At 31.5% G+C, this 144,179-nt stretch overlaps 2 protein-coding genes across 7 annotated transcripts in view; one reads left to right on the top strand and one right to left on the bottom strand.

Moving 5' to 3' along the window:
* Nmdar2 (NMDA receptor 2) overlaps positions 1-48,603 on the top strand; it is a 160,860-nt gene extending 112,257 nt beyond the window's left edge. For 2 of the 6 annotated variants that reach the window (XM_070311988.1, XM_070311989.1), the window contains 16 exons: positions 10,685-10,863; positions 11,179-11,593; positions 13,762-13,945; positions 14,511-14,649; positions 24,926-25,158; positions 35,988-36,141; positions 36,891-37,074; positions 37,346-37,485; positions 38,078-38,190; positions 38,941-39,225; positions 40,030-40,211; positions 40,368-40,603; positions 41,102-41,295; positions 44,002-44,118; positions 45,299-45,400; positions 45,987-48,603. In XM_070311988.1, coding sequence (XP_070168089.1) covers positions 10,685-10,863; positions 11,179-11,593; positions 13,762-13,945; positions 14,511-14,649; positions 24,926-25,158; positions 35,988-36,141; positions 36,891-37,074; positions 37,346-37,485; positions 38,078-38,190; positions 38,941-39,225; positions 40,030-40,211; positions 40,368-40,603; positions 41,102-41,295; positions 44,002-44,118; positions 45,299-45,400; positions 45,987-46,044 — 2,915 coding nt within the window. In that variant the 3' untranslated portion in view covers positions 46,045-48,603. Of the gene's footprint in view, positions 1-3,292; positions 4,010-10,684; positions 10,864-11,178; positions 11,594-13,761; positions 13,946-14,510; positions 14,650-24,925; positions 25,159-35,987; positions 36,142-36,890; positions 37,075-37,345; positions 37,486-38,077; positions 38,191-38,940; positions 39,226-40,029; positions 40,212-40,367; positions 40,604-41,101; positions 41,296-44,001; positions 44,119-45,292; positions 45,401-45,986 lie in introns of those variants that run through there. The other 4 variants (XM_070311993.1, XM_070311990.1, XM_070311992.1 and 1 more) reach the window with 4 other exon arrangements.
* A 10,430-nt stretch (positions 48,604-59,033) lies between these two features.
* Positions 59,034-142,243, bottom strand: LOC138942045 (low affinity immunoglobulin epsilon Fc receptor). The gene is made up of 6 exons (XM_070312077.1): positions 142,181-142,243; positions 117,316-117,406; positions 97,196-97,492; positions 64,635-64,747; positions 60,075-60,310; positions 59,034-59,582 (listed from the first exon to the last, which is right to left on the bottom strand). The coding sequence occupies exons 2-6, from the start codon at positions 117,404-117,406 to the stop codon at positions 59,465-59,467; spliced, it is 855 nt and encodes a 284-aa protein (XP_070168178.1). The 5' UTR covers positions 142,181-142,243; the 3' UTR covers positions 59,034-59,464.
* Between the last annotated feature and the right edge of the window lie 1,936 nt (positions 142,244-144,179).

Genomic DNA, 144,179 nt, shown 5'->3' with positions numbered 1-144,179 from the left:
ATCAATATTTCATTGTCAGATATTTTTCATCAACTTTTATTGACCAATATAGAATTATTGTAAAATTTTTATTGATTATTTATTTTCATACTTATAAGGTGTCTCGTAAGTACATAGATATTTTGGATAAAGAACCAAAACATTGATTAAACATTATCGATGAAACTAGGCTAAAAAGAATGTTTCATTAATCATATTATCGGCATTTTCCTTTAGCACGGATAGTTCCAATCTGATCTAGGGAAATTGTGTTTTGCAAGCTAGAAAAATTGTGTTTGCGATAATTCACGTCAAATGTGAGACTGCTGTGGCAATCGCATATGTCGAATACAGTTTAATCGGGACAAATATAAAATATAAAATATTTGAACATTTATATATCTAACGTTAGGTAAAAATAAATGTTTACTTTATTTATCTTTTCTTGCTATCATATATATATTTATATATAGAGAGAGAAAGAGAGAGAGAGAAATCTAAATAATTATAATTTATTTAGTATCTATTTGTTTTTCTTTATTTAATAAAAGATTTTTATTGTTACAATAAAAATTTCTTTTAATTTGACGTTTAGTATGCTGTTAAGATCTTATTAAGCGTATTGTTCTTCGTAATTATGCAACAGCAATTTCTTGAATGTCACAAACGTAACAGAATAGATCGCCATTGTAGCTCTACGAATTTCGTGAATGAACTTTAGCCATATTATTTGAGAAATTTGCCGAAAATTTCATCGGTGGTCATCGGTTGTGGGATTCCGTTTCATGTGACCATGGTCTTTCGGAAATCCAGGGTTTATTCGAAGCTGATACGGCTATCTTCGTAAACTTGGATATCGATTTCCATCGGTGATACCACGAGTGCCGATGTAACTTTCAAATTTGCCGAGGAACACGATCCGAAATCCTGAAGTTCTGTAGATGCCTTTTCGGGTTAACAACGATGTCTTGTTGTGGAAGGAACACGGTTTTGTTTATTATACGTAATTTCGTTCGTCCGCCTCTCTAAAATTAGCTTAACTCGTTGCATTGAACACATTCAAGGTTTGCTGTGAGATTATAATTAGATAGAGATTAGATTTTGGTATTTGCATTTAATAATTCTATTCTATCTTACACTGTTCTATTTTATTTTATTTTTATTCTTCATTCTATTCTATTCTACATTTGATTTGACATGACAAATAAACATATTCAATCTTAAATAACTTTGTGGTTAGTATTGCGATAAATGTTTAAATATGATTCAGAATATGGGTGTGTGTCTACTTAAATTTATTTTACTTAAAACCTTTGATAAGATTTTTTGAATGAAATTAAATTTTATAGAAACTTTTTCATCAAGAATAAAAAATGAACTATGCGATGGTAAAATTGAGTTTTGTCAAAAATGGATAGTTATTAGAGAATGATGTAACAGAAAAAAAAAAAAATGAAAAATTTGAGCACTTTACGGCCAAATACGTTTATATCACGAGATCTTAGATTTGTAAAATCAAAATTTTAGGCGCAGTGCTATTATAAAATTTTCCCGTCTTGCTGATAATATATGCCATAATGCAAATTTCTCACTTATTGCTTATATACGTTTCGCGAAGAACGTTAATTTCCATAAAAAAAAAAAAAAAACACGCTAATTTTCGATCAAAAATGTAATCCGGTTTTTCTCGCTTTCTCACTGTTTTGTATTACTTTTATGCTTGCAATAGTCAACAAAATGTTGTTTCACATTGTTTGCAGAAATGAGAGAATGTAAGAGTGAGTGCAAATAATGAAAGCTTTGGTAATCGGATAACATGTTTCCATTGATTTCTATACTGCATTCTATGACAAATAATAGATATATCGAAGGGAGAGAAAACGGACTTGTGATGGGACGCACCACTGCGCTCCCATTCTTTACCGAGCCGTTGTTACTTGGATTTACAACGCTATTCTCTCGCGTACGTTTTCATTTTATACTATATCATATTGTCCGTAAAACTGATGGACGAGCATATTTGAGTCGATAGAGAGATTTCGATTTCCTCTGAAAAATATCACGCTAAAAACATATTTATCTCTAACATATACATTCTTTTATTTATTTCTTTTTTTTAGTTATATTTTGACATTTTAATGTACAATATTTTGAACAAAAACATATATGTTCGTACTTTTGAGAAATATTAATAAAAAAGAGAAAGATTATGAAAGTTTAGAAAAATGTAATAAGTGAAACTAACATGAATATATATGTATACACATATTGTATAATATTTGGCTATTAATGTCACAGTAACTTTTGCATTTTAATGGATTTTTTTTCAAACAAAAATAACAAAGATACATGCACATGCACGATTATCAAACGCAAGTGTACGATATGCCATCATAATTAGCAATTAATGTGGTATTACACGCCGCGGAAGGTAGCTCTCCATCAAGCGAATGAAAATCTCAATAATTGGCTCAGTCGCGGGTCCTGACGCTCTAGATCCTCGCGAAATTATCGAGCCGATTAATTGAAAGCGTCGTAATTGCTTCCGGCCAATCTTGTTGGAGCTTGGCAAAGAAATAATAATTGCAACAGCTGTGAATAGGAACAGCTGAGAATATGGTTGAATTATTAGCATACAATGGTAACACGCAATCGTAATAATTTTAAACTTTGCTTATACATCGAATACATTTAACAATTGAGTTATTGCAAAGGTTTTCTAACCAATATTTTTATTAAAATAAATTGCGAACAGATAGACAATCAATGAGATGAATCAGAGCACAAAGTTTTAAAATTGGAAGCGAACGGTATTATTTGTACGTTTCATATTTCACATATACGCACACATACAATAATATATATTTAGGTTTTTAATAATTCAAGTTTTTAAATTGTCGAGCATATATAATTGTGGTTTAAATAAAGTGTTAAATATTTTTTTATAATAGCAAAGTTATATATATATAATGGATAAAGAGCATGTATTGTATAACTTAATCATAATATATTCGAGACTTAACTTGCGATTACAGATTTTCGTCTGGTATAGAGAAGTAAATATCTCATTTATCTTTCAGCATCTTTCTAAGTACCAGCAATCTGATAAACATTTCCTCGATGCTTCACAAATTTTTCAATCCTTGTGTCTAGTGTCTGTACAGTGTCGTCTTGTGCTGATGAATCAAATTTCGTCTTCCTTCTCTAAGATGTAATATTATGGTATATATTAACAGTTCTTGATGTTTAAAAATTATATAAACACTATTGAAAAAGGAGTGTTGCTAAAGTGTCTTATCTCGTTGTGATATGTGTTTTTTGTGATGCTACGTGCGCGCGTTAATTAAATTTTAAATAAATGGAATATATATTAATTGGATCATATATACGCAACTATCGTGTGATTAAATAAAATTTTCAAAAGGTAACAAGAAAAAGCCTAGGAAGTGTATGCGTGGCAAGAAGAGTCTTACAACTTTTAAATGTGATATATTAAATGTTCAGTGGTGGCATAATGATAAGAACACGAAAAAAAGCACGTAATAATGACTAAAGTTAATTGTCATTCGATAATTATGACAATGTACCTGACTTCCATCCAAAGTGTAATAATGAATATATTCCCGCAAGACTGGACATCAATCTTTTAAAGTTATAAACAGAACAAACCAAATTTGCGACTCGAGAAAGAAAAAAAAAATGCGCGGCTTATACGTTCTGTTGATGATGGGCGTACTTGTCGCCACGAACAGCGACGTAAAGAACCGTTTGAAATCGTCAATCGGTCACCCTGGTCATCAAGAATCTAACAGGACCAGAAACAACACCTCATTGCAGAGTCTCACTGTCAGCATGATAGTGCCGTATACGAATTTCGGAGCGCGAGAATATAGTAGAGCCATCAATAAGGTCGTCCAGAATCTGTATAAAGGTCATGCCAGGACTAAGGGTCAGACCAAGTTCTCATTTCTGGACAAATATCGGTTGCAAGTCAGCCATAGAATGATGAAGCTCACGCCGAGTCCGACAGGTAAATATTTCCATAGCAGATTGAATCTTGAGAAGAAAGGGTTTATTTTGTTGTTAGACGCGCGTACAATGTGTATGACTAATATTATATATATCTGATATATATAATTCTTTGCTATAATTTATTATATAGATATAGAATTCGATGTTTATTTAAAGTAATTTTATTTTAGAAACATTTCCATTAAAAAGAATATGTTATTGTTTATGATAAAAAATTTCTTAATATTCCTCTTTATTTAATACATTTAATAACTTATTTTTATTTGTAATGTAAAAATATGTTGTTGAATGCAAACTTATATAATGTAGTAAAATCTAAAACGCTATAATTTTGCGCCATTAATAAGTTTATATCTTAATGATGTGAGTGTTTTTTTTTTTTTTACTTTCTCTTCTTTGTCTATGACATTTTTAAATTAATATGAGGATAAAATTAACAGATTTACGCGAATCTAGATAGATTCTCGTTGTAATTTGCAGCGACTTGACTGGGGTTGATAAGGCTCTAATAGATAAATAAGCATTCGTGTGTGATATAGAGGAAAGAAATAGTTGTTTGCTCTGAATATAAATGGTGCCCACTCGCCTAACATCGCGAGATGATGAGGTGGTAAATGTGATGACGTTAAATTCAGCTTTGCGACTATATTTTTTTCATTAACATTAACAATGCGACATAGTATTATAATGACAAAGTTAGCATTGCGTACATATTTTTTGTAGCCAAACTTTTATCAATATGTATAGTAATTTTATGAAATTTTAATAGCACTGAGTGAATCTGTGAGAAGTAAGATTACTTTCAATATAACTGTCGTATGTGATATTCTGTGATATTTCTTTCCGTTACTCCGGTAGTGTTTGAAGTCGTGTGAACATCGTCAAGCAAACACGACAAACCCTTTTGTAATTTTCCGTCCGACAACGTTGACCAGGAAGATTTCGCCGCGGAAAACATCTCTCTGCGCGCTGTGTTTCACTATAGGAGTGATACACGATCTGTCGAAATTAACATTGGTACGATGCATTTCTCCCGTACATTCGAAAGATATCCCGACGTACCGATATTTCAGGCTTAACTTATACACGTCGACATCGGGGGATAAATGTCAGTGTGTTTACACGCTTGCTGTCATCCGGTATATGATTCTCGCGGAAAATTTGATATTGGACAGTATGTGATATTTGGCACAAAAGCATACTGGCTGTTCTAATGTAGATATTTACAATGTCACAATCGTGATCGTATCATTTTACAGTAATAACGGCGCTGTGAACTTTAAATCTTCTTTCAACTAATATAGAGAAAGATAAACAATGTAACAAGAAATAATTGCATTATTAATTTTTGGAATGGAATAGAACTTTTCCAACATTCTTCGAGATACGAGATGAAATATATAATGTCGCTAAATATAAACATTATTGTATGGGATTAAAATCTATTTTGCGTAAATATGCATAAAAGCAGACCATACCTTACCGATTTAATCGCCACTTAGAGAAGAGTGTTCTAAGAGTAATTCTCCGCAAGACTCAAGTGGCAAACGTCATTGATTTAGGAGATGTAACAAATTAAAGTTTCACAGAGACTTAATGCTTTTTTTCAAGTATTATAAAGTAACATTGGGAAAAATGAAGTTTGTGTACGTTGTATTTGTTGTAGAATAGACATGGAAAAAGTGTTTATTTACATTTCCGAGATAGGTATATGGTCATAGATATTTTGTCAATAGTTTCATCTATTTCTCGCAGTTTATTTTAATAGCTTTCAACATGCAATTACCATATATGAATTTCTAACTCTTGTATTGAAAAATAATATTTATTGAATGCGTGGGCGGGGGAGAGGCGGAGCCGAACAAACTTTATTTTTAAAACTAAAAATGTAAAAGTAGATTTGAGTTAGGTAAGAATTTTTTCGGAGTAAAGGTGCAGAGAAAAGGGCTCCGCCTCTCTCCCCCGTCCATGCGTAAATGATATGCAGCCTTTCTCAATCAAAAAATAACAAATTATTACAGCATACATAAACTTTATCGTTGAACTTGAATTTGTTATATTTTTATTTGTTATATTTCGTAAATCAATGCTATTCGCCACTTGATTCTTGCGGGGCATTATTCAAAACACTCTCCCTTACAACGTATTTGAATAACGATGAGGAGTTCCCCTTTATACATATTTATCCTATTTACTTTTGTTTCTTCTTTCGACACAATTATACTAAATATAATATAAAAAATAGTCAAATTGCTCTATACGGTATGGATCTAAATAATATATATCTTTGAAATAAATTAAACAATTTAGATATATAATTTAGATGTATATTTAGATACATAACAAGTTTAAAGAACAGTAAGCAATTATCGATTAAGCTGGTATTGTTTTACCGCACTAGAGATTGCTAGGTTTTAACTTTTATTAGATTCCTGTTTACGAAAGCTCTATTAAACTCGGCTAGACTTAGATATTTACTCAGGATACGTTCCAGTGCGTTCAATTAAACTTGCATCGTTAATTTGTATCTTACGGTGAAAAAGTTTGTAAATGGTATCGTACCTTTACCGTCTAGGTTTTTGCATTTTATCCTATCGTAATGTCAAATTTTCTTTTGACGGATTTTAATTAAAGAAAACTTGACAATTTGCGATTGACGATAAATTAGCTGTCACGTATTAGACTCGCATGAAAACGACTAAATACGATAGAATAATTAAATAACATAAATGGATAGGATCTTCTTCAATGCATTCGCATTATGATATTCTACATTAAGCATACACAATGATTCTATTGTCGCTATTGATTATTGTTTCATTAAACTCCGCTAATCGTGCGTTAAAATAGTTGTACGATCTTAAATGTGCCAAAGAAAAATAACACTATAATTATTATTTCTTGGCATTCCTGCAATATACTTAATTTCTTTCGCAACTTACTTCGGACGCGGAACTTCGCTTAATGAATTAAATAAAGAGAGACAGTTACAATTTCTTACATTATAGTATATATTGTTGTCTAAACGAATAAAGTTAATTGAATTAATAGAAACTTGCGTCTAAGCAAGATATTTATTGAGCAGAATACCTGTTTCTAGTAGAATAACATTGTATATAGTCAGACATGGTAAGTAAAAGTCGCAAAGAATATATATTGTATAAGAAAACAAAAAAAAGGGAACAAATTATTTTGTTATACTTGTATATATTTATTCTAGAGGGCAAACACACACATCGTTCAAATATAGAAATATATAGCTACAGATTCTCTATACGTTCATAATTGGTTGATTAATTAGTAGCGCGGTTAAGCCGGTTATTGATGTACAAACGTTGAGCCGCAACAACCAAGAGAGCATTCCCAAGCTAATGTCTCCGATTAGACAGTGTAATCGTTATCAATATTGTAATTACTGGCGAAATATCTGTGTGGCTAAATTTGATTTATCAGAGTTGTCGTATTGACATTGGTAATTGTTGATCGAAATAAATATAAGCAATTTTTGATTTGCCGATGCGCACATGCGTTATTATTGATAGCTCGGGATTAGTGAAATCCTGTTAAGTTGTTTGTAAATACGGTGTTTAGAATAACATCGCAAATGCAATTGCAGGCAAGAGAGTAATCTTGATAAATTACACGTTTGATTATGTCAACCAAATTTATGTTAATATTGTCATGGATTGTAATAAATCACGTTAGATTACGTTTACTGATAACGGAATATTTATTAGTGTATTGCAGAAAAAAATTTATAATTTGCCAACGTACAAAAAATAATGGAATGCAGCTATTATTAAGTTAAATAAGAATAACGATTTTTGACAGTTATCTGACAGTTATCAAATGAGACAACGGCAAAGTTCAAATTTGCTAAATAAATTACATTTAATTTAAATGCGAGATATTGTATGCCAGAATCCCTCGTCTCTTTCGCCATTTTAATAGAAATTATTAATATTCGCAAAATATACAAAATCGTAAATAAGTCATTTATCGTTTAAACCGAACACCAAGAAGAATCGTAAATAATCTATTCGTTAATAACACTTGACGAGAGTTTAAAACGAGCGGTTTCAGCTTATCGAATTTGTTGCCAACTCTGCACTTTTATTGGTTTCAGAAATATGAGTATCGATAGATTTCGAAATAAACAAAATATTGTGAAATATTTTTTATTATAATTGTGCTGCGTATTGAAATTTTTTAATACAATGTGTAAAATAATCCGGATGATTATTTATATCAAAATATTTGTAATGTTTAAAACAATAAAACAATGTTTTAAACAATAAAAAAAGAAAAATTTATGAAAAAGCTATTTACAAATAACAATATAGTTTTAGTGCGATTAATAAACAATAAGTATATATAATCTTAATCCATAACATTAATCTATCTGAATTAACAATAACACTATAATAGCTATCTCAGCTACGCGAAGTAATTTCTGATCAAAGGAGTTTACCTTAATCGATTTGTTGCTCCTTAGTACAGATTTAGCCCTACTACATATTCATTAATTTGAAATATACTGTAATACACGTGTAATATACTGTAACATCTAGAGAAAGGAAACTACCTATATTAATTAATTTAATTTAATATAGAGATTCCAAAAATATTTTGCAGATAGCTTTACAAACTATTGATAAAGAATATGTTTATTTAATATATATATTGTATAAAATTATTTTCAAAGGAGAGAGAGAGAGAGAGAAAGAGAGAAAACATAAACATACAATATATTGTATTTCATTATTTACTGCTTTTATTCTAATAGCAAAATAATCGCAAATTATTGACAATATTGCATATACAATGTTACGGTTAATTTTATTTTTAGTACTATTTTATTTGGTCACATTAAGGCGGCAAATATTATTACATCATATCAGTTGTTAATTTGTCGCTATGGCTTTGTTAATGATAATGTATACGAATATATACAGTTCTGATTATACTGATATAATGCTGGTCAGTAATCATATTACAAATCAAATTAGTTAATCGCGTATTTTTAGGAGATTGATATCGAAGATACGAGTAAATTACTATTACGCATATTTTATTTGCTTTTAAATATTCATTTTCACACTTGGCATTTAAATTAATTTATTAAGAAAAATTTTATTGAGGAATATAAAATATGACGAAAATTAATCATGCATTTCATATTGAATTCATTATAAGTACTATTAAATTTAGTATAAAGTAATATAAAGAAAAGCGCGTATATATTCTTTAAATACGCATGAAGATTTTTAAATTGCGTATCTAAATATCGTATATCCAAATCACAATTTCCATGCGAGATGTTTTAAAGTTTGAGATCCATTGAATAAAGATCATATCGGTCATCAGACGAGACCAATCAATTTTTTCACACCGATCGATCTTCTCTAGAGTACTTGATAAAATGTGGGAAAGCGTTCATATTTCATAAAACGGTACATCACGCAAGCGTTTTCCGGATCAGAGAATGTTTTCAGTTATGAGTAAATGCGGCTATTAAATGTAAGGATTGCGAGATTCAAAATACATGCGCGGCTTTTACACAAGCAAAAGAATTTCGAATTTCCGCTCCGCCAACGCACAAGCTTATTGTTAAAATTATACTAACATTTCGTTAATTACAAAATTTCAGTCTGCTTCTATTTTATGAAATTCAGTATGACTAGTTTGGTTTTACAAACAGTTGATAAATTTTATTTGAGTTTAACAAAATATCTATACACCTTTTGTATATACAATATTTACTCTTGAAACAGAAATTGTTTGTTTGTACAAATGTTGGTATATATAAAACAATTCTAAGTTAAACATAATAAAATAAACCACACATATATCAAATATCGCACAATCAATTGATTATGCGACATTTTGTCAGATTCTTTTATTAATAAACAGAATATTTATTCTGCGTCTTACAAGAAAATCAAAGTATCGTTAATTTATGAGACAAAAGAGATTAGAAAATAAAAGGTTGTTTAAAAAATGTAGAATATAATCGAAAACATTATTGTTTGCCTAAATTCAAGTACACTATGTTTCTTCCGGCATTTTAATTCAATCTTATAACTTTTGTGCTCTCTATTTAAATTCAATTAATGAGCGAAGCAAATAGATCTGTCGCGTGACGTATAAAAATCCGTTAAACTAAAACCTTAAATTATCTTGTATCAAGAAACAATAGAATAGCATGAAACGAGGTCAATTGATCAAACAACTCGCTGCGCGAAATAAGTCGGACTGCATTCGTGGATTGAGTATAACGTCCTTTTCAATGTTGTTTTATTTTTTATTTTTTGGAAAATAGGTATGCGCACATAATAAAAATGCGAAATAGAATGGAAAAAAATAACGCGATTGCGGACGATGCTAGGAAAAGTTAAAAATGTATCTACCGCTTTATTTCCACTGCTAAACAATGCGCTTAAGGATTTAAAAAAAATAAAAATTTGTGCAATTTTTCCGCAATTGTGCAATTTATAATTTACAAAGAGAGCTATTAACGCATAGTTGTATTGAGCAGTATCTCGGATTTTATTAATTGATATTAAAAATTAATATGAATATTTTTGAAAATATCTTTTTAATGTAAGGCAATAAATATATTTTTATTATTAGAATTTTATTATTAATTACAGTGGAACAATGTATGTTGCAGCTATTTTAGACTCGCTCTGCAAAGAATTTCTTTCGGTGAACGTATCGGCAATCTTATATCTTATGAATTACGAGCAATACGGACGTAGTACGGCCAGTGCTCAATACTTTCTCCAATTGGCTGGTTACTTAGGAATTCCTGTGATCGCATGGAATGCCGATAACTCGGGCCTCGAGAGGGTGAGTATAACAACTGTGGAATAAAAAGTGAAAGAATTTATACGAATTTATGTTTCTGCCAAACACGCAAACATTTATTTGTGCTTGCGGGCGAAATTTTTATGACGTTAAAGAATCCTTCAAGTTTTATATTGAAATATATGAGAAGAAACAGATAGTGGATGCAGCGCAAACATCACGAGTTTTTGCTATTTTAAAAGTATTTTTTATTATTATTAAACTATGATATTAAATTCGGACGAAAATATATCGTCTGCGCGTGTTTCGTCGACATTTGCAAAATATGAGGAAAATGGAAATTTTGTCGGTTCGCAGCGGGCATCGCAGAGCAGCTTGCAATTGCAACTGGCACCGTCATTGGAACATCAAACCGCGGCAATGCTGAGTATCCTACAGAGATACAAGTGGCATCAGTTTAGTGTCGTCACGTCGCAAATAGCTGGTCACGATGACTTCATACAGGCGGTCAGAGAGAGAATCTCTGACATGCAGGACACATTCAAATTTACCATATTAAGCACCTTTCTGGTCACTGACTCACACGACCTTCAGGAACTCGCAAAGAGTGAGTCCCGAGTGATGTTGTTGTACTCAACTAGAGAAGAGGCGATTCATATCCTAACTGCTGCCAGGGATTACGGAATTACCGGCGAGAATTACGTGTGGGTTGTCACGCAGAGTGTTATCGAAAATTTGCAAAGTCCTAGTCAGTTTCCGGTCGGAATGTTGGGTGAGTAGAAAAATTATTTACATCCACGTATTTGCGGATTAACGGATTCAAAAATTTATACAAACTCAAAACGTAGCTCCTAGTTCACGGATACCTGGCTTTATCAAATTAGCGTAAACTATGACCCGCATCCCGCATATACCATATATCCCGTATACTACATCAACACTTGTGGTAATTAATTTTAATTAAATTTATACAATTGCTATGATTTTCACTAAAAGTTGCTACAACAAGTATTGTATTTTCATATTTCAAAAGCTACGCGTTTAAATCAATAAATAGAAAATGACATAAAGTGTATTCATATTTATAATTCAGAAGAAGAATTTGAAAGAGCTAGATATATTTATAATTGTAGTAAAGTTAAGTATACAACACTTTCATTATTCAAAATAAAATATTACACAGAATAGAGAGTAAGATAAAAGCAGAAAAGAGAATAGAATAATTGTTATAGAAAAAAGAGTAAGATAAAGGCAATTTTTGTGATTTATTGATGTAGAATTCGTTTAGAGAATATATATATATATATATATATATATATATATATATATATATATATATATTATATCATATCTCTCTCTTGAATGCATGCGGGAATTGCAGTGAAGCCAAGACTGTATTTACACATTCGTTACACATGTGTTAACATTCAGAATACGTCTTTTATCGGGAAGAATGCACGGATTCTCGAATGGATATATATATATAGACAGAAGAATTATTCACACCGTGACCAGAATCACGGAGACGGAAAATTGATTCCTTTCTCGAGATTCTCCCGAGAATATCCTTGAGGGAAAAATAAATTCGTCGAATTCCATCCTGTAAGCCACGTGAAATAACATAACTCGGATTGAATCTCTCACGTTTAAATTTTCGCGAACTAAAACTGGTGCGTAAACTCGCACTGTGTATAAAACGCAAACACCTCGCGTTTTTAAACGCGATCGCTGTGAATTGAGCAGATCATATGTTACTTTGGCTCAATATTATTTTATAGCATTGCCAAAGTGCTGTTTAAACATCTTTCGAAGCTACGGTTGTTTCAGATAATACGGGAAAATAAGAATTTTTAATATTTTATAAAAAAGTTTGTTGTATGTTGTTTGCAATTTTAAATATTTTTTATAAGAGTATCTCGCAAAGTATTTAATTAATGTAATATAAATGTCATATCTAAGAATATATTTATATAACGTAAATTTTGTTGATACAAATCTCTCCGTTTGATTTTGTCAAAAAATAAATTTGCTTTAGTGATTTTTATATAAATCATCTGACGTTTTTCGATATATCGATTTATCTATATTTTTCGTATCTCGTCGACATTTTCAATATTTATGGAAATGCAGTTGGCACATTGTATCGCACAAAAATCTGGTCGAATGAAGCGCGTCTTGCGATGTGTAAATTTTCCGTGAAAATTCTTTTCAAAAAGGAATATACACCTTGTATGTGTTGTGAAGCAAAACGAAAATTCCTTAGAAATAAATTTGAGAAATAAAATTGACAGCGGAATTTATGCGTTTTACCAGGAAAATGTAGAAAATTGAAGAGAAAACTTTTTATTATTTTTATATTTCTTTGTTTTATGTTTTATATTGCATTTATAGAATTTATCGTTTACTTATTCCCTATATTTGAACCACGTAAATATCTAATATTTTAATATTCAGAATTAAAAACTCATAAAAAATCTCAAAGCAAAAATTCTGTTTTAGAGAAATGATAAAATCATATTTTGATGACGTAGAATATATTTTTCTAGAGTAATTTTTTGAAACAAACGGAATCATGGATTTATTCAGAAATAAATGAACAAATTTAGAACACAAAGTAAAGCCCCCTGTTATTTCAAGAATGCAATTTCTGTAAATATTCGCAGGCTCGAACAAAATTACGAGTATCAAAGAGGATGAGCAATAATAATTTCTGTATTGAAAAATGAAATCCGTGTCTCGTGAATTATTTGCAAACTCGCTTAGTCTCTCATCCATTTCCATCCGATTATTATCGGTAGAAAAGGGTGAAAAATACAGAAAATCTCGGATATGATTTAATCGGTTTTCATGCAAGAGAGAGAGAGAAAGGGCCAATATAAATCTCGCTAAAGTAATGAATTCAGCTTAACGAGCTTGCTCGATACCTTTTTTCTCTTGCAGGTGTGCACTTCGATACGAGTAGCGAGAGCTTAGTAAGCGAAATCACGACGGCAATCAAGGTCTATGCTTACGGTGTCGAGGACTTCGTCAATGATCCGAAAAATATGAATCGCAGCCTGAACACTCAACTGAGCTGCGAAGGTGCCGGTGAATCACGGTGGAACACGGGGGATCTGTTTTTCAAGTAACTTTTAGCAGAATTTTCTAAAATGCTGATAGATTTGTTCGTCGTCAAGCAAACTTTTCTGAATCGCAGCAAAATTTTTCTTTCAACTTTTTATTTCATAATAGAATTTTTTCTTTATTTAGCAGATTTATATAATTTTGTGAAATGCAAAAATTGTATTTTTCAAATTATATATATATGTATATAATTTTTTACTATATTACAACATCACAATACATATTATAATATTTATTTAATATTTATTATTTAACATTTAATATTTATTATATATATATATATATATATATATATATATATATTATAATATTTTTCACGAAACTTTAACGAGTTATACGTAATATACATTTATATTATATAAATGTCAAAATTTTATATATTAATACTAATATGTATTTTTTCTCCAATTTTATTTTCATATATTTAATTATAATTTTTATAAAATACCTGTGCAAAGAGAGAGAGAGAGAGAGAGAGAGAGAGAGAGAGAGAGAGGGAGTTTTTACGTTACATATAACATATTATAATATATTATATAACACGTTCTATTATTTTCTCTATCTAGATATTTGAAGAACGTCTCCGTCGAAGGTGATCAAGGAAAGCCAAACGTGGAATTTACTCAAGATGGTGTATTAAAGGCGGCGGAGTTGAAAATTATGAACCTTCGACCGGGAGTTAGCAAGCAGCTCGTCTGGGAGGAGGTAAATCCAAATTTTTTTCCATGTACTTTATCTTTCGAAATTTCATCTTTTGAAAGTTATTACTAGTCACGCCAAAGTGTACATAAATACAGCTTAGGGATTACAAATAAATTCACAAGACGCATAAATAATTAAAGCATTGCATCAAAACTAGAATCCCGGCGTCATTACTCGGTGCCGAATACTAAATTTCTTCACAACATTATTAATACAATTAGACATTTGCATGTATTTACATAAAGTTTGCATAACAAACGATAAGAATTCGTAATGTTAAAAATTCCTACTAAAATCACACGTGCAATGAAAAAAAAAAAAAAATCACAAACGGATAGAAGTTACGTGCTAAAAATATTTTTTCTTTGTAACCAACATTAATTATTACACAACCAAAATTTTTACACAAAATATTACAAAATAGCAAATTCACTGTGTTGATGTATTAAAAAATCATCTCGACAATGATACATTTCCGGAAATCTCTTATCACAGAAAGACAATACTTATTTTTTGATAAGGGATACGGTAGTCTGTATTATATAGGGGACGTTTTGTTAGTTGCAAAATAGTGCCAATAAATTTATAAACTTAACACAATTCGTTAAATCTAAATTTTTAGAAAAGAAAGTTCTTATAAAAATACGCAATGGGCCAGAAGATTTTTTTCCATCGTCGCGCATGAAATGGTTTCGTACCGAAGAAGCGTTATCGAGCAAAAGAGCAGAATTTATCGCCCTCGGATGCCGAAAAGGCTCAAAGGGAACGCGCTATATATAACACCGCGATCGTCTCTTTCGTTACGTCGGATTTACGGCAGTGAGCCGCAGAATTGCGGTAAACTTTAACTTCCTTTTGCGTCCGGCGATCACTCTTGAGAAAGCATTCGCAAGTGAACGAGAGTCGCAAAGTGCCTCTTTATTAATCGGCAGAACAATCTAATTATAATCCGCATTCTTTACCGTTTTCATCGTGCGGCATCGGATCATCCATGTAATAAATTAATGCGATAGCAAAGGTTTCCTTGGCTTCAGTCGCTCGGATTTTCATCGCGAGCTAAAGCACGTTCTGCCGCGCCGATGCTTTCTAGAAATTGTCAAGCTTGGTCGAACGATTCATAATCGTGTTATGAATTGCCATGCGAGATATTTCAAGATGCACTAGCTTCTATTGTCAGCGGAAACAATAGCAATACAATTGTCACGTACGCAATAGTCGAGAGAGAGAGAATATTACGTGGTGCTTCGCCACGGATGATATTACTATGGTATCCTCTAACGCGCTCTATGGAAATTTCCGACAAGGAAGATATCGTCTTAATGTTAGGAGAATTTTTTTTTAGTGAGCTCGGGGTATATTATTTATAAAGTTGTGTACTAGAAAATCCGTACATAGCTTTTAAACGGTTTTCAATTTTTTTCAATACATGAAATTATGAAGTGCACGTGAGTGTTTATTTCGGAGGAGATATTCTTTTACCATATTGTAGAATTCTATTATTTTATGTTCTAAGATTTATATAGTAGAATGTATAATAGCGTATTTTATATTTTTGTATATATATATATAGCGTTAGACAACTCTAATTACATAGATAAATTATATCTTTTATGCTCTCTACAGCTATTATATTGCTTTACAAGCTAAATAAATATAGACAGATAAATGTGTATGCATTTAAAAGAACAAGAATAATGAAAAATACTACGTTACAATAAAATATATAAAATTTACTTGCGCGTTGTGCAAATTAATTACAAATTATTATTTATTTTTTATAATTGCTATTATATTTTTTCATTAATAATAATTTATTCAAAATTCTTAATTTTTTTATTACTTGATTTATTGCTGCCGATTTATTTGATTTATTCATTATACAACCATTAAATTGTATAAAATAGGTAAATAAAATATATATAGCTACATGTATATACATCACATTTTATGCATATTTTCTTGTCTATGTATAAACTTTTCTGAAGTCATCGCCATATTATAACATATCGTTGAGCATCTATCAAAAATTTTTATCATTTTTTTTTTTATTTTGTAAGTTTTAACAGCAGTATTAAGTTTCGCAAAATTGATGGGAATTCTAGCGAATTTTAATCTTTTAACGTTCACTTCGCGACATGGATCCATCTTTGTTCGGCATACCAATTTCTGAGAAATTCTTTTGTCACCTCATTAAAGTTTCAAACGGTCGCATCGTAAGAACAATGATGTTTCGACTCAAGCAAGAATTTATTCGCTTCAGTAAGTTTGCCGATTGGAGGTTCATTTTACCGCTAAAATAGATTTCTTTTTTTACTGAGTATAAATTTTCTTACTGATTATAAAACTCTCAGATATTTTATGCTCAAGCTATGAAATTTTTTTTGCACATAATATTATTGTACTACATTATTATACTTTTATGTCAACATAATTACAGATTTAGAAATCCATAATTACGTTTAGTAAAAAATGACAATTCAATATTATATAAATATTATATATTTCTTTTTTGTTTATAAAACATTTATGATTCATGTTTATGTTATAAAATTGTAACGGACAAATTATTTTTCAAAGTTTCCTGTTTTTAAACTTTTATACTTTTAGGCTGCTAATTTTACGATTTAAAATTTAAAAAAAACTATTACAAGTTAAGATATATATATGATATATGTAAAGTTTTTTTTTTTTTTTGAGATAATAGATATTTTCAAGATGATATAATTTGGACAAAATATAAATTTTAAATTTTCTCCCGATTGAAAGAGACGCGATTACATTATTTCTCCAAATGTAACATTTTTCATACATGACCTATTTATCCACGCTTATTTTTGCAAAGCTATAATTAAAACGCTATTAATCTAGTATCTAGCTCGTCACGTAACGAAAGCTACGCTAAAATTTCATTAACTATCCTGCGACCGGCGCGGAACGACGGGACGCGAAACTTTGTTATCCCGACACCCGTGCGACACCCATTTCAATTCTAACAATTTGCGCGCAGGTCACAATTTTAATTATTTCTTTTAATTCGAAAGGAGACGATCGTCTCAGCACTTTGCCGCTTTCACGAGCTTCTCGCACTACGCTTGTCGACATCTCGTTTCTAATTATATCTTTCGTTCATATCATGCTGGCACAAATCATTGTCGACAGACCTCAGAGAATACCGTATTCCCATTTATTCCCTTGACAGTGACGTTCTTCCGTTTCGCTGCTAGAAATAATTAACCAGAGATATCGAAGGCGAGCTTGGTATTTCCGGCGTAAGATCGAGCTGACAAGTTGATAAAGGCAAACGGCAGCGTAATACGTGGATATAGAGAAGAAAATGCATGTTTTTAAATTAAAATATAATAAACTCAGAGATTTTTGTTTTTAATTTTATTTGATTGAAGAGCCGTTGAAAGCAGGTAGACGGATAGGTGATTCTGGCTTTCTACAGAAAATAATAAGTCTACAATGTTGATATTTCATGCTACGTAAGATACACGTCAACATGGCATAAATAAAGCTATCGAACGTGAATTGTTTCATATTACGAGTTTAGTTTATTAGAGGCTTAAAGGCAACGAAACGTTTAGCATCTTTGAAGCTACATAATTAAATTCAATTATTCTTTAAAAGTCGCAAAAGAATTATGTTTCGGTTAATGTTCTAAAAATACACTATTGCATTTCATATAATTTATCTGTATAATTATTTATATTAATTAATTATATTAATGTAATTATTTATATTAATGTAATATTTTTTTTATCATATACATATATCGTATACAATAGTAGCGCTTTTCTTTTGCAAGAAAATTAAATGTTATATTTTTTTATAATATTTTCTCATAAATCCCATGGATTATTTTTTGCAAGGGATGCTTTTTATCAGTAAATACGTTTGTCCAATTTGTAAATGCAGTTATTTGTAACATGGAGAAAATTTAATCTTCTTTCGATACATGTACGCATGTACGCATCTCTTCTTATTTATTCTTATATGGGGAATTCTCATAGATAATGGATATCTGGTGTTCATAGGAAAATTTCAGCGATACTGATGCATTATTTTCCCGGTATACGCGTGTTTTCCGCACATTTCGCTACTAAATTGGCTTTTGCAAAATAAGCGGATTATCGGATCAAAGTCCGATCGTGGTCCGGCATCGTCGAGCGGCATCGCGCGTGAAATGCGTCGATCGACTAATCACGTTAGGTATATATATATGTGTTAAATACCCATTCCCCCTTCCTCCCCTTTCTCACCCAATTCAAGAATCGCTAAACTCGCGTCGGAATGCAGTTAAGTCCGCGCCCTCTCTGTAATTCGCGCAATCGTGCGAAATTAGGTCGTCACTTAGGAAGATGGAGTTAGAATTAATTAGTGTACATGCGTTTCTCATTCGTTGGCAGGATAACGCGCACGACTCTGACAATCAACTGTACACAAACGTACATGCAGCGGACACTCGCCACTTAGTTCGATGTTTCGAACATCGAGCTCCTCTTGTTTGCAGAGTGAGATAAATTGCATTGCATAATATACGTGAGAAAATAATCAACATTCATTTATTAATCATAAACAGTCATTTTCAAGTTGCTCGAGTTACGTCCTTTTCCATTCACCTTTTCGATTGTAGTGTCCTCGGGAATCTCTGGTCTCCAAACGAGCTTGAAAGTTGTCCCTTCTCGAGGGAGGAGGTTCTTAAGGGAAAATTTATGCCGGAAGTTTTACAGATTAGAGGGCAATCCAACGGGATGCCTGGAATCGCGCCAAATAACGTGCGATATATCGTCGCAAACGATTGCGGTAAAACGTGGGCGATGTACAACGCACAATATAATCCCCGTTTCCTTTTACCTAACCAGGCTTATCGAAGGGATAGCCATTGTGGTGGCTTTATGTCGCGGTCAAAATTTTCATCGGCCAATTAAGTCTTCTAGTCGAGGCCTTTTCGGTACTCCTTAATCCGATAAAATGGTTTTGCGTGTCACACACTGTTAAATTCATAAATATATCCGGATATTGTAACCGAAGAAAGGAGGCTACTAAAGGCTACTAAAAGCTAAAGAGGAAGAACTAAAAGCTCAACAAAGTCATGTTAAAAATATTTTTCAACAGTTAGATTGTGTGAAAAGTTAAGGACTGTTTTTTTGAAACAGGCATTTGATTTACGACATATATTTTTGTGTTTGCAAGACAATATTTTATATAAAAAATAAATAGAGCATATAGAATTGCTTTCATGTGTGTTATGAAATTTTTTCTTCTAATTTCTAATTCTGCATTATTTCTGCATTTTTCTGCTGATTTGTTTATAAATTAATAATTATTGAAGATAAATACTAATTATTTTTTTAGATTATATATTATTATAAAAACTTACTATGTAAATTAAATTATCAAATCAATGATCTTTTGTTTTCTTGATAAAAAAGCGATATAAGTTCACTTAAATTAATAAATATATTTAAAATGGCGTTAACGCGCAGTAAAAAATATTTATTGTTTAAATGGCTCTCACACGTACCTATACTCGATATGTCAATATGCAATGTCTCTTGACTATAATTATTGTACTACAAACTTTGTGCTTCACTACGGAGCAATAAAGTGGTTAACAAGATGTAACTGCTAGCATGCCGCGAAACAGGCGGCAAAACTTATAATTAGCGAACACGATGCGCTAACGAGATTATTATAATCAGAAGATTTCATGTGATTTTACGTTACATTCTCCGCGTCGACACCGCGTTGACACCGCGTCAAAAGATCATTTGTGATTGCCTTGACGTTAAACATGACAGAGGATATTAACGCCAAAGAACGCATTACCGCGTACATAACGCGGCATAGTTAACCGTATAATCTCGAGTCTGCGTAATGAAACGTAACCTGTTTATTAATTCATAGCATTGTTAACGTAGTCATTAATTCATCATCGTTGTTTTGTAGCGCGGGCGCCATTTCGCGAGATATTTCCCACAGCAAAAGTTTAATTTCCGAGCGTTTCCTGCGATTCATCGACTCGCATTATATTGCGATTCGCTATTTAAATTAATTGAGTAATGAAAAAATTAAAATATATATATTGAATAATGAATAAAAGAAATATATACATGTGTATATTAATTTGATCGACCAAGAATTAAAATAAATATAACGCAAAGATCTAATAAATGCGTGAAAATAAAAATATGGGAATTGGCGTATAATGTCTTTCGTACATTTGTATTATAGTACCAATAAATATGATTTATCAGATATTAAAATTATTATTATTTAATTGCTATTTTTCTGTATTTAAATATAAAAAAAAAGATCTTGTAAATAGTATGTAATGCATAGTTGTTTATTTTATATATACAGGTCTTATATTCTTCTGAAATTTATAATTATCCTACTTCGTATCTCTTTCCCATTCGCATATTCCGTTTGAGGTTGCTTTCATTAATTTTGTTCGGCTTTCGCGTAACCATGCGTTAACGTATGAATACAATACGTATGCGCCTCGTAATTCTAGTATAATCTGAGAAATATTTCTAACGAAATGCATACGATATGATATCTGCAGCTTTTGATATTAAATTACAGACATGAAAGTCGGATGAAAAAGTGGATGAAAAAGAAAAGTTGAAAATGCATATAACATTAAATTTTTTAAAATTACGAATGCGCGAAGTTTTTGGATCTCCAATCTTCCGGAAAGAGATCCTTATCGAATCGAGCATTCTGCTTTGTTTATCTCTCCGTAGTCGTAGGAATGAAAAGTGGACGATCATGCTGCCGTATATAGGCGCGTATGGATTTTCATGACGACACGCTTGGCGCAACCCTATTCTTTCGTGCAGTATCGGTTTCTAATATGTAGATGTCTCGTCCGCATCGAAATGCATCGCCGGTAAAGGCTCTACATATTCAAAAGTTAGGCGCCGCTTACGCCGATGCAATTTCGTTTTATTAGCCCTAGGGGAAGTTGTTATGTACTTTGCGCGAGGGACCATCTATTTCCTTTGCTATAGTACATGACTGTCAAATAAATTTTGACGGTTGACGGAAAAAGGCTGCCGACAGAACGTGCAATACATAGAAGAAATAATGAAAATGAACAGCGTGAACCTTACGTTGGTTATGTGCAAATAAACCGGTTTCTTGTTCGGTCTCTTGTTTACATCGTCGTAAAATTACTTTTATTCCTTGAATCGGACATTTTGGGATGCATAGAATAAATCAATTCGCGTTCGAATACACTCGATTAAATGCGCCAGACAAACATCGATGAATAATTGAAGAAGTACAATGGAAATTTATACACTCTGTTTAGATTTTCCTACTATACGTAAAAGTAAAGTTAAAATAATATAAATATTATGGATAATTTCTTTAGAAAAGAGAAATAGAGAAAAAAAAGTAGAATTAAAAATATTTTGTGTAAAATTAAAAATTTCATATAGGAAGAAATATAAATGGAGAAATATATGTAAATAAAATATATAAATAAGATAAATATATACAATATAAGAAATATATATATATAAAGGAAGAAATATAAAAATTATATCTCTTTAAAATTTGACATTAATGAAGTTCACGATTTTTCATTAAAAACGTATTAATTATAATTTATCATAATTTATTACATTATAATTAAACTTCTATTAAATTTTTATAACGGTAACCGCGCAAAAAAAATCTTTATCTCGTCTATTCTTCTGAATACTTGGAACAAATTGATTTTCGATAACATGTAATAAGAATAAAAATTGATATTACTTTTTTAGAAAATTTGAATTAACGGATAATTTCCACAAACTTTGTTTGATTTTTTTCTTTCCATAATAAAGAAATATCTTTCTTGATAAGCTCGAGAATTTATCTTCAATTATCAAAAATCAATATTATCGGTATATTGTCGATATTTGTATTAAAGAACAAGCGCAAAATACATTTTTTTCATGATTCGCGATATTTAAATCTTTACGCTTTAATAAGCATTTTTACAAAAAATGAACTTCCAAAACTACATTCTACATAAGAATTATATTGCGTTATATATAAAAATATTTTATATACATGTGTATATATATATATATATATATATATATTATTTTACATACATATATATATACATATATATACACATATACATATATATATATATATAAAATAATAAAAATATATAAATAAATAAATAAATAATATATATATAAAAAAAAATCTTTTTTATATGTAATAAAAGTAAATATTTATGTAAACAAACATTCTGTGTAATTTTCATTCATCCAGCATAACTCCTTCTTGGTGTTAGAATTTAATTTTCTGTCAGTATATAATTATAATGATGGTATCGTAAATAAGTCTATTTAGGGTATGCATAATAATAACTAAAGATCGACAGATTTTACTTTTTGACATGGTTTTTAAGAATGCAATGCGAAGAAGATGCAGAAAAGTAGACATAAGTGCAATTTTAAAATTATTCTTGTTAGCTACCGACGCAAAATGATCACATATTCTTATTCGGGTGAGTTTCAACATGTGGGATTATAAATTAAATCCATGTTGTTTTCATATTTTGTTGATTTGCGTTCAAATTGTCATGCGAAACTTTAATAAAGTTTTTAAAATATTGAAAAGGAATAAGTATGAAATTTTTAATAAATTAGTTATTTAATTAATATTTGATATCTTGTAATAAATTTTGATAATTATATATTGTGGCAGAATTGTGTTTTTCTTAATAAATCGTTGATTATATGTAAATAACAATGTAATATTCTCGTTATTAATATTTATTTAAACATAATAATAATATCCATTTCTAATTTTAACGTTTTCTAAAGATATTCTTTTTAGAATGTATTTAAATATAATATCTTTATCCTATATATATTTTACTTCCTACTTACAAAGTAACTAAAGAAGGAACTGGACGAATTAACTATGTCAAAAGTTAATAAATTTAATATATTTTAAGATTCACGAATTTGATATTGCGTTACAAGAAGCATTTTTAGCCTTTTAAAATATAAAATTAATAATTAATTTAAAAGTTAAAGTGTAAAGATTTTTCCTGTATAATATAACTTAATCTTAAAATCGTAAATATTACCTTATATGCAACTAACTTTTGTATAGTGACTGTACTACGAAAATAGTATAATGATTGTACACAAAAATTCATGAAAATAAAAATTTTGGTTCTACAAGGCAAATTTTTACTATAACTCGTCAATAAATTATTAATTTTATATTTTAAAAGACTAAAGCGCTTCGTGCGCAATCTTGTGCTTCAAGCTCATGAATTTCAAAATGTATTAAGTTTATTAACTTTTGATGTAGTTGGTCCGTCCTCTTCAAGTTACAATTGAACCAATCATAATAGCGTAATGATGAATTTTCTAAGATGGTAGGATTGGCGAATGATGGATGTATTATAAAATTTTCATCTCGACGTTGACTAATGGCGCTCCATTACCGAGCACAGTTTCATCTGAATAGGAAGTAAATTGCACGCCCGATAGTGAGAGACGATATGCGTGGGAAGCGATTGAAGTACATGACGAATTTCAGTTTACATATATCGATCTGACTCTACTTTCGTACTAAGTCATCACAAAACGATTCAGGAAAGTGTCGGAAGAACTTTGTAATTTCATCACCGTATCGCATCATATTTTCATCGCTGACGTTTTCTTCCTTGCTGAAAATAATTTTATACGTAATCAAATATAAAGAGTTAACGATGCAAAATTTAAAACAATAAAACCAAAGTTACTCGTACAGTCTTTCACAAATATTTTAATAAAAATTTTAAGTACTGTAAAAAATTTTTAGAAGCTGATTATGATTTTCTATACAAAAAATATATCTTTTAAATTATTTAAATAGATCTACGCGTCAAGAGTAGCATTTTAAAATTTTACTATATTATTCTCAAAGAGAAGTCACAAGGTACAAGAAAGAGAGAGATAGAATATGCTCATCAAAAATTATATAAACCACAAATACGCAAAGAGAAAAAGAGAGAATGAATAACTACAAGAATAAGTGAATCCACTAGTAGAAATTTTCAAACTTGATGCGTTAATAAATTAATGTCGAGTATTTCTTTAATGTATTGTGTGTTTATTTTTACGTTTTACTTTTATACAATATTTACTTAATTAAATTGTTAAAGATATTTTTTTCTTTTATATTAATAACATGACATACACATAAGAAAAGATTCATTAAAATTTCTGTTATGTCTAATCATATTTTTTGGTCTGCTTGCTCACAGATCGGTGTCTGGAAATCCTGGGAAAAAGAGGGTCTGGATATCAAAGATATCGTTTGGCCGGGCAATAGCCATACGCCCCCGCAAGGCGTGCCGGAGAAGTTTCACCTTAAAATAACCTTTCTGGAGGAGCCACCCTACATCAATCTTGCACCGCCTGATCCTGTGACCGGAAAATGCTTGATGGATCGCGGTGTTCATTGTCGAGTGGCCAAGGATTCCGAAATGAATGTCGAGTAAGTTTGAGAAATTAAATACTTTTGACGAAGGAATACATCCGTTCGCCAATAGCTTACATTGATATTTGCAAAAACTCGCTCTATTCCTAATATTATATTTATATTGTTACGCCCGCGGAGATCGCGAAACCAGAACGTGATAATATATACAATAATCCTAAATCCTAATATATATATATATATACTTTTATACACATTTTTCATTAATACAATTATTTTCTGGCCCGCGCAATAAATGTTTCTTTCCAAAGATTTGTACTTTATATATTATGCTTTATATTTATATTATGTAATAAATAATTAATATTTTACACGGACAACATTCTTTTTGCTGAAATGAAAAATATTTTAGTATTGAAAATCAATAAGAGACATGTACCGGGTCATATATCGATTTTAATTATTGTGCATTGAGAAATGCAATTGCTTATAGTTTAAGCTGTTATTTACTGTGTTGTTAAACTGTTTTATATTTAAAAGAAAACATAATATGTGTTTCATGTAAAGATTATAGATTATAGATTGTAGAGATTACCTGAGAAATTAAAAGATGAAGCATCGCGATAATAAACGCGACTGATCACAAGGGAATAGACTACTCGTAAATGTCTGACTACATGCTAACTATTACTACTTAATATCAATGTTTCGTGTGTATTTTATTTCGTAAAATTTCTACAACTATCTCAACTTATTATTTTTATTTCTTGTCGATGAAATAAGAATACAATAATAACAAAAAAAGAAATTAAATTTATAAAACTTTAAATAAATTGTTTCTTCTATTTACTTTATTTTATTCTATATTCTATTTATTCTATTATTTTCTTTTATTCTACTTACTTTATTTTACTATTTTACCTTATTTCACATTTCTACAACTTATAATGTAACCGTTACTGAACAATAAGCAAACTATAATGATATTTAATCAGCGTTATCATGAATGATTTATATTAGCAATGCTAGTATGACATATTAATTGTTGCAAACGCTTTAGCTCATGACATGCTAGCGGAATCAGAATTTATAAAATTCTGATAAACTCAGCGTTGCTTTTCAATATAGACTAAATATTAAAAATCCGAACGTTACGCTGCATCCTTATTTTGATTACAAGGAAGTTCTAGCAAAGTACATTGATCGCTTCTATACCAAGATGGAAAGGACCTTATGCACATTCGATACAAAATTTAAGGGCCACCCTTTGAAAGCATTGAAGAAGCAAGGTTGAAGTAACATTTGCACTTCATAAGAGTTAAAAATTGACATTTATAGTGATATATAATGACGTTTATCATACGGTAAATTCATTGAGAAGCACTTTGCAACATGCATTTGGAAACATCTTCAAGTATGGGTTTCATATAACGACAGTAAACGTAAAAAAATGTTATTGCGATTGTTATAATGATTTTATTTAATAGTTCAGCCATGCTGTTTTTATTGACTCGTTTGTATCGACCTTTGCGTTAAGCGCTAAATTGTTGAAATTTATTGAGCGTATTCTCGATGCCGTTATCTAATTTGGAGTGCCATCGATATTGTTTGGGGTTACAGTCTCTACCAAGCACTCTCCGCATATATAACAGTATTTATTTACACGAAACGAGGTCACGCAATATACGTTAAAAACTTGTTTCCGCTTGAATAGTATAGTGCATGCGACAGTTGTTGCAGCATACGTTTTCAATGTAAACTCAAGGATCTATGGAAAAATCTATTTTTGTATAAAACAATACACAGCATTTTGCTGAAAACTATGCCAGGCATAATAGCTCTCTATATTCTGCTATATTGTTTCTTCTGCATAGCAAGAGTAAACCCATACAGTACAACAATATTATTATATTTACGAGTTATTGGTTGCAAAAAGATTAAAATTTGGAGATCAATATTGTATTTTCAAATAATAATGCACATAATTCTCAACAAATTTTTATTTTGGATATTCTTCAATTTCTTTTTACTCGTTCATATTTGCCTTCTCGTTTTATAAATTTTGATTTTAGAATATTTAGTTTCTTGTACACTGCTAGATTATATATATATATATATATAAATATAATATTTTTTTTCCGAATATTATTTAATTATTATTATAAAGTTGAAAATATACGAATAAAATTACAATTTATTGAAACATACAAGAGCAGAAAAAACAGAATGACAACTTAATACGTATTTGTATTATATATATAAGGGGATCCTGATTTGAATCGCAGTTAGCGTGCCGACAAATTTCTTAAAAATATATGAGAAAATAATAGTGTGAAAGTAATTGAAACCGTTCTTTCTTTCTTTCTTTCTCTTTTTTTTCTCCTTTGCATATGCGCAAAAGGGCGTTAGGAAATTATCTCGAAGAGAAGAATATAAAGTAGAGAAGAAGGAGAAAGAAAGAGAAAAAAAACAAGAAAGAGAGAAAAATCAATTTTCTGTTTCAATTGTCGATGTCACAACAATTGGCTCATCTCAGGATAAATTTGAAAAAGAACATACCGGATATTCATGGTAGTTTTGTATAATATAATGTGAAATTATAATCATTTCGATTAAATGCTATATATTATTTTAATTTGAGAAATGTGTATTTTATTAAATTTTTATGAAATTATATTAATATTGCTTATAATGTTTCTACTTATTGCTTTATAATTTATTACAAATTTTATTAATGTCCATATATAAATTAAATTATTTATATATAATTTAATATTAGATAAAATTTTCATTTATAGAGAGTTTAAAAAGTAAATTTTATTTTATGTTAGATGTATTACAGAAATACTTTGAAGATTACTTGAAATAACTAATCTTAAATTAATTAGATAAACAATTGCATCACGCATCACGCTGGAAATAAGTCGAGCGCTTATACTTATTGCGGTAAAGAGCGAGAATTTATGCTTATTACCTTTCCTCCAAGGAAGAATATTTCGGGAAAAGTATAACTAAAAACTCTGTGATAAGTTGTCACACGAAAACTGTCGGCATAGGAATTTTTCTTCTTTTAGATAAATTTCAGAGTTACCGAATGTGCAGCTTTATTTTTAAATTTACAAATATAAATATGATTATTGCAAAGATAATAATTGTATGTGATGATAACGCGCATCTTTAATAATAAAAATGTAGCTAACTTATGTTTATCTAATAGTTTTAGTATTTGTCTGAAACGCATATTTATATTTATTACAAAATTCTCGTCCATTATATTTGTTTTAATAATAATATACGATATAAATATTTTGATTTCAAGTCATCAAAAATTATTTAAAATATTAGTTTAACGATATATATTTTATTTGTTATAATGATTTATATATAGATTATTCGTAAAGTGTAACAAAACACATGCACATTTAAAGTTTCTTTATTGCGGAACGCGAAGCATATTCGATTCTTGTTTTATTAATGAAATAATGCTTTTTATTTTAATATTGTACATTGAATTAACGAATTTCCCGTAGCGAAATGTATTCGTGATCGCAGGTGTGCACGAGAGATGTATATTTAAATAAGGATGGAGAGGAAACTGCAAAAAGTTAAACCATTAGTGGAAATACTGCACATTGTTTTAATTTTTTATGTACAGTGTAAAGTAACTAATTGGTGCTAATAAAATATAAAAATCGTATTCCATCAACTGTCGGAGAAAAAATGGAGAGAATTAATTGCTAATTGTACAGCCTGTGAAAGAACAATGCGTTACTCTCCCTTAACGAATTAATATTAGCGCTGTAAGAAACTTGCGAAGGTATGCTGCTCACGATGCAGAATAATTGGCAATTGATTACATCTAACGTAACGCTTCACCCATAATATACTGTCGGCGCGAATGCTAATTTGTCCATGGTACAGTTTCAAATTTTTCTTCAATCTGAAGATCACGTTTCTAATTAGGTTATAGTATTACGAACAAGATAATAAATAATACCTAAATTACCTTGCTAGGATCGTTTTCAGCAAAGAAAAATGTGTCTTTGCTTGCATTTTTAATGAATTTATTAAAGTTTATTGTAAAATAAAATCTCTTTTCTCTAAGCTTTTTTGTGCGTGTGCGTGTGTTTATACACGAACAAGATTGCAATAGCGATAAAATTAATTAACCGAATTATCTCTTTTTAGGTTCTCTGATAATCTGTTTCGCAAAAATAAAAGATCATTTATATTAATATTTTTTTAAACACGTTTACACACATACGTACACATATACATACATATATATGTATATATATTAAAGAAAATATCGGGAAACTGTCATATAGTTAGATAATATGGTAGATGTGTACTCGACAAACTACGATCCCCGGACAAGACCGCGAGACTGTGTATTAATATGCAAATCGTTTTATAAGTACTGATTCCTTTACTGGAAATGGCTAAGATATACAAAAAGCGATGATCGAATCTTTGTCTGAAACACGAAAGGGACGGTGAACGCGTTTTTGCAAGGTACATATACAGCTTCTCGTAGCTTGAAATGCAGCTGAATCAGAAGTGGATAAAACAGCATTATGTATTCTCATACGAAACCATATTAATCTCTAGATACCCAGTTTGATTTCAAGATTTATTACGCGATTATAAATTATCAAGATGTTTTATGGGTGCAATACGAGCAATTTAATGCGTAAAAATAATAAGAAATACGACATACATGTTTATATATGAATTTTCTTCATTATTTCTATATATTAAACTCATTTCTAAAGTTATGCTGGTTTATTAGAGCACTCTCTGTATTGGTGTGTGGTGTGATAATTCGGAATATCATATTCTCCTACATATGAAGTTAATGAGGAAGCATCCTTTATCTGAAACTCTTGTACACATGATAGAGAACTGAGTGAGCCGCTTACTAGGTTGAACTCGAAAGTATCATAATTAATGATGATGAACTATAATAGACAACATCCATTTTGCTCACAAAACAATATTAACAACTTAGCCAATAATAGTTTTATATTAATCGAACACACGCGAATAGAAGCATGGAAAATTTCTAAACTTTGTTTATTAATTATAATATAATTTTAATTAATTATAATATAATTTTTATAATTTTAATATAATTGATTACAAATGACAAATTTTTGATACATTTAATGAAAATATAATAGATATATAATACTTGCGCAATTATTTTTTCAAACTTTTTGTTATTTAGCAATTGGAATTTTTTCTTTATGTACTTGGCGCATTGTTTTTATCTCTGTGAAGTTCTTAGTGGGCAATACTTGCGTAATCACCTCCTTATTATCTAAAGTATCTCTAGTCGTATATTTTGACACGTACACACATATCAAATATCTCATTATTCTAATCAAGTCAAACTCTCTTAATTACTGAAGCTTCCGAATAATTTGGAAATGCAAATCGGTGATAATCCACAGTTTATATTCACGGCGCGTTTCTGTTAAAATAAGGATTAAGATTTATAACGGATCAAATATTTTCGGCAATTTCTATCATATTAATTCGCAAAATCCAGATCATATTGCGTAAACGGATATTGGGATAAAGACCTGGATGCCCCGCGCGAGCGAAATGTCGATACGAGAAGTAGCTCTCCAACGGAACTCTTGTGTAACGCTCCTTGGAAATAACAACGACCCTTCTTATTTGTTACTTAAGCATCCTTTATAGCAATCTTATACTTTTGTGTGACTGAGAAAAGAATCTGCTTTTCGCAAACAAATAGCACACTTGACAGACCGCTGAGTAATTCGATAAAATTTCAATTCAACAGCCGAGAAAATTCGTTCTAAGAAAATTAATTTTTTTAGGACTGTTATTTTTTTATAAAACAAAAATGTAATTAAAGATTTTCTTTAAATTTATATTAAATTAAATAAAATTTATAAATTATATTCATAAATTTTTGTATATTTGTCAAGAAATGTGCTATAGTTTAAACAAATACCTGCAATATATTTTCTTTTGTTAAACAAATGCGATACAAACATTTTTCGTCGTTAATGAAACTGAATAATATAAAGTTATTTTCTGCTTTTTATTTCATTGATTTTTAATTTATCATTTAAATTATCAAATATATGATAATTTTTGCGGCAAATCATCTAAAAATTACAAGAGTAATTGAGCAGCATAAGTGACAGCACTTTATAAGAAATATTTTGCCAAAGAAAAAAAATGGATCTTGATCAAGAGATTAATTGCGAGAATGCGATATCTCGTATCGCACATCAAAGTCACTTAATCTTTCAGAAATGATTTATTTGTCAATTGTTCCACAATATGTTCCACATAAGCTATCTCTCTCTCTCTCATTCATTTTTCACGTTCCTGATATGTGCAGTAGAATGGATTCGAGTTGATAACCATTTCCATCGTGACAAATCACTGTCGTTGCATCGATCCAAAATGCGAATTTAAAGCGCATTTTTGCGGCATTTGAACAACCGCGACCATTGAAGCACAAACAATGAGAATATCTAGAACGGAATGGAGAGTCGGTTTTTCGCATTATTAGAAACGAGAGCGATTTTGCATTAATTGCAGCCGATGGAACTGGTACGTTACGCGCCTCTGGGAACATCAGCATCAAGACGTTAACTGAAATTATACGCGAATGAAAGTCGCGATTAATGCGGAACGTTGTTTTGCGTAATGCACGTGTGCTAGTTTTACGCTCATATTACGCAGTCGCGATAATAGTCGCATGTTACTGTCAGACAAATATGTTTGTGACTTTGAGTGCACTTTATTGCAGCTGACTGGCAAGAGAAATTTTGTGTGTCACTCAGTGTGTAAGTTAGGAATCAAGAGTATACACATTTAATTTTGCGATAGGGTAGCTTAATTTTTTTCCAATTGGCTTATAAATTCGTCAATTTTATTATTTATTATTATAATAATATATAGAAGAAATGTTATAGGTGAATATATATATATATATATATATTGTAGTATGCATATTACAAAACGACGTTATAAAAAACCGACCATAAAACTTGCCGATACGATTATGTTTGAAAGCACATATAAAACTGGACATAATATTTTTTTACACGATGCTTATCTCATATAAATAAAAATATAAATTTTATTTTGAACTTGACTAATTTTCATAAAATCAATATTATTTTAAATAGAATTTTGTTTTAATGAAGATTTGAGTTTCTTTATATAACTACAAAAGTTTGAAGATAAAGAAGAAAAATGCATTTTTTGTATATTACATTTTTATTATGTAATTATTACATAAGAAAAATAAAATTATTTTTACAGTAATTGTAAAATAAGACTCTTTAATCCAATTTGAAGCATAATTGGGATTTAATCGATAGAAAAATAAATAAAGTCACAATAAAATATTACATAATTTAATATCGGCAAAAAATATTATCTAACAACAAGTGTATATATATATATATATATATATATAATTTACTTAATTATTTTATAACAGTAGATGTTGAAACATTATCAGAAATTTTGTGTAAAATTAGATTATTTCAATAATTTACATAGCTCTTTATTGCATCTGTGAATATGAAGAATTTTGATCTCAGATACATCGGACCGACAGTAGCAACTCGCGTATATTGTATTAAATTTCAGGATTATTCCGTATTGTTACTTTATAAAGGATCTTACTGCACGGAGCAGAAAACTCATTTCCATTCCCCCAGGAATTTGCAGCTTTATCATTGTAAATTTGTCGAAATTCTGATGAAAAGTAGAGAAGATGCATTTATATAATATACAAATTATTTCATATCTTTATAAATTATTGGTTGTATATATTTCCGTTAAAGTCGATACTAGTCGACGTCACTGATTGGCGCTAAAACACAATAGGAAAATTGATGCGAGCAGCTTTATTGATCTTGGTTATAGAGCGTCAGAAATAATTCATGATAGAACTGCCATCGTTCCATCATGCATAATTTTGATTGCTCTTACGTGAACGAGCTATTATTTGTATACTGTATTTAATTAGAAATCGTGGATATAAAACCTATATATTACTAATTGTTTTGAAAAATAACAATCTAATAATTTATTGAAAAACGCAATTTATTATAAATTTGTCTATCCTTTACATTGATTAAAGAGATATTAGGCTTAATGAAGCTCTTGAATAAAATGTCTGGAAATACTGTTTTTGAAAAATAAAAGAAAAAATTTAATCTATCTAATCGAGCTCTCTTTAATTAGTAACATCATAAATATAACAAAAGCGCACCATCATCTTTTTAAACAATAAGAAACGTAACGTGAAATTAATCTACATAGGTTTATTATGTATATACAACAAATTGCCATACGAAGCGTAACGTATATTATGTCAGGCAATATTGCAAAGGCTTATGTTGAAAGCATCTATGACTGAACTATGAAAAGTAATATTAAAGTTCTCGCTCTCGATCCGACACGTTACGCGACTGCAACTGAGGAGTCGAAAGCATTACCGGCGCGAATTTCTCGCTTTTAATGCGACGTTACATTTTTCTTAGTAGCAACAGCAGGCACGCTCTCCTTCGAAATTGTGAGCGTTTTTTACGTGCTGCTGTGAGAGAAAAAGAAAGAGAGCAGCAATAAACGTCACTGCGTGCCGTTTACGACTGTCCCCGCCACGATACTTTTCTGGGCATCGTCGCCAAGCTGACCTACGAATATGTATTCGATTTTTATCACCGCCCCGCAATTCCGGCATATGCTTCCATTGGGACCTCGCTCTTTTGCCTTCTTACTTTTTTTCTCCCTAACATTACAAAATATATTTCCCTCTTATCTGCTTTACTACGCGCGCGAACTTTCGTTTTTATACCCTCTTCACCTTGACAAATATTGCCATTTGAAACAAAAAGGATGCCTTATTGTACGTTGATGCATATTTTCAGTAGTTAAAATACACTTATAGTCGGACATATTTTCATTACGTTAAATCCAAATCTTTCGTGAGTGACTAGAGTTTTAATTGATATAATTATCTTATTTTAATTAAAGCTCTATTAAAATTATTAGAATTTTTCTTTAAAAATATATTTTTTTATATAAAAAAATAAAACTATATATATACATATGTACTTATATATTCTTGCATGGTCTCAAAATCTAGAATAATATGAAAGAAAGCACGCTTGATAACATAATAAAACAAAAATATATATATATATATATATAAAATTTTGTTCACGAATATTGGAATCCAATATTTCTGTACGTGTCAGCGCAAAAATTCCATTCCCACATCATAAAGCATAAACAATGGAAAAATCTGCCGAATATAGATATTTATATCTTTTATCAGACATATTCAACTTTTATTTCTTTTTCTCGAAAGATGCGTTTTCATGTCTCGAAAAAATGTTATTGTCGATTGATATTAATTATTGTATTTTTATTGTTGCATATTTAGATTTTAAAAATAGAACATCTTAATTACTCTCAATTATTCTGATTAAAGTTACGAAGAACATTTACAAAAATTTATTACAAGTAATCTATTAATATTAAAATAAATATTACAAATAGTAAATATTATAAATAAAATATATAAATGAGTATATATCTTTTTCTATATTCTAATAAAATTTTAAAACGAACGGCATAGAATTTTATCACTTATTTCAATACAATTTTGAATAAGTCTTCGATATACAATATATCACGTTTTTGAATAAACCTAAACTCGAATGGCAACTACAATTCCTATGACAATGAGAAGAACAAGATTAAATTAATTTTTCTAAATTTATTTTCTTTAACATCTTTTAAAATGAAGGTGAACTGTTAATTGGCAATTTTCAAGTAATGTTTCGATGGAATCGGTTACATTCATTCAGCCGCAAATAAAATACATTGAAATAATATTTGAAACAATTATTACCTGCCACCGCCAATTTGTGCGATTTAATATCGAAAGGTGCGATCAATACACCATTAATTTAACATGACACACACACACACACACATATATATATATATATATATATATATATATATATATATAATATATTTATATGTTACAACTACATTTAATTGTGATATTATGCGACAATTATATAACTATGTGATTTTTTTATGTGAGATTAAAATGTTTGATTATGTCAAAACACATTAAAAAGAAAGCAATTTCCATGAAAATTTAATAATTTTTACAGATGATTTGTAAAGTTATTATCGTGCTCTTTTTCTGTATCAACATTAATCATGATTTAGACTTTGCACACAAAAGAATTTAATGTTACTCTCAGAGCTGAATCTTGTTAGCTGAACACGTCAGATGCATAAAAGGACTTTATTTCGAGGGGCAATTTTCTCAAAAGAGCGGCCAACAATGGCTGTCACCTCTTGCTGCGACGACATCTGGTTCGAATGGCACGGCCGTGGTGAATTTAATTGCGCCTTGCTTATACCGGGATAAAGAGTGTACCAAGATTGCATAGAAGAATGATTAAATGCAAAAATTCTTGAAGTGGAAAATCAGGACGTTGAAATGGAAATCTTTCCGGAAATGTTTCATTAGTGCGTTGATCAAACTTTAGGAATATTTCTTTTACTTAAAAATGCGAGAACTGTAGCTTTGCTGAATACAATACTCAATGTTTCAATAAAGAAAACGCGCGTGTATTTAAACAGAACTTCTTCTATTATGCGATTAAAATGGAAATTTTTTAATGGAAGCAGCAAAACGTTGCTTTATATTGTTGCTTTAAAATGCCAAAAACTTCCTCTTTAAAACTCTTTTATTGCATATTATATTCTCTTCCGAAAAATTTGTATCAGCGAATATAAAATGCACACTATCCCGTACTGGATACATTTTCTCTAAAGCGTTCGTTTTATTGCAGAATCGAGCCAACACAAGAAAGTCAGCAGAAGAATGAAAGCATTTATCAGTGCTGTAGCGGATTTTGCATCGATCTGCTACAGAAATTTTCCGAAGAAATCGGCTTCACTTACGAGCTTGTAAGAGTGGAGGATGGCAAATGGGGCACTTTAGAAGTAAGTTTGGGTAAAATTCATGAAAGGCAATACTTGCTTGTATCGTGCGGGAGAGAAATGTGTCTTGTAATGCAACGCGAGAAAATAACTCTCGCGAAGTATTTACTGATTAATATTTTCTTTTTATCATGTTTTTTGGAGGTGACTACATTGCCGAAAAAAAAATGTGGTTCACACGTAATCGATTATTTCAATCTCTTACACTTAATAAAGTTATCGTATATAAAAAATAGCGAGAAGATTATTCTCGCGTTCTCTACAAGCTTATAAAATTAATTGCAAAATATAAAAGCCAAGTTATCTGATGATAATAACTCGTCAGACATGTACGTTCAACTAGCTATTGATGAGTGTGATTATGAAATAAACGCATGAATGCGCTTTCAACACGTTTAATTTCCGCTGTAGGAAAGTCATTTCTGATGATATATATCTGCATTTTAGCAACACTTCAAATTGCCTAAAAACATAATTTTAATCACATCATATTATTATCGTTCTCCATTTCTCAAATATTTGTTTTAATTTTGCAAGAAAGGAATGAAGCTATTTCCAGTTTAATTTTATTTCACATCTATTAAACGTTTATAAAACCATGCAAATATTATATTAGGTATATCTTTTTAAAATTCGATTTTCAAATTTTGCAAATTACTTCAAAAAATTCGAATTTCGCCAATAGAAGTCGATCTTGTTTATCGTAATCGACACATCTAACAAGTAGAATTTATCAACTATTGTACGCGCAGAACGGAAAGTGGAATGGGCTTATAGCTGATCTGGTGAACCGGAAGACCGAAATGGTGATGACCTCATTAATGATCAACTCGGAAAGGGAAGCAGTGGTCGATTTCACTGTACCTTATATGGAAACTGGTATCGCCATAGTCGTAGCGAAAAGGACAGGCATAATATCCCCCACCGCGTTTCTAGGTAAGAATTGCATTTATAAGCACAACTTTCCTCTAAATAAAAAAAATATATAATATGTTTACATATTATTTGGTTATAATATATAACTATACTATATATAGTTTATATATATTATAAATAAATAATATTGAATGGATGTAAATTGTGGAAGACAATATTTGCATTAATATTATTACGAAATATCAATATTATTATATTAAAATACAAAGTAATTTTATATATTAATATTGCAATACGTAACACCACTTTAGCATTTAAATGCGATTTTTAGAACCGTTTGATACGGCTTCGTGGATGTTGGTCGGTATTGTTGCCATACATGCCGCGACTGTAATGATACTGCTCTTCGAATGGGCATCGCCTTCCGGTTTCGACATGAAGGTAAACCCTTCAGGCGCTGCGCAAAAACTGGTATTTTTTATTTCGCTTTTTAATCAACTATATATGTTTCTTACATACTCATATATATTTGCACTTTTATCTCTCAACGCACAGATATTACACAATATCATGCGATTAAAGCAATTTAATTAGTCATTTATTTTTAATGCATGCTTCAGTGTCTATTAGACAAAAGATAGATTATGTTCCTGAAATAATCGTATATATTTATACAATTTTATATAAACTTTACTTAAACACTACTTTTACTTTTGCAAGAAACTATCTTTTTCATATGATCTCTTATATTTCCTATTCACTATTTTCTCTTCAACATTATACATCATTATTTGTTGCACGCGTTTTATTCAATTTTGTAAAAGTCCTGTTTCCTTATTATATACTGATAATATTGTTAATCAACATATTTGTATGATTATAACTATAAAACTAATTTTTTTTTTTTTTTTTTTGTTGAAAAGAAAGGGAATAATAACACAATGTACTGAATTTTTTTCAAAACATATAGTATGCGCATAAGCAATTCGAAGTTCTGTTTATGCTACTATTTTCCTACGTCGAACGTTTCTCATTTTAATGCGACATCAATGTGTTTCTGCAGAAAAATCCATCGACAAACCATCGATTTTCCTTTTGCCGTACGTACTGGCTGGTCTGGGCTGTATTATTTCAAGCTGCCGTCCATATCGACTCTCCCAGAGGATTTACAGCCAGGTCAGTGAAAAAGATATCTGCTCCCGACGTCGTTCTCCCGATGAATTTTAATTATTGATCCCAGATAGAACACGAGAAATTAGTCTTCCACCTCTTCATTTACCTCTTCATTTGAGATCGCGTGCTGTGCATAAATGTAGGGAAAATGTTTGCGGGCAAACATCCGTTTGCGACGACCGTTCTAAAATGTAAATTATTCCAACTGCTTTACGAATCTGAAATTATACATTCCAAATTTATTTCATACAGATTATGTGTTTCCGTTGACGCAGCTCCAATTTTGATTTAAATTAATTTGTGGATCTTTTAATTATAATTAAGTTTGATTATATAACCTTTTGAGTCAATTGTAATCAAGAATATCATAATTATAAGGCTAAAGATAGTAGCTTATTAAAATTAAAAGTATGTTTTAGAAAAAAATTGCAAATACAAATTCTGTTAAATATTGTATGTTATCATTAAAGATAGGAGAGTACACAGATAATACATAATTAAAGAATTTTTATATAATCATGAAAGCACAATATATATATATATATATATATATATATATATATATATATATATACACATATGCGCGTTATTTAATAAACAGTTACTGTGTCAATAAATAACGCATTTTTTTACTTTTTATAAAGATTGTCCCCAAAATACAATTACAACGATATTGTGGAATTTCTGCTTCCATTAATTTGGATAAAATCAGTTGCAATATTTGCTAACAAAAGGTCGATATTATCTACATAGATTTATGACAAACGTGTGGGCGTTATTCGCCGTGGTCTTTCTCGCCATTTACACTGCCAATCTGGCTGCCTTCATGATTACGCGGGAAGAATTTCACGAATTTACCGGCGTGGACGATCACAGGCTCGCTAAACCATTTTCTCACAAACCCATGTTCAAATTCGGCACCATACCGTGGAGTCACACGGACAGCACATTGGCAAAATATTTTAAAGAGATGCATTCCTACATGAGAATCTTCAACAAGAGCAGCGTGACGGAAGGGATCGAAGCAGTTATCACTGGGTGAGTGACCGAGCATAATTTCGAATTTATTTTTTAATTTATTTATTACAATTATAAATTTTTTATATTTCTGAAAATAAGAAGGGAATATATTGTACATTAAAATTATCGATAAATAATTTATTTATATTACCGTAATCGGAAAAAGAACAAAGATATAAGACTTAGTTTAAATGCCGTAAGACCTCTGATTGAGAATTGCTTTCCAAGGTATTATTAGTATTATTATTAAATATAAGAATAAAGTTTATAACTTATCGTGAAGCAAATGAATTTCGTGAATATATTCAAAAACTCCACATTACATTAAAAAGATTCTGTAATTTTATATAAACAATTAGTATGTAAGTGTATCTCTTCGGAAAAATAAATTTTTAAACTTAAAAAAAAAAACAATAAATTTTTGAACTTACTATTTCTATTTTACAAATGCAGAATTTTTGAGAATTTTTGTTAATATAAAGTAATTTACACAAATTGGAAAATTTTAGTAATTAAAACGCTGAAATAAAATTCTCATTTGATTCATAATCTCGTATTGTATGTAAATCCAGTTCATCGAATAGTCTAACATAAAGAACTCGGAATTAAAATTGATTGATAGAATTAAAATGGAAAAACTATTTTTAATTGGAGTATTTAATTAATTTAATTTTTAATTTAATCCTATATGTATGTGTGTGTGCGTGCGCGCGCGATAGAACGCGAAGCTCTCTCTATGAAGATTGGTTTTAATATAAAACCGATTTAAAATATCTTTACGGAAATATAATGAGATAGAAGATCTTATTATAACTTTTGCAGAGATATGGACGCATTCATTTATGACGGCACAGTCCTGGACTATTTAGTCGCCCAGGACGAGGATTGTCGATTGCTGACGGTCGGATCATGGTACGCGATGACGGGATACGGTCTCGCATTCTCTAGAAATTCAAAGTATCTACAAATGTTCAACAAACGGCTGTTGGATTATAGAGATAACGGTACTTTCATGTTCTCCGAGCTTTTTTAAAAACTTGTTAAACAATACTTTTACAGCTGAAAGACTTCTTTCTCTGTTTTTTCTAAATATATGGCTTCACAACTTTTTTTCTTGACGTATTTATCATTGTGTTCCAACGTCATCCCATCAATTCTAGGAGATTTGGAGCGATTAAGAAGATACTGGATGACTGGAACATGCAAGCCTGGGAAAGAAGTACAAAAAAGTAGCGATCCTCTGGCATTAGAGCAATTCTTGAGCGCGTTCCTCTTGCTGATGATGGGTATTCTTCTGGCGGCAGTTTTCCTGCTTTTGGAACATGTGTACTTCAAATATATCAGACAGCACCTGGCAAAAAGTGACGATGGTGGCACGTGCGCTATTTTCAGTCTAGTAAGCATTGCGGATTTTAATATTGCGAGAATGTCGTTGTAATTTCCTATGCTATCTCAGAAACAGGATTATTTTTGTTTAATATTAAAATCACGTACAAAGCATATTTAAATATTAAAATTAAACAATACCTTCAGAGAATGTAATCATCCGAACTGATCAATTTTTAATAATAATCAGTTGTATATACTTGATCGAAAACATCTGAGTCATAACAATTTATCAATACTTGAAAAAATCATAATGCGAGATTCGTTTACAATATATTGTATTAACGGTAGAAATATAAAATTGCATATGTGTATAGGAATTTTTATAATCAAAAATATGTGTATAACGTATTCTTCATTACAAATATTAATAAACTTTTATACATATTTTTATTTCGTCTTATTTCTGTTACTTGATAATATTGTGAGAATAATTTATATATTTCGTAAAATTAAAAAAATGCTAAAAGAAACTTCATTAATCGTGAACAAAACGTTTCATTTAAAGAGCGTGGGAAAATCCTTGACCTTCCGTGGTGCGGTATACGAGGCGCAGGATATCCTGAGGCATCATAGATGCAAGGACCCGATCTGCGACACCCACTTGTGGAAAGTCAAACATGAGCTTGACATGGCCAAGATTAGGATACGACAGCTCGAGAAGGATCTAGAGGCCCACGGAATAAAGCCGACTCAAACCAAGTATGCTTCACTCTCTCCCTAATAGTTTAATTCCGCGTATCAAGCTACCAAGTACTCGACTACGCCTACTATTTACAATGCGATCAAGCGAAGAACCAGGTTGATCACCAACCGGTTGAATCGTATAATTTTCAAAGATAGAAACTTTTCCAAACGATTAGTCGTGCTTTTCGATTGGCTTCAATCGCTCGATCGCTTAATATCTGATTATCCTTTTGTGATTTTATTTTATTGATTTTCTCTTTCCGTTCGATCAATTTTATTTCTTTTTATTAAAGTAGAAAGATTTCACAGATATTGAGAATAAATTATCTCGAAATTTGCATCGAAAATCTGTCCTCTTACGAAGAAAAATGTTTTCCGATTATGATTAATCTTTTAATGCCAGAATTTTTGCTAAATTGATATAGCACTATTGCATGATGAGAAAATAAAAATTTAGTATTATGAGTTATTGATATTGAGAATCTGTGATAGCAATTGGTATAAAAAATTACTGTGACTTTTGCAACATCGATTGTATGAATTGGAAATGAAAGTCAATCACATCTGACTGCAACAACTTTTTCAACAATTTTCACGTAATATTTATATACGTGTGCGCGCAATAAAAATTAAATTAATTCATATTTTACACTCAATTTTACTCAAGGTCCGTGTTTGACGATATTGTGAAAAATATAACTCTTTCTCTTTTAGATATCACTTCATACATAAACATTTAAAATGATTAAGGGGATATATATATATATAAGGAGCCTATTGTAAATATCACGGTAAAATATTCTTTTAATTCTTTTAAACACTAGAACATATCAATATATAATGCAATAATAATAAATATGTCACCAATTTAATTTCGATGCGGACGACATTGAAAGATTAATTAACGCAATTTTTGATCGAATACAAATTTTTCATGGGAGGGAACGGCGCTAAAATCTCCGACCAATACGTATCACTTTTCTGAATTACGATTACGCTTTCACGATACTTTCCGCAGAGTGCTGTCGCTTGTTTTCTATTTCCGAAACTAGGAGCCTTTGTTCTAAAAAGCTTTCTTTTGAGTCTTTTCATCTCTTCATACTCTTCGCTCTTATCTAAAAGTTTTACTTCTCAAAGCGGAAGTGGATCCGTAATAAAAGTCTACGCATGCAGTTGCACACAGTTATTCTACTTGTCTTTTGTATATTGAACAAACTTATGCTCGGTTCTTCTTATAAATATTTATGTTAAAGTTTAATTATTATGAGAATTATCGTTATACGGGTAGCAACATTGAGAGGCCGCGTATCTCGAAGAATGAATAATTCGTAGGGCCGAGCTTAAGTATACCACTATTAATATTATAGTATTACTTTCTAAAGTTACTTGGAGTCTTGTTCGCACAGCATGCACCTGTCTAATAATATATACGGCAAAACGTGCGTTTTCGATGGGGCATCAAATGCGTATCGACGTTTCTTAATATCGTGTAGAAATTCTATCTCGTTTTATGATTTTGTCGTTGATGAGATCTGTTTTCGAAATATTGCGAGTCGTCCTGTACGAGTTTAATATATATATATGATGCAATATTAAATGAATAATAAGTTTGAATATACCAAAAAAAATTATTAAAGTTATTAACGGTCTTACTTTTTAGTATAATGAATAGAATCATACAATTTTTTTATATTATTAGTAATATTTTTTTTTATTTATTAACGCATTAATATTTTATTTTACTTTTATTTTACTTTTATTTTACTTTTATTTTAATATTTCGAGAGAGATATAATTTATAAATTAATTTTTTTTGAAATTTTCAAATAATAAAAAAATTTTCTAATAATAATCATACATTTCCGATACGCGGGCTTCAAATATATTATATTTATTTCAACATTTTAGCAATATTAAATTTACACACTTTTTACAATAAAAAAAAAAAAACTGTAATATAAAAAAAAATAATCAAGAGAATTTTTATATACAATACAACTCCATATGTAAAATCACAAATTTGAATTCAGCGAGCTATTAAGAGCCAGATGCGGATGATATTTTTCTCTACCTACGTTTGTTCAGAGAGGAAAAGAAAGATTTATTAGAATCTCGGAGAAGATTTATTTATACGATACTTGGTATAAGAGATCAAGAAAAATTTGCTCGCTGTGCATATTAATCAGTTTCAGAGAAAAATTAATTTTCTATGAAACTGGCGTATTACCATTTGCATCTGGCTCTTGATAGCTCGCTAAATTGAAATTTAAATTAAAATTTAGATTAAAAAAGATATAACTACATAGCATAGATATTTCATTGAAAACGTATGTTTTGTCATTTCTATTTACTTTCGGTAAATGGCACAACATTATATATACATCGTGTGTACATATCTATGCTTACGTACGTACGTTAATATCGTATCGATTATTAGCACTTGATTTCTTTATTGTCCGTCTTTGCTACGGCATATATCACATACTCGCTGTATAGATAATTGGAAAGCCTGTTTTTATTTTGACAAGTGACAAGTGAATCTATCTGTGCGTCGCGTTTGAAAATTAACGAAAAATATCTCCACGAAAATGGAGCGTTATATACTGGATGTCGCCTCGAGCGAACGAGGATGGATTTATTTGGGCAATGTTGTATGCGATAATTGGTGGTTCGACGGTGAGAAGGAAGCCCTGGCACATATCCACGTCGACTTTTTTAAAGGAGGAAAACCGGAAGTCTCGGCTGGTGGCGAGGATGCTTGCAAAGCTCGGACCGCTATTCACAACCGGAACCATTGGCGGTGGAAGCTCCGCATCCGCTACCGCCATACTTCGATTCGTAAGTCCGCAACGCCAAACCACACGTAAGAACGTTCAGTGACGTAGGAACTGTCCACGAAAATATTCTTCTGTTAAAGTCATTCGTAAAAAAAAATTTTTTTTTACCGTATGTGATGTATTTGAATATTTAATAAATTACAAATTGCGTTTAAGAAAAAGAAAGTTCTGGGCTAACAAGTGCCATTCTCATCATTTATCTTTGAATAATTGATAACAAAATACACATAAACATATTTAACATCACCTACAAGAAACATTTAAGTTTATGTTGTTCATGTGCTACTATAACAACAACTATAAAGCTATTTCTTTTTTCAATGTATCAAAAACTCTGTCAAATAATATGTTTCGCATTGCTGATGCATTATCTCGTAGGGGAGCCGTGGCAAGACTCTTTTCCTACTTTAATCATTAAAAACAAACATAATTACACCGAATGATGTAGAGAAAGATTGTTCCAGAAATTGATCACATCGATATCTTGCCACGATTCGCGCGATCTCGCGAGGCTCTGTTGTTTCGTAGACTCGCGTAATCTTCGTTGATCTTCTCATTTCCTATAATAAAGAAAACGAAATACGTACACACACACACACACACACATACCCGTATAGAAAAAATAATGAGACGCTGAGCGTCACTCGGATCGATGTCTAAAGAGACCTATTTGCGTAATACAGAATAACAGAGATGTAAAAGAAGATTAGATATAATTGCTTCGCTTCTGTAGATCAGTAGATAATCAGTGCATAAGTTACGCATCAAGTATATATCTCTATTGCACATTACACTTAATTTTTCGTTATTAATTTTTATTATCACGGATTTCTTATTTTAATGTGCTCGAGAGCATGGCATGCGAGTTCACGAGGAAGTCGGTAGATAACTTATGCGTGTCGATACCTATAATGTGCACATTATAGGTAATTACTTGATGGTAACAGAGTTTGTGACGATTAGTCGAATAATTACCTATAATGTCCGACGAGATGTGACGACGCGGAGAGAAAATTGATTCGGGGCGTGGGAATATTGAAGGAAAGCGCCGTAATCGGGGACGAGAACGTGGAGGACAAAGACGAAAAGCATGACAAAATTTACTCTATATACGTGGCATAGGAGACTTTCGCGGTGTTACAATGACGATAACATGATCCGCGATTCGTTTATATATTCAGGTATATTGACGCCGTCGAGGTCGCCCGTCCAAGGGATATGAGCAGAAACCATGTGGTCAGCACAGAATACTCCGAGAGGTTTTTACCTACGGAGATTTACAGGTGAGAACGACGAGGAATTATGCAACATTGAGTTAAAAAGCACCACTGCTTAAATCGCGTTGCATTTTATCATGGAAAACATAATACAAGAAGTTTTAAATATAACGATATCTTTTATTACTCTCTTTTAGTTATTTTATTTATTTTTTGCATGTATATTAAATATTGATTAAATCTCTGTGTTAAATGATTTCATCTTGCTCCTTTAATTCGCTTTTAATACGCGATACATAAATTATATGATATCATAAAACATAGACCTTCTTCTATTTTTATAATTCTTTATAACATTTTGTAATTCTAAATGTTTAAAACATTATGTCAGATTCCTTGTTCTTTATTTTTTATTTTTCAATAACAAAATAACGTATCTATATATTTTCTATAAAGATTTATATATAACATTACGAAGAAATTGTAAATATAATGATCTTGCTGCGTTTTAATTCATTTTACATCATCAATCTTTTGAATCCTTTACCTCTTATTGTCGGGTCATATATACGGAATTATTTACCGTGTCATTTAGAGATATATTAGATTCGTTTAAGATTGTTTTGCAAGAATAAGCTATTGCTTGTTGTAGGATCCCGGATGATGACACAACTAGGACAGAAATCGCCGAAATGGAAACAGTTCTGTGATCGTAAGAGGATCGCCTTCAGTCGTCCAATCGCACAGCGCCGGAAGCGAAAGCACGTGGACGGACTGGCGGGCCTCTGAAGACTTCAGAAACGATGCGATCTAAGAAACGTCCTGTTGTTTCTGCCTCGAATAATGAGTCCCATCCACATGAACCTCTCGTTTGGTCCAAGAGGCTAATTCGCTGATATATTCTCAGCTGTCATCGCAAGCGCGACAAAACAACGAGAGAAGGAAAGCATCGTCAAAGCCTGTCGATGATCGAGAATCGACCAGCGATCAAGAAGTCTACGACTCAAGAATATTTTGTAATTTAAGGAAGTGCACTCGTTATTGACATTTGCGTTACGAGACATCCTTTGAGACACGCATCCTTCGTGTCCTTCGAAGTAAGTGTATTGAAAGAGAATGCATTCGGATGGCGATTGTATTCGCGCGATAGTGATTGTTGCGAGAGAAAGTTTTTAGGAACTGCTGAATCTTTGTGACACTCGAAGGAACACTCTATAATATTGTATTTGTTTTTAATGCACAATCAACGAATTGTGTCATCGATGTCGAAGCATCGTACCCACGTAATAGTGTCTACGTGCAAAGATTCCTTTCGAAATTTCAACCTGTGCCTAAAATAGTCTGGACGCGGTTCGCAATCAAAGATCTACGCGCTGATTGATCGATCAAGCGCCTTGAAGTATAATTGAAACATTTCGATAAAAGAAAAGTGAGATTTGAAATCATTTGATATCTTTCATCGAAACAATTAGTTTTTATTTAATTTTTTTAAATTAATTAAAAATTCATGCATTTTTATAATTCAAAACAATTATTAACACAGACAAAATCTCATCGAAATTAAAAAAATAATTATTATACATTCTATACGGGTATTCGTCAATAGGATTTCTAAAATACAAAAACAAAAACAACTAGGGCATCGTAATGTCTATAAAGCTTTTTTCTTTATTTCAATCATAATTTTTTTTTTTATGTATATATTTTTGTTCGGTATCATATACTTTGATGACTTTGAATGTCTATTTTGTTGCCATAATATTTTGAAGTAATTTTAATCTGTTCATTTTTTTATAAAATGAAAAAATCAAGTATGTGATTTAATTTTTAATTTCTAATTAATTATTATATAATTTCTTTTTATGTAAATTATTTGAGTTTATTTTTGAAACATATGTATTTATATACGAAGCAAAGATTTGTATATTATCTTCTATTTTTTTTTTATTTTAATATTATTTATATTTTATATGTAATAATTTATAATTATTTAAAAGAATCGCTAATGCGTGACAGATACAAAAATTGCAATGAAAAATTATACGATAGTTGGAACCAAGGTAACTTGTGGAAGGAAAGGCACACGTTTATTTAGATACCAGCAATGCAATAGATAGTTATGAAATTCCTAAATCTTTTAAAAAGAATACATTAAACTTTGTACGAACTCATGCCAGTTTCTAAATGAATGTCACACCATAATATCTCGATACGTATCTTCGACGTAGACGTCGACGCGAGAAAGAGAGAATCCAAAAATACCGAAAATTCTCTAATCGATATCTTGATGGAAAATGTCAATGTGTATCATATGAAATATTTACATGATACCCAAGCATGTGTATCGGATAAAGTTAGTTTAAATGAGTTGGTATAACTATAAATGTAATATAACATATACATATATATACATGTATGCGTGCGTTCGTGCGTGAGTGCGTGTGCGTGCGTGTGTATGTGTGTGTGTGTGTGTGTGTGTGTGTGTGTGTGTATGATCAACAATGAAATATTCTAAAAAAGAAACCTACTTTGAAGATATAATACGCTCAAACAAAAAGTAATACATAAATATGAGGTCAATCGAGCCACAATGCGCGCGTATCGCGGAATGTCAGGACTCGTTATTTGAGGAAAGAAGATATATGAAATAAATAAACATAATCAACAGTAAAAATACAGGCAACACATAGATGCGACAAATCAAAAAGATCATAAACGAGAAATTGGTGAATGCGAAATATTTTATCTGTACTCTTGTCACGGTGCCTGAAATTACGAATTATATCGAGTATGTAGCGATATAATTTTATATCGCTGCTTTTTATTTTTATATCTTTTTGAAATATTTTTAGGAGTTATACGTACATTTTTGTGGATTGCGTAAATCATTAATATTTTGAAAAAAAAAATATAGAATTTCGTCGCAATCCTAAACACAACGTCCTGGCAATCCGCAATGAATCATGATTATTCGAGAAAATGAATCGAACCTCCCCGAGCAAAGTCGAGTTTTACGTGCGCATCAAATTCGAGAATTAGAATTAAGATTTTAACACTTACGTCGCTGTACATGTACATAATCGCATTGAATCGTATGCTATAAAGTGCATTGCAGGCTATAGCATTTTTTTCCACTACATTAAAAATAAAATATTCTCGTGTCGAACGTAAGATAAATTCATTTGATCATAATGGCATATATTATTAGTTTCCAAAATTGAATTTTTTAATTTTTTGAGATATTTTAAATGCAAATTATATAATTTTTTAATGAAATTGTTTTCTGAATTAAATATATTCCCTATTTAGAGAAATTGAATTAAAACGATTAATTGATTAAATAAAATATTAAAAATATTAATATTGAGATAATTTTTATTTAATTTTATTTAGTTTCTTTAAATTTATATAAGAACTTTTTATTAATATTTTTTACAAAATTCTTTGATAAACTCATTTTTTAAATATTTGATATATTATTATAAGTTAATTTTACAAAAATAATCAAAATTTTGTACCATTTATTTTTATGTGTTTTGCTACTTTATACACAAAATTATGGTTTCCAAGCTTGCAATGCACAAGTTGTACGCGGAGAATAAAAAACTCGGAGCGTGTTTCGATAATCTACGAGAGTTTCGAGACGATCAACGATCAACTCCGCTTCATCCCATTCGTTCTTATAAAATCATCAATTATCCGTACTAATTATCGTGCGACGTGCGTGTGTGGATGAATTAAGAGACGAATTCTCGTCATCCGGACAATTTTAAGAAATACGTTGCTATCAGAGGAAATCATATTGTTATTGTTGTTGTTAAAGATAAAAGGAAATGTTACGTTGTTAAGTCGAGATAATTATTCTCAGAGAATATTAGCACGATATATTCGAGTCGTGATAATAATGGAGCCGGCAGGGTCGCTCGAGTTTCTATGTGCTCGAACATTCGTACATTTGATGATCGTAAACATTGATATACAGAGTGGGTTCAAATGTGTTCCCCGGCCAGATTTTAAGATTTTATAGGAAGTTTGATTCTGAATAAAAAGTTTTCGATAAACATGGATCGAAAAATGCTTCCTTAAAAAGTTAACTCTCAAAAAAATCACTTTGAGAGAGAGAAATCACGGTTATTTTATACATTTTTACAACTATCAGAGTAAGTGTGCATTTTTTAACAAAAAGTATCGAAACAAAAGTTGTAGAGAATTAAATTCTCTTTCAAATGACATCAAAATGATTGTAATACGTTCCATACATTTTGAGATAACCAGTTTCAAATGTACACAAAAAAGTGCTTTTTCAGCTGTCGACGGTAGAGCTTTTTAAAAATACTCTTCATTTATACTGTTATGGCTTTAGCTAATTTTTAATGTTTATTTTACTTGTTGGTTATCCCACTAATAGAATTTTAGCTTTGTTTAAACCAATCATCATAGGAGAATGAAAGGAAGAGCAGAAGGTGAAAAGAAAATGAAATAAAAAGAAAATAAAACTTAATAAATTTCTTCGAACGTACTATAATCATTTTGATCTCATTTGAAAGATAATTTAATTTGCTATAATTTTTGTATTTTTTTTTTTTAATACTTTTGTTAAAAAACGCATACTTTCCCTGATATTTGTAAAAATGTATAAAATAACCGTTATCTCAGAGATTTTTGGGCGCTAACTTTTTAAGAAAGCATTTTTCGACCCATGTTTATACGAAACTTTCCGTTCAGAATTAAATTTTTTATAAAATCTTAAAGTCTGGCCGGGGAATGTTTGGGCCCACTCTGTATATTTGCGTGTTTATTAAACAGGTCAGAGAAATATATGTAATAGATAATATAAACTCTCTTGAAAAAGTCTTTCTTTCTCGTTATATCCGAGTAAATCACTCTAATTGTAATGTTTCTATTATTTCAATTATTAATTTTTATTAAAACTATATAAATATAATAATAAAAATTGCTAAAATTATTTTATATAATAATTTTTTTTATATTTTATAATCATATATTTTAACATTATATATTCTCAGTCTTAATAAGTTTTTCTTTCAAGAATATTAAAATTGTATTTTTATAGATATTTTTGTAGATTTTTTAAAGATTTTGTAGAAAAAGATAAAGAGCAGAAAAATATGCAGACGATGTTCGAGCCATTTAATAAATTATAAATGTAAATACGCAAAAAATATTTGAGTATTTTAATTAACTAATTAAATCAATACTGCCAGCTCCAAGCTCTCATATACACCATATAATTCTAATTAAGCTTCTAAAGATAATACTCTTGTATACATCAACTTTTTATCACACAAGCTTTCATTCTCACATCGAAGGCTTCCTTGTGTGAGCGTGTGGAATGAATTAAATCCTCTCACATGGATTTAGAATGAAACGCGAAGGTTTATAACAAAAATCTCAGATTCTGATGTATAATACTTCAGAGTGCATTCGTATGCGATAGCATATGCGGGATTTTTCCACACGCGCGACTCTTTCTCGCTTTACAGCGAAACACTCGTCTCCATTGTTATAAATCCGCACTAGTGAGTGCTTTCGCATATGCATTTCTAAGCTTCCTTCCCTTTTCCTTCTCACTTCCTTATGTTAATTCGAGCGATCATATCTCTTCGCAAATGCAAGTATGTATATCGCATTTTGATCCTTTCCTATCGTAGAGTGTGCGCACTCGCGAACCATCGCGAGCTCGAACTTTCGAATCATTATCTCGCGAATGGAAAAGCTTTCCACATATATTTACGTCGACAATAGTCTTCTTATACTTGCAAGTGCGCTATCATCACGGGGCACTGTCATTTACGTCAGCGCAACAATTAGCGACTTATTATCTTAGTCAGCCAATAAGATCAATGAAATAAAATAATCGTACAATTCGATTCATCGATATTAATGGTTATTAAACGTCAATGGAATATGTCGAGAATTAATGTGAGTGTAATGAAAATTAATCTTACGGAAGAATTGTAACATATATTCTTTGTCGCTTCTTTCAATATCATCCAGTGAATCGGAGTGTAATTAACTTGAGCGTCTATTGAAACGGTAAACGCCACGTGCGTTACGATTTAATCGATTAATTTTATATGTGACTATATAGATATACCGTGGGCCTTTATATATCGAATGTGATGTTAAAGCAGTCAGTATTCATCATCGAGTGACATATATTCCTCAAACACTGCCTAACTTCGAGCTGGTTTTTATCGGCGGCGAGGCAGCATACAAATTTCAAAAAGAATTTAAATCGACCACAAGACGATACGAAATCAATTCACATTTATCAGAAGTTTCCTTTCTGTTTCATCTCGCGAATAATATAATTGAAAATTATAAATAACAAATAATTCCTGCGCAAAAGATTCTTTCTCACGATCTTAATATATATACAATATATATTGTATATATATATGGTATAATATAATTACGATATTACTAAAAGAATCAGTGAAAATGAGAGCGTTATAAAGCAAAAATTATATTGCATTGGCAAAAGTAACTTTGCGCAACGGTATAGATCAAAATTGTTATGTCATTTAATATTCGAGAAGATAATTTGTTTATTAATATTAGCGTCTTCGCCTATCAATTTTATATGCTAAATAGAATAAATCCAAAAGCTTTTTTATTATAGTGCAATGTTACTGCTATTGCAATTTGAGCTCATTTTACGATATTGCATTGATACATATATAAACTTGCGTCATATATTAAAAGTTAATAATTGCGAAGCATTGTACAAATTTCCAGTCTCTAACAGCTTCCTATTTGTCGCGTTAATTTACGTAATTCTAAAGCTATTCAAAAATCTAATTCATTTAATTAAATAATTTATAACTTATTGTAAAATCCAATTAATATAGATGACAAAAGCGGTGCTTGTAACAACATAAAACATAAAATCTATCATCGACAACGATTCGTCAATCAAAGTGATTGCGAAATCCCGAAAAAATCACTGTGCGCACACACAAAATAGCGGCCTTAATAATTTCCAGTATAGTAGTCGCTGCGAATATTCCTCATACTTGTAACTAGTAGATGTACGTAAATTTTTTCGAACCGATAGCATAGACGACGATCGACTTCCTTTCATAATCTTTGTCGGACTCAAATTCCTCGCCTTTCAAACTTTCTATTGCTGGCCGAAATTCTTTCGATTACGATCTACCATATAAGGTGAATTGTTTAAATAAAAATATTCTGTTTTGTTGAGAAAACGAACGAAAAATAATATTGTTTATTTAAATAAAAAATTTATATCAGTCTTTAGAGAAATTTATCTTTTGACAGATGAATTCATATCAATTACTCCGATTAATTAGTTTTCTAGCCAAAAACTTTAATAATATCAATGGAAATATATAATATAAATTGCATATGGCAATTTTTTTTATTGTAAGTTGAAATATACTTTAAGTGATCTCTTATTAATCTAATCAAAAATTTATAAAATATAAATTTTTTTTAAGTTATATAAATGTGTCAAGCAGATACTCCGATGCCGCTTTATATTATTTTTTTGTGAAAATTTTACTTACATTGCATCGCGCGAGGATCGATGCAACGAATACGAAAACGCCACTTTTTAGCGACTTACGGTCCAAAAATTATTTTATTTAAGATGCATAATTAAGTTTTTAATCATAATTTTAAAGTACAATTATCATTTTGTTGTTATTAATCAAAAAGAATTCCTAGGAGTTTAAGAATATTTTAAAAAGTATTTATTTTATTGTATATTAAAATTAAATATATATAAAAAAATTTTTTAAATATTTAAAAAAATTACATCTTTATGTTAATTAAATTATATATTTACCGGAAATATTTTTATTTGTATAGAAGAAATATTTTCAAGGAATTTACTCGCGCGAGTCAATGAAAGATTTAATGAAATCGAAATCACCTGATCGTTACATCGAAATTATTGCGGCTACGCTCGCGGAGCGCATTATCGTAAAAAAAAAAAAAAGGAATTTTAACCCTTAGATTAGATACTACAAAATCACCAAAGGCGTTGCACCTGAGGGTCGCGCCGTTTTGTGCCAACCGAAAAAGATTGCTGTGACATCACAATTAGAGATATTGTATGAGTATGTGTATATATACCAAAGGTATATGAACTCGTGTGTTGTATATCGTACTCGTCAGTGTACTTGTACCATAAAGGAAGATTCTCCTCCGCTCGATGAATCCTCTCGTCCTTACTCTCGGTCTTCGTCGTCGAGGATTAAGATTAATAAACAGAGAATCTCTTAGAATTAGCTCTTTAGTAAACGCGGCTTGGAAATGAAACCTTGCGATCGGGACCTTTGTGTGGTAATATATGTATTATATAATAAGGATATCTTCTCTTCCCTTCTTTTTTGTCTCTATCCCTGTCTGTCTTTCTCTTGGGGAAAATTATACTCATGTTTCTAATCCAAGAGAGAGAGAGAGAGAGAGAGAGAGAGAGCAAAAGCAGGAAGACTCTCGCGATATCGAAAAGCAAAACTTTAATCCGATCAGGACGATGTTTGTAAGTTTCGCGGCGAGGCGAAAGGACGAGGGTGAAACACGAACGGGACGAACGGGATTGCTCCATGAAATTGGACCGTTTGTATCTGTAGCATGCACACCTTGACGGAACGCGCGAAAGATATGGGCTTATAAGGAACATACGTGGCACGTGATTGTATGTTGTTTCCAATAAAACATTGTTGTTTTGTATATTATTGCATTTGGTTTTTAATCAAGCGTTATCATCTCTTTCCGTTCTATTCCTTCTCATGAACTTAAGCCAATACAGAATACGATAGCACATAATGTATGTGCCAGATATTGTATACGTTAGACAGAAACTATATACAATAGTAGGCTAGAATTCGTTAAAATAAATTAAAATAGCAAAACATCAAAATCAAATAAACATTTATTATAATAAATTGTCCAAGTTTTTTGAAATATAAATAAATAAAATAGATAAAATTCGAGTATTCAGAATTTCATAAAAATATTCTCTCATTCTTTTTTAAACATGCAATAATACATGTTATATTTTATTGCTGTTATATTTTTTGTTTTATGCATTAATTTTATTATTTTATTTTTTTTACTAATACATTTTTAGTTTTGATATTTATCTTTAAATGATTATTATTTAATAGCAGGAATTGGAGATACGCAGATTCTTAATATAAAATATTATGTACGTATTGTATTATTTTCAAGAAATATATATTAAATTTGATATTTCACAAATATTAAATCTTTCTCAAATATTTATCTTCCTTTGTTTTTTAATCAAATAAATTAATATGAATAAAATATAAAAGTTGCTGTTTTTACATTATAGAAACAACTTACATTAATTTCTTTATTATAGAGCTCTTTGTATAGCTTTCACTTTTCTTTTCTGAATATAATCTAAAATTGACCAATCAAATTCACGCAAAAAAAAATGCATAAAACATTTTTTACTCAACGACGTATAAATCAAACAGTCAAAATGATTGCAATTTATACGATTTATGCGAAGAAATAAAAGTAGATTGTTTTGTAATTTATGTCAAATCTAAAAATAATGTGCAATTTTTTCTAATTCACGCAAAATCGCCGATAATAGGTTTCACGATCGTAACGTCGTCGATAGGAACTACAAGGAAATCGCACAACACGATTTTCCGATAAAAATCTGAGAACTCGGCCGCATCGGTACAACGGATGCACGCTAAAGATTTCATGTGCATCGTATTACGATAGATCCACGCCATAAAGAACAAGAGCGACCCCGCTGTCGCATTGTATTGTATGCGCATTGTTGTATACCGTACGTTGCGTTTACGGCCCCCCCTCCCCCCCATGGAATACCTCACCGCTTCTCCGGCGAATCTACATTTATTGCCACCTAAATAAAGTCCCGTGGCATAAATTCCTCGTTATATAGCGTACCGGTTCAACGACTCGCACAAATAAAACGAATCTAAATATATCCAAAGTGTGAGGTGCGTCTCGCGTTTATTTTTATTTGTTTTATCGCTCTTACCCGTGTAAAACGACTGAACGAAAGACGGAGCTTAAATCGACGTATCCCCGAACAATGTGAATGAGTCAATATGAAATATAAAAAAATGTTTACCCGATACGCGTATACGACTATGTGGTCGCGAGAACGTTATTACGCGTATTTATAAACTTCACGAAAAATGAACGAAGTGAAAACGAATTTATTTTGCATCGATAATTGTATAGAGAATCAAGTATCTTATACATCACAGAAAAGAAATTGTTTGCGTTAATTAATTTTAATTTATCTATTTTATTATATATATATATATATATGCTCTCTTTTTTGCGCAAATACTCTTTGAAAATTTTACTACATAATCGTTAATCATGATGCATATAATGCACTTTGCCGAGCACTGCAACGTCGTTTTACCTTGGGAAATTGCAGACGCGAATTCACAGGAAAATTTATTTTACTCGATTATGGCAACGTCTTATGTAACGTTATACCTATGTATCTACGACGCACGATTCTCGTTACCGACCCTTCTCTTGCTCTATCCTCTAGATACTCAACGACCCTTTCAACCCCTTCAATTTTCTTCTCCCTTCAATTCGTCCTCTTCCATTCTACTCTCGACACTGTTGTTTCCCAGAGATGATGAAAAATCGACAGAACTACTAATTGGTTCTGTCAATCTAGATGAGAAAAGGAAGCGGGACATCCAGGTGAGAATCGTGAGTTCTGTTGGAAATGCCGAAGCGCGGCTCATGTCGACCGGAAAGGTTTGTTACGCGGCGAACATTGTTCTGGAATTTCCATTAAAGCAGCTCTGGTGTTTCTTTTCTTCTTGTCAATTAGTAGTGTAATATTAATAGTTTAATATTAATGTAACATATTTTTAATTAAATCTATTTTTAATCAAGACAAGATTAATCTTTTCCAAGTTAAGATGTAATATAAATTTTCAAAAATCTCTTATTTTTCTAATATATTATACGGCAGAAATTATTTTTTATTTTTTTCCACTGCTACAATTTTTTAAATATTTATCCTTTTGCTGATAAATTCAAGTTTTATTTTTTTCTTAATAAAGAAAATTAAATTAAGAATAATAAAGACACAACTAAATAATTGTAGAGTATATTATCACATTCAACAGAATATATTGCAGAAAAATTAATTAAATATAAAATATAGCACAGAAAAAAATATATAAACTAATGTATAAATAATTCATAAAAAGAGAAGAAAGGCAGAAGAAAAGACCAAAAAGTGAATGGTTGAATACATTATTAAAATTATTAAAATATTCTATAAAACGATCTCTTTTAATTTGTAATATGAAATGTAATAATATATTTTTGTAATAATATACTTTATGTGTGCCATTTCTAATTTTCGCATATCCAATGTAAATAATTTACAAACGAATGATATTCTGCTGAAGTAATTTCGAAAATGGAATAATAATATTTAATATGAAATTTATCAGAAAATGAATAAATGAATTCATTAATTGAGAGACTCGTGATATACAATCCAAAGCCTGTTTTCATATTTAATATTGAAATATGTGTCTAAATGTTCTCAATTCTTTATTAATAAACAGACGGTAAAGATAGCAATTTTCATCATTGGAGTTTTAATGATATGTATTGTATATTATAATGAACGGAAAAACAGTGAAAGGTTTGAACATACAAAGAATGTAGAGAATTGTCAGCGAATAATTTTGATTTTATTATTAAGCGCTAAATAATGCCACGTATAACGCCGCTCATCAAAATTTCTGATACACGGCAAATACATGGAATACAAAGACGAGTTGTCGTTTCGTTTAACGAGTTTACCACGACGACTAACATCTGTCCATGCGGCATCTATTACGATGCTTATTTATACCGCGACCTAATTAACGTAAATCACGACCGTTGTTTCAAACAAATCGTATATTTATCGTTATTTATTCATACGTGCAAAATTTGTTTACATTTATAATAGTAAAAATAATAAGTATTGCATCATTTAAAAAAGATAATTCTAAGGAATATAAAGTCCCAAAATTTCAAATATGAAATGTAGAATTTATATTTGCTCTTTAAATTACGTAGAAGGTGAGAAGCTCAAAATGCAAACATGTATAGATACTAGTGTATAAAGATGCTCCTCATAAATATTTAAAAATTTAAAGAACTAAGAACTCAAATCTCGAATAGAAAAAGTGATAGGAATGTCATAATATGCGACCTTTAAATCCATATATTTAGAATTTAAAAAAATCTAGACTTTGCAATTAATTTCAAAATTAAAATTAGATATAAATTAAAAATACACAAAAGATCTTGAACACCTTATCTGAAATTTTAAAACTTGAGAAGCTATAAAGATAATTATATTAATTATATTAATTAATTATATTAATTAAAAATTATATTAATTATATATATATATTTATTAATATATGTATATATTTATTAATATATTGTAATTTAGACTATTCACATGGACTACTCACATTTTATGAAATTCCTATCACTTTTTCTATTCTCATTTTATTATATTTATATTATACTTATATTTTCTATCAAGATAGTAACGGTGATGTAATTGATGTCTATTAAAAATATGTTTGCAAAGAAATCTTTAACATTGAATATACATATAATAAGTATTCGAACGGCTGCAGAGTTCTCAATATCAGAATGCATTATAGCATCACTAGAATCTTTTGATTTATTCGTACTAATATTAATATTATACTCGCAACAAATCATTATCTATTGTGGCTTAAATATATACAAATTCGCATATTTATATATATATATATATATATATATGTTATTTATATTGTAGTATTGGTATAAGAAAGAAAAAAATCTAAAATATAGTAAAGTGTCGGATAGACTCGTGAAATTAGCAGATGTCGAAAGAAATTACTCGGTTTAACTGTTTCGTGCATAAATCGGTAAATTTGTTATTATATTATTTGCTAAATAATTCCCTAATTTTTGATTCAATATTAAAGATATATTTGCAACAATATCAAAATAATTTTTTGCATACATTTATTGCGTAATTCATCTAGATTATGATGCTTTTAACATCTAGGATATACGTGTTAATTAATCTATATTTTATTGAAGAATTGATTAATCAATATATGATATCACCAAGCGTCAAAAGCTTTCAGATTTGCTGTAATCGAAGAATCGATACAAGAATCCGGTCGTCTCGCATAAAGATAAAATCATTTCATAAGGGTTATTAGCATTAATAACTGAAACAAATATAAGAATATAATTTATAACAGTAATATACTTAATTATACTTCATTATTTATTTTATAATTTTTGTTTATTTTAAATTAATAAAAGAGCAATATCTAGATCATGATGCAGTGCATACGTATAAGGATTTGAAAGAACTTTATAAGCAGCGTCTCTATTATCTTAGAAGCGTCGACAAGTATATCGATAGTCATCTAATTGTAAGTCTTGATCCGTTGATATAAAATATTTTGTTCTCACACAAGCGGCAGTATATAAATTGATTTGAAATCCATTGAAATATATAAAAATACAAAAGATTACTCTAAATATTTATGCTTTCTTTAAATAAAACAATAAAAATGTATATTAATAAAATTATGTATTTGCTTTTGAATTTAAAATAAAAGATCTTTTAAAAGTACGCAAGAACCCCGAAATATATTACATATAATCCAGTATCCCTCCAGAGAACCGCTTCTGCACAAAATATGAGCGAATTGTTTTTATCGTCCGACATTGCAGATTTATTCGACGCTCGGTCTGTCGCCTGGTGATACTTTTACGGAAAGAAGTGACTGAACCGGATGTCATTTCGCGCGCACACAAATGTCGGATGTGCAAACGTGACAACGGTAGCGACTGGCGAATCGCACATAGTTTTCAGTCCGAGCGCACACGTCACATTTCAAATTTCTTTCTCTCCTTCTCTCTTACTAAGTCCGCCAAAACAAACGGATGACCAACAAGAATGCGTTACACGCAGCTTTCTCGAGGATCATCCAAAGGATACGCCATCATCGCGTGAATGCTCTCTCGCACGTATAGTTCCTTCCGTCCCTTGCCTTTCGCACAAACTCATTGCACCTCACAGACGAAGAAAGTCTCGAAGCTGCAGGGGCTGTCATTCCATTTGAGACCTTTACCGTCCCTGTTCCAGAGCTCCAGGCAATGCTCCTCTTCGCCATTCTCGTATCTAAAGAGAATGGGAGAGAGTAAGAGCGTTAGATAAAGTTTGCGCGATATCTTTTATGCCAAGTTGTAAGAAATACATTGTATTAAAATTTTTTCTTCGGATAAAAAATCCATAATTTTAATAGTTTTAAATACGCATGCTCTTTCTTGCATATATCGTAGAATATGATTAAAATATTTTCTTTTTATTATATATTTTTATTAAAAAAAAAAAAAAAAAAAAAAAAACAGAATAAAAGTTTTATGTTGTATTATCATTAAATATATACAATAAATATTTGAAATATTGCAAAATTAAAATCTTTTTTTAATTCAATAGAATGAATTTTTGTTTAATAGATATAATGTTTGCCGATAAAAATAAGAGAACAGACGACGAATTTCTATCACAAATGATTTGTAATATTCGATTTATTATTCAATTATATCGCAACAGAATTGCGATCAATATCAGAAAGAATGTAAATTGTCCGCAATCACAGAGCACTCTTACCGGAAATTATTTGGTTCACCAACGTTCCAATTTTCGAACGTAATCGGCCTGCCGTTAGCCATCCAGAAAAAGGTTCCTTCCTCAGCCTGATCGGTGCCGGACGTCCAAAAGTGTTCATGACCGAGACCAAAGTCCTTGATATGCTTCTCAAGCCTGTCGTTTTCTTCCTGTGAAGCTATACTCGCCAGATGCATCCCGTGATAACGGCAGTATTGCGAAGCTCTATACCAATTTGCCTGTGATAAAGAGAGAAGAGATATAGTAAGGTTTATGACTCTATGTAGTACATTGGAAATTAATGTGTTATAGTAGCAATTTATTGCAATTAATATTTATTGCAAACAATATTACGTTGAGTATTGCTAACGACCAATGTGTTATGCAAACAATATATAAATAATTTATAATGCTAAATTATAATGCTAAGTCATTATAAATGGCAATTATGCAAAACGGATTATTGTGAGAGAGAAGTGTCGTAATCTAATTGTAAAATATCGTATTAATTACTATAATAATAATTATGGTAAAGAGAAACAGTGGAGCTATTGGTAAATTATGTGTAAGTAAATTATGATGTTTAGATAAGCTGTCCTTAATGCTCACATGTAACATACGTGTTCATCGTTTATTGTAACAGATTGATCGGCATTAATAACTAACAGCACGTACATTGTGCGAGCGCACATTAATATTTACACTAAGATTACATAATCACCATTCTGATATCGATTACGTGAGACCATATTCGAGAACAACGTTTGGAATATTACGGATACGTAATGAAATCTACTGTCTTGCATGTTAATAATCCAGAGTATTACGGCGCATCGAATTATTGTACGAAAACCCAAATATGCGACGAAATTTCTAGTAATATAAATCAAAGTTTATTTTTTCGTGAATAATCAAATGCAATCATACATAATGCAATCAATCAATTTGATCGTTAAATACAAGGGTATATTTTAGATACATTGAGTTATTATTAATTCTATAAATATAAAAAGACAAATCTTTTCAATAACAATATTTATGAACATGTATATTTATAATGCGAACATAATGATAGATTAGAAAAATAAACATTATTAATAAAAGAAAAATCATTCTTTCTTAATGCGAATAAAAATCAAATAAAATTTTCTCACAAATAAAAAACAGTTTCGAACTTCTTCCTCTTCGTTCTTCTTCCCTTCATCGAACACTTTAAATCTAAGCTTTCTCATTGCTTTTCATTACTTTTTCTTTAAGACTGTCATAGATCTTTTCCTTAAGACTAGCATCACAAAAAAATTATCAATTATAATGACACAGATATTCGCTGCACGATTACGTATTGCAATATTTTATAACGCTTAAGAAAAATCCAATAGTACGGTGCGCAAAGTTATATTTCGGTATTTTAATATCACGTATCATGCGCGCGCCACATATCGATTATCGTAGATAACTTAGGTCATATACGTTGTATTATGTGTTTTTTACGACGGCGGTACATTGCAGAAGCGCGAGTATCGCGCCATTTTGCAGGGAAATAGTCCTTTACGAGCATTAGAAACTTCCCGACAGCACGGAATCGTACAGTGCAGCATTCTCGCTTGGCCACTGCAATCATTTAAGTGCAAAGTTGCAATCCCTCATCGCGTACTCACCACGCATCGATTCTCTAGTATTTAGAGAATTTTTAATAAAACCATATATATATATATACATATTTCTTTGCGATAATAACTGATCATATATAAAATCACGCGACGAAAAGTTGTAGAATGTAGTTCAAGTTATGCAGCTATTTGAGATCTTCGAAGTTTCTTGTCTGCATAATTAGAACGCGTAACGCATCTGTACCGAGAGACTAGATTATCCTCTTGAAATTCCGTAAGAACAACAATGTGGCTTACGAAACGCGTTTATGCAGCAACTACACCATGCACTCTACTAACAATAAGACATATAGCGAGCGACTTTTCGTCTCTTGGATCTTTTGATAACTTCACAAAATCATCATATTGCTTCAGATAAAAACTCGCAATAATATTATTATGTTAATTAACTCAAACTAACCGCGACTATTATATAGTTCACGTACACTTTGCACACAATTATTATTATTATTAATCAAACAATTATTTCATTATTTTAAATAAATATTATGAAATAGATTAATATTTGATTATAAAATGTTTTTACTGTGATCGAATAAAATATTTATTTTTACAAACACATAGAACATTTAGATAAAATAATTATCGTAATTCAGAGAGACATTTATTTATATTTTTCACATTTTATGAAATTTTCTGCTAATTAATCATTATCTTAAAGACTACGTTAAAAAATTGAATTAACATCGTTAGCAATTAACATTGTCGACAGTTTATAAGTTTGTGTAAATTATTTGTGTTTTAATTCTTAATCTTCATGTTTAATATAATTCAAATTAAAGTTGCTGTTATTTTCATATACTAGATAGATTTATATATAATTTATTATTAGTTTGACAAATCTAAAATTGATAAAACAAAAATTTGTATTTGTAAAAAATATATAATTAATTTATTTTTAAAAGATTTCTAATAAAATCTTTATATATGCTCTTTTTCTAATATTTGCTCTCTTTCTAATATTTATCGCCATAATAATTATAATACTTTTTATTTTAACTGCTTTGTTATATTCAATCCCAAAATTATCATTATATATAACAATCTTTTTTGCAAGGTTTTTTAATTATTATTTGTTATAATGACATTCGTTGTATTTACTGCAACATGTACTATGTATATACTTTTGCTTAGTCGTTCAAACAAAATTTATCTAAGAGCATAGCAAATATTGCCTTTCGTACTTTATCTATGTCAATGGTGCCGAATTTCGCTCTTGCTCTCTTGACGCTCTTTCGGCGATTTGGCCGAAAGCACTTACACAGAACAGAGAAAAAGGAACGAGATGAACGCGAAAAATCGCATATAACCCATCGGGAATGCAAATAAAGCGTAATAAATAGAATATTGTCATGATTGCACAGAAGCGAAGTAACGTTGCATTCCCTCTCCGTACACATCGACATGAAAGCATCGTTACTCATGCATGACAAAGGCTCATGTTTCTTAAACGAAATAGCAATAGTATGTAACAATCAATGGCATGTTATAGATGTTTCGAAATCTAAGAAATCTGTATACATGCTTCATAATGCAAAATACATACTGTGGCGAAAGAAGATGAGAATCTAATAATTAAAAATAAAAAAAACATATCTAGCGTAAATTATAGTACATTTTTTCTATTAAGTTCAATAATAATTTTCTACATTTTCATATTTTCAATTACATTTTCTTCTTTTTTATAATAAATAAAATTCTAATTCTTTCTTGTTTGTAAACGTAAAAAAAAAAACAAATGCACAAATGAAAGATACGTTAACTTTCCTACGTAAATTTTCCTTAAATAAATTATCCAGTAGTAATGAGGAAGGCAACATTCTCTATCGTTAAGAAAACCCAGAAAATTCGCTATCTTTCGTCAATTTACTCGAGAAATCCGTTACTGCACGAGTATAGTTGTTTCGCAAGATTTCAATTAAGGGTGGTTTAATCCAGGGTGTTGGCCATTATTTATTTGGCCAACAAAGAGGGCTCGTTCTCGATGTGATCCAATTAAAATAGCTGATTAAGAGGAAAAGAGAGATCCCACTTGCTCTCTTCTCCCTGCGTTTATTGTGAGAAGCCCGTTAAAAGGAGCGTTTTTACGCCACCCACTTTCAGCAAGATCGCAGCGAAGCCGGATCTGTACCGGTGGAATTGCGAAATCCATGTTAATAGCGTGCGTAAGTCAATAAAAGCGTTCTGATTATCCGAGAAGCCATAATAAGGGTGAACCTAATCGATACGATTGTGTTCGCGCGTGAAAGGACATGCATTAAACATGACAGAAGCAGGATTGTCGTTCTGAAAGACTCGTGTGATATCATGCATTATTGTAATCATCGAGATTTTATACGCCTCCATGCTACCGTAAATTTTATAAAAAAAAATTAAAAAATAAATTACAATTAAAAGTTAAACATAAATAGAATTAATTACTAATATTATCCCTAATATTAGAGATTAAAGAAGAATTTTGTGGAAACATTAAGTTGAAGAAAAAAATGTTAAGCATGTTATATATAAGTAGAAAATTTCTTCATAACAGTAAGTTTGACGTTTAAAATCTGAAACCGCTTTTGCTAGGAACTCCTCCAATTTTCTTTTACGTGCCACATACGTCGTTTCTTTTATGACGTGTTTCATTCTCTTTCTCTTATCACGCAAGCTTCTTTGCTGTATCGTAACCAACACAGGGTCACTGTTATCCGGAAAGACCTTTACTAGGGTGGTTTCCGGCATTCGATGCACCGTAAAACCGTCCGTGACGGCAAAGCCGGAAAGTTACGACCTCGGAAATAATTTGATAAAGTCCGAGAAGGAAAGAGAGAGGAAGAGAGAGAGAGAGAGAGAGAGGGAGTCGGGTCGACGGTTCGGCCAGATAAATCAGCGTAACTGGCAGGAGCGATACCTTGAAGAAGATCCCCAGATAGTACCTCTTCTCGCCCAGCTTCAGCAGGGGCATCGTCCATCTTGAAGCCGCCAAGCTGCCGCTATGCTCGTCCACACAATTTGGACAGTCGTCTGCAAAGAAAATGAAAAGGCTATTAATATTGATACTTTTCTTTAAGCAGAGTGGATGATAAAAGAGAAATGAAGTACTCTCGCCTATATATATGTCGCACAACAATATAACAATACGAATAATAAAATCATAAATTTGCACAGAAATCGTATATATTGTACATACATTTGAAATAAAGAGTTAGAATGCAAGAAAAAATACATCCTTTCCGTCAAATATCGATTTTTAAAAAGAAAAACGTTTGCAAAAATTTTTTAGATGCAAGAAAGTTAGTACATAACAATAATTTAATATTAACGCACGCTAATTTATTTTAATAAAATAACAGTTTGCAAAACAATGTATTTTATAAATATATATATAATTTTTTATAAATTTATATGTTTCTAAACTTTATAACAAAAAATATAATCTTATATTTTCTTACGGTAATAATTAAAAATTAAATGACATTCCGAATTAATAACTTTGTGAGTTTTGATATTATTTATGTTTAACTTCTAATTGTAATTTATTTTATGATTGTAATTGTTAAATTGATAATATCGTAATACAAAGACCTCAATTTATGCATTTCACAACTTGTCAGTTTTCTATACATAATTTTATTTATATCCATAAACATAAACTTATCATCTCGTGATTTATTATCATTCTTTCCCAAAAAATGCGCCTACTTCAAAAATCTCTTAAAATATATTGGCTCTTTCTCATAGATATCTACCAACCGTCAAGAACAAACCGACGAAATGTATTTTTTTGCAGACCAATAAAGAGAAATTTATTCGCTTGTATTACGTAAGTAATTACATAATGCTTGTTTTTTTTCTGCAAATAATTTAAAAATTACTGCAATTTTTTGAACTCAAAGGTTGAAAGATTAATATTTGCCTAGTATAATATTGTACATACAATATTCGTTTTGCAATAATGGAATTAATTCTCTTCACCAGAATTAGCCCACGTCGATCAAACTCGCAAATACAGAAAAAATCATAATTACCGAAAGAATCAGATGGCTCAAAACCCCATAACTTTTTTTTTTCGGTTTTTTTCCGATTGTCATTAATGTCTTTTCAATCGGTGATATAATGAGTTTCTCCGACCATGTGTGTACTAGAAAAATGCGGCGATTGCACTCAGGCAACCGAGAACTTCGCCAATTGCAATTACGCAATACGGAAGAGATCACGCATGTATACATACGATCGTTTGTGCGTTCATGCAAAATATTGTCGATATTAAAGCAACGACGAAAATACTGAATATCTATTTGTAGATGTATAAAAAACAAATTCCGATTGAGAGACAAATTAGTTTTTTTTATGATTTAATAAGAAAAAAAAAAAGATTGTAACAACATGCTACGATGTGGAAAGTATTTGTATTTCTCTGGGAAAGTATGAACATTTGTGCACACTGTGCACACGATTTATATCAAATGTCGCAGTAAGGCTGTTGCAATATGGTCGCGTTAAAATAAAGTTTACACTAAATAAATATAAAACTTTCATATGTATGTATATATATATATATATATATATATATATATTCTTATACAAATAAATTTTATTATATGTGATAATTTAAAATATTTCAATTCAAATTAAAATGTCTGTAAGTTATAAAAATTATTAAACACTTTGGAGTAAGAAAAAACTCAAACATTATGAAAGAGAGAGCAAGTTTATTCTATAGTATTTATAAATTTTAATATTTTTTTTTTTTGGATAACACAGACTCTGTTATATTTTTTAACATATATGAATTAATTCTATAAAATTTAGCAACATATTGTATTCATAAAGAAATAAAACATGTTGTATAATTCAATAAAAATACGGTTGAATAAAATATATCTAACGATAAAATCCCAAACCCGCATATACTGCGCGAGAGAATTGAATTTTAAATATTTTAGTAATCTTAATCACAAGTACAAGTTGCGAGAATACAAACTGTGCGTCTCAACGTGATGACGACCGCTTTCACCAGCTCACGCATTTCTCGATACAATTCCATTCGAAAGTTACCTCTCACAACATGACTGCTGCGAGAAAGATGGGTTGAAGTAAAATTTCTAGAACAATATTTGTTTTATGTAACAATAATAAGCGGCGATAAATACATATAGTAATGAAGATCGATCGCGAAACCGCAGCTGCAGATAGATTCGCATCTAAGCAGCATAGTTGGTGATATTATGTCACAAGAATGCAAGTCACGGAAATCTTTGCCACCGATGTATATAATATCGCAGCATAATAATCTCACGCGCGGTTGCTCCGCTGTAAAGCCGTAAGGCTGAGTTATAATTAATACGTGGTTGCGTAAATCGCGAATCTCGTCGCACGCTTCACCCAACATAGCGCGATGTAAAATTTCGGCAACGATTCTATTTGTTTTTGTCTAGTCTAATTTGACATAATAAATTTTTATTTGCTCATTTCTCTTTGCAATATCTATATATCCCATTTCTAAATCCTGAGATCTTTTCTTTTATATCCCAACAACAAATAACTTTTACATTTTTTATATATGTATTTATATATTTTTTTTAATTATTAATTTTTTTAATTATTTGAATAATACTTAATCCGCAAAATATTATCGTCCTTAAATTATCATCTTCTCAAATATTGAAATCTTTGTCAAAAAAATTTCTCAATGTTGAAGTCCGCGTTAAAAGTAAATCTATTAAAAGCAGCGATAAAAAAATATTCCACCAACTTAATTCGTTGGCGTAAATTAAGCGAAGCAAGATAAGATGACAAAATTGCATCGTGGCAAAGTCCGTGACTTTTGTGAAATCGGAAAAGATAACGAGTAAGGCCAACAAAGTAGGGATGCCCTCTTAATTTCGTCGCCAGACTAATTAGACTGACGTACCGCATATTTTAATAATCGCCTCGTTAATCTCCGCGCCGCGAAAGCGTCAGAAAAGATTTCGTCACGTTAATATTCAGCGGACTTCTTAATGGACATTCTCCGACTTTTGCTCTTTGTTTCACTTTTTCGGTTCCACAACATCGCTTCTCATCACATAGATTATAAAATAGTAAAAGATAAAATAAATTACTTCTATTAGGGGAACCATTAACGGAGCTCGGGCTACCGCAATTTTTATTATTCGAGTTTCGATACTATTATAATTTTATTTCTCGATCTCGATGGTAATGTACAAAGTTTATATGACACTTTTTGTATGCAAAATTAATGAGAATAGCAATTCTTAATTACATCGTCATAAAATAAATTCTCTTATTTTTTTACTTAAAAAAGGGAAATTTGTTTATTAAAAATTTTATATAAACTTTATTTGCGCGAGAGAAAAGATTAAAATAAAATTGAGATAAAATATAGAGCATATTATCCATCATAAAATGCAATAATAGATAATCTACTGTAATAACGGTCGCTATGCTTTTAGAACGATGCGAGAAAAAATATATATGACGTAATTAAGAGATGTCCTCCCCGGCAATATAAAAAGCTTGCCAGAATCCGAGGGATTTAGGTGACACCGTCCATGCCATTGTTTGTTCCACAATGCACGCATTCACAACGCACTCTGCTAAATCCGTTGCTCGAATGTACAAATCCGCCAGCAGTCATTATTGAGCTTAATACCCGTCGCGATGTATCATGTCGAGCGTGCCGTTATGCTTGTTTCACATTTAGAAAAACAAAGAGTGTTACGTTCAAAAATCCAATTTTCATACCTATGGATTATTATCGTAAATATAAAATGCAAATGCAAAATATATATATAAATTTTCTAATTTTATTTATGTATTAATCTCTTTAAGTATGGCATCACACACGCACGTACACACACATATTAAATACAATATATGCGCTTTATAAAGATGTAAATATATGTAACACTGATGAGATGTCGCATCTGATTACATTGAGAAATGATTACCCATGCAATTCTGACGATATTAAAGATCGTAACGGTATCTCTAATCGGCCTGTCACTTTTACTCGAACAGAGTAGGCGAGCAATTTAATAGTCAGCCAGTCGAATGACCGACTAAACTTCACGAGAGTGACTGACCTTCGTCGAGCGTATCCTTGACACGCTTTCGAAAAGCTAGCCGCCACCGCGACGTGGATCACGTTTAGCATTTGTAATTTGCCAAAGAAGATTTTGCCGAGGATGACGAACATCTTTATATCACATGGTAGGCACAATCACGGGAGCCATGTTACGTAAATGTCCATTATGGCGCAATGCATACTGATAGACTGATCAAAGCGAGCGGTTCTACCTATCGACACATGACTATATTCTCACTCTAGCGCTGTCAGTAATGTCAGATACACACAATAGCAGAACACAATATAAAGTCTCCGAAAACACGATGTCACCTAATGTTCTTTCCGCATATCCCTCTATATGTAAATTAAATCAATATTAATGACATTAGTCATTATTAAATTAAAAAATATTTTTCTCGATTTCTCATCAAGCCAATAAATAAAAAAAAAAAAAAAAAAAAAAAAAAGTAACAATATTCTGACATTTTTGTAAAAAATTCTTTGTAAGATGAAAGTGGATTTTTTTCTAAAAGAAAAAGGACGCCTTTTCAAATAATACAATATTTTGCAAGATATATCGGGACTTTGGTAGCAAGAAGATCTTTGAGACTGTCAAAGTGTGAGTCTTTCAGGACATTCACCTCTGACTCCCACCTCTTATTATATTTAGATGACATGTATCATAGACTATACACTCGCACACCGTCGATATAGTCGCGTAGGATCGATCCGATACGGTAGAATCCTTCCGAATTTGGGGAATATATAGAGAAAAAGGGAAAGCAATAGGGGTCTCGAGCAAATCGTTTTCGCCAAATGGAAAAGGCAGGTTTTCAAGAATGGAAATCACTGCCACCGGTTGAAATTGACTCGCGGAATCGCAATGCGGAAAAGTGGATGCGACTTCAGCGTGCTTCGTTGGGCGTGCAATCGGTATGAACATTTTGGATTTCGATAGAATTTCTTTCTTTCTTTTTCTTTCTCCGTATGACAAGTATAATTTTTTGCGCAAAACGAGTAAAGAAGACGATTGTGTCGCTGACGTATGATGCTGAATAAATTCCAATTTTATTCATGATTTACTATGAAACTCGTAATTTGTTTTTAAATGTCATGATTATTATTCATATCTATTCACGATTGCCTGTAGATTGTGTAATAAGATAATTGTTAACATCATACATATGCATTGTTACGTAATTAAAAGTAATACTGTATGTAATATAAATATAAGTAACAAAATAAAGAAAATATATTATTAAATGGAATATTAAAGGAAACAGTTATGTAACATTGTGTGTGTGTATATAATTACAGAATTTTTTTATACATATTGTATATTCTTTATTAAAAAATAATGTGTGTGTGATTATAAAAAAGCTGTAATTAAATAATCCAATTAATAAATTTTAGCAAAAATCAAGTAACATTTATCTAGTTATTTATCTAAATTATTGTTTAAATTATATGAATGTGTATGTTTGAAGAGAATTATGAAGTGGAAAATTTAATCTGACAATCCAGCCGCAAAGTTTCTACCGAAGGAATGCAAATACAACGAAAAAAACAAAATATTTCCGTGAGGAAATACATATAATATAATAACCACTACTGATGTAACAATTAGATTTACGAAAGCAATGTTATTATTTTCACTTTATAATACAACATTTAATTATTATTTGTAACAAATAATGTTTTTAAATAAATAATAGCTCCTAATTTTCGGATTATTAGATATAAAATATTTTTAAAAAGCACATGTTTATTTAGGAAAAAATAGATTTAATTTTAAATGAGCAGGATTAAAATGCTTTCTAAATGCGAAATGTAAAACAAAAATTGCTCTTCAGCGTAATTTAACAAAGAGACTCTGATCCTTTGAACAATAAATGTAAATCAGATTCTGAAACTCGGCTTACGTCCGGCCATAAATCTATAAGGAACATAAGAAGAAGATGCATCCATCATCGGCATGTAACGACTACTTGAAAATGTCATCAGAGTGATACTCCTGATGCCTTCACCGAATACTTTAGCCAGGTACTGAGCTCCGTTATTACTGTTTCCGCCCATCGCCGTATTTCCTTACGAGGTTCCTCTCTCCAGAGGATAAGCATTCCGGCATTTGTGTGCTCGAAAAATAGAGCTTACGTAATTTCATCAACGGCGGGAGATGGAAAAAGGGGTAGGAGAGAAATGCACATTGTGTCGGAAGAAAGTCTGCAGCGATGCAATTATCTGAGATAAAGAAAGATAGAGAAAGAGAAAGAAGAAAGAAAGAGAGAGAGAGAGAGAAAACTTCGATTCCTTTTCTAACTTTACCCAACGCGAAGAGCCACCGCATCAACAGAGAAATGAAGCCAATCAACTTCGGTGAAAACTTTCTCTCCAATGTGTTTGCGTAGAAGTGGCACTTTCGTCTCGCACGCGGTTGACCTTTCGCAGACGTTACAGGGCTAATTAAACTCCATCGCAGAAAAAGCTCGAAGCCCGGCTTCGTCGTCGTCGTTGAGTTTTATCGACGGATTCTTTTTGTTGCTCAGGATGCGGTAATAAATGACGCAAAGAGAGTAACCGCACGTCCGGCGTAACCTCGGTGACATGGGTGGCGTATGAGAAATTGCATATGAGAAATTACATCGCCAACTTGACATCGTTCAGTTACACCTTCGGTTAACGATCTTGACGCCTGTCAAGAGTCGAGCTAGAATAACGTGAATCTGCGGTGGCGCGAGAGAAGGCGAGACCATAGCATTTCGTTTCAGATATTCAGGTAATAATACATATGAGAAAATATTTAGATTTGCTTATCAATTCTTATAACATTTAATTTTTGTTATTTAAAATTTTGCAATTATTTTATTCTCGTGATTTTCTTCATTTTTCTGTGCTTTCTCACATGCTTGTCTTTTTGATAAAAGTATAGTATCATATCAAATACATATAAATCCAATCCATCAGAAATTTATTCCTGCAAGACGAGCTTCGTCGATAAGCTTGGTAACGATGCGGCAACCCAACCATTTCCTTCTCTTTTCTTTCCTTCCTATGTCACAAATTCGATATCATTTTACGATCGCCGCCAATGTCTCATGGGACTTTAACGTTTCATTTCACTCAGGGCTGTCTTTATGTGCCGCTGTTTAAGTACTCATCTTTAGAGATAATCTGACCTGAGATAAAAATTATAATTAAATAAAAGTACCTATAAAAAGTTCAAAATTATCAGTCGCTTAACTATCGCGTTGAAGAGTGTTGAGTTTATATTTATAGATTAGAATTTTTTTCATTATTATTTAAATATCAATTTGATTATACAGCATTATCTTTTTATCAATTTTTAGAATTTAATAATAGATTTTCTAAATTCTTATTACAATAAGAATTTTATGATTTAAATGTAATTTTTAATTTTTTTCATATTCTTTGCTAAAGTTCGTTAGAAAATGTTCCTTCTTCTATCATAAGAGGTTGCGATGACAATTCTGTCTTTGGCGCGATGCGTTTCGTCGTGCACTTTCTTCCGAAACGCACGTTTATGTGCATCTACGTTGAAATCGATCTCTCGCAAAGATCGCGAGATGGGTTGGAAATGGTAAGCGGACGTGACAAGAACACGTGGATAGCCACGTGAAATCGATGCAAAACGGCGAGTTGATCGAAAAGAGGCGCGGCGAAACGTGAGCAGGCGTTCTTCATCGCATTCTTTATCCATTTCAATTCCTTTTTCGCATTTATTGCTTACATAGCAACCTTTCCTTCTCATTATTTATATTAAGCGAAAAGGTCATGCGCGACACTAGTTTTATAGATATTTGCATACACAGTATTTTCAACAATAAAACATATAATATATAGTTATAATAAAATAACTTGTCACCATATTTAATTTTAATAATTTTCACGAAAACATTATATTTGAAATTATATCTTGATTAAATCACTTTGCATCTAAAAAAGAGATGGCTATAAAAACCTGTTGAAATTTTGAACACGATAGAATTTATAATATAGTATATCATAAATTTAAATAAAACATACAATTTTGTATAAATTTATGATTTAATAGTTATATATCTTGCAAGAATATACAGTATGTAAAATATGCAGAATATGTCTATTTTTTGTAAACATTCAAGTCGCAATATTTTTTTGATCTCTTCTTTTAAAATTAATATATAGCGATATATATTGTATAAATGTAAAAACAAATAATAGTTATACATAATATATATACGTTAAAATAAAAAATCATATATATATATATATACATATTTTTTTTTTTTCAAGAAAAATAATTTTCAAAATTCTCCGATCCGTATATTTACGCGCGAGCAACATCAACAACGTGCTGCACTATTCTGGTTGCATCTATAAAATAGCACGTGACTAGGATGACGCTCGCAGCAGCAGTGCCATTAAGAGCACATTTCGGCAGTTGTAAGCGGTCGGAAGCAGATTATGTTATCCTATTGTCAAACGTATAATCATATTTCATGGCGGCAAAGCGCGCCGACTGTTGATGGCGTAATTAAACTGTGATAAATTCAACGTACGCCTAACATTAGATAATGAGTGCGCCAGCTGAACGTAACGCAGGACCGTTTAGATGCGTTCGTTTCGTAATTAATCCTGTAAATGCAATAACGCAATCCGCGCGGTGTATTTCCCCACGTTGGATTCACCGTTGCGAAATTATCTGTCTGACCGGATAATATTATCGCAAAACGATTGTTAGTAATTGATAGATGCGGAGTATCCGCTTTGATATACGCACTGCTCGATGAGAAAAACGAAAGAGAGGGAGATGATCGCGAATCATGAAAAGAATGATAGAATAATTTCAGAATTATTACATATGCCGATTTTGAGCATCAAAATAATGCGTACGAAGTGCCCTAGAAATCCTGATATATATTATAATATTACGAGACAAATTCTTTAACGAATTTTGCTGAAAGAAGTACGATAGATTTCTTTCAAAATAAAATTTCGAGTAGGCAAAATATTTTAAAAATTGTATTATTATTGTTATTATGCTTTTTAATATATAATGTGTGTTAAAAATATCTTTGTAATTAAAATTAAAGTTTAAAAGAAAAATTCTGTGTTAATTTTAGATAAATAATACATCATATAATAGATTATAAAACTGTTATTTTTAATTGCATTTCGAAATTTATCTTATTAATTTATTTTTATTTCTTTGCAATTTGTTTGATATTTAAAGCAGTTTGATGATTAAAGAATAGAAATAAACACAAAAATTCGTAAAAAATATGTTATATATCCAGTTTAAGTGATTTTATATTTAAAAAGCAATATTGTATAGTATAAAACGTCGAAAAATATGATCAAAATTAACAGCAATTGTACGTAAACGCGTGAAAGTTTTGCAGCATCCGTATTTTCGCGAGATACGCTGCGAAAGTTTGCGTTCTTACAGGTGTCATATGGTGCGACGATTTCGCAATAGTGGGTCTGTACGGTCGGACGGTGTTATCTAATTTTGGTTTTGTTTTACCGCGGCCGGCCGCAAACCGAGCACGCCGACGACGTTGCAGCAAAGATCGAGCTTTTCTCTCGAAATCGCAATCAGAGGCACGTACACTTGCGGAAATGCCGCGCAATACTCTCACCATCTCTAGGAATTCCAGCGCGGTAAAAAAAAAAAAAAAAAAGCGTTCAACGTCCAACGGCACCGGTTTCGTTAACAGCAACGCCCATTAATGCGATTAGCCATGGATTAAGTTTTAGTTTTCTATTGGAGTTTACTTTTTATAATTATCTGAAAGAGCTCTCTGTGTATGTATTGTATATATATATATATATAATTATTTTTTCTATAGCAAAAAGAATTCTCTGTGCAACGTAATTTATTTGGATGCTACTTTTTTTGGATTGCACGCAATTCATAATCTAATCTGTTATTTTAATATCAATTTTTTTTATTTCTTTATAGATAGATAAATGTATCTATAGAGAAAGACATGCGGTAATTTTTCTTTTAACATAGACAATTTTTCGTACATAATTGTTTCAAGATTTTTAAGAACAATCTAAATAAATATGTATTGACGATACTGACTAGATTTATATTTTTGTTAGTTATATACAATACTTATAGTTGTTCAAGCATTAAACAGGTTATATGTAAAAAAAAGTAATACATATATACTGTGTATTATATTATACATAACGAATAAATTTAACTGCAACGTTATCTAAAGATTTTTCGCAATTTTAATGATTTTTGAACGGAAATAGAATGTTGCTTTCAACTTGTCAACTTTGCTCATTAAAAAATTAAACTTCTTGAGGCGTGACGGCTTAGTAATAAAAAACGCGAGCCTTTCGTAAGATAATATGCCGGGATATAAGTCGTTAACTTGAAGTTCCAGCAAGGAAATATTGCTATCAAGAGACAACGCCGCGAAACAAGAGAAATGAGCAAATCTTCTTTTACGAACTATAACGATAATTAGAAATGTTCATTTCGTATAAAGAACAAGGTAAAATTTTATATAAATTCTTTATGATAAAAGTGGGACAAAATTAAGATGTTTATTTTAAATAAGCGTTTAAATTCTCTCAGAACTTGAGAAGAAAGCGAAATAAAATAAAATTCTTTTTACAATAAATTTTGTCAACAAAATTACATATTATATATGTATGTCTGTTGTTTTGGTTGTAACTTAGAATAATATTTTTTATAGAAAAAATATCTTTTTGAGATTGATTTCTCTCTTTCTCCTTGTAATCGCTTATTTTACATGCTCAAGTTGTAAATACAATTATTTTTCTGCGTATAACTGTAAAATTTAAATATACGATCATAATTTTACGATTCCCATCATACCACTGGTTTCTAATTAGACTTATTAGGAAACTAATCTTTTCAAGCGTGACGGGCCTGTAGCTACTCGCAAGACTTTCATGCAAGATAAGGCTCTTAGATATACGCTATTAGCTCGGAATTCATAGAGAAAGATTTAAGAGTAAAGAATATGTATTACTGTATGTAAAAGAAAGAGAGAAAGGAACAGAAAAAAACGGCATGCGAGTTCCGTACAAGTGCAACGCCTCGCGTACAACGAGTGGAGAGAGTAACTCGTGTCCTGATGCACTTCCGCTCAGCGAAGTAAATCGTATGCAATGCAATGCAATGGACTGCCGCCGGTGGTTGAGCGTAACCACCGGCACGTAAAATTATGAAATTCGATAGAATAGCGTCATTGTGTTTGCTAGCTCCTTAATTGTTAGCCCTATACTATATTCCGATGCAGAAACATTTGTACAAAACAAGTATATTTCTACGGCATGAGAACAGTCTCTGAAACTGAAACTTGCTATTGATTCACAAAAAAAAAAATTTGAAAACATTATACATTAGTCGAGCGATGAAGTTTCTACTAATTTTCATTTGCATTTTTATTGAAAAAATTGCTATTAAATTGATATATCATAATTACATAAAACATGAGAATACAATCAAAAAGAGAGTAGTGTTATTTAATATTTAAAAGAGTGACTCGTTAGTTTTGAAATTTTATTTTCTGTTTTTTGTGTCTCAAATTATAATAACATTTTTTTTTATTTCAGTATAATCTGGTTGTATCTTAAAGTAGAGTAAATACATCTAATTTAAAAAAAAAAAAAAAAAAAAAACAGATATTTACTTTCCGGATTGATATGCAGTGTAAATATATAATTGTGTAAATACAAAAGTTATATCTTATAAAATAAATTTAAAGTACAAGTAATTAAAATATCCAAGTGCATTAGAAATCTGCATCAGAAATTGTACGATAAATTGTGTAATAATATTTCTGAAAATGCACAGATTGTCATTATTGCACAAATCATGAAAAAAAAAAAAAAAACGTGAGATCAATGGAAAAGAATATTCTTGAAGCGCATAGACCATTGATATCCTTGCTCAATGATTGTACTCTCAAGGTCAGTAAACTTACTGTACGATCACGGTCAGCGAAAAGGTCTCTGATATAGAATCGGACTGAATTCTATCTAAGCAAAGAGGCCACTTTCAAGATTCAAGCGGAAATTTAGCGAGGAAAGTGTATATGTATGTGTGTATGTGTGAGGTTCCTGAATACTATTTTACCTTCGACCGAAATATTTTTTCATCAATTTTAAATTAAGTACAACGGGCTTTCATTTTATCTCAATGTCGATATTTTCGCGAAGACAAAAATTATGTATAAAACTTTGTAAAATTATATAGATACAAATATAAACAATTATAAATATTATATAATTATTGCATAATTTTGAAGAATGCAATTTGCAAGAAAGCAACATTCTCGATGTACGTATAATTTAAATTTGTAAGTTTAATATAATAATAAAAGTTGATTATTTGAAATTAATCGAAAGCGCTATAGAAATGATAGAAAAAATGAGTTTTAGCGTCGGTGAAAGCGCCGAGAAAAAAAAAATGGAAAAAAAAAGTTAATTGAAAGAATGGATGTGTAAGCATGGTCTGATGAAATGTGAAAATAATGACGTAACGGGTTTACGAGTGTAACGGTTTTATAGATTGAACTCAAAGTCCCGTGATACGTATTCCTATAGATAGTTATTATATAGTAAGGGCTACAGTGTCATTATGATAATGGTGACATCTTTTTCAGCAATTTGTGCAATTTAATTACTATGTTATCATTAATAAGTCATTACTACAAGAAGATACAAAAATATTTAACCCTCAAAAAATTATATCAAATATCTTGAGCACAAAGATAATGAAGAAACCACAAAATGTATTATTTAAATTAATTAAAAAGAGTTTAAAATTTTTGTAACTGTTTTAAGTTGATGTAACTATTTTAAGTAACTAATTTGAGTTGATATTTTTAATAAATAAATATTACTATTATACAGGATGACTGTAGTAACGTTTTGCCGTGTTCACGTTTAATCGTTTTAAAAAGCATAGATATGAATTTTATATCGTTAAATCATAGAGAGATTATTTTATTTCCCGGATAACAATAATGACGTAAAATCACTCGTGGAAATCATTAACAAGCCGTCGAAAGCAGATCACACCGCATCACATTTACGGCATACACTCCACTCCGCGAAATTATAACAACACCGGATTACGTCAATCGAGAAAAAAACAAATCCACATACCACTGAGTCTACCGGGAACAGCGTGCAATGATCCCACGAAAAGAACCGACAATAGTAGAAAAAATGCCATCTTTGTGGCCATATCGTCCTGGATGTCACCGCGAGATCGTTCAAATGGTCCAGTCCGTTTCGCCGAATCTTCTCGTCTGAGGACAGGACCTCATGTAATTCTCGGGACGATCGATCGACGTTCTTGACGAGGGCGCGCGCGGACGCGCGAGATCGAGAGATCGAGTAATGCTGGGCTTCCAGCAGCCAGCCAGAGAATGGCTCGCCCGAGCACGTGTACCACGCGAAATTTCTCGAGGATTGCGGGAAAGAGTTACGGCGCATCGGTTATACGATAGAATGTCACACCCAGATCGGCATCCGACAAACCGGGTTCTCTTTCGATGTAAGTCCTTGTAAATGGTACGCTCGTGCATCGGTGTGCATGAGTTTGACGAAATTCTGGTAGGGTCACTGTGAATTCGGGTCGAGATCAGATATCGCCGAATGGCCATTGCGTAACGGTGAAAGGTAAAGAAAGAAATATTTTTAAACGCAGACTTTGCTTGACCGTAACTCCTTTACGAGAAAGCAATTTAAATATTAATTGTTTTATTATATTATTATTTAAATTATTATTAAATAAATTATTTATATATTAAGTAAATTATATTATTATATTATTTATTAAATAAATTATTCCAGCGCGGCACATGCAATTATTTTTATTAGATATTGTATAATTAAATATTCTTGTGCATTGAAACGTTCAATATTCAAAATACGTTCCAGCAAGCTGTCTTGACATACAATATTGCTATTAATCGAAAATCTACATTGCTAATATATTTTTCAGAAATAAGTTATGCAAGAAGATAAAATTGCGAATGCAAAACATTTGTCAAGATTAAAGATAAAGAAAAAAAGTTTTAAATACAAAATAAAGTTAAAAATATATATGCTTTATTATTGTGCCAAGCCGGGAAACGAAAGAGAAAATTTGTTTTACATTTTCAGCAAACAAGTGAAATTCCTTCGAAAATTATTAACCTGCTTTGTCGGATGCACTGCGCGAATTCGTTGGAAAGCACTCAAGTGCATTATTTATGCAGAGCGAATGTATTCACATTTAATCTATTTTCACTTTCCGCGTATCACCGTCGATGCGCCGTCGATTTTTCTTGACATACACATGCATATATTAATGCGCTCATTCTATAGACTACGTATGACTACGTTAATCGAATATATTGACTAAAAAGTTGCAAGTATTTACTTGCGCGCATCTATATGCACACGTAAAGATCAATACGCTTCCTGCAGAAAAAAAGTTCTTGATATTTTATCTTATTAATTTCAATTAATTTCATTCTTATTAATTATACTTTTATAAATATGTATATCAATGCAATAAGAGAAGAAATTTGTATTTATATTTCTGTCATTTATAATTAGCATATTTTTTGAATTCTATTTCTTTCTTTTTATTTTTTATATTATTCTGTTGTATTATATATGTCACATACATATTTGTATACATATACATGCACATTTGCTCGCAAATTCTTAGGATGTACTTAAAATTCTCAGCCACTAAAAACAGATAAAGCTACGAGATCAAGCAATTAATTAACGTAAAGCAAGTCGCACATCAATAACGTTCTTTTTCGGATACCTTGATCAGTTTGAGAGGATACTTCCCCGATTAACCTTTCGAGGCAAACAACGATAAACTGAACGTGGTTCTCACATTCACTTTTCAATTGGTTTCCGATTCAACTGGCCGACCTTCATTGGCTATTCATGCTCGTCTCAGACGAGCGAGACGAACATCCTCGATCAACATACTTTTAGCCCAGATATTCGAGAAAAGTACGTGTCGTCAGAATTCCCTCGTTCCGATGGCCGCAAACATCCTCGAAAGAATTTTCTTCGTCATTCGCATATACGTCGATCTCGAAAAATGATTTGATGTTTGTAGCGTATCAGTTATTACTGCATCAGTAATTGTGCGTCGCGGTAATTTCTGGACATATTGTGTTCTTTGGCAAGAAATGTATATTCTTATATTACCAGAATAAAAACCAAAGATATATTGGTTATTTTAATGGCATAATTGAAAAGCGATTTGATTAATTATCATTAAAAAATCTCTTTATAAAAAGCTATAATAAAATTTTGTATTTTATTAAATAATATTAATTGAATTTTATCTCAAAGAAATTTAACAGACCTTACTGTTAAATTATTTAATATTAAAAATAAAATAAAGCAAAAATATCTTTCAAACTTGTTATAGAACTTGAAAGCACATTCGATGGTTCTGACGTTTTATATATAGATGCAATTTATAAAATTTCACGTAACAGTTCCTCGATTATAAAACTCATTAAAATTTTTTGCGACAATTTCCCTTATATTATACGGATGAATAATCGCAAATAATTGAAAAATGCAATTGTGCGAATTGGTCAGAACTCGAGAAACGTTGAGAGTTGATCTTTTCATAGGAAGATGTTGATTCATTGATTTAATTTCATTTTCTCCGTAAGAGCGGGTCGCCTTTCACCAAATTGTAAATTGAATTTATCGACCCGCTCGGCTGGCACGCCCGAAAAAATATGCGTGACGTAAACAGACGTTGCTTTCGTAGAATTCTTTGGTCTCCAGGGAGAGACCGAGCTTCTCCTTCGTTTTCCGGATCTTCGAGAAGTACTTCACGGGTGAAATTCTCAAGATATCGCGCGCTCGGGGATACCTCGGAATCCCGATCTAAAGTGGATCCTTAGCCATTTAGGAAAGGATTTTACAATTTGCGTGGAGTTATATGCTATGCATATATATATATAATTCTACTTTGTAATTCTATTTTAATACATATACCATATATAATTAAATACACGGAAAACTAATTGCCTCTAAAACGAAATGCTTGAAATATTTCTTCTAAAATAATTCTTATTTAAATATACATTAAATAGCATTTTTTGCTTCTCCTCTTAGCGAACGTGATGGCATTAAATAACATATATCGCAGCACGTATACGTTAGTATGTAGATTTAGTTTCCCTCGATTCCCCATATGATACGTGACCTATCCTCTATCTTGTATAAAATCACAGTGTGTAAAAATTTACAGATACGAAAAATTTAAATTTCTGATAAAAAGTATATTTCGTTTTACATTTCTGGATGTAAAAAAAAATATATTTTTAAGCAAAAATATTATTTTATGAAAAAAACTGTATCTTTTATTTCGCTAGTTTACAACTCTTACAATTCCTAACGTAGATAGATATGTAATTTTTCAGTCACTTGTAGTTAAGTCTTAATTAAACGTTATATATAAAATTGCTAGAGTGCAGTATCATTTTTTAGCGCAGAGCATCGTAGAATGCTTTATGCTAATCGTCCGATTACGCGAGTGTGTCAATGTAGTATTTCTAATTTGATTATTGCAAAGAGACTGCAGCGGCGATATTGTTACTATTCCTGTTTTTCACTTCGAGCGGGACGTTGCAAATTTCTTCCGGCTGAAATGACGGAAAGCGAAGGAATCCTGCCGATCCTGACTGAATTCTCGTCACAGCGGAGCCATAATTTTTCTGTCATAAAGAAGACGGAGGCAGTTTCTTGCGAGGGGAATATGGAAATATTCCTTCGACGTAGAAAGAAACTCTCTTCCTTCCCCCTCTCTCTCTCTCTCTCTCTCTCTCTCTCTCTATATATATATATATATATATATATATACACATATATGGATATGGAACTTTCTATCCTTGCGAATTAAAGGATATAGAATTATATCGTTGTTAACAGCAGCTAACATTGCCCTGAGTAAAAAAAGATAACAATTCAATATCTGTAAATTTTTCAGATTCAATATTTCTCCCAATAAAAGATTTAAAAAAGAGAAAGAGAAAGAGAGAATAAAGTATTAATGAAAGTACTTAAAAACGCGAGGTATTTTATGTATTATTATGGCTAAGTTTCTTTTTTCATGTATAAAATAAAATTGTTTTAAATCTTGTCTAAAAATTCAATTATCCAAACATTGGTAATAATAAATCAATTGTAATAGTCATCAAGCATAAAATTGCATTAAATCGTACTCATGATCGCCAGGACCTAGATTGGCGATCTCGAAGTCGCCATAAATCTATCGTATAGAATCAAATGCTCCGATCTCTAATCCGTGGAGTGCAATTCACCATCCTTCGGGACCCACATCGTCGTCGCAATCAGGGCGCGCTATCCCGATCGAAGAGTGACGTTTACACACGCGATCGGCACCGATCACGTTCCGTATCGCGTGCGAGCGGATATAACATCATCGAAATCTACGAGGATCGACAGGAAATATATGCGGCGATCGACGTCACGGCGAATTATTCATGAGAGGAGATTTGCAGGCGAGATTATTCCACAACACTACTTGTGCGACATCGTACCATTGAGAATCTCATTTCTATACTTTGGATCAAAAGACACCCCCAGGAATAAATCATGCCATGGAGAATAATAATAAATCGTTCGCGCAAGATGCGAGGTAATGGAAAAAAATCGTCGATTGAATGTGTCAACCGGCGAGAAGTAACGACTGCAAAAATCACGGTAATGAGCGACGTGAAGTGCTTGGGCACATAAATCGTGATATTAACCATTAAAATGTAAAACTGAATGATTAATTAATAATCATTTCACAATCGCAAGAATAATTCAACGTGAAATCCGTAAATTCCAACCCAAAACTAATTTCTGGTATCAAGTTTGCATTCCAAGTTATACTTTCGTATAATATACACTGCATTATTACACAATGTCATGTCATTTATATTTATATTTAGATACAGATTAATTATATGCAGTAAATCCATATTTTTTAAACATAATTATTCATTTTTTTTCGTTTGTCGTTATTTTATGATCTTTCAAATATATTTTCTTTACAAAGGATAAGCGTAAAAAGAAAAAAAATAACTAATTTTTATTATAATTCTATATTTATAATTTATAATTTTAATTAAAATTTTGCTAGATAAAAAAAAATACTTAAATTATTTCTAAAAATTTCTCAATTTCTTATTATCAATTACGAATTGATCCTTGATCAGCAAAATACAATATTAATCTTCCATATCCTCTTGTGACATAGTTTCCTGCATCACTTTCTCCAACTAAAGATTAAAGCTAATAACGTCATTATCCTTGAAAAAAAAGTTTCCTAAGATTTCGAATAAAGTCTGTAAATTCATCAGGTAATTCAATGATCCGCTACTTTCTAAACTTTCGTTATCAAGTATGACTTAATGGCGCGAGACACCGAGATACCATATCTCTTGATTTTATTTTAGCCATACAATCGATCATTTGCAGCAAGTGCAAAACAAAAGAGCTTATATTGTAGTATTCTTTCGCAACTTGTTGTCGAATGAACACACGTCGCAAGAATGTAGGCCTCGGTCAGGTTATCAGGATTGGGATTTGGGCACTAAAATTTAAAATATCTTCGATAGAATTCGAGGATGGCATGTAAAAATCGTAGGAAAACATCGTTTCATCTCGTGCAAAACGTACGTCCAATACGAATTTCTTTTATGTATATACTATATAACAAGTTTTTTTTCAAGTTATATTTTATATTTAAAAAATTATGATTATATATAACGAGCTTTCCGTCTTGAAATAATTTGCGCTTGATTTTTTCTCGTTAGCATAAATTTAATTCAGGTATTAATCGTCGAATCCAAATTTCTACGTATAAAAATTGAATAATAATTCTTTTAGTTTATTTAAGTTTATATTATCATAATATTCGAATATTTTAGTTGAAGAAAAAATATACTATGATAATTTACAATAGTCTATAACATTTCAAGACTGATAGCAGCTACATCATAAAAATTTTTTTTTTTAAATGTGGTCGGGATATGAATAAGCATTTTTACCAAGTAAGTCTCAAGGTGTGAAAAAAGCAGTTTAATTATGCATTGATGATCAACATTATAATACTTTTCTTATAAAAGAAAACAAGTGAAATTAAAAAGCGGCAAAGATACCCTGTTTTATTAGGAAACTTACATTTGAAGAATTCAAGACTATGTCTGCGGTGCAATGTCGACTAAATGCGTAAATGCGAATTTGTCGCGTAAACAAGTTCTTAGTTACGCGCCAGTCGCAGCGATTGCAATGCGGATTTATGCACTTGCCAGGACAGCGTGCACACACAGCACGCGTCACGTGCAGAAGCATGCGGCACGGCATGTCTTTATCCGAGATAAAGAGGTACAGCTGTAGAAAATGAAAGTTGAGATTCCACGATCATACCAGGGTTTCGTAAACAGGGTCACGCTTAGAAAGGCGCGACGCTAGATATTTAAGTTCTAACACCGATCGCTTCGAAACGGACCTATATTGGGAGCGTGATTAATCATTTATTATAGAATTCTGTTGATTAAAACGAATTATTTGTGTGTAGTGTATGGGTGCATATATTTTTTCTATTAGTGCTTATAGTTAATTAAATCACTAATATTACAAATATTTCCATTTCGACAAGCAAAACGAAAGAATTTCAATTGCTCTTGACGTTATTTCTTTACTAAAAATACGCCCAATTAGCGCAGAATAATATATGAAATTGATTTGAGGGAGTAGTAATTTGTCCATATGCCAAGCTTGTCATCGCAAGCTGTCCTCTTTCGTTCCAAACACCGGTTTTCTAATGGTCGCACCGAATGATATAAAATCGGGCATCAACCCTTGTGCCGTTTTCAGCATGAAAACGATGATGAATATTATCGGCATTTTCGAGAGAGAAACCACGCTATTGGATCTGTTAATTATCTATCGTCTATGAGTGAGTGCCTTTGAAAGCCTCCATGCGACTTATCTTGCTTATTAAACTGAAAATTGATACATGACACGTGATTAAATTATGCAGGCCAATGTATGCTTCAATTATTTCAGAAAGTATCTCATAATTTATCCATAGTAAAGACTATTTTTTTAAATTTCGGATTGCACTGACAATATCAAATGCATACAATTATTTATATACATATAAAATATTCTGAAACTGAGATTTAAACAAATTCTAAAAATATACAATACATATATATATATACAAACTTATCTGAATTTCAATTATAAAATTTAAGAAGTTAAATATTTTTAAGTGTGGATATCAAGAAAGCATCTAAAAAAATAATAAAGCTGTGATTATAGATATTGTATGGCTATAAAAAAATATTTTTATATCAATAGATATAATTATACATTTAAAATTTTTAATTGATGTATTCCCCCAAAAAATTGAGAGATACCAAACGTAGTTTCCTGTTTAATAAGGCGATATTATGCTACTTTCTCCATCGCTCGAACCGGCCTTGGCCAAGTAAACTGTAATCATTTCACGATCTCAATTTATTATGATCGATAATCGGTCAATTATTATATAAACTGTTAATATTATTTCTGAATGCGTATGTGGCTTCCGAAAAAAAAATTCGATAAATTTAAAAAACGCTTTTCGTTAAAAAATATTTGTTAAATCAATTTACTCTCTAATATCAAGAAGCTTTATTTAAGCGTATAAAAATGGAAATCATTTTTAAATAAGAATTAATTATCTGCATATATAATATTTGCATAATGAATTCTGTCGCAGAAGATATGTCTGCAAAGACTTAATTTTGTCCAATATTAAAATATTTGTTATGTGTTACATATCTTTGTGTTGCATATATATCACGATTACAGAAAAGAAATAAATTTATGCATAAGATTTACTCAGGCAAAATTAAAGTAATCTATAATAATATTTAATAAAATGAAAATTACCTGACGATGAAATGCATATATAAACAATTTAACAGATTTATCTGTGAATAAATCCAATTGAATGACCGATGAAATATTCTTCAAATTAAATCGATTATACGGTTCAGTTCATCACGCTGTTTTACAATTTAATTCCAATCTTTCGTTGTCTACTCGATTGTTTATTTCGTGTGTTACAATATACATGAAAAATATCGAAGAAAGAATAATATATTCCCGTCAAAATATTCAATAGCATATCTTCATTAGGAAAATTCTTACATCAATTTTTCTTTTATTATTATATGCCAATTATTGCTGACAATTAGTGAAAATCTTTTAACAATAGTGCGGTTATATATATAACTGTTTTCTGATTAAAATTTATAATTTAAAGCACGTGATCATTCGTAAAATAAACTAATAATATCTCAATATTATAATATTTTAATTTTGTTTATACAATTTCACAAAATGAATAATGGTAAGAGCAATCTATAGAATTTGTAACATGTTTGATATTTGGCATTTGCATAATCTTAATGAATCAATTTAATTCTGTATTTTACAAATTGTACTATTTGCTCTGGCACGTTGCACACATTCATATAATTTACAATATAATTATGATCAATTCATGCATGTCTTTTGAATCAATCCAATCTATTTTTAAGGCAATTTTTAATTTACCATGTGCGTTGGCGCGCGAAATTATTCGCGATAAATTGCATGAACGATTTACATGGAAATTCCTCGTAAATCGGTGGATTGATCGAATTTCAGTGACGGTATTAAATCGATTACACACTCCGCCGCAGCGTCACGGTTGGTTCATGGGATGTTTGGACGGGCGCGAAGTATCCCCGACAGCAGACAGGCATCTTGCTCGCACACAAAGCGGGGATAATTTCGACCCTTCCAGCGCGGCGACGAGCTGAATGGGAAAGCGAGCCGACTGAAATACTCGGTCGGCGCGGGTCGGGAAGATTTGATCGTACTTAGGCGGGCCTTCGAGTCACACAGCCGGAAACGATCGCGTAATAATGCCCCGTTTTGTCTTCGCGCGCTTATCAGCCTCGGCCAGATCTTCAACTTGGAAGTCGCCTGAAAGCGCTCACGGTGCATTGCCTTGACGAGTATGTAATAATGGCCTGCGACTGCCGTTAACTACGACGTACGAGCGATTTCCCCGGTATTTTGCTCTGCCAAGCGGAAGAAAAAGGCAAAGAAAGCAAACAAGCATATTTTTCGTCATGGTAGGTAAAAATGAGAAACAATCTCGAAAAAAGAGTTAACGTATTGGAAATGACGCGTATGAAAAGTAGTCTTTCTTAAGATATAATTAAAATACAATCGAGAGAGAGAGAGAGAGAGAGAGAGAGAAATTTCAATATATGATGATCATTGCCGGCACTTTTTAGACTCACTCATTTTTTCGCCATTTTCGTAAAAATATGATTGATCGGATGAATTAATTTTAATTGCCTGGCGCGTTACCATTAGTTATTATCCTGACGTGTACTTTGAGACAATTTACAGAAAGGGTTTCTAGCAAGGACCTGTCGGCCTGAGATCAGAATGCTAATCCGAGCCCCTACGTGTGTCGACATTCACGGTAGATTATCGTCGACGAGCACTCCTCACGATGCTTTCGTCGAGTAGACTATATAACAGTCGCATTATGTTGTGTAGGATACGGCAAGGGTTAAAATGTGTATGTGTGTGTGTGTATGTGTGCAACTAAAGATACTTGGCGTATTCGTGCAAGAAGCGTAATTAAGACCAGGCTCCGAGTTCTCCTGTCTCCATTTTGCCATACTGTCGACAGCGAAATCGGACTCGTGGCTGAAGGCATGCTAGTTAATGCGACAAGTTGTAAGTTACATCGCTTAATACACTGTTGGATCTCCTCGTAAATCCTGTCACCGCCTGCTTAATTAAGTTGGATTATACCATATTATTGATGTCTCATAGCGCGGATCTCTTTACAAAATCATTTACATGCATTTTTTATCTGAGATTTACTACAAAATATTTTATTATCATGAAATACCCAGTATTAAAATAAGTAAGAGTAAAGAGAGAAAGGAAGAGAGAGCAGATAAGTCATTGTTTTTTCATGTATAATTAACTGTTACTTTAATAAGTAAAATATTTTATTTATTATAAATCACACATTTTTCAGATTTGATAAAAAAATTGCTATAAACACAAAATTTAAAACCACAATTGTTTCAAAAATTTTAAATAATATAATATATACCTGAAACTTGGAACAATTTATCTTACGGATTACATGTTGTGACTCACAAGAAATGAAAGCGCTTAAAAAGATTCATGTTATTACTCGTGTCTGCAGTTACTCGATTACTGCAAATGCATATTCTGTTACAAACTGCGAATCACGCAAAATCACGCAGCCGTCTAATTTAATTAATTAGTGTTTATACGAACAAACTTCTATTTCGGCAAATTATATAAACTGATTAAAAGTTTGAAATAGCTACAGTTACGAAACAAACGGCCATGACATTAAAAAAAGACAGCGAATAATCGAATTATCGTCTGTTTTTCACCTAATTTCCCTTTTTAAACAACGCTCATTTTTGGTTGAAGATATGATACAATTTTGTTTATTTTGTTTCAACATTATACTTTGTAGTTATTTATGTAGAATATATTTATATGCCTTTAAAGTTTTGTTTATAATCTTTATTTTAAGACATATGCGTATATTATTATTTAAACATATTGTAAATTATAATATAACTTGTAATTATATTTTTGATATTTTTATTTATGTATATCTTTTATAAATTAGTAAATAAATTTTAGTAAATAATCTTATAATTTATTTCAATATTTAATTTCTTCATGTTAATTCTAACGTTAGTTACGGAAATGTCAACTCGATTTGATCTTCGCGGAAGAGGAATAAGATGGAAGTGAAAGTCAATTTAACTTGATATCCTCTTGATTGCAGCTTTGGGTGCTCATCAAAGTGTGAACGTAGCAGTTGTAGGAAAGATATTTCCAGAATCGAAATTCTATTTGCAAAGTGAAATTGTTTGATTACAAATCTATTTTACTGCGTGCACGCGCGTAACGCAAGGGAAGAAAGGGAGAAAGGTAAGCGTAGTCTTATTTACTGTTCGTGTCTACTAAATTTCCAGAAAAGAATGCGATAAGATTCTTCTTCGACGCTTCTCTTTTTACCATACATTTTTGACATACTTATGAGTTTATTTGCATAAGCTTAACATATAATGTTTAACAAAAAATATTAATATGCTATTAATATTAATGTAAGAAAAACATTTAACTGTTATTTAATTCTCTACGTATATCTTCTTATGTCGTATGTTACATAAGATAAATTTCACTACATACATTGCACCAAGAAAGTTAACTTATGGATGCTTTATTACTTAAGACATTATTTTCAAATGAATTTTTAAATATAGAAACCTTCACAAAATTTTAAAAACTTTTACATATAAAATGCTTATATTTGTCAACTCACGAATTTTTTTATATTTAGTATCAGGAAATGCTGAATACAAAAACAGTTGGGAAAATACAATATATATTCATAGAATAATTTATATTCGACAATTTCATATTTATATATTGAGTCTTTAATCTCTAAAGATTTTTGAGAAAATTTATTTATCGCGCAAATATTTTTTAGTCAAAACAATTCTCATGTTCAAAAATAAAAAAAGAAACAAGCTCCTTAGAATTATTAGAATTACTTAAAGAAATTTAATTTAGTTTTTTAAATTATAATTACTAAAAAATTAGAAATATTCGAATATATATAATAATCATTCAATAGATATACTATTATATATCTGCCATATTTCTGTTTTTCGATCTTTTCGTATATTTCTTCCTATATATATAACACATATGCTTCCACAACGCGTATACTCTCACGTACTTATAATTAACTAGAATGAACTGAAGAATAAACCGCATTAGCGAAACAATTTGAAAGTCGCGCACCGTGTTAGATTTTAAATATTTACTCTCTTCGAATTGGTAGGAAACGTGCAAAAACTTGCTCTCGCAAAATCGAATGCAAATTGCGCTGCTGTAAAACGAAATACGGTAATTGCGCGAGGTGCTAGTTTTTGGTTTGCATAAACTCCTCGATACATAGTCGAGCGATTTTTAATACGATAATAACCGTGTTAACATGTGACATTCTGTAAATTAACGACTAAGAAATAAGCGACCGATATACGAGCGAACGAACGACTTTGTGGATCGTCAAGTCAAATAGAGGTCTCGAATAGGGAAAGTACTATAGTAGTAGGATGAAAGTGTGTGCGGCGTTTACCGAATTAAAGTTTGTTTAAACATTGGCGCATGATTTGCGGATAAGCTCGTGAAACTATGTCATGTTCCTATAAACTATGTCATGGAATTTTGCGGAAAATGGTGTCGAGCTTAATCATTGTAAAATCTCTGAGGAAGAAGTGCGCTTTAACTTATCCTTAATGCAGAAAATCTGCATTGTTAAATATTTTGAAAATATTCTCTTGTTTGTAAAATCTTTAGTTCACAAAAAATTTTAAAAATATTAAATTTTTACATAATTCTTATTAATTAATAATGAAACATTTTGTAACTCGTAGAAAAAAAGAAAATGAAATATCTATAGATACTCTTGTCGTTACGCACAAAACACATTTACAGTATAAATAACAATTTTATATAACACGAATATAATTTCTGCAAAATTTGTACTTTAATAAATTTTTTTTTCTTTTAACACATTTTAAGAAATGTAAAGAAAGTATTAATTATATAATGTTTTAATTACAAAAAAAATAAATTTTATTGCAAAATTCTATCTAGATTTGTACTATGTATGTGTTAAATATTGAGAGAGAGAGAGAGAGAGAGAACATATTGAAAAACAAATGTTAATGAATGGCAAATTGCGTAGTCTATCAGTATTTATCCTTTAATTATTATCAACACGCGTAATTTTAGGAAGAAGATATTACAACTATATTGCAAATCCGTGACGAAAATCAAGATTAAAGTTCATAATCTTTGTACATAAAATTTAATAGCATAACGTAATGGCAAAATACAGAGAAAATTACATGCTGCGAATTCAAAAATATCCACTTTACTATTTTCTTGTTACGATATTAACGGGACCATTTTTACGCTAACATTAACATGTCGCGCGTTATTTTTCACGCGCGACTGACGTGCTCCTTCTACGATCAAAAGAACCCATAAGAAGCAAAGTAAAAAATATAAAAAATTAGAGCGATGCATAATTACATCGTGAAAACGTTACACGTTGCCATTAAAATAGAAAAAAACGTAAACCTTATTTTCTTCGACCATTCTTCTTGGCAGATAAGCAAGAAAATAAAGCATGTATATAGTAAAAACGTATGAAAATATAAAGGACGAAAATGTGCACGAAACAATCTCTTTTCGTAAATTATCTTCAAAATGTTTGCGAAGCATTGGATATATACATCTTGTTTTCTATGGTATATAAAATAAATATTAAACTCGGACTCGCATGTGTGTATAGAATGAATATTGAAACGACGTACTTTGTGCAACGATATAATTTGCGATGCAATTGCAAAAAAACATTTCAGAGATTGAATTAATTTCGTTCTTTTTATTCATCCTTTATTTAAATTTATTCGACTCTGATTTCTCTCACAATTTTAATAAATACTCGTAATATTTCTAATGTAATTTTACGATTTCATTTATTAGATTATTTAATAGTTAATTTTATAAAAACATAATTTCGATTAACTTTAATAAAATATCTGTTAAAATAAATTTTTCACGAAATAATTGGAAAATTATTTTAATATTTATTCGTTTTTGTATAAATTACCGAAAAGTTTCAATATACGCAATATTATACGGTTCTCGGTATAATTTTATGTATGTGTGTGTGTGTGTGTGCGATTTATCTAGAAATAATTACCCTCTATAAAAGAAAGATAAAATAAATTGAAAGTTATTAGATTATGTAAAATTAAATTTCAATTGTAATGTTCATTTTTCTATAAGTTTTAAGGATTGGATCTGTTACTCTATATTACAACGCATAGCTTTAATTTAATACACTGTGATCGTTTTCACGGATGCAACAAAAGCACGTACGTACACGATGACAATATCGATTGCTATACATTATTCAAGAGACTTGATAATTTTGTATCGGCGCGGACGTTGAGTTGACAAACAATAACGCGAGAATAGACACGAATTGTCACGACAAATATCGGAACAAACGTACGCGCGCGCTCTCGCATTCTCACTCTCGCAATTTTGCTTTTGCGATTCCTCACCGATTGTCGCGTTTGTTCGTTCCACACAAATGTGGTACAACGCTCGTTTTATATAGGCGACGAATTGATCTGTCTGGACTTCCGGAAAAATTCCAGACAGCGCGAAACGCGTACACGTTGGCAGTGCCGCTGACGAGATTGTTCGCACGCACAACAATAGAATGATGTACTGCTCACTTTCGCAAATGGAAGATGGTCTACCTCTCTTTCTTTCTCTCTCTCTCTCTCTCTCTCATTGTCTGTTCAGTTTAAGATAATTATATATAATAATTTATTTTTAATGTTATTTCTTGAATGCAAACATAAATTGTACAAGAGAATATTTGAAAAAAGAAAAGATATCATCTTATTTCATTTATATTAAGTAACTATGTGTGATTTATAGAAAATATATGTACTTTTTTTAATAGACTTTTAATTAAACACTATTTATCAAATTTCCATTTTTTTATCACATTTTTTCTCTTTCTGTTATACTCTATCTGTTTTTAAAAATTTATTCCATCTTTAATTAATACAATAATATTATCATAACAGTTCAGTAGACATCTCTGACAAATTTATTATCCTACCAATTGAAAAATCAATCACTCCAAATATTTATTAGCTCTGATGAAAAGTGTGTCCAGTTTTAAAATATTTTCTTACGATACTTGTTAATCCAACACAATTTTTGCGTTAAATGCATAATCTCAATATACTATACATCTTACACATTCTCCAATATACATATATATTCTTTACTTATTCATAAAATATACCGAGAATATATAGTCGATCTTGATCATTGCGGATATCTCGTGAACAACAATCACGCGCTTGTATATAGGCACAGTTTCAGTAAACTGTACGACAAAGACAAATAGCATTTTCGGAAATGGTTCAGATAGCGTTTGCAATTGTGTGTAACCGCTTAAACTGCATCGGATTAGTATAGCATATTTTGGTACTTTAAAAACAAGCCTTGTACTCGACACCGCGTTCAAACTTTGCGTACTGCATCGCACCCACTTCATGAAAATTTCATAAAAATTTGCATGAATAGGATGCACCTGCGAACGCCGCGTGTTATTTGTCTTTGTCAAGCTGTTCTACGGCGAACGTTCGGGGATACTTGCATGATCCCTGTGAAAACGTTTCCCTTTGAAAGACAACCAGTCCATCGCAGTGATATCTTAAGCACAATCGTCGACAATTCCTTTCATCTCTCTTCCAGATCCGTCTTCTGCTCTCGTTCTCGTTTCCTTTCCAAAAGCATCGTCGGATTGCGGAAATAATCGTGCGAGAAAGAATAAACGAAAACCCTGCTCAAAATGGGTCTTCGTGGTTCTGACATCCTGTATATCAAGAAACAAGCGTGCGATATCTTTGTTGAGTTGCGTGCATATAAAAGCACACATTCCAAGCTCTGTGCTTGAAATATCGACAGCATTCTCTTAAGCCTATTAACCACGCTGATAGCAAATGTTAACGTGATTTTATTGAAGCATTCTCAACTTGAAACTTCAGTCTATTTTTAAAGATTATTTAATTATTCAATCATCAATATTTAATTTTTAAAATCAAGTTTTAATAAATAAATAAATCTGCCTGTATATATTCAATTCCTCATAACTTTTATTCTGCAAAAATATATTAGATTGAAAAAAGTAGAAAATGTCTAAATAATGTGGATTTTTATATTAAAATTATCAAGCCACTTTTCATCTGGCAATCTCTATCGATTAATTTTATGAATTAATTTTTTTTTAATGACAAATTAATATGAAACGCGCACACACACAAGAAATACATAATGCATGTTCTTGCAAAATAACAATCAATCATTGATCGCGATACTAATTGCGATGATCATCAGCTATAAATTACATGTTTCGCTTATCATAATATAACTCTTCGGTGTTATTTTTTTCCGTTTCATCAATTTTACATGCAAGTATATACATTTTCTCTCTTTCTGCCTTGATTGCAAATCTAAAATCAGCAAACACACCTCGATATTTGTTTCCGCATTGGCGTCGATTGAAAGAGAAAAGAACGGCGATGAAAGATGCAGCAAGAACGACAAACATGGAACGGAAAAGAATCAAAAATGCAAATTTTTGGCAAACCAAATGGCGCGTAAAATCGATAATCTGTCAATGTCCCTAATAATCTTTAGGTACATTAGAGATATTTACGCCTTGAAATCATTAGGTTTAACAAAAAAAAAAAATGTTTGATTTATACAATTAATTTATTTAATAAATATTTATATGCGCATAAAGTCTTCTTTGCTATCATGTTTTATAAGAAATTGATATAAGATTTAATTATTTAATATCTGACGTTAAAATATAGCATGAAATATATAAAACTGTCAATGTATGATTTTATTGCGAAATATACTTATCGCAAATTAAAATTTTAGATAAAAGTGTAAAATTCGTATAACACATGTCTTAATTAAATTCAAGATAAGCGTACGACAACACGAGAAGAAATCACAATGCAAGAATGGAGAAGCAACGAATAAAACTTATCAAGAGTCTGTCGCTGTAGTCGATAGCATACGAGGATTTGATTGGATAGGTCATTCGATTGCATATTGCACTCGACGAATATCGAAACCCCTTGTGCTCAATTAAATTCACGACAGCGGGGCCGATGGAATATCGAATCCGCGGAGTTAAATCGTCGTACGGTAAAAAAGAAATTGCATTCGTAAAATATCTTGCAAACAAAAAGAAAAAAAAGCGACAAGTGGGCAAAGAGGAAAAATATTGACACAATATGGGGAAAGTGTCGATAATTTCGGTTTTTCTCCACACTCTTCCCATTATATCGCACATCTCTCGAACTGTTTGCAAATGACAGTTCTTTGCCAGCATTCAGTAACAAACACCATATTTTGCGTGTAAATTTATCGACAGTTTCCAATAAGCAAAACAAACAAGAAAAACATCAAATACATTGAAATTAGAATGCAGTATTGTATTTATATATTGATCTTATCGATTATGTTAATTTTATCGAAATTGTAATAAAGTTACACACTATTATAGTAGATATATTTTTCAGAAAAATCTTGGAAAGTTGATTTTACTGAATTAACTTTTCCATCGCCTTATATATTTCATTGAATTTCAAAGTTATCGTGACTCTGTAATAAAGTTTCTTTACTTCAATACATTCTTTTAAACTAAAGAAAATATTCTATAGTAACAAAGTAACAAAATTGAATTTCTTTATTGAAGATATCAAATCAAATCAAGTTCTCGCTTGTTTTCTGCATGTTCGTGAAAATAATTGAATTAAATAGTGCTTTAATATGATAATTTTTTCGCAATATGATCTGCGTCATATTGAAAATTGATATATCTCTCTCATAACATATTAAAAATTAAAATTATTTTAATTTAAATCTTCTAAGTTTTTTCTCTCACATCATCTTCAATATGTCTTTTTAAGCTAAAATCTTTTGCTCCTAAACTAATATTATATATTATTATATTTTTTCGTATAATAGATTTCGTATTTTTTGAAATACAGATCAAATAAATATATAATTCAATATAGATGTATTTGATTGTCAAAAATGTATAAATTTCTATGTCGCTGACTTTTGTGAGAATTTCGGGAGAATCGGGAACATTTAACGCAAAATACAATATTAGATTTTTTTCTATACAACGAGAAATTAAAATTTTATCAAATTCTTTGCGAAACAAATTGCTACAGATATTACTAGGATTCGAAAAATCCATCCGCATTTTGCGGTTACGTCGAAAGTTACGTCAAAGCTTTGAAACAGAAAACTGGACAACGAAATGCTATCCTCTGTATCGATTCTATTCGATTTTACGTTGCCAAACTTTCATCACCATTCTGTCTGTATCGCTTATTTCTCGTATTCTACCCGGATTTTCCAGCTCTCTGTATTCCTTCATCTAACAATTTTAGACAGATATCAGAATAAATATTGTTTCAAGCTTTCAGATATTCCATTATTTTTCATAGTGAAACACCTATATCTTCTTATATGCCAGAGACATATTTTTGCATGAAATTGGGTAAATTCATAAAAATATATTACAAATCGCAAAAGTGCTAATAAATTTGGTTACTTTCATATCGTATACATTTTATTTTAATTATTTTGCTTTTTATCTGTACTTTCTAATAATCATCCTTATATTACCCTGATGATACAATATTTTAGTACAATTTAGTTGTCGGCTTGAAATTAAACAATTACATCATAAGAATCATGTTATATGTATATGGTATAAATCGCCAAAATTTATAAATTAATGTCCATGATCGTAAAACTATGTCGTGACACCATTCGCGATCTAGAGCGTACCGTTAATGCAGTTCTATGCTAGATCCTGAACGATTTACCACGGTTCAGCGCGATTCAAGCTCGAAACAGAAGCGGGACATCGTGACGTCAATGCATGCTTCCATAAACCCATGTCAATACATTACAGTCGACTGACAATAATTTTGCTCTATTGATGGAATCAAAACCGGATAGCGAAAATTTGTACGTGCATAATCTTTGATGTTTTCTTATAATTTATATAATAAGTTATGTTACAAAAATTAATTATACATATTAAAATCTTTTTATTAAATCGTCAGATAAAATATTGGAAGAACACAGATTAAAATTGCAGTATTATTGCGTATTGTAAACATTGTTTTAGAAAATGTTTTAATATCTTTTCTATTATATGATTTTATTTATTCTAATAAAACTATTATTTGTCATATATATATATATATATAATTTTTTTATACGCTAATATTGTATATTTTTTTTTATTTTGTTACCGTAGTCCAGGAGAAATACAATCTATGACCATATCAGAATTCAAAGGTATCTCATAGTTTCTCTCATTTTTCTATTTCTCGTTCTTTACCCGTATAGCAATGAAATCTCTTTCGCTATGTTAAAAAAGGAAATAATCAACGAACGAAGCAGAGAAATACCGATCGTTAATTAACGCGTCTCATGGAAATGTGTCAAATGGAATGATAAGTCTTTCTCTACACCGGTCGCTGTTATTGATTTGAAGGTAAGTCGCGATTTACCAGCCAGAAGATCGAATCTGGTTCTGCTCCTCTCGCTGTCCTCGTAACCCTCGAGGTCATCTTCGTAATCGTCGTAATCCTCAGGGACGGGACTCCGATCCCCGTCCTTGTCGCTGACATTTCGCGACAGAGTATTACGCGTCAGGCTCCTCTGCTGGGTGGCCTGTCGGATGCGAGTCCGATGATCGTTACTGAAGAGGACCGACGGCGGCGGCGGCGTTGATAGCTGAGAGCCCTGAAGACGACGCTGAAGATACCGAGCCAAGAGTGCCTGTACCGCGTCTGTCTCCGCCGTGCCTGGAAGACAGAAAGATTCGCTCTCGTGATCAGTCGACAATATCTTCCCGATCTTACATATTCCGCTCGGTCCTTATATCTTTCTCATACTTCCTAGCGTTCTTATACTTCATCCGTTGCTTTAGTTTCTTCTTATTTTCTCGCCGTTTGCATTCTGTCTCTTTTTCATCCTTTTTTCCGTATCATTAATTTTCTCTCGTTTTTCTATATCTAACGTAACATAGCACGTATTCTCTTTCGCAAAGTCGAGAAACCAAAGAAACTCGACTTGAAATCATTGATGGTCGAGGACTTCCTCTTCTTGTGTCGTGTGCGAGTTGATGCGTCATGCGTGCATTTCCGTACAGGTATAAGGATATGCGCGATCCACGTCCCGATGAGACGGTTATCGCTGTTGAATGCGATCTGTATCTCAGATGCGGTTTGTATCTCAGTGTAGTAGAGAGATCGATAATCTTACAATTAGATATGATCATAGTATTATGAGAAAATGAAAAACACTCTATTTGTCAAAGCAACAAAAAAAAAAAACGCATAAGGTTTTCCAGGGAATTTTAAATTAGTTAAATGCCATTATTGGTATTGAACAATAATGAATATAGTGATATCAAAATAAAATAAAGAGATATACGGATTATACATATCATAGATATAGACAAATATAACATTTCAATTAATTTTCAATATTATTGTCGATGAGATAATAATATGAAACTAATAAAAAAATATATATATATGCAAAATCTCAGAATATATTTTAAATATTGTCAGTAATAATAATAGAGATGACAAGAACAGTCTTTAAGAATCAGCAGGTAAAGCAGAAATCATTTCCAAATCAAAATGCACATAAAATTGCAAAAAAGTGACGCAGTCTTACAATGTGCAATATATGGGAAGAGACGGTATCTTTAAAATTAAAGACGTAGTCAGTCGCTTTCAATTTAATCTCACTCACAATGTGAGGGTGTGTGCTCGTAATATACAATAGAAGCAAACATTCGGCGGGACACTCGAATCCGCTTCATTAGAGTGCCTCGTCCGCGTTTGATGTTGAAGAGCGTTCACGTATTATCGCTCAATCTCGATGTAAATACGATTCATGGCTATATGTCAACGAGATAAAAAAATTTATAATCGATTCACTGCTCAATGTTGCTGTGAGATTAAGAATCGATTAATTAGCATTGAATTGCCATCGATTGTGACGTATACAAAAATAAAATAATCACTGATACCGCTAACTTCAATTATGCAAAATGTTGCCATAAAATTACAAAAATACCAATGCATTTTTGAAGGATTTATATTAAAATCCATATTAATGAAGATTTTTTACATTGAAATTTGTTAATTATACATGTATTCTCATTAGCTTTTGTTTTTTGAAAAATTTTTCAATCTAAAGTATACATGTGTTTGTGTATGCGTGTGTATACTTGCGGATAATATACTCTCACTCTTTTATATGATGTTTTCATTAAAATATTAATAAAAAACGTGTTACAAATCTTCTATTACACATATTATTGTATAAAAAAATTATTATATCTATATTAAAAACAGCATGTGGCAAATTATTGTAATATAAAATAGGAATTTAAATATAGAGGTATTAAATATTTCTCGTACAATAATTATTATATATATTTTTAAAATTATAAATAATAATAATAATTTTTTTTTATATACAATTAATTATTGTATATTGTATATTGAAAATAAATTTAATTTTCTATATAACTCAAATTTTTTAAAGACGATTAAAACATATTATATATTAATTTGACCAGCATGTTGTTACTAAATTTTGCAAAAGTTCAAAGGTAACAAGAAAAGGGATGATTAAAAGTGAGGTGGACTAAACGACAAAGTCGCGGGAGCTGTTAAAGGATTTGCAGCGCCAAAGAATCCAATTTTCGGCGTAATCCAGTACCAAGAACCAGTGCAATTACATCGATTTCTTCCCGTAAGCTTGTTCGCTAGCGTGGCTGTCTCGTAATTGAATTGGATCGATTGTATTGTGCGAATCCCATCGTTTATTCTCTTTGCCATTTTCACCTCGATCTTCGTTGCTGGACGAAAACGCTCGACAGCGGTTTTGCGTTAAATTAAATCGCGCGAGCAAACGTTGATCCTATTAAAAGCAGTTAGCAAAGCGGCGAGAAATGAGCGACATGCGATACGAGCGCTCCGTTTTCTCGTTACATTTCGCACGAAAGCTGGAAAACGTATGCTTGAGTTGACCGCAAAGGATCAATCTTCCGGCACGAAGGTGACGCCCCAGCCAAGGATTTTCAGAGTCATCGTCGCAATCTTTTTGCCTCGCTCAAAAATCTTGTTAGCCTTGCCTTCACGCGTAATCTAGTTCAACGAGCGTGTTATAAAATAATTAATATTTTTGCCACTTTATTTGCATTTATCTATCAAATAAATAATAATTAATAATATCATTTTTAATCTGATTATTGCAATATGTTTAATTCTGATTAATTAATGGATTATATATTGCAGATTGAATGATATGAATTTTTTATAAACGTATTTTGTATTTTCAATTTGTGAAAATTACGTTTTATGCAGATGTGTCATGACAAATGTGATATTAATTTAAATTGTTTTGATAAATTGTACATGAAATCGTTAAAAATACTCGTCGAATATCGGAACAAATGTATGGAAAACATCGAACAAAAGCCGTATGCGTTAATAACATATTGTGCAAATTTTTTTGTTCGAGTTTCGACATGTAAACCAAACTTGACCAAAACTAATATTTGATGCGCGTTATGGCAATTAGAAAAATTCTCGTTCCGCAAGACAACACATAAAGCGTTACTCGATATTGGAAAAATAATAAAATATCATGTTTCAAAATATTTCATGACTATTTTCATCTACAATATTTTTCGGAGAGAAAAAAATTCAGGGGTAATCGCGCGGATAACGTGAAAAATATTCCAAAAAATTTTGTTCTCTATTTTATCGTAGACATTCTGTAATCTTACTGTGAACTTCATCGAACGCTAAGTGTCTAAGGCTAAATCTTAGAAATTATTGCGGAAATTACTGCATCTCGAGAATCGATAATTTTCAACATTCAGTCTAACCGAGAAGTTGGAACGAGTGGATCGTGAAATAAAGTTCAAAGGCGTAAAGAGCATCATCGAGGAATTGACTGTACGGAACAGGCATTCTGGCGAGAGGAAATTTTCGATTCAGTTGTGAGAAAGAAATTATAGAAGAACAGAGGTCACGCCACGCAATGGATTGAACGGATTTCTTTGCAGATTCAGCACGAGATTCATTCCAAAAGGAATTTAGCGGCGCTCTCGACCAAGAGATGCAGATCCGCGGAAAATTCGCGCTCTCGGTATGCGAATTTCTTTAACTGAGATGTCTTCTTATATAAAGAGAATTTCACGCCGAAGAAACCGCGGAGGATCGGCACTAAAGGATTTATGATAGAAAAAGTCGAATAACGGCCATTCCTTGACGAGAAAATTTATGAGTCGCTTTATGAAAAATAAGCAAAGCATTTTCAAGAAAAGATAAGAACATCTTCGATAATACAGAATTTATTTCGAAGAAGAATAAAATAAGATCGCGCAAGACGCGAATTGCGAGCTGAGATATTCGAAATATTTTCTTCAGAAGCAAAAAATTATCCTAGTCGACTGCTCGCAGCGTCGCTAGGAATGAGACGTTCGGAAGTAAAAATTCGCGATATTTTTGCGCATGAAAAAAAGCACGAAAGCAAAAAGGAAAAATTTTTTAATTCGACAAAAACACGCAATTTGATCGATTTCTTTTAAAATCATAAAAATTAGTTGTTTCTTAGACATTTACTTCCTAATAATTAATGCAAATTTAAACGTTGTGTAGAAACATTTTAAAATAACCATCTTTTTAAGTGACATTCATTGCTATTCATTGTTTTCTACCAATCATTGATAAATAATTGTAATTGTTAATATTTTCTTATAAACAAATCTGTTTGATTTTTTTTTCTCAAAAACTAAAGTACAGACTTTTTAAAGGTTCAGTTCAAAATTATACATATTATAAACATGCTCAATTTTTTTCAAGTCAATTTGAGCTTCTGTATCCGAGTTATCACTAAAACTTATTAAAAATTCTTTTTAATCAACTATCTACAGCGCTATTTTTAATGCATATTCTCAACACCCCGCCAAAAAAAAAAAAAAAAAAAAAAAAAAATTATGGTTTATGATCATAATAAATATTTGGTTAAAAGGCAATTCTCGATTTTAATTTATTTTTTGTAATAAATTCCACAAAAAACTTCATTTTCGACAAATACGATTGTCTAGTTCCCTTAATCTCGTTCTCGATATTATTCACATTTTTGGCAATCGTCCGTCTGTAGAATAGAAATCTACAATTTCTCGTGTTGGTCGCTTTCCCTAGAGTATCAACGAAATTCTGCAGAAACTGCAAAAGTCCCAAAATGACCGACGTGCCGAAATTCAAGATCGACCGCAAACCAGAAAAGAGATCACAAAGTCTAAATGGAAGTTTTTTGAAATTGCTGAACGGAGAATTTAACAGAAAGGAGGACTCGTCCGTGGAACTCCTTCGGTCCCGGACTCTCAATTCAAGCGGAAAGCTCAACGAAAAATTTTCCGTTTTCTCTATGTTGGATATTTCGCTCAAGAACGCAAGATCGATTCGTCGCGCGGTCAAGTCGCGAAGAAAATCGTTACGACTGACCGGCGAAACGTGAGTGTCCCAGGAATGATTTAATAAATTTTGCTCTTTTGAAATCTTGAGAGAAAGAGTACGCATTAAAACAGGATGCAGGATGCTTGTTCTTGCGCTGATTTGCAAATTTCGCGTCTCTCATCCGGCCCGTAACACGCGCGCGGAAACCAGTCTTCTCCTCCTCCTTCTTCCGCAATCCATTGTCCCCGCTTCATAATTCAATGACTTTCGGAACTACGTTTCCCGGACTATTTCCTCGATGGGTCTTCTGAATGTTTTATATGATTTTAAGATTACCGCGCATAGAACGTAGCGGTAACTTGCGATACGCTTTTACCGTAATTGAATCTAAATTCTGAAACACGAACGAATGCGGTCTAATAAAAACTCTGTCGATCGAACGAAAGCTATTATTGCATTAGCGAGTTATGGGAATAGTATTGGAGAATACCGATCGGAGAAGATACAAAATAATTTATGACACAAGGCTATATCATCATTGCAGTTGAATCGTAACGATATTAAAAGATATTGCTTGTATAAGGTAAAAAAGAGTAGGTAAAAATTTATTTCTAATCGTACAATTAAGAAAAAAATAATAATCCGTTAAATAAACCGCGATATATTATTTGTTGTTATTGATTCCTTTTTCGAAATTACACAAATCATCAAAAATAAGATATTCGATTGGATCGTGAACAAAAAAGAGCGGTACGAGAACGATTCGTGTGAAACAAACGTGACTGCTTGACTTGCAAAGAGAAAAATCAAGCCCCGTTCGATTACCTATTCCAACGAAGTACGTTCGTATGAATTTCGTTTCAATCGTGCAAGCTTCGAATCGATCGACCACAGAATCCTGCGCGTTAAAAAGGCGTAAAATTTCATGTGAGAGACACGAGTCTAGTAGTAAAATTCGTAACGCGTACATTTTAATTATTTCATGTTTTTCAGTAATTAATGCTTTGTTTAATTCCATTAATAAATTACATAAATTTACATTTAACCAACTAAAGATAAAAATAAATAATTATAGAAAAAAGCTTTTAATCATTTTTTAATATAATAATTGATATTATATTTGCGCATGAATTCATTTAGGAGGATTGCTAAATAAGACGTGATGTCTTTGAATTTTCTCTCTCTCTCTCTCTCGAACAAATAAGCGAAACGAATGCGATGGATTTAAATGTATTCGCTAAAACTGGCTGAAACGGGCCATTTGCTTCCGGTACGAGCGGAGGAGCCCACAAATGGTGATGGTGTGTTTGAATACGTACTTTCGGGACTATGTTTTCCACCCAAGAAAAGCACAGTGTTTCGAGATTTATATGGCGTAAATAGCGAAAGATCCTATGTAAACGCCGGGCTTTTCGTACAATATATACGCGAATTCCCGTACGTGACAAGTACCTTGAGTAATGGTAAACAGAGACGGTATATCGTACATGGAGTTTGAGGCACGTTCTTGCTGTCAATAGCGATACTGCTCATAAATGTCTTTTTTAATTTTTTGCGTGAGAGATTGAAAAGCTAATCCTCTCATAATTGATTAAGATCTTTCTTAATCTAATAATATAATAAGAATTACAGTTACACATACACGCTTCGCGTCATTAACTGATTTGTCATGATTTGTTGAACACGTTGTTATTCTCACCTAAGCTATCGTGACATAATTCTTTAAATATTTTATTTATATAGAAATAATTTTTAGTTAACGGGATAATGCATTATATTATTTGGCAAAAATATTAATGTAAGTATAACTGTTAAACTGGCGAATCTGAGCGCAAATATTTTAGCGCAATGGCGTTTCCAAGAAAGTATTTTATATGTACGTATATACGTGTTTACGTGTATAATGTGCGCGCCCGCTTTTCTGATATACGTTCCTATTTCGCAGTTTGACGGGAAAGAAGCGGCAGAATGGCTCGAATGCGACTGACAATAATTTGTCAAGTCGGCCACTCACGACTTCTTATGTCGTTCTCTCGGACAAAGGGAATTTCGTTGGAAGAGCAGAGATTTCCCGTCTGAGTTTCTTGTTCGTCGCGTTTCCGCACGTTGTGCGAGACTCGAGATTTCATAATTGCGCGAGTGCATTAGAGGAGCATCTCGGTCCCGTGAAATTGCATGCCACTTGGAGAACGTCGAGAAGTATTCGCGTAAAATGTATCGTGATTCATAAGCTTTTTTAACAAAATGTATTTGGCAAAGGACGACGATCATAATTTCATTTATAAATGTATTGACCGTGCATTATTATTGTTATTACAGAAGGTTATTCCAATAATCTGTATGTGTATATATAAATGATCACATTAGTTTAAACATTTCAAAAATATTTATGGCCGCTCATAAAAAATTATATATTAAACACTATACAAATACATTCGAAGATTTAAAATGCTGTTTTTATTAATATTAAATTATTATATTTATATTTTTACCCGCAACAAAAATTTACAGTACACTTTCATGCATTACACATGTTTTATTATACAAGGTACACTTTAAATGCAGTCTCTGCATGATTGTACGTTTAATAAAATTTGTTACGTAATATATTTATTTGACATAAAATTGTCAGAATATTTATCGTATATTACACGGTTTTTTCAATTATTAAATGATCGTACCTCATACATATTTTAATTCCACTAAGATATAAATAATTAAAAGATGTGCAACATGACGACATAATTTATTAAGGTTAAACCAGAAAAAGAACAGCTTTAATTTTATATTTAATTGGATTGGTTATTCACGACAAGATAAAGGGACTTCAGGTTTAATTAATGTCGAATTTAAATGAGAGAGAGAGAGAGAGAGAGAGGGAGAGGGAGAGAGAGGGAGAGAGAAAGAAAGAAATGCGCCAACCTAAAGGACATCATTGCAAGATTCTAAGGCCATGTATTCTCGTCCGTTTCTGTACGCATGGTTAACGTAATGTCCTCGAAAGGACAGTCAGTGACCCGAATGTACACCCAAAACCGCAGAGAAGATTAAAGACGAAATTTCAAGGAGAACTTTGTCCTCTCGAAGATTCTGTAAGCACTGGTAAATAAAATTTCCCGCAAATAAACGCAAATATATCGATATAATATCTTAAATCTTATTTTTTGGTAAAAAAAAATTTATTGACAAGATGCGATTAATAAATAAAAATTTTTTACTTGATATAATCTAATTGTAAATAAAGATTTCGAAGAAATTTCTTAAATTTATAATTAAAAAGCTTTTTCATTTGTATTAAACATTATTAAAACAAATTATATAGTTACCGAGATAGTTGTGTAAATCTATATACAAAAAAAAAACATATGAATATATAGCGTTTCTCAATATTAACTATATTATATAGCAGTAACTGTATACATAAATAATAAAAGCTTATTCTTAGTATTAAATCACAATCTTCGTACTTTTAATATCCAGTTTTATTTTTTTGTCATATGTACTGAAGTTAAATAAAGTTTCGACAAATTTTCGACATTTAACATTTGTCCATCGAACGAGAAACTAATTCTTGCATTAATCATACATTCTTCAACTATAAATACAAATCAATATTTTATCCTCGTCATGTTTTAGTTATCACATTTTATGTCGTATACGTACGATGTTTCATTTCAACCATCGAATGGTCATTTTATTCCTGCTGGTGCGCACCGAACCGATTTTTAGTGTAAAAGCGAAACAAACGTAGCGTATGTTGTAAAACGCGTCATTGAGATGCAGAGATAACGCACTGCACGATGAATAATTTTTCGATAATTGATGCCGTGAATGTCATGTTTATGGCACATCACAATATCCATTTATCGCCAATTGTCAAGTAATATTACGCGCCGCACAATGAAGTCATTGCTATTGTCGAAAAAATCTATGATGTTTTGTTTCAACGTTTTATTCTACCAATATTTATATTATTGAAAAATTCTGTATCTAAATCGTTTCTTTTCTTTTTTCTTTTTTTTTTTTTGAAGCATTTTATAATTTTGGCATTTTAAGATTGGATAAATGAAACAAAAATTGATATACATATTTGACATAATTTTTATATTTATATACAAATTTTTTTTTTAATTTATAATATTTTGGAAAAAATTAATGTAAAACGAATCTATGATTATAATATATTAATTTCTACATTTCTCTAATTATTAATTATTATATATAATTAATATTTTAACTATTATTATAATTATTAATTTTCAAAGTGGGCCACTATTAAATAAAGAACAATCAGGGAAAGAATGAGAAGAAGCTTCAAAAAAATCTACTCGAGTCTGGATTACTCTGTCAATGATCGGCTTTGCGGAAAAAGGTAGTCGGTAAAAAGACAGAATCAGAATGTCAGAAATGAATGGAGAAAATGAGTAAGGCACTGTAAGGGCGGTTATTCAAACGCAAATTACTCCTGGCTTCATTTCCATTTTGCGAACAATGCGCGGCGAACCTTGCCAGAAATAAGAATGAGCTTTTACCTATTCGCGTGTATGTTGCCACTTGCTTAATCCAATCGCACTTATTTTACCGTATTTCGCAAAGTCGACCTTTTCTGCCGGATTTGCCGCTTCTCTAAGCTACAATTTATTTCATCGTTTTTCGAAAACTTAGTAAATTTAAGAGAGAGACTAAATTCATAAAGTAAAAAAATATGCTTGAATCGTACTAATGGATATATGGTAACTTTATGCAATAATGCGAGGAATTTGAGATTTATTTTGTTATTCAGAAGAACAAACAATAAGCACCAAGAAAATCTTATAAAAACGTAAAATAACAAATCAATTTTTTAAGTATTTTTAAAGAAATAAACTATCTTGAAAAGATTTGAAAACTTTATTTTGTACAAGAATTATAATTTTTCTATTTTCTTTATTTTTAAATTAGAAAGAGAAATGATTGTTATATTTCTTGAATTTTTTTGTATTTTTTTATATTTTTAAATATAATATATGCATGCAAATCTTTATGCAATTTTCACTCTTCATAAAACGTTGCCAAGAGAATGATATCGTGGAAATAAAAATTATATTAGAGATCGATATTAGAAAATAATCTACAAATTTTTTATTGATCTTATTCTTGCTTCTCTTGTCGAGTACTCGCTGCTGTTGCGTAATGTGACTCTCAATAGACGCAATTCGAATAGGTTTCCTAATTGGCAGCTTTTTTCCACAATAATTGGAAGAGATCGTACGGAAAGCTTCTTCGCGAAGAGATCTCAAGTTGAAAAAGCATAGAACGGAAGATATATAAAATCGTACGATAACAAAGCATTTCTATGACAAGGATTAATGTAAAAAAATTGAACCTTATAAAGTGTTATAAATTATTATCGTACCAATGCCTGGTAATTTTTCATTTCTGTTAAAATTCGTATATCAAAAAACTTTGTGTCAAATTTGTTTTTAAATATCAATTATTTTCGTTTTGTCAATTAAAATATAAAGGACTTACGTTTTGCTAATCTCTATAACTATACTCTAAATACTTTGTAAATAATTTAAACGTTATTTTCTATGTTAAAAAAATTGTATTCTTAATTACTGTAAACATAATTCTTTACTATGCGTGTATGTGTATAGTCTTATAAATAATATCTGTTCACTTAAATAAACAAAATAAATATCATAGTGCAAAAAGAAATTTTCATCGTTTATGATATAATGAAAATACCACGAAATCTTTTCATACAAAAGTCAATTTTCTTTCATCGATATGCGTAACGTGGAGGTAAAAATGGCAAAGAAATAAAAATAAAGACGTTTTCACGGAATTATTGCAGCCAATCTTGCTTTTTCCTTCTTTTTTATAAAACTGCCGCATTGGCATTTTACTATTCTTTCCGGTTTGGAAAAAGTGACATATCCGATTCACCCGAGAAGTATCGATTCAACGAATTTATTTAATTATTTTCTTAATAATTATTATTAATTAGATGCACAATGTTAAATTTATTTAAGAAAAAGAAACACGCACACACACACACACACATATATATATATAATATATTGTATTTTCTCTTATAACTTTCTCCTTTCTCTAACTCTTTCATTTTCTAATTTTAATTAAAAGAAATTAATTTCGATAATGAAGTAACATTCTTCAAAGAATCTGATCCCTGGTTTTGCTACAAATATTTTTTTACTGCAAAAAAATAGAACATGTATAATAGAAAAGATACAGACGAGAATACAAATAAGAGATAGAGAGAGGTTGGTGATGCTTTTCCGACAAATAAAAATTCATGACGCGCAGAGTAAACTGACCATATACCGCGTTATATCCGCCAAATGATTACGAATACGAAAGCATCAAACAGCATGTCGGCTTTTTCGTGAGTGCTATTTTTTTTCATAAAACGCGGTGCAAGGAAAAAGAGCTTATCTGGGTTCATATCAGCATTGGCAGGATTATTCCCGCATCTATGTGAACTTTCGTGCGGGTATGTGTATGTGTATATGTATATGGTATAATGTATAATGTGTCTCGTATAGTATGCGTGCGTGTATGAGCATTGAGAGTTTTCCGTTTAACGACTGGTCGTTTCAGAATTTCGAAATATCGTAGAATGACACGGAATGAAGCGCGGCCTCCTTTCAGTATTTGCCCCAGGATTTCGTTTAAATTTAATGAGCTCGATAAGTCATGAAAAGTCCGTTTCAACATTGCAAAGTGCTCAATATATTTGAAAGATCGAGTTTTATACGATCCACGAATTGTCTTCGGAACTTGATTAATTTGATGAAGACTGATGTTTCCGTACCGATAGCTGAACAGTACCAAATGTCTTATCAATATTATCACATCTCTAATTATTAAGTTATTACGATAGAAATGACATTTTAAATTGCCTGACAATTTCAAAAAAGAATAAAATTTTATTTAATTTTATATGAAATAAATTATTAAATTATATAAGTTATAAATCTATTATAAATTTTATTATCATTATATATTATATATATACCATATATAAATTATACATTTTTTTTTCAAGTTAATAAAAATGCTAAAAGTAAATAATCTTTTTTATAAATTTCTCGATTGTGTTATATCGCAAATAAAAATGCACGCGATGATATAAAACATTCAACAAAATTTTCGGAAATATTCGCGTCCATAAAATTCCTATGAAACATTAATGGCTATCGCGAGTCCGACGAAGATTTATTCATACGAGACATTAGTGCGTTTATGAGCACATGAATGTTTAGTCTTCGATAAAATTTCAATTTTCGATCTTCGAGGAGAAGCTAACACTATACCGGGGGAAATGCTGTAGCCATCGGTCGCACATATTCTCAGCAACTTCGTGGTGAATTACATTTGCGTTTGCAGTGTAAATGTTTGAACCAGAGTATATATATAGTGTGCGTGAATATACCATATATAGTGCGTGCCTTAAAAACATCACGAGATAAAGCGCGCGTAATCCGGAAGCTCCACACAATCATTAGAAACTCCATAAATGTCTGTAATTGTTTCACAGTTTACAGCATATGAAATAACGAAATAAACTGATAAAGAATAAGTAACGTAATATTTATGTGAGTAACGCTTAATAATTGAAAAATTGAATAATAATTTACCAGTCCAAAAAAATAGCGTTTTGAATTAAAATTTAATTTATAAGTAAAACATATTTTATCCTTATTTTTAATGCAATTGTGAAAGTTAGTGGCTGAAAAACAATGTTAGCGCACATTAATATATAATAATCAATAAATTTATAATTCTTTGATGTATTATAATATAGAAAAACATAAAATAACTTAATAATTAATACGCACATTAATAATTATTTATTTATTATACAAATTCATAATAATATCACATTATATCAATTATTTAAAAGTTTTTCGTTTGATATAATATAATATCAAAACTCATTAATATAACGCAATCAAGAACGTGACAAAAGTAATATCGAATTTAGAAAAAGTTGTGTAATTTTGCTTGAAAGCCTTGCGAGCAGATGAGTCTCATGGGCTCAACCTTGTGGCTTTGAACTACCTAAAATACGGAACACAACCCGATTATGTAAGTTCCTATAACGCACGTCACTCATGTAACGTAGCGTCACATTATGCGCGAGATACGTTATCATGCAGGATGCAACCGCTATCATCTCGGAACATTTTAAAGGACTGCTTGTCAATACTGTACAATTGCAATTTAAACGTCATCACGCGCTGTCGATATAAAATATCTAAATATATAATTTCTTTATTAATTTTCTAAAAAAAAAAAAAAAAAAAATCTTCAATTTTTTTATTATATTTAATACATTCTGCATATATATGGTACATACATTTTTATGTTATTTATTAAAAGATCTTTGTAACATTTTATATCATATATAGTAACAGGTAATTCATAAAAGTCTGTTATTACCCCTGATAAGATTAAAGGTAAGACATAAAAATTATTATTAGTATTATTAATACATTTAACATATTTTAGTCTACCAATAATAATAAATATTGTATAATTTCCAATATTAATTACTGTGTAAAATATAAGGATATTATGGAACACAAGCAAGTGTTTGGCGCAATACAGTGCACCTTCCATAAAGCACAACGCGCGTATATTGGAATTATCAAAAATATAGTATCCTACAGACAATGAAAAATACATTATTGCTTTGCACATAATACTGAACGTGGAATAATCGAGCAGAAAAAGATTCCAAAAATGTGCACTGTATTTAGATTTTATTGTATAATAGTCTAGTCAAGTAAATATATAACAATTTATTTTAAAAACTCTTCTAACGAGAGAAGACGGGCGATAAAATTGAGTATCTATCGATGTTCGATGAGTAATAAAAATAATATTAGATAAGAAAAACGAGAGAGAGAGAAACACAGAAAGCGGAATATTCGTTAACAATCTGAAAAAGAATAGAAATCCGTTGGGAAAATAATGACGCCCGGCTCTTGTGTGTGCGATGCAAATATAAATCGTCAGCGTGACGATCGTAAATCTACTCTGCTCCTATTTTTATTTATCTGCTTTTTCTTTTTACGTGTCATATCACGTACGAGTTAAAACGATGGTCTATTACAGCGGATGTGCGGCAATAATTTTTAGTTAATGCGCCGATGTGCCAACAAGGATTATTATGAAAAAATACAGGCTATTGTTTATTGTGTGCCAGAGCTTGTTATGTACTTTTTCTGACTCGAATAATGCGATCGATCATGGATACTAACTAAGTTCTAGAAAGCAGAAATCTTTTATACCTGTATTGCTAAATTGTTATACGCAAACAGTATTTTAGAAATAAATCGATATAATTAATATAAACCGTCGCTCTGTTTTAAGTTATTTTTATCTCTTGATTTTATATCCCGAGAAAGATTTGTGCTTTATAACAATAAGAGGTCCCTTTGATATTGGAAGAAAAATCGCGGATATATGGGGCATAGAAATTAAAATAGAGCCTATACACTATATTTACTACGCTTTGTAGAAAAAAACTATTGTAACATTTATGTTGCCAACAAAAGCACAATGTAGTATGGACCGCAAGGATTGTGCTGGAGGTCACGAGAGAGAGTGAGAGAGAGAGAGAGAACATGCCCGTCCAATCGTTTGGGGAAAATCAGCCAACTTTCCCTCAATCCCACCGACGCAATTATCCCAAGTTCCGGTTTCCGATCGGTCCGTTCTCCTCCCGGATATTTCATAGGTTAAACTTTTCCGAATGACTCCGGTGACCTCCTTCCGCTTTTATTGCCCGTATCGCGAATCGGACGGTAAAACTCTGTAAAAATTTCATTTAAATCGTGCTCAAATAAACCCCATTACGACTGCTCGTCGATGCGATTGCTATTTTCAATTCACTGCCGAAAATTATTCGTTGTCCGTATAATATGTAATTTCAATCTATAATATACAGGGTATATCTGAAATGATGCACTAAACTTTAGGAGCATATTCTAGAGGTCAAAATAAGACTTTTTTCCCTATGAACATGGGTCCGCAAATGAACCCTTCTCCGAGCTTGAGGCCCCTAAAGTCTGGGGAAAAAATTAAAAATTGGCTGTATTTCAGAGAAAAAAAAAAAAAAAGATGGTAGAAGGTTGAAATTTGGTATAACTCAGTAAGTTATGAAGTAAAGTAAGCCAGCGTTGCGTGTTTGGTCAATTTCACACATTTTCGAATTTTTTAGCTCGGAGGGAGGTTCGTTTGCGGACCCATGTTCAGAAGAAAAAAGAAGTCTTATTTTAACCCCTTGAATACGCTCCTAAAGTTTAGTGCATCATTTCAGATACACCCTGTATAATCTCAATTTACTCCATTTATTTTTTATTTGTCTATCCGTAAGTTATTATTATATTATCAATTTACAAGACGAGTACAAAATATTTCATTATCAATTTCATCTGCGAAAACTTATTATTAGAGATATGAGCGTTTATTAATACGCGTAGTTATAATTTACTCTACTGTTACTTCTCGTACATTCACAATATGTATATTATTCGTCTACATTTAGATCATTTTTTTATTTCAGCTATTAAAAGATTACAACTATAAAATCGATTTTAAACTAAATCCAACATAAGTATCGACTAAAACGTCATTTCATCAAGCTATTCGCGTACTATAAAATAATTTCATTTTTCTATTACAATTTCTGGACTAACATTTTCTAGCAATTGCAACTTTTACTCATTACGAAGCCGAGGAATCCTTGAAAATGCGAATGGTGATAGGTTGGCACAGACGACGCAAAACGAATATATCGGGCTTCAGCAACGAAACCGTGGAGTGCAAAATCATCGAGGTATCGCAGCTACGCGCTACAATGCAGCGCAGCATCGGGCGGACAATGGTCCTTTTTTTCATTTGAATGGGAACAAGGGTGAAGGGAGGGGGAGAGAGAGAGAAAGAAAGAAAGAAGAGCAACGTGGCGGGCTGGCCTTAAAGGGAGACGCGCGTGTACGTGGTCACGTAAATCATACCTCGAAATAGATTCGAACGATCGCGGTCGTTCGGTCGTGGATTGTGCAATGTCGGCGCGCCATAAACGCTCAGACGCAAGTCCGATTTGCACTAAAATCTTATTTAAACGCACAACGCTAAACTCGCGTGGGCTTACTTTGCACTACAATTACGTTATTGGCTCCAACAGCGATAACACACAATAGTAATTTTTACATAAAATCTTTATAATCGCGACAATAATCTGAGATTCTAATATAATAATTAACTATCTAAAAATTTAATTATTTTCGACTACATTGTGTTTCACAAAATTTTTCATCGTACTTATACACATTTATATAAATCATAATAAAATCAAATCCAGAGCAATTTTATTTTATTGTCATCGCACATATAAGATGATCAACAACGATGGTAATTTTCCGGATAATCTGATTGATCCTTGTATTTAAACAAAAGCTTAATCAATGAGCGGAATGATTCGATGAAATCGTGATCAGTATGAGCAATGATCATTGCGCTCGCGATTCATTTGCTAAACGAATTTTGAAAGAGAAGAGACGCACGAGAGTATTTGTCCCATGTTGTTAACGTTAAATACGCCGGTTTAATCGAACGCTGCAAACAAGGTTTTGTCGTATCGAATGTCGATTCGTTTACTCAAGCGCATAAATCATGGCGACATCATGGCAGATCATTGTTACAACTGTAAAATTTTATTGCTCTTTTATATTATTACGGATGAGTCTATTAACAGGGAGTCTATAATCAGGGGACGATATCATCGTCGCGCGCCAGAATGAAAATTCCGATTCTCATTAAGTATCATCGGTTTCCATTAAAATAGAATTTTCAATTTTCGTCGGAATATCAATTAGGTACCAATTTTCCAACGACGAGAACCTACTCGCTTCGCTCAGGGGAAAACCCTGATTTCAATTCCGCTTTAATTACATCTGTCCAACACTGATTGCCTATTATATGCTTCTAGACGAGTCTAACAAACGACGACTCTCAAGTTCTCCTTGCGAAGAAAACTTTTTAGCTGCAACATCCTCGATTTACAATCAGACACATACATATTGCATATATATCTAAAAAAAAATGTGTCGCTTATATATATTTTTCACGATATTTCTTATACAATTTATTGTAAAAGTCACAGTGCATATCTAACACAAATTCAATTAATTTGTTTGTAACTCAATTTGATATAATTTCGTTATACAAATCACATTAAAACTAGATATTTTGATAAAAATATTCTTTGCGATCTGTATTAAAATAATATTATCGCGATTCGTTACAATAACGGCTCGAAAGTCGACTTTCGTGTTATATATTAAAAGTAGATTATTTCTTTTTACCTTTAATGCAGAGAAAAAAGTCTTGGATAAAAATCTAGAAATATTGAATAAATTATACATTCTAAATTCAATAAAGACACGTTTCATTTTTAATCGTTAATAGGAGAAGCAAATCGAATCCTTTACAAGAGATTTCCATAAGTCGAAGGATGAATAAAATAATGCCCTCGAGCAATTTTTTTCTCAAACGTAACAGAGATACGAGCTATCGACTAAGAATTTTCTGAGGATTTTTCGCAGCGGAGATATTCATTCCAAACTTTTTTACGCGCGATATTCTCACTTAATTCGATCTTATTCTAACCGTCCTCCGCGTCTTATTCGAGGCTCAGCGACGTCGAATTTCCTTATATATCGCTGATGTATTCCCCCAATCTGCTTCCAATCTCGCGTAGCATCATTCGTCGGCACTCACTCGAATTCAAAAGCCTCTCGATTTCGTTGGGTTCGAGTTTATCGAGCGGATAAAATGTCTGTACGCGCCGTATTCATTTCGCGGTCGCTCGAGCTGCAAAAATTTTATGTGGAAACTACAGAAACTATGTGCGAGACATGGTATTCTAGCCTCCATTATAGTCCGTCTCAGAGGTGAACTTTGCAGCTCCATGGTCTGGAAATCGACATATATGAGAATCGATCGCGCCTCATTTCAAACGCTAACGATTTTCCCATCCAGTATATTCTTGACTATTACGCTCAGAATATATAAATACATATCCTTTATTCAATTTTCGGCGCACATTAACATTGTTAAAGAATAATTCGTAAAAATATCAAGAGCGAAAAAATTGCAGATGATACGAATATAAGTGTATATAACAAATTGAACGAGACAAAAGAATAAAGAATCGATTGTGAACACTGATGTTACTTACTACGGCTTGTGTATATAAATTTAACAGTTTTTTTTTAAATAAATAAATAGTTGATGAATAACCAGTGTCATATAATGTAATTGATATTATAGATTGTATTAAAATTCCATCGCAATTTTTAAGATTTAATTTTTGCTGTGTCTCAGATGTCTGTATTCGCAGATAAAACGCAAAGAGAGAGCATAGGGTATAGGAGAATGTGTAATCCTTATCGGTAAAAGACGACATGTGGGTCTAATTAACTTCGTGTCAGTTCTAAAAGATTTAATCCTACGGAAAATCATTCTCGTGTACTCGAAGAAAAAGGAAACATTAAGACTCTGCATCCTTCGCAATTCCGAGTAATTGTTCCCGGATAAATTAAAGATCTTTGAAGGAAAGACGAAGTAAAGATGTAGATTTAATTTTCTGCTGTCTCCTGTTGTAATAAATTATAAACTTTTCTCGTCAGAAAATACACGGAAATCCGATTAGATACTGTGAAACATGGCCGAGATTTTTAGCGAAGAAGCACCTGTATTGATCTTAAATTATCTTGTAGAAGGTGCAAGGAAATGTCAAGAATACGTCAATATAATGTCAAGAATAAAGATAACTAAACAAATGACTTTACTGAATCCTTATAATCCTTTATCCCATAAAGTTTGACAAAAAGGAATAAAAGCTCGTAATTAATTATCGAAGAAATCTTTATCAGATATGGACAATCGTTAATTAATGGACAAGCGCGACTTACTTAACATAATTAAAACAGAATTGATAAAAATTATTTCTTTATACAGCTAACGTAGTCATGTCGCGAATTGCGTTTTATAAACTTGCAACCAAAAAAAAGAGATAAATATTATAAAAATTTACATAAGTAATGAGGCTCTTTCCATTGCAGATCTTTATGTAAGATTTTTATGTATTTTAAAGGTCCGGTTGAAACTCAGCTTAAGCATTACAACGCAAGAAAGTTATAATAATTTGTGGTAAATATTTAGAAACAAATAGGATACATAATATCTTATAAAAATAAATTATTTTTGTAAAATTTTTTAAATTGCAATTCTCACAGTAGATTAATATAGATTTATAAAAGCAATATTATTTCGCGATTAATTAATCTTCCACAACGCGCGCGTCAACAATCGCGAACTGCGAGTAAATCATAAAAGCGACACTTACTGCTCGCTCGTTTGAGGAGTCGCCGAATTGAAGTTAAAAGTAATTACAATGGGTGCACGAATTTCGTGAATTTAATGTCCAACGATTTGCGCAATAGCAGTTTAAACGTAACGTGTTATTTTCGAGCCAGATGCATCCACCAAGCCGCATAATTGCTTGTGCGTTCATCGTTTCTCTGCGATTAACCGTTTAATTTATCGCGACGACGAGTGGAACGTTTGAGCATGATTATCTCGATGATAGTTACGTAAAACGGATGGACAGTTAGAGACTGGGCAAAGGTAATTTATCGAGCACTTAGTCTCTACAGTAACATCATTTCTCGGAGTGCAAAGATCATCTGTCATTCTACGGACAGACAATCGTGGATCTAGATGCTTTCATGATTAAAACGATTCGTTAAAGTTAGAAGTAAGACGAATTGCCAGTCTTTTTATATAGCGCGTGATCAATATATTTAAAATATTACGATTCATCTATCAATTGTATTACTAGTTGAATTAGAATAATGTTTAAAAATAATTTTGCCTAATTATATTAATTATTTTTTTCAATATTAATTTCAAAGTAATTTAGTATATGTACATATATATTTTTATATATTTTTAATATCAAAAATTTGAAAATCTCTCAATTATGGCATTATTCTTAAACACATTTTACAAAACTGGAATAATTAAATGGCACAAATTTTGATATGGATACTCACTTATATTCTTATCTCTGTATTGCGGTTGCACATGACCGATAAAACAGACGAGGAGCACCCATACTGCGTACCAACACGTTCCCATTTTCATCTGAAATGAGATGCAACATTCTAAATAATTTTTATTAAGAATTCAGTAGCACATAACGCATTGCACTTTTCTTTACAAATGCGATGTTACCGCAGCTTTGCATGACATTTTATTCTTTAGCTAATTATGAGCTACTCTTTCTCTCTCCCCATTTTTACTCGCAGCAATAATATAATATAAATTATTTAAATAATTTAACAAAAAACAAATTTAATTATGCATAAAATCTGGGAATATCTACTTTAAATTTCATTTAAAGTAGGATGAAACATTTGGAACAGGATCCATATATATGTATACGTATATCGCAGATTTATTCACGATAAATTCTGGTCGCTTTTGCTCGCTTGAAAGGAACGCCATTGTTTTCTTACGAAAACTTATTGTTTTCCCGTTCCATCTCTTCCGATCTATTATTGTGCTTATTGAGACGAACACGCCGTCCAAAGAAGAAAAAGCGCTTTTAATTTATAAAAGTTGTCAATTTATGTCCAAGTGTTTTGCAACTTAAAGTTACTTCGAAAGGTATAAAACGTCTTTGACATTACAATATCGTTTTATGATTTTTAATACGATATAATTCTTTAACATTATTGCATTCTTTTCGCAACTTTATTAAAATATTATTACCGTATAGCTCTTCAATTTTTATTCCCAATATTCACTTTACCTTTGAAATATATTCGAAAAAAGATCGATAATTGCGTTCGCACATTTTTATAACTATGTCGGATCATCGACCCATCTTGTAATCATTGAAAGGATATCCTTTGTGACAATCGCGTGGATAATCGAGAAGCGAGAGAAAGACACGGAGTAGGAATAAGATTCGCAGCGATGGAACACACGGTTGAATATATCTGAGTTTCCGGCACAAATGCGCCGCGCGCGGAGAGAGACGTTATAAAATATTTCTTTGAGGATTTCAGCTGTGGAGAGATATTTCGTTCGACAAGCGTTTCCGCACGGCATATATCTGCATTTTTGCGTCAGTTTACGCGAATATTACTCGCAGGTGGAACCGAGGCGCGAAAAGCGTTCCTTCGTGCAAAACGACGATGGCCGCTGCATCCGCAAAATTAACGCGTATTCGTTGTCACGTGATTCTACCATCAGCTTCTACATATGTATTTTATTGTCCCTTTCAAAAGAATATGCGCCAAATATACTTCTCTCGTTTTGCGATGTAATATCGGTGCGTCGATCTGAAAACTCATCGATAATTTGCAGGTGATTGAAATCGCTTGGCAAATTGTCAGAGTAAAAACCGTAAAAAATATCGGCTGACGTTAATTATAGCGTTGCATTTATTGCAAATATGCATTTCAATTTTTATTAAGGGATGAAATGTTTTTTTAGTAGAATATCGGCCAAACTAAGTTTTATGTAATTTTTGAATATTAAGCGTAATCGAATGTATCGAATGTTACGAATTGGCAAAATATACTAAAGTGCTCTCGAAACGCACTAAAGTTCCATTATTAATCGTTAGATATGTTTTCATAGTCATTAGTAATAAATGGTTAAAAAGACTAGTATTACAGCAATGCATAATTAATGATATGTAATACGTATCTCATAAGTATTGTATATTTATTATTTTCTGCACAATTAATGGATAATTATATAATTATTGTATATTAATACATAATTATATAATTATCTATTAATATTAAATAATATGTATTTGCGAGAGAGAATTTGAATTAATTATTAAAAGATAAGTACTACTTTTTTTCTATTCAACAATAACGATAAAAAAAATTGCGTTTTTACCAAAAATATAAAAAGATTAAGCAGACGCGTATTGTTATCGACGTTTTCAAAAACTATTCGGACGTTCTCGCATTTCATCCACTCACATCATATTTGTTTAACGAGCGATCTCGAATGTGTCCGAAAGATAGACGTCACTTTTCCCGATGTGGCGGATACATATCCTTTCTGAAGGCTTATCTATCGAGGGAGCTGCCCTATCCGGAGAAATCCCTAGACGAGCGATGTAAAAGTTCCTATTCTCTTCCGAAAGGAAAACATCGTCTAGTGCTCGGAGTGCAGGTCGTTCTCTCTCGACCTCAGGATCATCTCGAGCAAGAGTATACGAACACATGCGACCTGCCGTGTGCACGTACACAGGTGCCCGACGACGAAATGATACTCACGCTCCAAGTGGCGAGCCCCAACTACGAAGATCCCTCGAACCTTCATCGATCACTATATACCTGCTAGGGTCAACTTCTCCGCGTATCTCATTTCATGGTTAGCCGGCTCGAAAATATTCCCTATTCCTTTTCATCGCGGAGCAAAAAGGGCGACTTTGGTAGGACCGTCGAGATGCGAAATTTAGAACCTACTCTACGGAGGTAAATAAAACGTATTCGAGTCGTCGATTCCTCGAGTTCGTGAATCCCGGGATTACTCCTCTTCTCATATTTCAATAAGCTACGCTGTACGTGTGAATAGACGTCTTCCGAAAGATGAAATGACGATATTCTAATTGTTTAAATACATATTTATATCTCATATTTAATACTAAATGTTGTAGTTTGCTTCTAAACTTTACGCTTAATTGTTATAATTTAAAGACAATAAAAATTTCAACAAGTTTGATTAATAAAAACAGAAAACATAACGACAAAAATATAATACACATAAGATGTTTATTCTTTTTACAAAATAAAAGATTCACAACAAAGTTACAATGGCTTTAGTGTTGCTTAAAATAAAGCGAAATCTTTAAAAAGGATATATTAGACAACAGTTTATTACAAACAATTAGAGAGTATTATTTATGGATTAATATTTAGTTTATATTTATATGAAAAAAAATGTATTTATATTATCATCAAAAAGTAAAGACTAACGTAAAATATAGTTACAATCTTCTCACAAGTATGTTTGGGCTTTAAATAAAAATATCAAATAGATTTAATTATATTGTATATAAGAAATGTTATTAGAAATAAAATAAAAAATTAAACATAATCAAAGCGTGCAAATCTTGGATGAAAATCCTACCAAATCCGACCGAGTGATAATTAGAGCTCTTCGTCACCGCGATGGTAGGCCAATGAATGCTTTTCTACAAGAAAGCTTCCCGATCAAACAAACCTCCCTTACTAAGTAGCTCTTCGGAGATTAAATCCTAGATTCCTAGTTGGTGCAGAAGAATGCAAATGTACTTGCATAGAAAGAGTCAAGAATCATTATACCACGCACGATATCTAAATTCAACAACCCGCTATTAACAAATCGTAGCATTCAAATTGTATAAAAATACTGATAAAAAATGTATTTGTAAAATATATTGAAATGCTATAAAAAGAATGTTTATTAAAAGTAATTTTAATATTTTTAATTTATCTATTAAATACTTCTAATAGTATTAACAATAAAAAATACAATTTATAATTTTAATTTCGTAATATTAGTAGTATCATATCAATTTTATATGTAAAGTCATTAAGAAACATTTGATATTAAATTATGCATATGGAGTAACTTGAGAAATTATTCCCCTACATCAATGTCGTAATGAAGACGTGAATCTTGAGAAGTTTGGTACCGACTTTCACTAACTTCGCTAACGCTATCGCGATCTTAATGGCTAACGGTATGTATAAAACAGCCGTATGTATAAATAAGTAGAGAAAGATAAGGAGCAAAGCACAATAAAACATGTCAATACGTACTCGCGAATCTATAAATGTTTATAGAAATAAAATTAACATAAATTTAAAATAAAATTATAAGAAAATAAAAATTTTTTTTTTTCAACATAATCGCTTGAAAAAAATTATATATTTTATTTTATTTTATTTTTATCTTATCTAAGTAATCAACAGCGCGGACGGACTTTAATTAAATCTATTATTCTAATATAATATAAATATGTCTTATTTGTTCATTCGTTTTTTATCACGCCCAAAGTTCTTCAAAATTGTACGAGATAACTAATATCAGCGATAAAATATTATCGTTTTGTAAAATAAACTTTAAAGTAAACAATTTTCTCGTCGATCTTGAGATTAGAAGATTATTAAGCGGCATGGCGGCAGCGATCGCGATAGCGATGCTGGCTAACCCAGCGATATTGCGATGAAACAAATATCCGGAAATGACTTTCTTGGGCAGTGAACGATATTAAAAGTTATTAATGACGATCTCGGCAATCTTCGTTTTACCTTATCCCGTGAAGAGGCGAGAATTAAGGAAGGTGCGAACGGACAGAAGGATAAAATCGGAAAAAGATGAGAGTTCAGTTTTCTTCTTGCGGGGAAAGTTCTTATTTTCTTTCACTCTATATCGCGTAGATGAAGCACCTCCAAACATCCATGTACTTGGTTTCTCTCACCGTATACTTTAGTCTCGTTATTATCTCACTATTGCCATAACGTCATTCTTAAGCTTCACTATCGTCGGTCCCCTTTATTGTTATTCTCGCACCGGAAGCAACATTGAGTACAAAACATTATATATATAAACGACTGTCGGATCTTGAAAGAGAAAGAGAGAAAGACAAAACAGCGCGCTAGATTGTTGCGACGATAATCGTTGCGAGAACTCGAGAGGATGGCAATAAATGCAAAATGCTTATATACGATAGTGTCGCTACTTTCAAATAAAAGATTGTAAAAAAAAAAAAGATAGACGAAAGCAAAAATAAAAAAAATTGGCAAGAGATTCTACGCGCGATATAACATTAAAATTAACACTTTTATATTTAGCAAAGTATAAATATCCCATTCTGCTTTTTATATTTTTGTTCATTATTCTTATATTCTGAATATGTATAATATTATCTATATATATATAATTATAATAATAGAATATTTTAAATTTAAATGAAATGCAATCGCATATAGTCTCATATCAAAACACACACACTCTAATCTCGATAAATATAACAATCTAATCTTAATTAATTTCAATGCACATATTTTTGTTCATGACTTTCTTTAATATTTATAACGTCAAAGATTAATGTTTGACACGTCAATATTACAATATATTGAGCCTAATGTTTGTTTCAAAAATTCCATATTTAAGAAAAGTTTTTTGAGTTTTATTTTCAACCCTATATCGCGCGCGCGAATGTTATTGTACTTCAATAATACAGCTTCCTTATCACTGATCGAAGGTTATTGCGAAAAATTGGTGTGGGTCACTCGATCTTCGGGATTTCGATTAAGGATCAAATCGCAACAATCCTTCCATAGGTCTCGACCTCTCGAAGGCAGCCGGCGGAAATGAATCCAAATGGATGGGAAATGGAAAAGCGAGTAATCCATCGTGACACAAATGACAGCGGAATTGATCCATGAGCGACAAAGCTATCTTACGCCTGGCCGATATGACGCAAACTATTGCTGCTTTTTTTACGATGTATCTGGGAAAAAAGTATCTGGCAACAATACCCAGCATGGATATCTGCGGTCGTTCCCTCTCTCCCTATAACTCGCACGAAAGGAAAAGATTTTCTTCGGTAGAGAGGAAGAGAATGCGAGAGGAGGAAATAGAAAATGTGAGATGCCGAGTAGAAAAGTGCCGTAACCATCCCCGTGTCGACTCTACGTCTACCTTACGTGTAAGGGCGTTCGTCCTTCGGATCACGTTCTTCCAGACGATATTCCTTATTTGTACCAGATGCCTTTTGAAAACCCCTCCCCCACGTGTACTTAAGGCCGACGAAGCGAGATAATCGAAGGAGGATGAAGGAATAAAGATTTAGAAAAAAATTACTGGCCGACATAATGCAAAACAAAGTATGAACAAAGCCGAAGAGATATTAGGCTTGTCATACAATAAAGCAACAGCGTTTGCGTAACATCCATGATAAAATTATCTTCTTATTAATCGCATGCAACTGTCGGTTTTTATAAGAGAGCGAAATAAATGGAAATTTGAAACTTTTAGAACGAGAAAATGAAGAAATAATCTTCTCTACAAAATTAATGACGACGCACGTGTTTAGTGACTGCAGTTACATAAATAATTTTAACGAATTAAATTTGTGATATCAATATAAAAAACCGGCTCCATTAAATAGAAGAAACAAATATGATGAGTATTATGTTAAGCGTGAATTATATAAAATACCATGTCCTTCTTTATAGTGTTATTTTATGAATAAAGTTGTGTGTGTATATATATATTATTTCTTCATTTTCTCGTTCTAAAAGTTTCAAATTTCCATTTATTTTATATATATATATATATATATATATATATATATATATATATATATATATATATACTGTATAAGCATTCTATTAAACGCAGCATCTTCAGACACATGTTTATATAAACACTTTTTCTTATTTTGATTAGGGTAATCTCCACTTAAATTTTTTTAACACTACCCAGTATATTTATTGCGCTTATTTTTTTACATTTCTTAATTTTTTTAGACAATTATACTATTTAAATTATTAAATTCTACTTAAGTATTTATTATCTTCTTTTATAGATTAAAGTGCGATACAAAGTCCGAGAAAGATTCTATCACAAGCAATATTTTTAATATCAATTTTGAACGTGAATGATATCAAAAGAATCAATAAAGAAATACAAGTATTTTTTATTTTCTTTTGTCACAATTGCGATGGACTATCTCGAGGAGCATTCTATGTAGCATCCGTTTATTTCCGGAGACGGAGAACGTATTATAGCGAGCCCCGTAGTGCGGAGAAGTGTACGAGTGATAAAATGGAGCGCCTAGTCAGACACATCGAAGGATTTGCCGTTATTTTACTTCTTTTCTGTTTCTATTGTATATCCTATCTTACGATCCGCCTTCTTTCCATTACATCCTTCCTTACATCCTTCCATTGGTTCTCTAGATACTACACGTCGATTTGAGTTTGGGGAGTGATTTCAAAGCCATGTAAAACAAACAAGAGATATCGCTGATACAAAAAGATACGGTAACGATGTAAGCTTGCCAACGCAATCTAAGAAGAGGTCACAAATTTTACAAAATTCGCAAGAGTTGTCGCCCCATTTTAATTAAGAAGATTAAATGTATCTAACAAAACAAATATCAAAGTAAACACACTACTTTATTAATTAAATATTTTAAATACTTAAACGTGACAAATTTTTGCGAAAAGTATATTTAATAATTTAATTAGTGCTCTTCTCTCTCTCTCTCTCTCTCTCTCTCTCTCTCTCTCTAAGGTAAAGTAATAAATTTAATTAACGGATACGGAAAAACGGATTGCAACAAGGCGCCGGAATTTTTCGCCTATCGCAACCGCGTTCTGACGCGTGTCGGACGCGCGCGTTTCTTACGCACGAGTTCACCGAGACGCGTTTAATAATCCGGAATAACCGGAAAAGCGGAAAATGCATTTACAGACGCTGCTCTTTGGTCCCACGGGAGCTGTTTCCAAGAGTTCGCATTTTCCTTTGATCTATCTCAAAGTGCGCGCCTTTACCTTCTCCCTCTCTCATCTCTCCCCTTCTCTTTTGCCCACCGGTTATCTCTCGTGGCGGTTTAAGAGTATTTTATGCCTAAAAGTAGATTCAGCGTGCAATGCCCCGGGGGTATCGTTTACGCCAGAATGGCGCGAGCAAAAATATAACTTTAATCCAATTAAAATGCATCTTCCTCTCCTCCAACCGCTGACAGCGCGCTAAATACAGTTTAACTATTTTAGTCTGTGTTTTTCTACACTCTACGTAATAGGAAAACTATTCTTCGACATATTAGCAAAGTTAAATGGCAATTTACATGCACTTATTGTCTATAATAATAACTGAAGAAGTTTAATCTCTTTATAATTCTTCGAAGAAATATTAAATACGGTAACTTGCGAGAAAAATGAACTTAGATCAATCGAAAATAAAGAGTTAAGCTTTTAATCAAATAAATGGTGTAAAAAATGTGCTCTCAAATTAAAGTAACATTTAATCTCATAAGAATAAAATCCGTTGGCAATAGTTCGAAACAAGTACGGAAAGCGCTACGGGAAAATGCTGTAATCGTGAATAAATGACAACTGTTTCGAATATTTGGTCTTGCTAGGAGTCTGCGGCAAGATGAAGGATGCTGCTCTCACATTACACGTGCACATGAAGACAATTACGCCAGCATGCGGAAGCGCTTCTCGTATGAGGTATACCGGAAAAGAATTAACCGACCTTCCACCGGACACGAATAAACCTCTGCTTCACGCGAAGAGCACCAAGTTTCTCTACTTTGGATATGAAATTAATTCAAAATGCACATTCTCGCTACTTTGTAATGTGGAAGTATTTATAGCGGTACACACACACACATACATAGTACACATACGTCTCAACGCATTCCTTTCTTCTCCCCCACGCCTGAATAAATTGCAACGTTGATTTTAATTCACTTTTTATATTTTTATCAAAAAATTTTATTTTTAGTATAATGATTGAAAATTTTTTATAGTAACACAAAGATTATGTAAAACAAATTTTATGATTAAATTAATAACGGTGATTAATTAGATTTTAATTTTACATGTTAGATTATAATAAAGCGATCGCATAAAAAAAACGTAATACTCGAAGAATAGAAAAATTGCATCGCTTCTAACAATCGAATCGGACAATCGTTGTCAGCAAATTCGATAAATGGAATCCTTATAGCGCTATCTCCAATAACTTCGTAACATCTCACGCACGAATCTCATACTTCCAATTATCGTTTACAGTCCCGAATCGAATGCTCGCGTATCGATGTAAAATTAACTGCTGAAAAACTCGTCCGGCCGATCCGGGCCGGAAGATTGATCCTAGGCGTATCAAGTAGAAGATTCGGGTTTAATTTTCAGGAACTCGCGATATTGGAAAGATTCTAATACGTTATCAGCCGCCAGCTCGTTCACCGGGAATGAAAAGCCACCTGTTGATTTGTGGAAATACCGATTTCGTAACCGTCGTACGTCGACGAGTTTCCAGGTTGCTCCGAAAACCATGCAAGCGACTACGCGCGTATTCAGGAGTAGTAGGACTACAGGAACCGGACTCGCGCGGGGAAGGTATACGGCATTTAATTAACCACCTGATCGATACACCTGTCCCGGGAGCTCACCTGAGCCTGGATTTCTCCAGGGGCAGCTACGCAATGCCCTCGAGCGGCTAACAGAGCGATTGCTCAAGATTGCCAACTCCATTCGCCAAACTTCTTTAATTAATTCGTTACTTCTGCCACAACTTTTTCGAGTTAACTTTTCTATTACATCGATTTTACGTATTTATTCGCTTATTATTTTATAGGAAAAGAAACGATATTTAATTTTAAGTACAATACAATATTCGATATTGAATTACGCTTTTATTAACGCAAATTTAGAAATTTAATTATTAAAAATGTGCGTATTATTATTATTGTATTATAAGTCCAATGCATCATATATGTCTATCTGTATCGGAAAACAATCTCCAAATTTATAATATATTATTTTATCGGTGGTTTTATCGACTAAAAAGTTCTCGTGCAATGTTGTATTGCAAAGCAACAAAGGAAATTGAATATAAATAAAAAATATCATTTTTCAATAAAATGGAATTTCTCTTTCTCTCGTTTTTTTTCTCGAAAATCTAAATTTTATTTTAAATAATATATGATATATTTAGAAATATATCCATTTATTTCCATATACATAGGTGTATCTTTCGCAGGCTTTTTGTAAAACTGATCTTCTTGAAAGCGTAAATTTCATTTATAAAATATCGTTCATTTATAAAAATTTGACACCTTATAAAAAGATTTTGTTTTCTGTTTATTAAATAACTGCAACATTTTGAATATTAATTATCAAACTTTAAAGATCAACGAATGATACTTGAAATCTGATGAATTTTGTAAAACAAATTGCAGAAATAAGAATAAGCTATTAATATAATTATAATTTACCCGATAGATTGCAATAATCATATTTTCTTTCGGCATTCCGCATTTTTCGAGTTCGTAAAGTTCTATACGAGCATTCTTAGAGCTTATCCGTTCGGCGCACTAAAGTTTTAAAGTTACTCGAGACGGTCTTATTTTGCTGCATTGCCGAGTTTCGAAGAATTGTTAAACGAAACATTATTTTGGTTCCAGTGAGACGCACAAAAAAATATGCGCTTGTCAAAACTTTGAAACATGATGTATAAGTAGTCATATAGCTTTGAAAATTATCTTTCTAAATGACTTTTGTAAATCGCACTTCTTCGCTGCAGTTATCGATTAAGAAAATTATTCACCTCCTCTCTCAAAATTGTCTTTATTTGAATAAAACATCGAGTGCATGTTTCTGTAAAGTAAAAATTGGCCATTTGTAAAATGATCTTAAAAAATTTATATTTTTATAGAAGTTTTAGATATGTGCAACAAATACTTGTATTGCTTAAACATATGCTGGTCTTCCATCTATCATGGTTATTTAATAACCGTTAATTATGATCATTTAATGCCTTTTTACGGTAATGTAGGAGATGTAGAAGATGCAAAAGGATAGATCGCAACTTTTTTCAAATACGAAGATCTATTCAATCGACTTGTCTCCAAATAAATTGCGAATACATATTGCATTATTAAATATGCAAATTCGAAAAGAAATATCGCTTCTGCCATAACATCTTTTTTATTGTTATTTATTTTTAGTCTTGAAAGAAACTTTTTGCTAATTAATAAAAGACATTTCACAATTATTGATATTTGCTGACGATTTATGTATTATTCATCTGTTCGAAAATGCAGCGTTTGTTTGATAATTAAAAAACATCTTCGGCGCAAATGCATTTTCTTTCTCTCAAAATTTCCCATGTTTATCGCATCATGGAATGCATTTGATATTATCGTACATCCATTTTGAAAGAGATAGAATTCGTATTTTATAATTTTATACGATCGTCGATCGATCTCATTCAGCCGTTGCAATAATTATTAATCAATGGACGGATCTGTCGATGTTCTCTTCACTCGGCAACTTTCTCGCACTCGCCCAATCGTCTTCGTAAAGACGCGAAAGCATGACGCGTTCAGTGACCGAGAAACACGCAAGTCTACCTGCGAGCATCTCCTGATCTCCTGGTACATCGATACCAATAACCAGCGACTCTGCGCACGTCGATCGTGGATATTGTGCTGTGTGTCTTGCACCTGCATGCGCGTGACCGACGCAATGCGAGAACGAAAGACTCTTTCGAGACTGACACGCAGGCGTCGCGCGCGCGCAACGAGAGCTTCGAAGAGATGAACTTATTCAAATTATGAAAATAGGGATAATATCTAAAATAGGCCAAAGGAATCTTTTTTGAGATTTTGCAAAAAATGTGTACATATATTATATATATATATATATATATATATATATATATATATATATATATATATATATATTTGTTTTAAGAGAAAAAAAGAAATTTTAATTAATAAAAATTTTGTAGAAACTTTTAAATATAATAATTAGCATCGTGTGGAAGAAATTTTCCATCTAATAATTAAACGCGACTGCTATATTACATAATATTTTAATTTCAACTCATCGGTTGCAGTAACTGTTCTCTACGATTTTATTACATCTGCAGTTGTACCGAGACAAAGCCATTATATAATTCCAACAATGCAATACGATGATGACATTTTGTATCTCTTATCAACGAGGATTACAAGCTCTCTGCTCTGTAACATCTAGAAAACTATCGAGAAATTTAAATGAAGAAATTAAAATATGCCTCTTTCGAGCAGCCTGTACCTTTACGTGATTGTTTGCGAAACAAAGATACGAAAGATCGAATATCGAAGAACGCGCGGCGGTAACCGAGGATACAGCCAGCAATTTCGCACGGTTCTCTCGACCGGAGCGAAAGATGTAACGTAAGACAATGCCTAATTACTCGGCACAGCGACTAATGATAAACACCGGAAACGCCTGTCTCGCGTTCTCTAATGGTGATCCAAGCATCGCATCGACACGATGTTCAACCTGCGCCTACCTTGGGACCGATTCCTCGATCGTCTGCTTGCCTGGGACTCAGAGGTGCAACATTTTACCTGGCTCAACGCCCACACCTCCCACCTTTCAAGATACCTCTCGTTTATCTTTCTCCCTCCGTCATTAATTATTATTCAAGGATGAAATGATCTGTTTCTCCCCCCCCCCCTCTCTCTCTCTCTCTCTCTCTCTCTCTATATATATATATATATATATATATATATATATATATATATATATATATATATTATTGTTATTCAGATTTTGACACAGAGAAAAAGTTTGAATTAAGATTCGCAGACAATTAATGCAAACAGTCAGATATCCGGCGTTTATATAAGCTTCGTAATAAGCGTCAATTGGTTTTGCACAAAGTGCACAAAGTTAACGGTCGCCTTGAGAAATATTTGCCAAGAGAATTGTCGTTTATCTTTGAGCGGAATATCACGGAAATAATATTTAAACACGAACAAAACATCGGATTGCAACGAGAGTTATTCTGGAATTTTGATAATTCGACATTATGAAATTGAAGCTTCATTGATTTGTTATTATATATTTATAAGATTATAAGGAAATTGCACGCGCGTACAATGCTAGCATTCTAATATTTATATAAAAGTCTTGTAATCTATTACTAATACTAATTTTATTTAAATATTAATAGATTAATAGATTCTTTATTTCATTTTTTTTCATGATATTAATAAAGGCGTAATATATCATATACTGTGTTTTATAATTTTCTCGTAAAATTATTTGTAAACCAATTAGATAAGTTAAATTTAAAAAAAAAAAGATAGATACCAAATTTATTCAATTTTTTAAATAAACTAATTAACATTTTAATTATCGTAATTAATACGTAATATATATGATATATATTTTTTTAATTTAACTATATAATTGCCATGTAAAAATATGTGTTGGAATATTCAACTGTATATATATAACATTTGCTAATAATAATAGAGCCGCGATAACAACAATTTTATTTGTCGCGTACCACGTCTAATGCCGTTTAAACGCGACGTGCAAGAGGGACAAGCCGAAATTTATATGTATACCTGTACTCCACCACGTCGTACGAAATTGTCTGAATGATTTCAACGACTAGCGAGTATCAGGAGAGCATGTAAGCGACCGTAACCGCTGAAGGAAGACCACGCGATTGCGCTGACATCGTCGTCGTCGTCGTCGTCGTCGTCGTCGTCAGCGACGAGACGCGAGACGATGATAACGGCATGACTTTCGCGCGCACCGCAAACAGGTAAAACGTGCGGCGGCTCGTCACCGAGAGAGATTTCCTTTTCAGGTGAATTCCGCGAGTGTAGGCGAGCAGGGTAACAGAGATGGCAGGATGTTGCACCTGCAACCGAAGGTGTAAGGTATATACGGTCTATCCCCACTGATCCCCACTTTCTACCTGATCCTCTCTTTCTCGCATGTCCACGGGAAGGGTAAACGCGATTGTGAAGGTAACGGGTTAACAAATGTACAATATATGAAATGTGTATGCGATTGTCTCTCGATTCACTATTCTTCGTTTTCTTTTCGGCAAATAGAATGGAATACGGTTGAGATTATTTCTTGCATAAGACGCGAAGGATTGATTGATTGATTGATTGATTGATCGATCGACTATTGGCATACAGAATGACAAAGATACATATCAAAAACATATCACAGAATACAGAGTTCTGCCAACAGAATTTAAGCCAGAATTTTCTCTCTAATTTTATGTGTCATGCGTTACGTACGTTTTCTATATTATTTATAAAATTAGAAATAAAATTTTGATTCAAAATGTTTTAAATTAAGAAGGACCTGAATGGGAAGGGGGAGGACATGTTGTATAAATTATTTTACAAATTGTTGAACCGATCGAAACCATTATCAAATATTCGATAACGTTACATCAAGGTTGAAAGTATCGGACATATCTACGATATTATCGCTGATATATTTTTATTTCGTTTGAATATGTTAATTCGCTCGGTCGACCTCATAAAAAAATTAATCTTATTTAAGCAACCATAAATGCCGTGCTTCACTTTGCATTTAAATGTCACTCAGTCGTTATTTTATAAACACGTTTGTCAAGTATTGACCTCGGGAATCCGCACTCGAATAAGATTAATTATTCTAATTAATTATCCTGTATAAATATAGCTACCAGAATTGAGCATTCAAATAATATTTACATAACGAATTAAAATGTTTATTTAACGATATATATATATATATATATAATTGGGTCGTAAATAAAGAATCAAAATTGCGCCTCTATATATTTATCATTCATCTGTTTTCGAAATCTTTCTAATTTCGAAATTGAAAATATAAAATTGCGTATTAATAAGAATTGAAATTAATCGTTCCAATAAATGTTATATGTATAATATAATTTAAAGTTACAACGAGGTCTCATTTTAATATAGCACGATGCAAAACTTAAATATTATCCATTCAACAAATTTAGATAGATTTCTAGATAGATCATTCATGATGCGCTTCTTATGACACGGCATGAATCACTGGTACATATATGTTGCCCTACTACATATCCCACTACCACACTATCCACGTTATCAGTTACACGAAGACGCAATACAGCGACATATCGCTCGGTGCATTCACCTTAGAACTGTGTTGACCTATCGTACTTATGCTCATGCTGTTCTCCTGACCTAGGGAAATGTTCGATTTGCTCCAACTTCGTCTATCGTTCATCAATCGTTTCAAGATATTGTACTCGCAACTCAATGGAATTGAAAGTCTAGATATTGATAACGTTGCGCAACAAATATTGTTAAATATTGAAAGAAAAAGAAAAAGAAAAGTTCGAACAAAGTAAGTGCTTAAAAAAAAATCAATATATATATTTTAATTTGACATTTATTAATTTGTCACAAAATGATTAATATGTCACAAATAATAATTATCTAGGAAAGTTATATAAGCAGCTAGTGTTTGCGTAGGTCTTTTGGCGAATAGATAAATATCGAACGGCGAACTTGACATTAATTTAATGCATTCCTAAGAAGCTATTTGAATTCTGACCTAGATGAACGAATAATTTACTTAAAAGTCGGATTGGCTGGAAAAAAAGTGTAACTTTTAATTGCATTACGAATTAATGAGTCTTCCAACAAACCACTTCTTGAAGTTCTCTTTGGCAGAGCGCATAGTATTTCGCGTAGAATTAATTTAACCGTCTTTCACAAAGAAGTTATAAAATCTTTAAGAATCGTAAAACTTATCTGTCGACAATTCCCGACCAGAAAAGATCGTTGAGTAAATTCTACAGTAGAATCTTGAACTTATAAAAAAATTAACCTTTGCTTTGTTATTTAAGTTATAAATATGAAAGTCGTGTAACACGATTTAATGAAAATGTCAACAAAAGATTAAAGGTAATAATAGATATTGGTTGCATAAGTAATTCAATTTTTCATTACCTCATTCATCATTTATCGATTAGGTGAAAGTTGTTGAAGCTATATATAACGCAAATATAAATTTCAATCCCAGATGAAATAAAATACAAATGTATGTAATATACAGCGTGTCTGATATTGACGTATCACTTCTCGTGTGCAGGTAAAACAAGTGGAACTGAGGAGAAAGGTTCTTTACCATTTTGCGATTTTCTTAATAATCATTGAAAAATTAATTAAAAAAGATCCATGAATTCGCGCAAGTATAAGCGTGCGGCGACGCAAGACAATCCAAAAGTATACGGTTGCTAGGCACGAGACGAAATTTTGGAAGGAATGCTCTACAAATGACAACGGTTACGAATGAGCATAAAGCTGGATTCTCGCGTCTTATAACAATACCACATATCAATCGTCTTTTCTTGCCATGCCAATACTCTAGCTAATACCCGCGCGCATTGGCCGATCTTTTTAAATTAATTTCTCAATAATTATTGCAAAAATTACAAAATTTTTAAGGATTTTCTCCTCGGTTTTACTCGATCTCCATATGAAAGGTGATACAAGATCTCAATATCAGACACCCTGCATAAATTTTAATTCCAGACAATATAAAAAATTAGTCGATCACTAAATAAACAGAATGGAAAATATTTAAATAAACACTCTGTATATGAATGTATCTATAAATCTATATATGTATTGTATATATGTATGTATGTACGTATGTACGTATGTACGATTTATATATATATATATATATATTGTATATTCAATTTATAAGTGAAATCACTTATTAACTTGTATAACTTATAACAATAATTATTCCTATTAAACTTATTCTAAATTATACTTGCTCAAACCTATATTGTGCACGCGCATCGCATAACGATAATAACGCAAGACGTAATTAATTATAAATAATTATTATAACAAAAATATGCAAAAAATTATATTTATATATCTTTTTTCTCACAAATATATATAATACATTTTATCGTATATATAATAAACTGCCTAAAAGAATCTTTAAATCTTATCGTAACTAATATCTGTTTTTCAATATTTTATTAAGAAAACTTATATCTGGATATAATTATTTAATAAAAATAAGATTAAAAAATTGAAGCCGAAAGAGCAATCTACATTCGTCACACATGACAAGCTGATGTGCTTGGAAAAGAAAGCCATAGAGAGGATAAGAAACATTAAAACAAAACGAATCTCCTCTTACTGGAGTGGTAAAGACCATAAGGAGGGAAGGACTCTAATCCTTTATGCGCAGATAAATGTACGATTCAGATAGTTGAAATGCGCGGTTAGATGCTTACTATCAGGATACCAAGTGATAAAAAGGATCGGAGGAATCGAATATTTTTCCATTAATAATTCGATTATTGAATAATAAGTATTGTTAATTTATCGGGATATATAAACTGCTAACATTAATTATCTTAAATCGGAAAATCAATTAATATTTATATCTCGGATAATGTATGTATTATAATATATGTATGATTTAATCGAGATGACCGATCAACTTATATTCAGGATCAGATATATATATATATATATATTTTCCGCGCATATTTTCCTTCAATCTGTCTTGTAATGAGTTAGCGCGCGCGTAAAACAATTATCCATGCGATCGTGCAGTCACTGTTCATCTGAGTCTTCTGAGAAACAAAACCGGTTGGTAACGCTAGCTGACCGATCTCTCGCGCAACCTGATCTCCTGGTCGAATGCACCTGTTTGCTCACCTGAAGCCAGGACTTCAGGACTATTCTAGAATATTGCGATACGATATCGCTTGGAGAACCCGATCGCGACGCCGATTTGAAGGAAAGGTCGAAAGGGCTTTCGAAATCACCTATCTTCTCGCAGTAATCATCTCTCTGTTTCATTTCCTGACATTGTTGTAAGCTATATTAATTGAGCAAGTGGCAAACTTGAACAATCGATCGTTTTGTACTCAAGAGAAATCAAAGAAAAGCGCTAATTGGCACATTCGTTACATTAAATAAAATTAATGCATTATATGAATATAAACCATGAAATATTTTTCTACAATTTATAAATTTTTTTTTTTTTATATTATATCAATTTGCTAATAAAATCTCATTATAAAATATACACAACTTTAAATAGTTTTGGATCACATCTGTTAGTTGGAAAGTTCTCGTCAACAAGATTTATGAATTTCTGGTCGCGTCAACATTTAAATAGTATGGCGACATAATATTGCTTGTCTCATACAACAGCATAGCAGCATGATTTGGACAAGTTGAGGATTAGGATGATTAATCGTGCGTAAAATTTGGGCGGCCTACAGAAATTTAATTCGTCGAATAATCCTCTCGTTGCACGTCGTTCGAGCGCATTTTCTGTCATTTCGTTTACCGATATAAGACAAGATATAAATTCGTTACGCCAATGTTTTCACTTCGAACTGCAAATTAGCAGCATTAATTTTAATCTCCAGCATGCGCGCGATCGAATTGTTCGTCGCGAATTCTATCGGCGCGATAAATCGTGCTACCAACCGAATGCAAAGCAGATGCAAACAAAACAATTAACGAGCGCCTCGGTTCTACGTAAAAACCGCGGATTTCGTTAGGAAATCTGCCGCGGAATTTATAGCATCAGTCATGCGAATCTGTTTTTCTGCACAAATCCACCGGAATAATCTCGATCCTTTTAGCATTCATCGTTATGCAAAATCGTAAAATTAAAAATTCACGTGCCTTTTTTTACCCACAACAATAACTCGCACGCAAACGGCGAACAGCATTTTTTAAAAATAGGAGCTAACTATAAGCATAAAAATTGCATAGATTTCTGTTTGCTCAATGCTTTCTTTTAACTGGCAAATTTTAAAGTCAGATTCGCAATCAGCACTGATAAAAATTGACGAAGCGGAAATATGTTCGTCAGGAAACAGGGTTCTTTCTCGATAGCACCGCAGTTTATGCAAAATTCGTGAAACGGTGAAGAAACTACTTTCATAGAAATTTAGCGAAAGTAGGTGAAGTTTTAATATTGCCGTTTCTCTTCAAAAGATGGTATGAAGATTTGGTGAGATTGAGAAAAGTTATATTAAAATATTTTTAATTTATTAAAATTGTAACTCACACAGTCAACTTAAAATTCTTTATTTAATAAAATTCTCTAATTAATATTGTACATTTTAGTTATTATTAATATCCATTTAATCTTGTATGTATAAAACAATCAATACAAAATCTAGAAGCAGAAGCAAAAATTACAAAGATATATCATTGTTTTAGAAATTCGGTAAGAACAAGTTAGCTAATTTGCTAATTTATCGCAATAATTTCTTTGAATATTAAAATCGATTAGAAATTCCGTATTTTATTTCTGCGTAAAAGATCCTCAATACATTTAGTAAATGTAAATTTTTTTTATATTGCTCGAAAGACAATAAAAAGATGAAATTCTTTTCGCGAAACTGCAGATTTAATTAATCAAACCATGATAATTATAACCTGAATATTATCCTAAGAGAGATCGTATTGCGCGATCTATCATTATTTCTAATATTGTATAAACTAAAATAAAAATTTTTGCCATTTTTCGGACGGCATCATTTTATTTATCGAGTACAAAAGGAAAAGAGAAATGTAGTACAATTAATTTAGATTTGCAATGTGCCATTAAATTCGCGCAATATATTGCACAATTAATTGCATTTAATTCCACGATTTTATCGCATTAAATAATTTAATAATACAATATTTCTTGTTTTATTGTATATGTAATGTTACAAAATATTTTTATCCTTGCATAGTGCGACAGAAATAAACCTTCAACATTTCAAATATCTCTTTAACTATGTCATTTGTTTATCAATATTTAAGTACATCAGATCCGTTGCACTGGATATTGATATTTATACATGTATTGTAATAAATAACTCGCGTTGGCGTAATCGTTCTTTTTTAGCATCGATTTAAGTTATTCTCGTTACAACAGTGTATATATAGGGTGCAAGAAGAAACGCCTTTCTCTCGTTCCAATAATTTCTCGATACAATTAACCTGCCGCCCGGCTGCACTCATTACCACACATTGGCCTTACGTAATTCTTTCGTAATAACATGTAACGAAGCTACACAAGCGCGCGTAGCATCGAGGGAGCATCGATGCGCTGTCTGGGATAATATCGGAACAAAAAATATTCTACGTATTTATACGCGTTTATCAATGATTTGCGGCACGATCGGCAAATTTTTGCCGATTCACGTTCGAGCATCGCAGATGAAGTTAGGAAAAAGATTCGCCGATTTTATCAGATGCTTATGTAGTTGACATTTTTCGATATTCGTGCAAATTAAATCATTTATTTTAAAATCTGATGAATAAAACGTGATGTTAAAAATTCAAAAATTAAAACAAATCAATAATTGAATAATAAAAATATTGTATTGTTCAACGCTTAATTTGTGATATTAAATTAACAAGAATTGTTAAATTTTTATAGTTTCATAATAAGTTTATAAATTCTTAAATATTGATAATTCCACGGTTTTTCTCGGCTCCACAAATAATACATTAAATAGATGATAATATCTACAATTAAAATACATTAACTTATTGCGAATTAACTTTTTACGATCCAACGATTTCAGTTTCCATATATATATTACATTTTACGTATCGAAAAAATTATTATTTTAAATATATTTATACGTTGATTTTATTCCAATATATTATAGTTTTTCTGGAATGATTATAGAATCCGGAGATCTATTTCCTTTCTTTGTTAACACGCGTACAAGCGGCATGAAGCTTATTGACAATACAGTCGCAAAATGAAATAGAACATTATTTTAGGAAGACTTTAGCATAAAATATAATGCTTGTAGCTTCCAACATAGATGATATTCAAAGTTTATCTCTCCAAAGCGATCTGCATTAATTCAAACCCTACCTTGTTTTATGAAACGTCCGCAGATGCTTGCAAGATTGTTGCGGATAGCTTACCGTCGAGAGTGCGGCAATTTTAGTGCGGACCTTACAAAAGAGCAGCGCATTCGCACGTCTCGCATCGTCGCCGTAGCATTAGAAAGCGTCGGCGGATACGTGCTCCTGACGCAGACGCAATTAAGTCTCGTCCACGAGGCGCAATGCATGTGCAGATATCGCGCCGGTTAAACCGCCCCACGATCGCGAAGCAATTACAACCATGGTACTCGTTACACGCTCGACAAACGGGCATGGGGCTTCCTCTGCGTGCTATAGCCAGTTATTTCTCCTTCTCCTCTTCTCTACTCTCTACTAACGCAATTCCCTCGCGCGAACGCGAAACTCGCAGCGCGTGTCGAAACTTCCGACGATACTTCCGACGATAAGATGTGCTACAAATGAAACTTATCTGTATTGTATATCACCATATATATATATATATATATATAAATGGAAATGACCTGTTCCTTCGACACAAGAGACTTCATTGTGATAAACCAGAGATTGAAAAATCAGTTGCCTTTCTTCTTACGAAGAAAAAGAATTAGAGTTAAGATAAAGATTTTATATCATAAATTCAATATAATTAAATGTAATTATGTCAAAAACTTTTTTTTATTTCAAATCATTTTTTATATTACGCAGTGTTGGCCTTCATAATATTTCGTTTATGAGATGTATGAGAAAGTAAAACCGAACGCAATCTTATCATCTATCACATTGTTATTTAATATGCATGAAAACTTCCTGAATTTATGCATGCGCATCTACAGATTAAAAAAAAAAAAAAAAAAAAAGTAATTACATAGGCAACGTGAGAAATAAAAAGAAATATTTTATGAAAAACAAAGTCGGTATCTCGCTTTGTATAAAAAACTTATTAGTCGCTTATAACCAATTGTCTATTGCTTTTTGTAATTAGATGCTTTGCCGAAGGTAATAATCGTCGTCGCGGATCAATCCTTACAAGAATAAAAGAGGGAGAAAAAGAGAATATAGTATCGAGGAAATGGCATGACTAAAGCTAGCCGCGAATAACGCAGAAGCTATAATAATGATGGGTTACTGACAAACGATACCGCAGCGGCAATTATACCAGCGGGGACTGCCAGTCCGATATCCGCCAGTGGCATGCCTACGAAACCATTGTGACACGGCTGTCCATTGATATTAATTGATAAAACGAATTTCGAATTACTCCCGCGGCACGCGATGATATTTTACAAATCGCACGAAAATCTAGTTCAACGAAGTATGACAGCGGACAGCTCGATCGCTACCGTTCATCCCGCATGGAATAAAATGGTTTTATCAATCAGTTTTGTTGAAATCGATACATACACATACAAATACAAAGACATGGAAAAAGAAAGAGAGAGAGAGAGAGAGAGAGAGAGAGAGAGAACATTTCCAAAAATTTACATGTCCTTTTAATTTCATCTATAAAACTTTTCTTTGAATAATTTAGCGTTATAATTACGATTTAACAATCAGCATTTGCATTTGCATATATTTGGCTTATTCAGTTAATTCGTGTCAAGAATCTAGAAATATCTAAATAAGCTAAATTATTATGTGAATAACTTATAATTTGCGTAAACACAGATCATTATTTAGTTAAGATTATAATACCTATTAATTAAATTTATAACAGATTAATCTAGATTTAGATTGCGTTTTCCTTGAATACAAGTCTCTCTTTATAATTGTGCATTCTCATAACATTTTCATCAACGTCGGTTAACTTTATCTTTAATTCTGCGGAATGGCAACAAAACTAATTGTAAGATTAAAGTCAAGATTCTTGATTTAAGCAACGTTATTATCGTCAATTTTTGTTGATCTATATTCTTTGCACATATGAGAAAAATATTACATATAATACTATCTTAAAATTAAATATCTTATATATTCCCAAATTAGACGAGAAGTTTCATAAATATTCAACGATAATAACAATAAAAGAGAAAAGAATAAGCGCTTGTTAGAAGATCAATAAAAAGTAAAACTGGCCCCATTAAAAACTAATATACATATTTCCAGATCATATCATTATTTTTAATAGTATACTTTCACTACACTTTTTTTATTGACGATGCGTAACATATCAACCCGGAACTCAAAAGGAAGAGTCGGAGTTAATTTCCGGTCGCGTGAAGACCGAGCTTGCCGAAGTGGAAGAACGATCGTTCATTATAAGACGACGAGACTGCAAAATCCGTTTCCGGACAGTTCACCGAGCATTTTACTCCTGTCCTCTTCCCTTCTTCTCTACCCCTCCCCCCCCTCCCCCTCTTCCCCCTCTTCCACCCTCCGCCCAACGTAATCGCGACGCATTCACGCGTTATTGTGTGGCAGATAATGCTAATTAGATTGCCGCGAATTTACGCACGATGTACCTAAAGAAATTGGCAGACAAATTAATATTCGGTGAAACCCGTGAAACCCATCGACAAATCGATCGATTCAATTGCGACACACGTACGAAGAAAAACGAAGTTCTAGAAGATCGATAATGGAACGTTTCCGCGATTAAACGATTCCTACGAAACTTGCTCGGCTTGATTTAACGAGCAGAATATTTTAACATTTAAAATTTTTATTATTATATATATATTTTATTAATAATAGAGAGAGAGAGAGAGAGAGAGAGAGAGAGAGAGAGAGAGAGAGAGAGTGAGAGAGTAAAATTTACATAAATTCTTTTCTAGATATAATATAACCATAGTACGTTTTAGAAGGAAGCTTGTATATATATTATCTTTTTGACATTTATTTATGTGTATTTCAAACCATAAAAAATGTTAAAAACTCAAGTACCTTAAATTATTTAAGAATGTTGTACACTTAAAAGTATAAAAATGCAGAGATGAAAGAGTCTAATGGCTTTAAGAGAAAATTTACAAATAATTTTTGAAAATTTAAAGCTCTAAGAATTCTAAAACAAAAGAAATAAATTGTTTGGAAATTGAATTACAATATAATATTGTCTTGTATTTGCAGTATTAGTTGATCGATTAGCTCTGATTGCAAACTAAGGATTGTAACTGAGACCGGAGACCGTTACTATTAAGGTCACACAGAACGAGGTTTACGTGTCAAAGGGCTATACACAATTGTAAAGGAGTGCCATTATATTACCATAATGTTACGAAATAGATGAATCGCATTGCAAAATTCAATTTTATCACAAACAAAAAAGATCCGCGGGAATTTAATTAAACATAGAATTCTAAATAATCAAAATATAAAAAAAAGCAAAATAGCTAATGGACATTCAACAACGTAAAATTCTTATAAATTAAACAAATATTCGGGAATAAAAAACTGACAAAACATTATGTGTATCTCAAAGATAATTCCAATGGATAAATTAATTTTTAATATTTAAATATATTATTCTTATTGTACTCGCGCTTGTCTCTTTATCAATTTAATATTATTAACTTTATGTAAAAAGTTAAATTATAATTTTAAATCAACAACTAAGAGTAATGTGAAGATTCAAGAAACTGTCTGCTCACTGACACGTGTATCAATCCTAGTTCGTTTCTTCCCAATTGTTCATTCTCCGTGTTTTCTTGCGAAAACATTTACTTTCCTGCGAAAACCGACGTAATACAGTACTATTAGCCACACAGGTGAGTATCCGCGCATTCCTGCGGTACCAACGACGTAACTAGATTATGTGGCATGCATAGGTGAATTAGCAGGCAAATGTTGGGTAAATTCGTTTGTTGGCCGATCGATATGTCGTGGTATCGGTATCCAGTAAATTCGATTGCCCGAATAGCGATCGAGATACTCGACCGAATGAGATAACAATGCCACAAATAGCGATACAGTATCACAATTTTAATTGAGAAATGCAATAAAATCAAGCGTATTCAAAACTTCAAAATAACTCTGTACATTTCATTACTCTATAGTAGCTTTTCCTTTGATAGTTAATTGTTATAATTTTATAAGTTGTGCCGCGTACAAATATTGCTTATATTTCTCAGTAAATTATTATTAAAATTACAATATTTGAAAAATTTAACATTAAATATTATTTAAATTAAGAAAGCTTGCGATTTTTATTTATCACACTAATATCGTTATGTAGCTTATATTCTTTTGATAAACAAGATTGGTTAAAGATTAATTTATTTCGCTTAAATAACATTTAACTGGAGATAAAATAAAGCGATATCAAACGAATCGCATGTTTCCCTCCAAGGCACATCAGATAAACGTAAGAAATGATCGAGCGCAAAACGTTTTAACGCTAGCACTGTTCGAAGTTGCGATGAAGCTCACGTACTACTTGAATGCGTTCTCCCGCTCATCCGTACATCAAAAGTTCGACCCCGAAGGTCTATTAAACTTTATCTCGCTACTTGACTCACCGTTTCGCAAAGTTGGCTGAAGAAATTCCACCGAGGGTCCTTCACTTCCTTTTTTCCGCCTTCTTCGTCCTTGGCTCGGTGCACAGTGTATCACATGAGATCACTTCGCATCTGCTTCACACGTCCACACTACACCGTAAACTATAAATCCTACACACGCGACAGAGAGAACAATCTCGTAAAAACAGCCAGGTTGTCGTGTAGATTTCGATGTCGCGACTTTAATTGGCTCACCAGAGAGTTTTATATTATAATTTCAATTTTTGTCGAGAGCGCCAGATGGTTCACGATAAATCGCGTATCACAATACCGGTTTCGTGAAAGTGGATTACGCATGTGGAAGTGAAATTAATATTACCTTGAAAAGCGAAAAGTTTGACATTTAATGCAAGTTACAGGAGATAGACTATATATGCATAAATTTGAAAAATATTATTTGCTACAGGAACTTATCTTCTTAATATGAATATTAATAATACTAATATATATATTCGATAAAAAAATATTTTTTACATTATTTTTTATACATGCACTGTTTATAAATAAAATATTTTAAAAGGCCGGGTGTTTTAGAAAAATATTTTTACATTTATTTTTAATCAAATATGAAGAACAAGGTTTTCGTTGGTCTTACTTATACTAGGCGCCGTATTACATTGTTGCACGTATTAAATTTGTCGTACATTATACCGGGTGACTGTAATATGCTAATCAAAATGTTTGATTCATATTTTATGCAGAGACATGAAAAAGTAAACCTCTCGATCGTCGAATCTCGTATACGGTATACATATATTTATACTCAATAGCAGATTGCAATCGATAAATGTCTTAGCCAAAAAGATGGAAACAAAATATTGGAAATGAGAATGTTATAAAATTTCATAAATAAATTTAAACTAAAAGTTAAGTTAACAGTTACAGAATTGGCATAATTATATGGCAAATTTGTAATCTAATTTAACTTTTTGAGATATAAAATTTGTTCCGACTTGCATTTTTATCTTTGTGAATCGAATGTTCGGATTTGTCATAAAAAAAGTTTCCTTCTATTACGACAGCGCTTTAGCAATAATATACGTAGGTAATTACTGATTTCCGTGCACACACGCGCAACAACACGGTTCAATATACAACGATCGATCATTTACAGCCAATCCCTATGTATAACCCAGATGCAACCAAACAAATTATTTCCTCCCGATTAGAGCTCGACAACCCCATTGATGGTAGCATAACACACAACAAGCCTAATACAATCAACCATCAGATTAAATTGCATGCTCATATGATGCAGCGTTCTTTTCTACCTTTTGTATTTACATTCGCATTTATTTCTCGCGTCAACACAATGTTTATCGCGAAGGAAAAATGAATGGATTTCTTGGAGTAATAATCTTTTTTTGATACTATAGTAGGTATTATATATAAATATATTTATATTATATATTTATATTTATATATAATATCTATTATAGTATCAAGAAAAGATTATTACTCCAAGAAATCCATTCATTGGATATATATATATATATATATTTCTATTGAAATGTTATGTGTATTGGATTTTGCAGTCACTTACATTACTGCAGAAATGTAACAAAAAAATAATAGATATAAGTATATTTACGATTGCAATTACAATAGGTATACACGCGTCAATTACGTAATCAATTCTATATGTATTATTTAATTACAAAGATACAAATTTGGATGTCAGGTATAAATTTAGAAATTTTATTCCAGCCTTCCAGCTATTTTCCCAGTCTAGCTATTTATATACTTTTCTCCCGTTTTATTGATACAGATATAATTTAAACATAGTTATAAATACAGATTAAATGCAGTCATATCGAGCCGTTAATTTAAGCATTGTGTTATTAATAGGAATAATTTGAGGCAGCTGTCATAAATTTCAATCCACGTGGTATATTGATCAGACATATCGAAGTCCGCGACTCGAGAAATGAATTTTAGTGTTGCACTAGAACTCATAAAA

The sequence above is a fragment of the Polyergus mexicanus genome, unplaced genomic scaffold (assembly GCF_030449975.1).
Source record: "Polyergus mexicanus isolate NDT 795.1 unplaced genomic scaffold, iyPolMexi1.0 SCAF_21, whole genome shotgun sequence".
NCBI lineage: Eukaryota > Metazoa > Arthropoda > Insecta > Hymenoptera > Formicidae > Polyergus > Polyergus mexicanus.
This window is presented reverse-complemented; position numbering and strand designations above follow the sequence as displayed.

What these genes read in the sequence shown, in the direction of transcription:
- LOC138942045 (XM_070312077.1), bottom strand. Translation starts at nt 117,406, where the DNA reads ATGAAAATGGGAACGTGTTGGTACGCAGTATGGGTGCTCCTCGTCTGT. An exon ending in CAGATTCGATCTTCTGGCTG is followed by an intron (nt 64,748 to 97,195) that starts GTAAATCGCGAC and finishes TTTTCTTTGCAG; the next exon opens with ACGACTGTCCAAATTGTGTG. An exon ending in ATCTGGGGATCTTCTTCAAG is followed by an intron (nt 60,311 to 64,634) that starts GTATCGCTCCTG and finishes TCTTTATCACAG; the next exon opens with GCAAATTGGTATAGAGCTTC.